This window comes from Littorina saxatilis, linkage group LG16 (assembly GCF_037325665.1).
Source record: "Littorina saxatilis isolate snail1 linkage group LG16, US_GU_Lsax_2.0, whole genome shotgun sequence".
NCBI lineage: Eukaryota > Metazoa > Mollusca > Gastropoda > Littorinimorpha > Littorinidae > Littorina > Littorina saxatilis.
The window spans coordinates 278,111-411,665 of record NC_090260.1 but is presented as its reverse complement, the minus strand read 5'-3'; the positions used below and the strand labels follow the sequence as shown (position 1 = coordinate 411,665).

The following is a 133,555-nucleotide window of genomic DNA, read 5'->3' as shown; positions in this document are numbered from 1 at the left end:
AGAGAGAGAGAGAGAGAGAGAGAGAGAGAGCAGAGTTGCTGGTACGGAATTTTGAACCACACGCATATCAATGCCCGAAACAGTATATTGCATACCTTGCCGTTGCAGACATCGTGGCGCCAGCGATGTCACACGATCAGATGATAATAAGGGTATTTATTGGCCACACTGTAGACAGTTATTTCACCTGCACGGAGGTGGGTTCAGTCTAATGACCTTTTGACCAACTTTACAAACAAGACGGAGGTGAACGCGGGAAAGAAGCATTGCAGTCTGGAAAGGTTACCTCAACACAGCGTACCAACTGACCGAGCGCTGTACCCCCAAGAGCGATTTTAGATAACTAGGGCCAGTGATCCGCCAGTACAGTTTTCGAAGGAAAAATAAAAATCCGTTTTAAAAAAAACCACGAAACTGATGTGACAGCTAATGTTTTTGTCGCCGAATCTAGACCGTCAGCAGGGCCGGACCCAGGGGGGGGGGGGGGGGGGGGGGGGGGGGGGTTCCAGGGGTTCCGGAACCCCACCCCTGGAAAAAGCATGTACCTTGCTTTGAGTGGTTTTTTATATTTAGTCAAGTTTTGACTAAATATTTTAACATCGAGGGGGAATCGAAACGAGGGTCGTGGTGTAAGAACAAGAACAAGAACAAGAACAAATGTTTATTGTCCTCAAACCAAAAAGGTTATTGACACATTGCTATGAATTCTAAAGCATTCTGCGACAAACCTTCCGAGACATATTTGAACATCTTTGTCCATAAATATTTCACTTGGTTTATAATTAAGATAATCTACATCAATATTAGTCACGTCTTTTTTAAACTTTTCTCTACTTTCATGGAATTTTACGCATTCATCCAGAAGATGATATTCATCTTCAACAATGTTACATATCATACACAAACGATTTTCTCTTTGGATGTTATGATGGTGTATGTGCGTGCGTGTGTGTGTGTGTGTGCGTGTGTGTGTGTGTGCGTGTGTGTGTGTGTGTGTGTGTGTGTAGAGCGATTCAGACTAAACTACTGGACCGATCTTTATGAAATTTGACATGAGAGTTCCTGGGTATGAAATCCCCGAACGTTTTTTTTCATTTTTTTTGATAAATGTCTTTGATGACGTCATATCCGGCTTTTCGTGAAAGTTGAGGCGGCACTGTCACGCCCTCTTTTTGCAACCAAATTGGTTCAAATTTTGGTCAAGTAATCTTCGACGAAGCCCGGACTTCGGTATTGCATTTCAGCTTGGTGGCTTAAAAATTAATTAATGACTTTGGTCATTAAAAATCGGAAAATTGTAAAAAAAAATAAAAAATTATAAAACGATCCAAATTTACGTTTATCTTATTCTCCATCATTTGCTGATTCCAAAAACATATAAATATGTTATATTCGGATTAAAAACAAGCTCTGAAAATTAAATATATAAAAATTATTATCAATTTTTTTTTTCGAAATCAATTTAAAAACACTTTCATCTTATTCCTTGTCGGTTCCTGATTCCAAAAATATATAGATATGATATGTTTGGATTAAAAACACGCTCAGAAAGTTAAAACGAAGAGAGGTACAGAAAAGCGTGCTATGCAGCATAGCGTAACCACTACCGCGCTAAAGTAGGCTTGCACTGTTTAACCCCTCACTCTATCACTTTTGATTAATAAATTATTTCACATCCCCCACCACTACTACCTTCCCTCTCTCTCGTTATGGCAGTTTCATTCTGTGAGTTCGACAGCTACTTGACTAAATATTGTATTTTCGCCTTACGCGACTTGTTATATTTAGTCAAGTTTTGACTAAATATTTTAACATCGAGGGGGAATCGAAACGAGGGTCGTGGTGTATGTGTGTCTGTGCGTGTGTGCGTGTGTGCGTGTGTGTGTGTGTGTGTGTAGAGCGATTCAGACTAAACTACTGGACCGATCTTTATGAAATTTGACATGAGAGTTCCTGGGTATGAAATCCCCGAACGTTTTTTTTCATTTTTTTGATAAATGTCTTTGATGACGTCATATCCGGCTTTTCGTGAAAGTTGAGGCGGCACTGTCACGCCCTCATTTTTCAACCAAATTGGTTCAAATTTTGGTCAAGTAATGTTCGACAAAGCCCGGACTTCGGTATTGCATTTCAGCGTGGTGGCTTAAAAATTAATTAATGACTTTGGTCATTAAAAATCGGAAAATTGTAAAAAAAATTAAAAATTTATAAAACGATCCAAATTTACGTTTATCTTATTCTCCATCATTTGCTGATTCCAAAAACATATAAATATGTTATATTTGGATTAAAAACAAGCTCTGAAAATTAAATATATAAAAATTATTATCAAAATTAAATTGTCCAAATCAATTTAAAAACACTTTCATCTTATTCCTTGTCGGTTCCTGATTCCAAAAACATATAGATATGATATGTTTGGATTAAAAACACGCTCAGAAAGTTAAAACAAAGAGAGGTACAGAAAAGCGTGCTATCCTTCTTAGCGCAACTACTACCCCGCTCTTCTTGTCAATTTCACTGCCTTTGCCATGAGCGGTGGCCTGACGATGCTACGAGTAAAATGGCATTGCGTTCAGTTTCATTCTGTGAGTTCGACAGCTACTTGACTAAATATTGTATTTTCGCCTTACGCGACTTGTTTTACTAGTTTTAGCACCAAAACAATGCTGCTCTTAACCCTCAAAACTATACGGCAGTCGACAGGAGTTGGAGAAAACGACAACATTTATCACCAGTGCTGGACTGATTGTGTAACCTCTGTGAACGCCAAGAAGAAGAAGAACCCTCAAAACAAGGTCCAGAATGCACCAGATTGCACAGATTTTAACCGTTTTTCAAAAATTTTCCGGGGGAGCATGCTCCCGGACCCCCTTAGTTCAGCAGGCGCGCGCTTGTGGCTTCGCCTCTTCGCTGATTTACCACCCCCAAAAAAGGAGGACCCCCCCCCCCCTTACAACTCATTTGGTCCGGCCCTGGTCAGTGTGCCGATAAACGTCCTACCTCCCCCATAATTATCATGGACGTTGATTAGAGCCCCCGCTGACAGATAGTAATGATACGGTTTGACAGGGGTGTATCATGGAACTATGTGTCGCATTTAGTGCGGAACACCTGCATTTCTTTGCCTTCTTTCAAAATGCTCATGTAATCATACGTTGTGTGCGTGCGTGCGTGTGTGTGTGTGTGTGTGTGTGTGTTTGTGTGTGTGTGTGTATGTGCGGGCTTGTGTGCAGGTGTGTGTGTGTGAGTATGTGCGTCTGTGTCTGTGTTTGTGTGTGTGCGTTTAATTTGTACTGACCCCGCTTTTATATGGATCCTCCACAAAACGTGTTATCAATTAAGACATGATAGGTCGAATGTCATGAATCGGCCACACGTGAAGTAACACAACACGAAGCGACTCCGTGCCTTTGTGTTGATTTTCTTTCTTTAGATAATTCCCCTAATAATTACAATCATGAGAGAGAGAGAGTGAGAGAAAGAGAAAGAGAGAGTGAGAGAGAGAGAGAGAGAGAGAGAGAGGGAGAGAGAGAGGGAGAGAGAGGGGGAGAGAGAGAGGGGGAGAGAGAGAGTGAGAGAGCGAGAGAGCGAGAGAGAGAGAGAGAGGGAGAGAGAGAGAGAAAGAGAGAGAGAGAGAGAGAGAGAGAGGAGAGAGAGAGAGAGAGAGAGAGAGAGAGAGAGAGAGAGAGAGAGAGAGAGAGAGAGAGAGAGAGAGAGAGAGAGAGCACACACTCTTATTTGTTCCCAAAATCAAGCAGTCAATCCGTGTCACTGGAAACATTGAACAAGGAGAATGAACAATATACCTGGCTGAATACACTCTTCAAAAAAAGTTAAGGATCGGTTGAAAAAACCGATCTAATTATAAACAAAATTGCCAACAAATTAAACATCGACATAATAATTAAAAGATTAATGTGTTTGAATTACCAAATGAACAATGAGTCTTGACCTAGAATTTTGTTTGGCAGGCAGAGTTATTTCCCTTTGTGGGACTTCTCAAAAGCTTCTGCATTTTGGAAGAAAAAGGGTGGTTTTTATAGCCCCATGAAATTTGCGGAACGCATGCCAGGGCAAAAGGTTGTGATGCACGTGCTACAACAGGATCCTGGCTATGAATATCGCCCAACAGCTTGTGTTTAAAGGTTGACACGCTGACACAATTATGCACAGTAGCAACATGCCCCCACGAAGAAAACTGAGCGATTTGGATAGAGGAAGGACAATAGGATGGCTACAAGACGGTGTTGCTGCCAGGCAAGTGGCAAAAAAGCAAAACCCACCTCGTCGAGTCAAGAATCTTAGAATGTCGTCTGCTTCAATGCGATCATGCTGGTTCATTTCGGCAGAGACGTCTCTGATTTCGGAGTGTTGTTACGTCCTTCTACTGTTCGCAGCTGCTGGTTCATCTTTCTCTGATATTTCTTGCCACTATGCCGAACATTTTCAATGTTAGGGGTTGTTCTCCGCAGCTCAAAACTTTGCTGAATTGGTGAAAAAGTCATGGATTTGTTGACACCGGGGACTGATAAGTTGTCTACTGCGCTTGCGCCAAATGCCTTTGATCTACGGTACATATATTTGCATATAATTAATTCCGGGGTTTCGGTTGGAACGGATTCTCTCTCTTTGTGCCTATGTCAACGGAAACTTCCCCAACGGTGATGACGTCATCTTGAAGAACGGAAATTTCCACACAGTTTGAACAGCAAAGGGCCATGTCATGTGCGCACATTTACCAGCACGGAGTATCCAAAGTAGACAATTTTTTCGATTTTTTTTTTTTATAAAACACAGACAAGTCAAGTCAAGTCAAGTTTTATTCCGATAAAACCCCGTGAGGGTACATGGAAAATTAAAAAACACAATAAAAACACATTTCATTCAACACCAAATAAAAGGAACTAAAACAAAAAGAAATCAGACTATGTACAGAAAAGGGAGTTGAGGGGTGAGGGAGAGCAAAAACAATACAAGAAACAATTCAACAATAATAATAATAATAATAAATAATAATAATAATAATAATAATAATAATAATAATAATAATAATAATAATAATAATAAAACACACAAAGTAATTACATACATTTCTTTACTATGGGAAATGGGGGGAAGGGGGAGGGGGGGTGATGGGTGAGTTAACATAAGGACAAAGATACTATTACAAACAACACAAAACAGATAACGGAGTATAAAGCTAAAAGAGAATTAAATTTTACTCGCTTCTCAAACAGTCCATGACAAGTGTCATGAACTTTGCGAGTTTTAGCAATAAACTCTTTTTTGTAGTGGAAAAAAGCTCTCTGAATTTAACTGAATTGGGGCGGGCATAATAATAGCACCGTAACAACTGTTTTCTATAATTGGTAAAAAAAGGACATACAAAAATATAATGGAACTCGTCCCCAAGGTCACCTGATGAACATTTGTGACAGATTCTGTCTTGTCTGGGAATACTAAGAGTCCTACCTTTTTGTATAGGCAATTTATGATTCAGTGTTCTAAATTTTAAAACAGCGTTTGCTAAATTAACCGGCAGGATGGACAAGTACTTTTCAAACTCAAAATTCTCTTTATACATTCTATAATTATAATAAAACTCATTGTTATTTATTTCTGAATGCCAGGTTTGGACAAATTGGTCTTGTGGCCTATTTTTCATCAGTGCTTTGAAAGTATTAAAATGACCACCATCCGTTACATTATCGATAGTTTGATTGTGCCAAAAATCACTAAAGCCTAACTCATTTAGAACACCATGGACAGAAAGCAAAAATTTTGACTTGTATACACCAGATTCATACATTTTAAACAAAAAACGATATGTCACACAAGAAAGTTTGTCAGAACCATTTGAAAATGCAAGTTTGTACCAAAAATTCAACATACGACATTTCGCTTGAATACTTACAGGGAACTGACCTAATTCACCCAAAACCATGTTTGTTGGTGTTGATTTGCCAACTTTCAAAATCATCTTAAAAAATCGTATCTGTAATTTGTTAGCTAGATCAGACATGTAAGGGCACCATACTTCAGAACCGTAAAGTAAAATAGGGACCACAGTTTTTTCAAAGAGGTCAATTTGGACATCAAGAGGCAAAAACAGTTTTCTAGTTTTACGTAATAAAGCAAACATGGCCTTGGAGGCACGGTCATACAAATTCTTCTGTGCAACAGTAAATTTACCATTGTAGCTAAATTTAATACCCAGGTATTGAAAATCATACACAATATCAAGTTTCCGACCATTGAATGTAAATGTCGGAACTTTTCTTACTTTCCCTCTTGAGAAAATCATTACTTTTGTTTTAGTTACATTCAATTTCAAAAACCAAGAAAACATCGGTTTGAAAATGGTTTTATTTACATGAATACATGTCCAAAATGATAAAAGCAGATTATTGAATGCATTCCAGGATGTTCAAAGGTGTGAAAAATGCAACAACCCCAAAAAGGTGTATGAGACCAAAAATAACTCATTTTGCCTACCCGGTCTGCCCTTAAAGTGTGTATCCAAAGAAAACGGGTGATGGGGGGGGGGGGGGGGGGGTAAAAACAGCTGACTGGGTTGTGTCGTGTGTGGTATGTAGACCAGGTCAGGAGTCAAGGTTAGGTCAGATCGCGTGAAGGATTGTGGTATAGATAGAGTTATCACCGAGCTGCAGTTCGCCGATTCAGTCGGAGAAGACGATTTTACATTGTTCGGTTTCGTAGCTCCAGAAATATAGATAAAGAAGATACCAAAGGAGATTTCCTACAGGTTGATCTGCACAGCGTGTTTCCAGTGTCTGCGCGAGGAAGCGCTGTCGAAAGCGCAGTGTCGATCTGGCAGTCGTGTCCGTAGGCTACAGACAGACAGATCTAGATCTAGTGTCTCCCACTCTTGCACCGTGTCACCTATGTTAAGTGTGTGTGTGTGTGACGGAGTGAGTGAGTTTGTGTTACTGTTTGTTGATTTCTTACGGGAGCCTTGAAGGCTTCGCCTCTTGTTGTTTCATGCTAATAACTAGCTTGTTTTCTTGCGAAGAAGTTTCATTTTGTGTTTGATAGTCCTTCTCTCTTAGGTTAACCGTTAGGCCTAATTAGAGTGAAATAGCTTTGATAGACATTCAGCAAAAATTAAATACAGAAAAAATCACAAAGGGTCCATATTAGGAGCCTGGGCGCCTAATATGGACCAGTGAAGCGGCCTTCCCGAATCACTGTAAAAAGCCACCTTTATTTCAAAATAACATGATACAACTTAGTGTGCAAGTCAGACTAATTAAAATATGTTCTAAATTTATCTGTTTCGGGTTGATGAGAGCATTATTTGAAGCACACCAGGAAACTAAAGAAGCTTATCTAAAACAGGGTGAAAATAAGTGAAATTATCAACGTCCACGAAAAGAAGACTTTTTGTTGCATTTTTTTTAAATCTCGAGGGCTAGTTATAGGTAATTTCCAGCAGGCTTCTTAATGAATTAATGAAAATAGCCTTTAGATTTTATTTTCTTCGATTTGTTTTTGCACAAGTTGGTTTGTAAGTGTATGGCCGTTTTTACCATGCCATTTTGGCAGCCATAGTTCGATTTTGGATGATATCTGCTTGGTATTTTCATGTTTCTGTAACCTCACGGGGGATAACCCGTGGGAAGCCTCTCTTTCTATCTCTGTCTCCGAGTCTTAGCCTTAAGCCTCACTGTGACGAATTTTGACGGCGAACTACAACGATTTGGGATTCTGGGAGAAAATCGCAGAGGTCGTTGTGGTTCGAACTACATCGTTCTTTCAGCAAAACAATCGTTATGCATCACAGAGATCGGCAGAGATCGTGGAGTCGCAACTGAAATGTGTCAAATGTACAAAACAGTCGTAGCGCCGCAACGAACTGATGACATTCGTTGTATGCTGTTGTGTATTCGTTGTAATTTCTACTTGTTCTTTATGCGGCATACTGGCTATCGCCGCTATCCGTTGTGATTCGTAAACAATTCTTCATGATCTCAGTCTCGGACAGTCGGTCACACTGTGACGAATTTTAACGGCGAACTACAACGATTTGGGATACGTGGAGAAAATCGCCGAGGTCGTTGTGGTTCGTAATACTTTGTTCTTGTTCGGCCAATCTTTCGCAATCGTTCGTGGGAAACATCGTTGTGGCAAAATCGTGGTGAATCGTTGTGGTTCGCCAAAGTATTCGTGATAGTGGGACCTAGGCTCCGAATCTTTATCCTTGTAAAATAAAGGGTGTTTTCTCTCTCTCTCTCTCTCTCTCTCTCTCTCTCTCTCTCTCTCTCTCTCTCTCTCTCTCTCTCTCTCTCTCTCTCTCTCTCTCTCTTTCTCTCTCTCTCTCTCTTTCTCTCTCTCTCTCTCTCTCTCTCTCTCTCTCTCTCTCTCTCTCTCTCTCTCTCTCTCTCTCTCTCTCCCCTATTGTGATTACCCAATGCTACCGGCGGTTCTAACACAAAAGTCGTCATTGATTCATTACCGAATTGCACTCTCAATTCTATTGTGTTAAACCGGACCATTATCCATTTGATAACTATTCGTTTCTTGTTGGCCTGTTGGCAAGTCTTCTCTCAGTTCAGTGCTTGATCTTGGGTGCTTCGCAGTCATGAAGCGCCCCAGTATACAAATTCGCTCTGGAGGCTTGTCAATAGCGGCTGCCAATTTGTTGCAACCCATCTCGTCATCTGCGCTGTTCCGAAAATGAGCTGCACCTCGTCATCTGCGCTGTTCCGGAAATCGATGGCGCTCTCATTAGAATGAGTGTGTGCGCGCGTGTGTGTTTGTGTGTATGTGTGTGTGTGTGTGTGTGTGAGTGTGTGTGAGTATGTGTGTGTGTGTGTGAGTGTGTATGGGTGTGTGTGTGTGTGTCTGTGTGTGAGTATGTATGTGTATGTGTGTGTGTGTATGTGTGTGTGTGTATGTGCGTGTGTGTATGGCATGCATGTGTGTGCGTGTGTGTGTATGTGAGTGTGTGGGTGTACACGGTGAGACAGCTCAGTGTGTGTACCGTTATTTAAGGGCAACAGGGTACGTGTGTTTGGAAGTTGATCACTATTTACATTGACAATGATGCCGCACAGAGCCGTGTTGCTGCACTGGACAGATGTACGCTTTCCCATTCGCGGTAAGCAGCTCTCGGCGTACGTACTTTCGCATATTTTGACCGCCTTTCGCCTACAAGGCTCGGTCGATATATTCTACCCCCGAAATAGCACTTCTTTGCTCCTTTAATGACTCCATCGTCCATTAGAATTTTTTTTTATACAGTAGCCTTATGTGGTTCTTGTGCCTAGGCTGTGTATTGGATTGTCATTGTATGCCTGCATCATTAGTTGTCAGTAATTATTACAGTTACTGATTGTTCTCTTTGCCTGCGCGCGTATAGTATGTTGGTTATGATTGGTCATAGTATGTTTGTTTATGTTTGGTCGTTATCTTTGCCTGTGCGTGTATTGTATGTTTGGTCGTTTTCTTTGCCTGTCAGTGTGCATGTATAGTTTGTTGGTTATGTTTGGTCGGTTTCTTTGCCTGTGCGTGTATAGTATGCTTGGTCGATGTATGTATTGTAAAGCGCTAAGAGTAGACATTTTTCTAGAATAGCGCTATAAAAGTTTGCATTATTATTATTATTATTAGAATCCCAAACCGATGTCAAATACGAGCTGATTTGGTGAAATGAAGCACATTTCTACTTTTCCGAAACCCATCGAACAGCCATTTCCGGTGCTCGATCGCCGACATTTTCAGCTTTGAGGGGAATTTACGGGCAAATAGTCAACCACTCCATGACTTTTTATGCATCGAGAAACAAAGTTAGTCATCGCTGAATCAGCAGCTTACCTTTAACCCCGACGTAATTCAAACAATGCATAGAACACTGACACAACTTGCCTTCAAACGTGTCAGGCACACTTTGTACATATGTTGATACACATATACACCTCTAGCAAACATATTTGAAGCATTCCGGGTCAAGGTCACTACTGAAGGTCACCGATCAAGGTCATTTTTTCTTGTACACTTCAAACAGCGGCTTGATTTTTTTTCGAAAATATTGCATTCAAACGTGGTGGGAAATCACGTACACACACTCAGAAAGATTAATGGCTCCTGATTCTGGCTCTGGTTTTGTTTCAAGCTGTCGTTATTTTGACGTTCTCCGCTGTCTTCCCTCCTGGCAATTTTATATATAACTACCGTTATGCACTCACGTCAAACAAATGAGTATGTACATTTGACAAGATCTTAAATGTGAACCACACTATTTCTTTTTTTCTCTTCAGTTTAGTTTTCATAGAGGGAATAACCAGAAGTTACAAAAAGTAAAATCAGGTTCGAAGAATGTGCGAGGCAAAAATGGGATCATTTAGACTTTAAGGAATGGAGTCACGGCCCTTATTTTGTGGAGGCTGCCATTATCATGGAAGAGATGGGAGGTCTGGGTTTCGCAGTTTAGTTGTTGGCTGCTTAACTCGGGATTCCGTTTGGGTAATAAGGTTTCTGCATAGTATGTGACAGTAACAGTTCTGTTAGCAGAAAGAATATCGACAGCCACGGGATCTTTGTGGTCGCAAAATGCAGAGAATGGCACTGTTTCTGCTTTGAAAACCTTGCTTACACAGGTAGCGCATCTTGTTATTGTGGTCCACAACACGCTTTGTTTTGAGTTTTCTGGCAATAAAATAGAACGATATCAAAGTATCATTATCAGTGACTACATTCATCACACGTTTGGGTCTACTTGTTCAAAATGGTTGAGCAGATCGCGTGCAACAGGATCCTGTTTCTTCTTCCGTTTCCCTGTCAGCTTATGAGGAATCCATTTTGCGGCCAGCTTTTGAAGCTGAAGGTCATTGTGTAGAATTCTATGGACTGTTCTATATAAAAGTTTAAATCTTGCACTATATACTCGTATGTACACTTTTAAATCTTAGTTCTTAAGTTTTGAAACAGCGGCTACATTAGTCTCGTTTGCAAAGCTGTTCGGACCTCTTGTTTGCGATTCAGAGTTGTTCCCCTTTTTCCCCAGCCTTGATTTCCCTTTTCTCTTGTCAGATTGTAAATTATGAAGCAGCTTTGCTTCATGTAACTTTCTTCACCTTTGTAGAAATTTCCTTTGTGTCATTACCTAGCTACACTCTTTCACAGAAGAGGAGTTGTTCATAGTGTTTGACAAAAGACCATGTTTTGAACCATAACCTAAAAGTGACGTATTTTGATGCCTCGTCATTTATGACGTAGCAACCTCATGGCGTCATATCTGAGAGGTAAACCAGTTAAATGTTTGGCCTTTCAAATGATATAAATTATTACTTTTGATGATCAGTTATCTGAAACATTTATAATAGCGTTTTGATCATTTTGTTTGGATCAGAACCCGTACACATCTCTCGGTTTAACTGCACTATAATTTAAAACAAGTCGCGTAAGGCGAAAATACAACATTATTTTAGTCAAGTAGCTGTCGAACTCACAGAATGAAACTGAACGCAATGCCATTTTTTCAGCAAGACCGTATACTCGTAGCATCGTCAGTCCACCGCTCATGGCAAAGGCAGTGAAATTGACAAGAAGAGCGGGGTAGTAGTTGCGCTAAGAAGGATAGCACGCTTTTCTGTACCTCTCTTTGTTTTAACTTTCTGAGCGTGTTTTTAATCCAAACATATCATATCTATATGTTTTGGGAATCAGGAACCGACAAGGAATAAGATGAAAGTGTTTTTAAATTGATTTCGACAATTTAATTTTGATAATAATTTGTATATATTTAATTTTCAGAGCTTGTTTTTAATCCAAATATAACATATTTATATGTTTTTGGAATCAGAAAATGATGGAGAATAAGATGAACGTAAATTTGGATCGTTTTATAAATTTTTATTTTTTTTTACAATTTTCAGATTTTTAATGACCAAAGTCAAAAAGCCGGATATGACGTCATCAAAGACATTTATCAAAAAAATGAAATTTTTTTTCCGGGATTTCATACCCAGGAACTCTCATGTCAAATTTCATAAAGATCGGTCCAGTAGTTTAGTCTGAATCGCTCTACACACACACACACACAGACACACACACACACACACGCACGCACGCACGCACGCACATACACCACGACCCTCGTCTCGATTCCCCCTCTACGTTAAAACATTTAGTCAAAACTTGACTAAATGTAAAAACTAGCACACGCGATGACATTCTTAAAAGTTGCCATAAAATGGCTTCACGCGGTGCGATCCCAAATTACATCAAAACCAAAATGGTGGCATGCAAGGGGAGTTAATAAGAGGCAAGCGATGAATGGTATGAGTAACTATAAACATCTCTTGTGGCATATGTATGGTGAAAAAGCTGTCAATAACATGTTGAATTTCAGGCTTAGGTGAGCATTTATTTTGGAATTGCCTATATAACATATTTATATGTTTTTGGAACCAGAAGATGATGACAAATAAGATGAATATATTTGGGCATCGTTTCATAAAAAAAAATACTTACAATTTTCAGATTGTTAATGACCAAACTCATCAATTAATATTTAAGCCTCCAAGATTACTTGACCACAATTTCAACCAATTTGGTTGAAAAATGAGAGCGTGACAGTGCCGCCTCAAATTGCACTAAAAGCCGGATATGACGTCATCAAGACATTAATAAAAAAAACTGTTCTGGGGATATCTTTTGGAAGAATGTTTATGTAAAGTTTCATGAAGATCGGCCCAGTAGTTTCCTCGGAATCGATCTACACACACACACACACACACACACACACACACACACACACACACACACATATATATATATATACATACTGTCATACACCACGACCCTCGTCTCAATTCCCCGTCTATGTTAAAACATTTAGTCAAAACTTGACTAAATGTAAAAACACGGACGCACTAACACACACTTTCTCTTTCTCTCTCTCTCTTTTTCTTCTTCTATCTTTCTCTCCCTCTCCCACACACACTTACATATACCTACACACGCGGACACACATTCTGAAAAAAGGAAACCAAATGGTATTTGTATATATATTTATTGTATACTCGATGATTTAGCATGCATAGCTGAAAAATGGATTCATGATTTCTGGTTACAATCATCTACAGTAAAAAGGATTCATGATTTCTGGTTACAAGTATCAACAGTAAAATGGATTCGTCATTTCTGGTTACAAGTACCGTAAAATCCCCAGCAAACGCCCAGTATCTAGCAAACGCCCACCCCCCACTTTCGCCCAAAAGTTGTGCAGAGGGGTCACTATCTAGCAAACGCCCACCCCGGTTTAAAAAAAAATGTTTTAAATTAAAGACAGTCGGCCTCCTTTATCTACGATTTGTGCACACAGTTCGATGGTTCGCCTTTTTTTCGGGGGGTGGGGGTGGGGCGGGGTGATGAATAACATTACGTCATGTCTTTAAGTTACGTCGTTCAGTGACGTCTTTTATTGAGTGACTTCGAAGGACTAGAATGAGCCCACGATCATCAACCCTACCTGACGCGTGTTTCTTTCAGGCGAGATATTCTTTCGGCTAGCCGCTCTCGGGGTTAGGAGGCGAGAGTGTGTATGAAACGGTTTGATGGCTAGCTACGCAAAAATTAAACACCCTATTTGGTTGATACCGAAAAGTTTGTCTGCACTGGTCGATAAACAGCCATGGACAGCCAATCGGATTGGCAGCAGTGTGGCCGCCATGTTTTCTCAGCAAGCGAGCAAGCCCAAAGCTACCTAGCGTTCGAGGCGAGAATCCTAGCGTCCCTCGCGGCGAGAGTTTCCCAAGAAATAGACCTTCCTCGCCCCATTCGTCAATCTCGCCTATTTTCGCCTGTAAGAAACGGGGGACAGATCTCCAAACAAGAGAAGAAACTGTGTTTGTGCTGACGTTATTCTGAGAATTAGAAGAATCAAGGTCACTTGTGTTCTTTTTTTTTTCTTTCTTTTTTTCTATGACAGAATGTTGATTTTTATTTGTGTAAACAAACCCTGTGTTTATTTTTTATTAACATTGCATACATCTCATGGTTGTATCACTTTTTTTCTCGTGAAAATGTGATGACACTTTATCTTGCAAAGGGGTGTATACCTAGCAAACGCCCACCCCCTACTGTTACCTGAAATCTGTGCGGAGGGGGTGGGGGGGTGGGCGTTTGCTAGGGATTTTACGGTATTAAAAGGAAAATGGATTCATGATTTCTGGTTACAAGTATTAAAAGTAAAATGGATTCGTCATTTCTGGTTACAAGTATTAAAAGTAAAATGGATTCATGATTTCTGGTTACAAGTATTAAAGTAAAATGGATTCGTCATTTCTGGTTACAAGTATTAAAAGTAAAATGGATTCGTGATTTCTGGTTACAATCATCCACAGTAAAATGAATTCATGATGGCTGGTTACAATCATCCACAGTAAAATGAATTCATGATGGCTGGTTACAATCATCCACAGTAAAATGAATTCATGATGTCTGGTTACAAGTATTAAAAGTAAAATGAATTCATGATGTCTGGTTACAATCATCCACAGTAAAATGAATTCATGATGTCTGGTTACAATCATCCACAGTAAAATGGATTCATGATTTCTGGTTACAAGTATTAAAAGTAAAATGGGTTCGTGATTTCTGGTTACAAGCATCCACAGTAAAATGAATTCATGATTTCTGGTTACAATCATCCACAGTAAAATGAATTCATGATTTCTGGTTACAATCATCCACAGTAAAATGAATTCATGATTTCTGGTTACAAGTATCGACAAGGGCAAGAAACATGCACAGATAAAATATAAGCAGTGAAGCGAGCTTATGATATTGCGCCAGTTTAAAACCAGTAAGAAAGGAAGAAAGGAAGAAAGGACAAAAGAAGGAACGATGAACAAAGAAAAAAAGATAGAAAGTCAGAAAACGCATTATTGAATTATAATTTTAAAGTGGATAGTGCTTACATAAAAAGATGAAGAATTGTTGTTGAAGAAAGAGATAGTTGAAGAGGATTTAGCAATGTTTTGGATACAGGAACAACAACAGTACCAAAAACAAGGTTCCACATTAAATATATTGATGACGGGAAGAACAATAAAAAAACAAATTCTTAGCATGGAAAAGACACAGCTAGTCAAACGCAAAAACAATAGATGATCTGTTCAGGGCAGATGGCCAGGTTATATAACAAGTCAGGAAGGTATGTGGATGTAGCAAGTACAGTTTTATAGAAAGAGATATGAAACAAGTGAGTTTGTATATTTCACGTACATTTTCCTTCTTTATGTGCAATATATTAGACACAGGATGGCAGAAGAAAACAAAAGAAGAAAAGAGGTTAACAATAGAAACAAAGAAAACAAGAAAAGTGAAAACAATATCTTCAAAGTCCTCGGATGCAGCTCTGCAAAAAAAGTTGTAGAGTGGTCTATCATGCTACTCGAATTTGCTTACTTCCACCACGTCTGTTAGACAACATGAGGATTACAAATCTAAAGTGACAATGACAATGACAAATGACAAATTCTTCATTTACGAGGGTAATGGCATAAGCAAACAGGTGCTTTTTTACATCCAGCCCTCGCCCATGGGAGGGTTTAATCTAATGATACGTTTTAAAAATATTGGAATATTAATTAAAGAAGTAATAAAAAACAAACGAGGAACAAGCAAACGATTAAAAGACTAAACAAACAAACAAAAATATACATACAAACGTGATTGTTTGAGCCAAAGACATCTTGCGAGAATAGAGCTGACAACTGTCTACGCAAACACATGAACACACTTCAGACCCTTGCAAAACACGATTAGCGAATGAACACTCCTTGTTCAATTGAGATAGTCAATCCACAAAAAACACTACACCTATCCTCTAAAACAAAGACTACTATCCAGAAAAACAATAAACAAAGCATACATACATTAAAATGATTGGTGGGTGAAAACATATTAATATATGTTATACTTTGCTGCGTATGTGTTGGCAGCTTTGAAAGCACCACTTACTTAAACAATAAAATTGTTTGACAAACATGATCCATGATTAGGACTAACCAGGCTTATGTCATACCGGGATTTAATAAAAGCAAAGAAGTGTGTAACGTTTCAAAGCTCTGGCCTAAATAGCTTTAAGAAATTGATACATTTTCTTTATGACAAATTCGTTTATGGTTGTCAGTTCGTGCAGCTGTCCATGCAGTCGAACACTGCTCATTGCTACGACTCGCCGCTCTTGCCCAGGTGATTAAATACAATCAAACAGAAAAAAACTACTCTGGTTCACAGTAAAAGGCAAATCCATAAGTAACATTGTTGTGTGGAGTTTACTGACAGACGCCTTGCTAGTAATGAATGGATACCCAGTACAGACGCCTTGCTAGTAATGAATGGAAACCCAGTACAGACGCCTTGCTAGTAATGAATGGATACCCAGTACAGACGCCTTGCTAGTAATGAATGGATACCCAGTACAGACGCCTTGCTAGTAATGAATTGATACCCAGTACAGACGCCTTGCTAGTAATGAATGGATACCCAGTACAGACACCTTGCTAGTAATGAATGGATACCCAGTACAGACGCCTTGATAGAAATGAATGGATACCCAGTACAGACGCCTTGCTAGTAATGAATAGATACCCAGTACAGACGCCTTGCTAGTAATGAATGGATACTTAGTACAGACACCTTGCTAGCAATGAATGGATACCCAGTACAGACGCCTTGCTAGTAATGAATTTAATACCTAATTTAATGTTCGGTGATTTCCGTGGATACATGCGCAAAGGGATAAGCGCACTATAACCGTCGTCTGCAATCAACGCCATGGACCATTCTGGTAGTTGTTGCTGACAAAAACATGATTTTAACACAGAATATAATGTCAGAATAACTACCAGAATAACTCGTCGGCATCATACTTGTCTCGTCTAAATATCGGACCCTGTTTCTACGCTGAAAACACAATAGCTGCTACTAGCGACACTGATCGCCTTTCCATTGAGCTAGCGACGCTGATCGCCTTGAACTTATAATTAAAACATGAACATGTCGGTGAATTACCTAAAATACAATATGAATATCACACACACACGTTACGCCTTGTTTTACATGGGATTATATGCATTCAGTGTTCCAGTGTTGATACATTTGGAGAGCCGAAGAGTGTGAACGTAACGTCTGCTGTAGTTTATTTACGTAGTTTGAACGAGAAACATTCTCATAGCTTATGATGAAGAAATCCACTGGCAAACATGAGTACACGACTACATCGATATACAACAGGTGTATGATTTTAGCAAGGGTACTTGGAGTCCGTGTCACCATGATGTGAGCCTGACACAGTAGTCTCCCTTGTCATGACAGCACAGTAGGGGTTATCTGCCGTCAGACACTTTGGATGTTGAGTATTATCCAAGCCTGGCGCTGCTCGCTGCACGGAGATCTGGCTGGTCTTCAGCTGCTGCACTGGCCTTTACGTCACTGTCGGGAGACACATATACATACTTACTGGTCATATGCGTCAACGACATTTTCCATTGTCGAGTACTCATATTAATAGACACATTTATTCCATCTCCCACAACAGAAAATAATATGTAAAGCGCTTAGAGAACGTTAAGCGCTATATAAATCGCCCCATACATACATACATACAAACATACATACAATAAAGTCTTGTTATCGCTGATTTGAGATTGTTTTTCCATCCATTCATACTGGGCATAAAGGCTTCGTGTAAGTGTCTAGCTACACTTAACTTGGTGGAGGACTTGTTATGACCTGTCAGTGGGATAGCTACACTTAACATGGTGAAGGACTTGTTCTGACCTGTCAGTGGGATAGCTACACTTAACATGGTGAAGGACTTGTTATGACCTGTCAGTGGGATAGCTACACTTAACATGGTGGAGGACTTGTTCTGACCTGTCAGGGGGACAGCTACACTTAACATGGTGGAGGACTTGTTCTGACCTGTCAGTGGGATACCTACACTTAACATGGTGGAGGACTTGTTCTGACCTGTCATTGTCTAGCTACACTTAACATGGTGGAGGACTTGTTCTGACCTGTCAGTGGGATACCTACACTTAACATGGTGGAGGACTTGTTCTGACCTGTCAGTGTCTAGCTACACTTAACATGGTGAAGGACTTGTTCTGACCTGTCAGTCTTCAGCTACACTTAACATGGTGGAGGACTTGTTCTGACCTGTCAGTGTTCAGCTACACTTAACATGGTGGAGGACTTGTTCTGACCTGTCAGTGTTCAGCTATACTTAACATGGTTGAGGACTTGTTCTGACCTTTCAGTGGGACAGCTACACTTAACATGGCGGAGGACTTGTTCTGACCTGTCAGTGTCCAGCTACACTTAACATGGTGGAGGACCTGTTCTGACCTGTCAGTGTCCAGCTACACTTAACATGGTGGAGGACTTGTTCTGACCTGTCAGTGGGACAGCTACACTTAACATGGTGGAGGACTTGTTCTGACCTGTCAGTGGGATAGCTACATTTAACATGGTGGAGGCCTTGTTCTGACCTGTCAGTCTTCAGCTACACTTAACATGGTGGAGGACTTGTTCTGACCTGTCAGTGTCTAGCTACACTTAACATGGTGAAGGACTTGTTCTGACCTGTTCAGTGGGACAGCTACACTTAACATGGTGGAGGACTTGTTCTGACCTGTCAGTGGGACAGCTACACTTAACATGGTGAAGGACTTGTTCTGACCTGTCAGTTGGACAGCTACACTTAACATGGTGGAGGACTTGTTCTGACCTGTCAGTGTCCAGCTACACTTAACATGGTGGAGGACTTGTTATTACCTGTCAGTGTCTAGCTACACTTAACATGGTGGAGGACTTGTTCTGACCTGTCAGTGTTCAGCTACACTTAACATGGTGGAGGACTTGTTCTGACCTGTCAGGGGGACAGCCACACCTAACATGGTGAAGGACTTGTTCTGACCTGTCAGTGGGATAGCTACACCTAACATGGTGGAGGACTTGTTCTGACCTGTCAGTCTTCAGCTACACTTAACATGGTGGAGGACTTGTTCTGACCTGTCAGTGTCTAGCTACACTTAACATGGTGAAGGACTTGTTCTGACCTGTCAGTGGGACAGCTACACTTAACATGGTGGAGGACTTGTTCTGACCTGTCAGTGGGACAGCTACACTTAACATGGTGAAGGACTTGTTCTGACCTGTCAGTGGGATAGCTACACTTAACATGGTGAAGGACTTGTTCTGACCTGTCAGTGGGACAGCTACACTTAACATGGTGAAGGACTTGTTCTGACCTGTCAGTTGGACAGCTACACTTAACATGGTGGAGGACTTGTTCTGACCTGTCAGTGTCTAGCTACACTTAACATGGTGGAGGACTTGTTCTGACCTGTCAGTCTTCAGCTACACTTAACATGGTGGAGGACTTGTTCTGACCTGTCAAGGGGACAGCCACACCTAACATGGTGAAGGACTTGTTCTGACCTGTCAGTGGGACAGCTACACTTAACATGGTGCAGGACTTGTTCTGACCTGTCAGTGGGATAGCTACACTTAACATGGTGGAGGACTTGTTCTGACCTGTCAGTGGGACAGCTACACTTAACATGGTGGAGGACTTGTTCTGACCTGTCAGTGGGATAGCTACACTTAACATGGTGGAGGACTTGTTCTGACCTGTCAGTGGGATAGCTACACCTAACATGGTGGAGGACTTGTTCTGACCTGTCAGTGGGATAGCTACACTTAACATGGTGAAGGACTTGTTCTGACCTGTCAGTGGGACAGCTACACTTAACATGGTGGAGGACTTGTTCTGACCTGTCAGTGGGATAGCTACACTTAACATGGTGAAGGACTTGTTCTGACCTGTCAGTGGGACGGCTACACTTAACATGGTGGAGGACTTGTTCTGACCTGTCAGTGGGACAGCTACACTTAACATGGTGGAGGACTTGTTCTGACCTGTCAGTGGGATAGCTACACTTAACATGGTGAAGGACTTGTTCTGACCTGTCAGTGGGACAGCTACACTTAACATGGTGGAGGACTTGTTCTGACCTGTCAGTCTTCAGCTACACTTAACATGGTGGAGGACTTGTTCTGACCTGTCAGTGGGACAGCTACACTTAACATGGTGAAGGACTTGTTTTGACCTGTCAGTGGGATAGCTAACCTTAACATGGTGAAGGACTTGTTCTGACCTGTCAGTGGGACAGCTACACTTAACATGGTGGAGGACTTGTTCTGACCTGTCTGTGGAACAGCTACACTTAACATGGTGGAGGACTTGTTCTGACCTGTCAGTGGGACAGCTACACTTAAAATGGTGGAGGACTTGTTCTGACCTGTCAGTTCTTTCTTTCTTTATTTGGTGTTTAACGTCGTTTTCAACCATTCAAGGTTATATCGCGACGGACCTGTCAGTGGGACAGCTACACTTAAAATGGTGGAGAACTTGTTCTGACCTGTCAGTGGGAAAGCTACACTTAAAATGGTGGAGGACTTGTTCTGACCTGTCAGTGGGACAGCTACACTTAAAATGGTGGAGGACTTGTTCTGACCTGTCAGTGGGACAGCTACACTTAAAATGGCGGAGGACTTGTTCTGACCTGTCAGTGGGACAGCTACACTTAACATGGTGGAGGTCTTGTTCTGACCTGTCAGTGTCTAGCTACACTTAACATGGTGGAGGACTTGTTCTGACCTGTCAGTGGGACAGCTACACTTAACATGGTGGAGGACTTGTTCTGACCTGTTAGTGGGACAGCTACACTAAACATGGTGGAGGACTTGTTCTGACCTGTCAGAGGGACAGCTACACTTAACATGGTGGAGGACTTGTTCTGACCTGTCAGTATCTAGCTACACTTAACATGGTGGAGGACTTGTTCTGACCTGTCAGTGAGACAGCTACACTTAACATGGTGGAGGACTTGTTCTGACCTGTCAGCTCTTTCTTTCTTTATTTGGTGTTTAACGTCGTTTTCAACCATTCAAGGTTATATCGCGACGGACCTGTCAGTGGGACAGCTACACTTAGCATGGTGGAGGACTTGTTCTGACCTGTCAGTGAGACAGCTACACTTAACATGGTGGAGGACTTGTTCTGACCTGTCAGTGAGACAGCTACACTTAACATGGTGGAGGACTTGTTCTGACCTGTCAGTGAGACAGCTAAACTTAACATGGGGGAGGACTCGTTCTGACCTGTCAGTGAGACAGCTACACTTAACATGGTGGAGGACTTGTTCTGACCTGTCAGTGAGACAGCTACACTTAACATGGTGGAGGACTTGTTCTGACCTGTCAGTGAGACAGCTACACTTAACATGGTGGAGGACTTGTTCTGACCTGTCAGTGTCCAGCTACACTTAACATAGTGGAGGACTTGTTCTGACCTGTCAGTGTCTAACTACACTTAACATGGTGGAGGACTTGTTCTGACCTGTCAGTGTTCAGCTACACTTAACATGGTGGAGGACTTGTTCTGACCTGTCAGTGTTCAGCTATACTTAACATGGTTGAGGACTTGTTCTGACCTGTCAGTGGGACAGCTACACTTAACATGGTGGAGGACTTGTTTTGACCTGTCAGGGTCCAGCTACACTTAACATGGTGGAGGACTTGTTCTGACCTGTCAGAGGGACAGCTACACTTAACATGGTGGAGGACTTGTTCTGACCTGTCAGTGAGACAGCTACACTTAACATGGTGGAGGACTTGTTCTGACCTGTCAGTGAGACAGCTACACTTAACATGGTGGAGGACTTGTTCTGACCTGTCAGTGAGACAGCTACACTTAACATGGCGGAGGACTTGTTATGACCTGTCAGTGGGATAGCTACGCTTAACATGGTGGAGGACTTGTTCTGACCTGTCAGTGTCTAGCTACACTTAACATGGTGGAGGACCTGTTCTGACCTGTCAGTGTCTAGCTACACTTAACATGGTGGAGGACTTGTTCTGACCTGTCAGTGTCCAGCTACACTTAACATGGTGGAGGACTTGTTCTGACCTGTCAGTCTTCAGCTACACTTAACATGGCGGAGGACTTGTTCTGACCTGTCAGGCTTCAGCTACACTTAACATGGTGCAGGACTTATTCTGACCTGTCAGTCTTCAGCTACACTTAACATGGTGGAGGACTTGTTCTGACCTGTCAGTTGGACAGCTACACTTAACATGGTGGAGGACTTGTTCTGACCTGTCAGTGTCCAGCTACACTTAACATGGTGGAGGACTTGTTCTGACCTGTCAGTGAGACAGCTACACTTAACATGGTGGAGGACTTGTTCTGACCTGTCAGTGTCCAGCTACACTTAACATGGTGGAGGACTTGTTCTGACCTGTCAGTGAGACAGCTACACTTAACATGGCGGATGACTTGTTATGACCTGTCAGTTCTTTCTTTCTTTATTTGGTGTTTAACGTCGTTTTCAACCATTCAAGGTTATATCGCGACGGACCTGTCAGTGGGACAGCTACACTTAAAATGGTGGAGGACTTGTTCTGACCTGTCAGTGGGAAAGCTACACTTAACATGGTGGAGGACTTGTTCTGACCTGTCAGGCTTCAGCTACACTTAACATGGTGCAGGACTTGTTCTGACCTGTCAGTCTTCAGCTACACTTAACATGGTGGAGGACTTGTTCTGACCTGTCAGTTGGACAGCTACACTTAACATGGTGGAGGACTTGTTCTGACCTGTCAGTGTCTAGCTACACTTAACATGGTGGAGGACTTGTTCTGACCTGTCAGTGGACAGCTACACTTAACATGGCGGAGGACCTGTTCTGACCTGTCAGTGTCCAGCTACACTTAACATGGTGGAGGACTTGTTCTGACCTGTCAGTGTTCAGCTACACTTAACATGGTGGAGGACTTGTTCTGACCTGTCAGTCTTCAGCTACACTTAACATGGTGGAGGACTTGTTCTGACCTGTCAGGCTTCAGCTACACTTAACATGGTGCAGGACTTGTTCTGACCTGTCAGTCTTCAGCTACACTTAACATGGTGGAGGACTTGTTCTGACCTGTCAGTTGGACAGCTACACTTAACATGGTGGAGGACTTGTTCTGACCTGTCAGTGTCTAGCTACACTTAACATGGTGGAGGACCTGTTCTGACCTGTCAGTGGGACAGCTACACTTAACATGGTGGAGGACTTGTTCTGACCTGTCAGTGTCCAGCTACACTTAACATGGTGGAGGACTTGTTCTGACCTGTCAGTGTCCAGCTACACTTAACATGGTGGAGGACTTGTTCTGACCTGTCAGTCTTCAGCTACACTTAACATGGTGGAGGACTTGTTCTGACCTGTCAGTGGGACAGCTACACCTAACATGGTGAAGGACTTGTTCTGACCTGTCAGTGGGATAGCTACACTAACATGGTGGAGGACTTGTTCTGACCTGTCAGTGGGATAGCTACACTTAACATGGTGAAGGACTTGTTCTGACCTGTCAGTGGGACAGCTACACTTAACATGGTGGAGGACTTGTTCTGACCTGTCAGTGGGATAGCTACACTTAACATGGTGAAGGACTTGTTCTGACCTGTCAGTGGGACAGCTACACTTAACATGGTGGAGGACCTGTTCTGACCTGTCAGTGGGACAGCTACACTTAACATGGTGGAGGACTTGTTCTGACCTGTCAGTGGGACAGCTACACTTAACATGGTGAAGGACTTGTTCTGACCTGTCAGTGGGACAGCTACACTTAACATGGTGGAGGACTTGTTCTGACCTGTCAGTCTTCAGCTACACTTAACATGGTGGAGGACTTGTTCTGACCTGTCAGTGGGACAGCTACACTTAACATGGTGAAGGACTTGTTTTGACCTGTCAGTGGGATAGCTAACACTTAACATGGTGAAGGACTTGTTCTGACCTGTCAGTGGGACAGCTACACTTAACATGGTGGAGGACTTGTTCTGACCTGTCTGTGGAACAGCTACACTTAACATGGTGGAGGACTTGTTCTGACCTGTCAGTGGGACAGCTACACTTAAAATGGTGGAGGACTTGTTCTGACTTGTCAGTTCTTTCTTTCTTTCTTTGGTGTTTAACGTCGTTTTCAACCATTCAAGGTTATATCGCGACGGACCTGTCAGTGGGACAGCTACACTTAAAATGGTGGAGAACTTGTTCTGACCTGTCAGTGGGAAAGCTACACTTAAAATGGTGGAGGACTTGTTCTGACCTGTCAGTGGGACAGCTACACTTAAAATGGTGGAGGACTTGTTCTGACCTGTCAGTGGGACAGCTACACTTAAAATGGCGGAGGACTTGTTCTGACCTGTCAGTGGGACAGCTACACTTAACATGGTGGAGGTCTTGTTCTGACCTGTCAGTGTCCAGCTACACTTAACATGGTGGAGGACTTGTTCTGACCTGTCAGTGGGACAGCTACACTTAACATGGTGGATGACTTGTTCTGACCTGTCAGTGGGCCAGCTACACTTAACATGGTGGAGGACTTGTTCTGACCTGTCAGTGGGACAGCTACACTTAACATGGTGGAGGACTTGTTCTGACCTGTCAGTATCTAGCTACACTTAACATGGTGGAGGACTTGTTCTGACCTGTCAGTGAGACAGCTACACTTAACATGGTGGAGGACTTGTTCTGACCTGTCAGCTCTTTCTTTCTTTATTTGGTGTTTAACGTCGTTTTCAACCATTCAAGGTTATATCGCGACGGACCTGTCAGTGGGACAGCTACACTTAGCATGGTGGAGGACTTGTTCTGACCTGTCAGTGAGACAGCTACACTTAACATGGTGGAGGACTTGTTCTGACCTGTCAGTGAGACAGCTACACTTAACATGGTGGAGGACTTGTTCTGACCTGTCAGTGAGGCAGCTAAACTTAACATGGTGGAGGACTTGTTCTGACCTGTCAGTGAGACAGCTACACTTAACATGGTGGAGGACTTGTTCTGACCTGTCAGTGAGGCAGCTACACTTAACATGGTGGAGGACTTGTTCTGACCTGTCAGTGAGACAGCTACACTTAACATGGCGGAGGACTTGTTATGACCTGTCAGTGTCCAGCTACACTTAACATAGTGGAGGACTTGTTCTGACCTGTCAGTGTCTAACTACACTTAACATGGTGGAGGACTTGTTCTGACCTGTCAGTGTTCAGCTACACTTAACATGGTGGAGGACTTGTTCTGACCTGTCAGTGTTCAGCTATACTTAACATGGTTGAGGACTTGTTCTGACCTGTCAGTGGGACAGCTACACTTAACATGGTGGAGGACTTGTTCTGACCTGTCAGGGTCCAGCTACACTTAACATGGTGGAGGACTTGTTCTGACCTGTCAGAGGGACAGCTACACTTAACATGGTGGAGGACTTGTTCTGACCTGTCAGTGAGACAGCTACACTTAACATGGTGGAGGACTTGTTCTGACCTGTCAGTGAGACAGCTACACTTAACATGGTGGAGGACTTGTTCTGACCTGTCAGTGAGACAGCTACACTTAACATGGTGGAGGACTTGTTCTGACCTGTCAGTGGGATAGCTACACTTAACATGGTGGAGGACTTGTTCTGACCTGTCAGTGTCTAGCTACACTTAACATGGTGGAGGGCTTGTTCTGACCTGTCAGTGTCTAGCTACACTTAACATGGTGGAGGACTTGTTCTGACCTGTCAGTGTCCAGCTACACTTAACATGGTGGAGGACTTGTTCTGACCTGTCAGTCTTCAGCTACACTTAACATGGCGGAGGACTTGTTCTGACCTGTCAGGCTTCAGCTACACTTAACATGGTGCAGGACTTATTCTGACCTGTCAGTCTTCAGCTACACTTAACATGGTGGAGGACTTGTTCTGACCTGTCAGTTGGACAGCTACACTTAACATGGTGGAGGACTTGTTCTGACCTGTCAGTGTCTAGCTACACTTAACATGGTGGAGGACTTGTTCTGACCTGTCAGTTGGACAGCTACACTTAACATGGTGGAGGACTTGTTCTGACCTGTCAGTGTCCAGCTACACTTAACATGGTGGAGGACTTGTTATGACGTGTCAGTGTCTAGCTACACTTAACATGCTGGAGGACTTGTTCTGACCTGTCAGTCTTCAGCTACACTTAACATGGTGGAGGACTTGTTCTGACCTGTCAGGGGGACAGCCACACCTAACATGGTGAAGGACTTGTTCTGACCTGTCAGTGGGATAGCTACACTTAACATGGTGGAGGACTTGTTCTGACCTGTCAGTGTCTAGCTACACTTAACATGGTGAAGGACTTGTTCTGACCTGTCAGTGGGACAGCTACACTTAACATGGTGAAGGACTTGTTCTGACCTGTCAGTTGGACAGCTACACTTAACATGGTGGAGGACTTGTTATTACCTGTCAGTGTCTAGCTACACTTAACATGGTGGAGGACCTGTTCTGACCTGTCAGTGTCTAGCTACACTTAACATGGTGGAGGACTTGTTCTGACCTGTCAGTGTCTAGCTACACTTAACATGGTGGAGGACTTGTTATTACCTGTCAGTGTCTAGCTACACTTAACATGGTGGAGGGCTTGTTCTGACCTGTCAGTGTCTAGCTACACTTAACATGGTGGAGGACCTGTTCTGACCTGTCAGTGTCCAGCTACACTTAACATGGTGGAGGACTTGTTCTGACCTGTCAGTCTTCAGCTACACTTAACATGGCGGAGGACTTGTTCTGACCTGTCAGGCTTCAGCTACACTTAACATGGTGCAGGACTTATTCTGACCTGTCAGTCTTCAGCTACACTTAACATGGTGGAGGACTTGTTCTGACCTGTCAGTTAGACAGCTACACTTAACATGGCGGAGGACTTGTTATGACCTGTCAGTGTCCAGCTACACTTAACATGGTGGAGGACTTGTTCTGACCTGTCAGTTAGACAGCTACACTTAACATGGCGGAGGACTTGTTATGACCTGTCAGTGTCCAGCTACACTTAACATGGTGTAGGACTTGTTATGACGTGTCAGTGTCTAGCTACACTTAACATGGTGGAGGACTTGTTCTGACCTGTCAGTCTTCAGCTACACTTAACATGGTGGAGGACTTGTTCTGACCTGTCAGGGGGACAGCCACACCTAACATGGTGAAGGACTTGTTCTGACCTGTCAGTGGGATAGCTACACTTAACATGGTGGAGGACTTGTTCTGACCTGTCAGTCTTCAGCTACACTTAACATGGTGGAGGACTTGTTCTGACCTGTCAGTGTCTAGCTACACTTAACATGGTGAAGGACTTGTTCTGACCTGTCAGTGGGACAGCTACACTTAACATGGTGAAGGACTTGTTCTGACCTGTCAGTGGGATAGCTACACTTAACATGGTGAAGGACTTGTTCTGACCTGTCAGTGGGATAGCTACACTTAACATGGTGGAGGACTTGTTCTGACCTGTCAGTGGGACAGCTACACTTAACATGGTGAAGGACTTGTTCTGACCTGTCAGTGGGATAGCTACACTTAACATGGTGAAGGACTTGTTCTGACCTGTCAGTGGGACAGCTACACTTAACATGGTGAAGGACTTGTTCTGACCTGTCAGTTGTACAGCTACACTTAACATGGTGGAGGACTTGTTCTGACCTGTCAGTGTCTAGCTACACTTAACATGGTGGAGGACTTGTTCTGACCTGTCAGTCTTTAGCTACACTTAACATGGTGGAGGACTTGTTCTGACCTGTCAGGGGACAGCTACACCTAACATGGTGAAGGACTTGTTCTGACCTGTCAGTGGGACAGCTACACTTAACATGGTGAAGGACTTGTTCTGACCTGTCAGTGGGACAGCTACACTTAACATGGTGAAGGACTTGTTCTGACCTGTCAGTGGGACAGCTACACCTAACATGGTGAAGGACTTGTTCTGACCTGTCAGTGGGATAGCTACACTTAACATGGTGAAGGACTTGTTCTGACCTGTCAGTGGGACAGCTACACTTAACATGGTGGAGGACTTGTTCTGACCTGTCAGTGGGACAGCTACACTTAACATGGTGAAGGACTTGTTCTGACCTGTCAGTGGGACAGCTACACTTAACATGGTGAAGGACTTGTTTGACCTGTCAGTGGGACAGCTACACTTAACATGGTGAAGGACTTGTTCTGACCTGTCAGTGGGACAGCTACACCTAACATGGTGAAGGACTTGTTCTGACCTGTCAGTGGGACAGCTACACTTAACATGGTGGAGGACTTGTTTTGACCTGTCAGTGGGATAGCTAACCTTAACATGGTGAAGGACTTGTTCTGACCTGTCAGTGGGACAGCTACACTTAACATGGTGGAGGACCTGTTCTGACCTGTCAGTGGGACAGCTACACTTAACATGGTGGAGGACTTGTTCTGACCTGTCTGTGGAACAGCTACACTTAACATGGGGGAGGACTTGTTCTGACCTGTCAGTGGGACAGCTACACTTAAAATGGTGGAGGACTTGTTCTGACCTGTCAGTTCTTTCTTTCTTTATTTGGTGTTTAACGTCGTTTTCAACCATTCAAGGTTATATCGCGACGGACCTGTCAGTGGGACAACTACACTTAAAATGGTGGAGAACTTGTTCTGACCTGTCAGTGGAAAAGCTACACTTAAAATGGTGGAGGACTTGTTCTGACCTGTCAGTGGGACAGCTACACTTAAAATGGTGGAGGACTTGTTCTGACCTGTCAGTGGGACAGCTACACTTAAAATGGTGGAGGACTTGTTCTGACCTGTCAGTGGGACAGCTACACTTAACATGGTGGAGGACTTGTTCTGACCTGTCAGTATCTAGCTACACTTAACATGGTGGAGGACTTGTTCTGACCTGTCAGTGGGACAGCTACACTTAACATGGTGGATGACTTGTTCTGACCTGTCAGTGGGCCAGCTACACTTAACATGGTGGAGGACTTGTTCTGACCTGTCAGGGTCCAGCTACACTTAACATGGTGGAGGACTTGTTCTGACCTGTCAGGGTCCAGCTACACTTAACATGGTGGAGGACTTGTTCTGACCTGTCAGAGGGACAGCTACACTTAACATGGTGGAGGACTTGTTCTGACCTGTCAGTGAGACAGCTACACTTAACATGGTGGAGGACTTGTTCTGACCTGTCAGTGAGACAGCTACACTTAACATGGTGGAGGACTTGTTCTGACCTGTCAGTGAGACAGCTACACTTAACATGGTGGAGGACCTGTTCTGACCTGTCAGTGTCTAGCTACACTTAACATGGTGGAGGACTTGTTCTGACCTGTCAGTGTCCAACTACACTTAACATGGTGGAGGACTTGTTCTGACCTGTCAGTCTTCAGCTACACTTAACATGGTGGAGGACTTGTTCTGACCTGTCAGTCTTCAGCTACACTTAACATGGTGCAGGACTTATTCTGACCTGTCAGTCTTCAGCTACACTTAACATGGTGGAGGACTTGTTCTGACCTGTCAGTTGGACAGCTACACTTAACATGGTGGAGGACTTGTTCTGACCTGTCAGTGTCTAGCTACACTTAACATGGTGGAGGACTTGTTCTGACCTGTCCGTCTTCAGCTACACTTAACATGGTGGAGGACTTGTTTTGACCTGTCAGTGGGACAGCTACACTTAACATGGTGGAGGACCTGTTCTGACCTGTCAGTGGGACAGCTACACTTAACATGGTGGAGGACTTGTTCTGACCTGTCAGGGGGTCAGCCACACCTAACATGGTGAAGGACTTGTTCTGACCTGTCAGTGGGATAGCTACACTTAACATGGTGGAGGACTTGTTCTGACCTGTCAGTGACAGCTACACTTAACATGGTGGAGGACTTGTTCTGACCTGTCAGGGGGATAGCTACACTTAACATGGTGGAGGACTTGTTCTGACCTGTCAGTGTCTAGCTACACTTAACATGGTGGAGGACTTGTTCTGACCTGTCAGTGGGACAGCTACACTTAACATGGTGGAGGACTTGTTCTGACCTGTCAGTGGGATAGCTACACTTAACATGGTGGAGGACTTGTTCTGACCTGTCAGTGGGACAGCTACACTTAACATGGTGGAGGACTTGTTCTGACCTGTCAGTGGGATAGCTACACTTAACATGGTGGAGGACTTGTTCTGACCTGTCAGTGGGACAGCTACACTTAACATGGTGGAGGACTTGTTCTGACCTGTCAGTGGGATAGCTACACTTAACATGGTGGAGGACCTGTTCTGACCTGTCAGTGGGACAGCTACACTTAACATGGTGGAGGACTTGTTCTGACCTGTCAGTGGGACAGCTACACTTAACATGGTGGAGGACTTGTTCTGACCTGTCAGTGGGATAGCTACACTTAACATGGTGAAGGACTTGTTCTGACCTGTCAGTGGGACAGCTACACTTAACATGGTGGAGGACTTGTTCTGACCTGTCAGTGTTCAGCTACACTTAACATGGTGGAGGACTTGTTCTGACCTGTCAGTGGGACAGCTACACTTAACATGGTGGAGGACTTGTTCTGACCTGTCAGTGGGACAGCTACACTTAACATGGTGAAGGACTTGTTCTGACCTGTCAGTGGGACAGCTACACTTAACATGGTGGAGGACTTGTTCTGACCTGTCAGTGGAACAGCTACACTTAACATGGTGGAGGACTTGTTCTGACCTGTCAGTGGGACAGCTACACTTAACATGGTGGAGGACTTGTTCTGACCTGTCAGTTCTTTCTTTCTTTATTTGGTGTTTAACGTCGTTTTCAACCATTCAAGGTTATATCGCGACGGACCTGTCAGTGGGACAGCTACACTTAACATGGTGGAGGACTTGTTCTGACCTGTCAGTGGGAAAGCTACACTTAACATGGTGGAGGACTTGTTCTGACCTGTCAGTGGGACAGCTACACTTAACATGGTGGAGGACTTGTTCTGACCTGTCAGTGGGACAGCTACACTTAACATGGCGGAGGACTTGTTCTGACCTGTCAGTGGGACAGCTACACTTAACATGGTGGAGGACTTGTTCTGACCTGTCAGTGTCCAGCTACACTTAACATGGTGGAGGACTTGTTCTGACCTGTCAGTGGGACAGCTACACTTAACATGGTGGAGGACTTGTTCTGACCTGTCAGTGGGACAGCTACACTTAACATGGTGGAGGACTTGTTCTGACCTGTCAGTGGGACAGCTACACTTAACATGGTGGAGGACCTGTTCTGACCTGTCAGTATCTAGCTACACTTAACATGGTGGAGGACTTGTTCTGACCTGTCAGTGAGACAGCTACACTTAACATGGTGGAGGACTTGTTCTGACCTGTCAGCTCTTTCTTTCTTTATTTGGTGTTTAACGTCGTTTTCAACCATTCAAGGTTATATCGCGACGGACCTGTCAGTGGGACAGCTACACTTAACATGGTGGAGGACTTGTTCTGACCTGTCAGTGAGACAGCTACACTTAACATGGTGGAGGACTTGTTCTGACCTGTCAGTGAGACAGCTACACTTAACATGGTGGAGGACTTGTTCTGACCTGTCAGTGAGACAGCTACACTTAACATGGTGGAGGACTTGTTCTGACCTGTCAGTGAGACAGCTACACTTAACATGGTGGAGGACTTGTTCTGACCTGTCAGTGGGACAGCTACACTTAACATGGTGGAGGACTTGTTCTGACCTGTCAGTGGGACAGCTACACTTAACATGGTGGAGGACCTGTTCTGACCTGTCAGTGTCCAGCTACACTTAACATGGTGGAGGTCTTGTTCTGACCTGTCAGTGTCTAGCTACACTTAACATGGTGGAGGACTTGTTCTGACCTGTCAGTGTTCAGCTACACTTAACATGGTGGAGGACTTGTTCTGACCTGTCAGTGTCCAGCTACACTTAACATGGTGGAGGACTTGTTCTGACCTGTCAGTGGGACAGCTACACTTAACATGGTGGAGGACTTGTTCTGACCTGTCAGTGTCCAGCTACACTTAACATGGTGGAGGACTTGTTCTGACCTGTCAGAGGGACAGCTACACTTAACATGGTGGAGGACTTGTTCTGACCTGTCAGTGAGACAGCTACACTTAACATGGCGGAGGACTTGTTATGACCTGTCAGTGAGACAGCTACACTTAACATGGTGGAGGACTTGTTCTGACCTGTCAGTGAGACAGCTACACTTAACATGGTGGAGGACTTGTTCTGACCTGTCAGTGGGATAGCTACACTTAACATGGTGGAGGACTTGTTCTGACCTGTCAGTGTCTAGCTACACTTAACATGGTGGAGGACTTGTTCTGACCTGTCAGTGTCTAGCTACACTTAACATGGTGGAGGGCTGTTCTGACCTGTCAGTGTCTAGCTACACTTAACATGGTGGAGGACTTGTTCTGACCTGTCAGTGTCCAGCTACACTTAACATGGTGGAGGACTTGTTCTGACCTGTCAGTCTTCAGCTACACTTAACATGGTGGAGGACTTGTTCTGACCTGTCAGGCTTCAGCTACACTTAACATGGTGGAGGACTTGTTCTGACCTGTCAGTCTTCAGCTACACTTAACATGGTGGAGGACTTGTTCTGACCTGTCAGTTGGACAGCTACACTTAACATGGTGGAGGACTTGTTCTGACCTGTCAGTGTCTAGCTACACTTAACATGGTGGAGGACTTGTTCTGACCTGTCAGTGGACAGCTACACTTAACATGGTGGAGGACTTGTTCTGACCTGTCAGTGGGACAGCTACACTTAACATGGTGGAGGACTTGTTCTGACCTGTCAGTTCTTTCTTTCTTTATTTGGTGTTTAACGTCGTTTTCAACCATTCAAGGTTATATCGCGACGGACCTGTCAGTGGGACAGCTACACTTAACATGGTGGAGGACTTGTTCTGACCTGTCAGTGGGAAAGCTACACTTAACATGGTGGAGGACTTGTTCTGACCTGTCAGTGGGACAGCTACACTTAACATGGTGGAGGACTTGTTCTGACCTGTCAGTGGGACAGCTACACTTAACATGGTGGAGGACTTGTTCTGACCTGTCAGTGGGACAGCTACACTTAACATGGTGGAGGACTTGTTCTGACCTGTCAGTGTCCAGCTACACTTAACATGGTGGAGGACTTGTTCTGACCTGTCAGTGGGACAGCTACACTTAACATGGTGGAGGACCTGTTCTGACCTGTCAGTGGGACAGCTACACTTAACATGGTGGAGGACTTGTTCTGACCTGTCAGAGGGACAGCTACACTTAACATGGTGGAGGACTTGTTCTGACCTGTCAGTATCTAGCTACACTTAACATGGTGGAGGACTTGTTCTGACCTGTCAGTGAGACAGCTACACTTAACATGGTGGAGGACTTGTTCTGACCTGTCAGCTCTTTCTTTCTTTATTTGGTGTTTAACGTCGTTTTCAACCATTCAAGGTTATATCGCGACGGACCTGTCAGTGGGACAGCTACACTTAACATGGTGGAGGACCTGTTCTGACCTGTCAGTGGGACAGCTACACTTAACATGGTGGAGGACTTGTTCTGACCTGTCAGTGAGACAGCTACACTTAACATGGCGGAGGACTTGTTATGACCTGTCAGTGAGACAGCTACACTTAACATGGTGGAGGACTTGTTCTGACCTGTCAGTGAGACAGCTACACTTAACATGGTGGAGGACTTGTTCTGACCTGTCAGTGGGCCAGCTACACTTAACATGGTGGAGGACTTGTTCTGACCTGTCAGTGGGACAGCTACACTTAACATGGTGGAGGACCTGTTCTGACCTGTCAGTGTCCAGCTACACTTAACATGGTGGAGGACTTGTTCTGACCTGTCAGTGTTCAGCTACACTTAACATGGTGGAGGACTTGTTCTGACCTGTCAGTGTCCAGCTACACTTAACATGGTGGAGGACTTGTTCTGACCTGTCAGTGTTCAGCTACACTTAACATGGTGGAGGACTTGTTCTGACCTGTCAGTGGGACAGCTACACTTAACATGGTGGAGGACTTGTTCTGACCTGTCAGGGGACAGCTACACTTAACATGGTGGAGGACTTGTTCTGACCTGTCAGTGGGACAGCTACACTTAACATGGTGGAGGACTTGTTCTGACCTGTCAGTGAGACAGCTACACTTAACATGGCGGAGGACTTGTTATGACCTGTCAGTGAGACAGCTACACTTAACATGGTGGAGGACTTGTTCTGACCTGTCAGTGAGACAGCTACACTTAACATGGTGGAGGACTTGTTCTGACCTGTCAGTGGGATAGCTACACTTAACATGGTGGAGGATTTGTTCTGACCTGTCAGTGTCTAGCTACACTTAACATGGTGGAGGACTTGTTCTGACCTGTCAGTGTCTAGCTACACTTAACATGGTGGAGGACCTGTTCTGACCTGTCAGTGTCTAGCTACACTTAACATGGTGGAGGACTTGTTCTGACCTGTCAGTGTCCAGCTACACTTAACATGGTGGAGGACTTGTTCTGACCTGTCAGTCTTCAGCTACACTTAACATGGCGGAGGACTTGTTCTGACCTGTCAGGCTTCAGCTACACTTAACATGGTGCAGGACTTATTCTGACCTGTCAGTCTTCAGCTACACTTAACATGGTGGAGGACTTGTTCTGACCTGTCAGTTGGACAGCTACACTTAACATGGTGGAGGACTTGTTCTGACCTGTCAGTGTCTAGCTACACTTAACATGGTGGAGGACTTGTTCTGACCTGTCAGTTGGACAGCTACACTTAACATGGCGGAGGACTTGTTATGACCTGTCAGTGTCCAGCTACACTTAACATGGTGGAGGACTTGTTCTGACCTGTCAGTGTCCAGCTACACTTAACATGGTGGAGGACTTGTTCTGACCTGTCAGTCTTCAGCTACACTTAACATGGTGGAGGACTTGTTCTGACCTGTCAGGGGGACAGCCACACCTAACATGGTGAAGGACTTGTTCTGACCTGTCAGTGGGATAGCTACACTTAACATGGTGGAGGACTTGTTCTGACCTGTCAGTGTCTAGCTACACTTAACATGGTGAAGGACTTGTTCTGACCTGTCAGTGGGACAGCTACACTTAACATGGTGAAGGACTTGTTCTGACCTGTCAGTTGGACAGCTACACTTAACATGGTGGAGGACTTGTTCTGACCTGTCAGTGTCTAGCTACACTTAACATGGTGGAGGACCTGTTCTGACCTGTCAGTGTCTAGCTACACTTAACATGGTGGAGGACTTGTTCTGACCTGTCAGTGTCTAGCTACACTTAACATGGTGGAGGACTTGTTATTACCTGTCAGTGTCTAGCTACACTTAACATGGTGGAGGGCCTGTTCTGACCTGTCAGTGTCTAGCTACACTTAACATGGTGGAGGACCTGTTCTGACCTGTCAGTGTCCAGCTAAACTTAACATGGTGGAGGACTTGTTCTGACCTGTCAGTCTTCAGCTACACTTAACATGGCGGAGGACTTGTTCTGACCTGTCAGGCTTCAGCTACACTTAACATGGTGCAGGACTTGTTCTGACCTGTCAGTCTTCAGCTACACTTAACATGGTGGAGGATTTGTTCTGACCTGTCAGTTGGACAGCTACACTTAACATGGTGGAGGACTTGTTCTGACCTGTCAGTGTCTAGCTACACTTAACATGGTGGAGGACTTGTTCTGACCTGTCAGTTGGACAGCTACACTTAACATGGTGGAGGACTTGTTATGACCTGTCAGTGTCCAGCTACACTTAACATGGTGGAGGACTTGTTATTACCTGTCAGTCTTCAGCTACACTTAACATGGTGGAGGACTTGTTCTGACCTGTCAGGGGACAGCTACACTTAACATGGTGGAGGACTTGTTCTGACCTGTCAGTGGGACAGCTACACTTAACATGGTGGAGGACTTGTTCTGACCTGTCAGTGTTCAGCTACACTTAACATGGTGGAGGACTTGTTCTGACCTGTCAGTGTCCAGCTACACTTAACATGGTGAAGGACTTGTTCTGACCTGTCAGTGGGACAGCTACACTTAACATGGTGAAGGACTTGTTCTGACCTGTCAGTGGGACAGCTACACTTAACATGGTGAAGGACTTGTTCTGACCTGTCAGTGGGACAGCTACACTTAACATGGTGGATGACTTGTTCTGACCTGTCAGTGGGCCAGCTACACTTAACATGGTGGAGGACTTGTTCTGACCTGTCAGTGGGACAGCTACACTTAACATGGTGGAGGACTTGTTCTGACCTGTCAGTGGGACAGCTACACTTAACATGGTGAAGGACTTGTTCTGACCTGTCAGTGGGACAGCTACACTTAACATGGTGGAGGACCTGTTCTGACCTGTCAGTGTCCAGCTACACTTAACATGGTGGAGGACTTGTTCTGACCTGTCAGTGTTCAGCTACACTTAACATGGTGGAGGACTTGTTCTGACCTGTCAGTGGGACAGCTACACTTAACATGGTGGAGGACTTGTTCTGACCTGTCAGGGGGACAGCTACACTTAACATGGTGAAGGACTTGTTCTGACCTGTCAGTGGGACAGCTACACTTAACATGGTGAAGGACTTGTTCTGACCTGTCAGTGGGACAGCTACACTTAACATGGTGGAGGACCTGTTCTGACCTGTCAGTGGGACAGCTACACTTAACATGGTGGAGGACCTGTTCTGACTTGTCAGTGGGACAGCTACACTTAACATGGTGGAGGACTTGTTCTGACCTGTCAGTGGGACAGCTACACTTAACATGGTGAAGGACTTGTTCTGACCTGTCAGTGGGACAGCTACACTTAACATGGTGAAGGACTTGTTTTGACCTGTCAGTGGGACAGCTACACTTAACATGGTGAAGGACTTGTTCTGACCTGTCAGTGGGACAGCTACACTTAACATGGTGAAGGACTTGTTCTGACCTGTCAGTGGGACAGCTACACTTAACATGGTGGAGGACTTGTTTTGACCTGTCAGTGGGATAGCTAACCTTAACATGGTGAAGGACTTGTTCTGACCTGTCAGTGGGACAGCTACACTTAACATGGTGGAGGACTTGTTCTGACCTGTCAGTGGGACAGCTACACTTAACATGGTGGAGGACTTGTTCTGACCTGTCTGTGGAACAGCTACACTTAACATGGGGGAGGACTTGTTCTGACCTGTCAGTGGGACAGCTACACTTAAAATGGTGGAGGACTTGTTCTGACCTGTCAGTTCTTTCTTTCTTTATTTGGTGTTTAACGTCGTTTTCAACCATTCAAGGTTATATCGCGACGGACCTGTCAGTGGGACAGCTACACTTAAAATGGTGGAGAACTTGTTCTGACCTGTCAGTGGAAAAGCTACACTTAAAATGGTGGAGGACTTGTTCTGACCTGTCAGTGGGACAGCTACACTTAAAATGGTGGAGGACTTGTTCTGACCTGTCAGTGGGACAGCTACACTTAAAATGGTGGAGGACTTGTTCTGACCTGTCAGTGGGACAGCTACACTTAACATGGTGGAGGACTTGTTCTGACCTGTCAGTATCTAGCTACACTTAACATGGTGGAGGACTTGTTCTGACCTGTCAGTGAGACAGCTACACTTAACATGGTGGAGGACTTGTTCTGACCTGTCAGTGGGACAGCTACACTTAACATGGTGGAGGACTTGTTCTGACCTGTCAGGGTCCAGCTACACTTAACATGGTGGAGGACTTGTTCTGACCTGTCAGGGTCCAGCTACACTTAACATGGTGGAGGACTTGTTCTGACCTGTCAGAGGGACAGCTACACTTAACATGGTGGAGGACTTGTTCTGACCTGTCAGTGAGACAGCTACACTTAACATGGTGGAGGACTTGTTCTGACCTGTCAGTGAGGCAGCTACACTTAACATGGTGGAGGACTTGTTCTGACCTGTCAGTGTCCAGCTACACTTAACATGGTGGAGGACCTGTTCTGACCTGTCAGTGTCTAGCTACACTTAACATGGTGGAGGACTTGTTCTGACCTGTCAGTGTCCAACTACACTTAACATGGTGGAGGACTTGTTCTGACCTGTCAGTCTTCAGCTACACTTAACATGGTGGAGGACTTGTTCTGACCTGTCAGTCTTCAGCTACACTTAACATGGTGCAGGACTTGTTCTGACCTGTCAGTCTTCAGCTACACTTAACATGGTGGAGGACTTGTTCTGACCTGTCAGTTGGACAGCTACACTTAACATGGTGGAGGACTTGTTCTGACCTGTCAGTGTCTAGCTACACTTAACATGGTGGAGGACTTGTTCTGACCTGTCAGTCTTCAGCTACACTTAACATGGTGGAGGACTTGTTTTGACCTGTCAGTGGGACAGCTACACTTAACATGGTGGAGGACTTGTTCTGACCTGTCAGTGGGACAGCTACACTTAACATGGTGGAGGACTTGTTCTGACCTGTCAGGGGTCAGCTACACCTAACATGGTGAAGGACTTGTTCTGACCTGTCAGTGGGATAGCTACACTTAACATGGTGGAGGACTTGTTCTGACCTGTCAGTGGGACAGCTACACTTAACATGGTGGAGGACTTGTTCTGACCTGTCAGGGGGATAGCTACACTTAACATGGTGGAGGACTTGTTCTGACCTGTCAGTGTCTAGCTACACTTAACATGGTGGAGGACCTGTTCTGACCTGTCAGTGGGACAGCTACACTTAACATGGTGAAGGACTTGTTCTGACCTGTCAGCGGGATAGCTACACTTAACATGGTGGAGGACTTGTTCTGACCTGTCAGTGGGACAGCTACACTTAACATGGTGGAGGACTTGTTCTGACCTGTCAGTGTCTAGCTACACTTAACATGGTGGAGGACCTGTTCTGACCTGTCAGTGGGACAGCTACACTTAACATGGTGAAGGACTTGTTCTGACCTGTCAGCGGGATAGCTACACTTAACATGGTGGAGGACTTGTTCTGACCTGTCAGTGGGACAGCTACACTTAACATGGTGCAGGACTTGTTCTGACCTGTCAGTGGGACAGCTACACTTAACATGGTGAAGGACTTGTTCTGACCTGTCAGTGGGATAGCTACACTTAACATGGTGGAGGACTTGTTCTGACCTGTCAGTGGGATAGCTACACTTAACATGGTGGAGGACTTGTTCTGACCTGTCAGTGGGATAGCTACACTTAACATGGTGGAGGACTTGTTCTGACCTGTCAGTGGGACAGCTACACTTAACATGGTGGAGGACTTGTTCTGACCTGTCAGTGGGACAGCTACACTTAACATGGTGAAGGACTTGTTCTGACCTGTCAGTGGGACAGCTACACTTAACATGGTGGAGGACTTGTTCTGACCTGTCAGTGTTCAGCTACACTTAACATGGTGGAGGACTTGTTCTGACCTGTCAGTTGGACAGCTACACTTAACATGGTGGAGGACTTGTTCTGACCTGTCAGTGTCTAGCTACACTTAACATGGTGGAGGACTTGTTCTGACCTGTCATTCTTCAGCTACACTTAACATGGTGGAGGACTTGTTCTGACCTGTCAGTGGGCCAGCTACACTTAACATGGTGGAGGACTTGTTCTGACCTGTCAGTGGGACAGCTACACTTAACATGGTGGATGACTTGTTCTGACCTGTCAGTGGGATAGCTACACTTAACATGGTGGAGGACTTGTTCTGACCTGTCATGGGACAGCTACACTTAACATGGTGGAGGACTTGTTCTGACCTGTCAGTGGGATAGCTACACTTAACATGGTGGAGGACTTGTTCTGACCTGTCAGTGGGACAGCTACACTTAACATGGTGGAGGACTTGTTCTGACCTGTCAGTGGGACAGCTACACTTAACATGGTGGATGACTTGTTCTGACCTGTCAGTGGGACAGCTACACTTAACATGGTGGAGGACTTGTTCTGACCTGTCAGTGGGACAGCTACACTTAACATGGTGGAGGACTTGTTCTGACCTGTCAGTGGGCCAGCTACACTTAACATGGTGAAGGACTTGTTTGACCTGTCAGTGGGATAGCTAACTTAACATGGTGGAGGACTTGTTCTGACCTGTCAGTGGGACAGCTACACTTAACATGGTGGAGGACCTGTTCTGACCTGTCAGTGGGACAGCTACACTTAACATGGTGGAGGACTTGTTCTGACCTGTCAGTGGAACAGCTACACTTAACATGGTGGAGGACTTGTTCTGACCTGTCAGTGGGACAGCTACACTTAACATGGTGGAGGACTTGTTCTGACCTGTCAGTGGGACAGCTAACCTTAACATGGTGAAGGACTTGTTCTGACCTGTCAGTGGGACAGCTACACTTAACATGGTGGAGGACTTGTTCTGACCTGTCAGTGGAACAGCTACACTTAACATGGTGGAGGACTTGTTCTGACCTGTCAGTGGGACAGCTACACTTAAAATGGTGGAGGACTTGTTCTGACCTGTCAGTTCTTTCTTTCTTTATTTGGTGTTTAACGTCGTTTTCAACCATTCAAGGTTATATCGCGACGGACCTGTCAGTGGGACAGCTACACTTAACATGGTGGAGGACTTGTTCTGACCTGTCAGTGGGAAAGCTACACTTAAATGGTGGAGGACTTGTTCTGACCTGTCAGTGGGACAGCTACACTTAACATGGTGGAGGACTTGTTCTGACCTGTCAGTGGGACAGCTACACTTAACATGGTGGAGGACTTGTTCTGACCTGTCAGTGGGACAGCTACACTTAACATGGTGGAGGACCTGTTCTGACCTGTCAGTGTCCAGCTACACTTAACATGGTGGATGACTTGTTCTGACCTGTCAGTGGGACAGCTACACTTAACATGGTGGAGGACCTGTTCTGACCTGTCAGTGGGACAGCTACACTTAACATGGTGGAGGACTTGTTCTGACCTGTCAGGGACAGCTACACTTAACATGGTGGAGGACTTGTTCTGACCTGTCAGTATCTAGCTACACTTAACATGGTGGAGGACTTGTTCTGACCTGTCAGTGAGACAGCTACACTTAACATGGTGGAGGACTTGTTCTGACCTGTCAGCTCTTTCTTTCTTTATTTGGTGTTTAACGTCGTTTTCAACCATTCAAGGTTATATCGCGACGGACCTGTCAGTGGGACAGCTACACTTAACATGGTGGAGGACTTGTTCTGACCTGTCAGTGAGACAGCTACACTTAACATGGTGGAGGACTTGTTCTGACCTGTCAGTGAGACAGCTACACTTAACATGGTGGAGGACTTGTTCTGACCTGTCAGTGAGACAGCTACACTTAACATGGCGGAGGACTTGTTATGACCTGTCAGTGAGACAGCTACACTTAACATGGTGGAGGACTTGTTCTGACCTGTCAGTGGGACAGCTACACTTAACATGGTGGAGGACCTGTTCTGACCTGTCAGTGGGACAGCTACACTTAACATGGTGGAGGACTTGTTCTGACCTGTCAGTGTCTAGCTACACTTAACATGGTGGAGGACTTGTTATTACCTGTCAGTGTCTAGCTACACTTAACATGGTGGAGGACTTGTTCTGACCTGTCAGTGTTCAGCTACACTTAACATGGTGGAGGACTTGTTCTGACCTGTCAGTGTCCAGCTACACTTAACATGGTGGAGGACTTGTTCTGACCTGTCAGTGAGACAGCTACACTTAACATGGCGGAGGACTTGTTATGACCTGTCAGTGTCCAGCTACACTTAACATGGTGGAGGACTTGTTCTGACCTGTCAGTGGGACAGCTACACTTAACATGGTGGAGGACTTGTTCTGACCTGTCAGTGAGACAGCTACACTTAACATGGCGGAGGACTTGTTATGACCTGTCAGTGTACAGCTACACTTAACATGGTGGAGGACTTGTTCTGACCTGTCAGTGAGACAGCTACACTTAACATGGTGGAGGACTTGTTCTGACCTGTCAGTGGGACAGCTACACTTAACATGGTGGAGGATTTGTTCTGACCTGTCAGTGTCTAGCTACACTTAACATGGTGGAGGACTTGTTCTGACCTGTCAGTGTCTAGCTACACTTAACATGGTGGAGGACCTGTTCTGACCTGTCAGTGTCCAGCTACACTTAACATGGTGGAGGACTTGTTCTGACCTGTCAGTGTCTAGCTACACTTAACATGGTGGAGGACTTGTTATTACCTGTCAGTCTTCAGCTACACTTAACATGGCGGAGGACTTGTTCTGACCTGTCAGGCTTCAGCTACACTTAACATGGTGCAGGACTTGTTCTGACCTGTCAGTCTTCAGCTACACTTAACATGGTGGAGGACTTGTTCTGACCTGTCAGTTGGACAGCTACACTTAACATGGTGGAGGACTTGTTCTGACCTGTCAGTGTCTAGCTACACTTAACATGGTGGAGGACTTGTTCTGACCTGTCAGTTGGACAGCTACACTTAACATGGTGGAGGACTTGTTCTGACCTGTCAGTGTCCAGCTACACTTAACATGGTGGAGGACTTGTTCTGACCTGTCAGTGTCTAGCTACACTTAACATGGTGGAGGACTTGTTCTGACCTGTCAGTCTTCAGCTACACTTAACATGGTGGAGGACTTGTTCTGACCTGTCAGGGGGACAGCCACACCTAACATGGTGAAGGACTTGTTCTGACCTGTCAGTGGGATAGCTACACTTAACATGGTGGAGGACTTGTTCTGACCTGTCAGTGTCTAGCTACACTTAACATGGTGAAGGACTTGTTCTGACCTGTCAGTGGGACAGCTACACTTAACATGGTGAAGGACTTGTTCTGACCTGTCAGTTGGACAGCTACACTTAACATGGTGGAGGACTTGTTCTGACCTGTCAGTGTCTAGCTACACTTAACATGGTGAGGGCCTGTTCTGACCTGTCAGTGTCTAGCTACACTTAACATGGTGGAGGATTTGTTCTGACCTGTCAGTGTCTAGCTACACTTAACATGGTGGAGGACTTGTTCTGACCTGTCAGTGTCTAGCTACACTTAACATGGTGGAGGGCTTGTTCTGACCTGTCAGTGTCTAGCTACACTTAACATGGTGGAGGACTTGTTCTGACCTGTCAGTGTCCAGCTACACTTAACATGGTGGAGGACTTGTTCTGACCTGTCAGTCTTCAGCTACACTTAACATGGCGGAGGACTTGTTCTGACCTGTCAGGCTTCAGCTACACTTAACATGGTGCAGGACTTATTCTGACCTGTCAGTCTTCAGCTACACTTAACATGGTGGAGGATTTGTTCTGACCTGTCAGTTGGACAGCTACACTTAACATGGTGGAGGACTTGTTCTGACCTGTCAGTGTCTAGCTACACTTAACATGGTGGAGGACTTGTTCTGACCTGTCAGTTGGACAGCTACACTTAACATGGTGGAGGACTTGTTCTGACCTGTCAGTGTCCAGCTACACTTAACATGGTGGAGGACTTGTTATGACGTGTCAGTGTCTAGCTACACTTAACATGGTGGAGGACTTGTTCTGACCTGTCAGTCTTCAGCTACACTTAACATGGTGGAGGACTTGTTCTGACCTGTCAGGGGGACAGCCACACCTAACATGGTGAAGGACTTGTTCTGACCTGTCAGTGGAATAGCTACACTTAACATGGTGGAGGACTTGTTCTGACCTGTCAGTCTTCAGCTACACTTAACATGGTGGAGGACTTGTTCTGACCTGTCAGTGTCTAGCTACACTTAACATGGTGAAGGACTTGTTCTGACCTGTCAGTGGGACAGCTACACTTAACATGGTGAAGGACTTGTTCTGACCTGTCAGTGGGATAGCTACACTTAACATGGTGAAGGACTTGTTCTGACCTGTCAGTGGGATAGCTACACTTAACATGGTGGAGGACTTGTTCTGACCTGTCAGTGGGACAGCTACACTTAACATGGTGAAGGACTTGTTCTGACCTGTCAGTGGGATAGCTACACTTAACATGGTGAAGGACTTGTTCTGACCTGTCAGTGGGACAGCTACACTTAACATGGTGAAGGACTTGTTCTGACCTGTCAGTTGTACAGCTACACTTAACATGGTGGAGGACTTGTTCTGACCTGTCAGTGTCTAGCTACACTTAACATGGTGGAGGACTTGTTCTGACCTGTCAGTCTTTAGCTACACTTAACATGGTGGAGGACTTGTTCTGACCTGTCAAGGGGACAGCCACACCTAACATGGTGAAGGACTTGTTCTGACCTGTCAGTGGGACAGCTACACTTAACATGGTGAAGGACTTGTTCTGACCTGTCAGTGGGACAGCTACACTTAACATGGTGAAGGACTTGTTCTGACCTGTCAGTGGGACAGCTACACTTAACATGGTGAAGGACTTGTTCTGACCTGTCAGTGGGATAGCTACACTTAACATGGTGAAGGACTTGTTCTGACCTGTCAGTGGGACAGCTACACTTAACATGGTGGAGGACTTGTTCTGACCTGTCAGTGGGACAGCTACACTTAACATGGTGAAGGACTTGTTTTGACCTGTCAGTGGGACAGCTACACTTAACATGGTGAAGGACTTGTTCTGACCTGTCAGTGGGACAGCTACACTTAACATGGTGAAGGACTTGTTCTGACCTGTCAGTGTGACAGCTACACTTAACATGGTGGAGGACTTGTTTTGACCTGTCAGTGGGATAGCTAACCTTAACATGGTGAAGGACTTGTTCTGACCTGTCAGTGGGACAGCTACACTTAACATGGTGGAGGACTTGTTCTGACCTGTCAGTGGGACAGCTACACTTAACATGGTGGAGGACTTGTTCTGACCTGTCTGTGGAACAGCTACACTTAACATGGGGGAGGACTTGTTCTGACCTGTCAGTGGGACAGCTACACTTAAAATGGTGGAGGACTTGTTCTGACCTGTCAGTTCTTTCTTTCTTTATTTGGTGTTTAACGTCGTTTTCAACCATTCAAGGTTATATCGCGACGGACCTGTCAGTGGGACAACTACACTTAAAATGGTGGAGAACTTGTTCTGACCTGTCAGTGGAAAAGCTACACTTAAAATGGTGGAGGACTTGTTCTGACCTGTCAGTGGGACAGCTACACTTAAAATGGTGGAGGACTTGTTCTGACCTGTCAGTGGGACAGCTACACTTAAAATGGTGGAGGACTTGTTCTGACCTGTCAGTGGGACAGCTACACTTAACATGGTGGAGGACTTGTTCTGACCTGTCAGTATCTAGCTACACTTAACATGGTGGAGGACTTGTTCTGACCTGTCAGTGAGACAGCTACACTTAACATGGTGGAGGACTTGTTCTGACCTGTCAGTGGGACAGCTACACTTAACATGGTGGAGGACTTGTTCTGACCTGTCAGGGTCCAGCTACACTTAACATGGTGGAGGACTTGTTCTGACCTGTCAGGGTCCAGCTACACTTAACATGGTGGAGGACTTGTTCTGACCTGTCAGAGGGACAGCTACACTTAACATGGTGGAGGACTTGTTCTGACCTGTCAGTGAGACAGCTACACTTAACATGGTGGAGGACTTGTTCTGACCTGTCAGTGAGACAGCTACACTTAACATGGTGGAGGACTTGTTCTGACCTGTCAGTGAGACAGCTACACTTAACATGGTGGAGGACCTGTTCTGACCTGTCAGTGTCCAGCTACACTTAACATGGTGGAGGACTTGTTCTGACCTGTCAGTGTCCAACTACACTTAACATGGTGGAGGACTTGTTCTGACCTGTCAGTCTTCAGCTACACTTAACATGGTGGAGGACTTGTTCTGACCTGTCAGTCTTCAGCTACACTTAACATGGTGCAGGACTTATTCTGACCTGTCAGTCTTCAGCTACACTTAACATGGTGGAGGACTTGTTCTGACCTGTCAGTTGGACAGCTACACTTAACATGGTGGAGGACTTGTTCTGACCTGTCAGTGTCTAGCTACACTTAACATGGTGGAGGACTTGTTCTGACCTGTCAGTCTTCAGCTACACTTAACATGGTGGAGGACTTGTTTTGACCTGTCAGTGGGACAGCTACACTTAACATGGTGGAGGACTTGTTCTGACCTGTCAGTGGGATAGCTACACTTAACATGGTGGAGGACTTGTTCTGACCTGTCAGGGGTCAGCCACACCTAACATGGTGAAGGACTTGTTCTGACCTGTCAGTGGGATAGCTACACTTAACATGGTGGAGGACTTGTTCTGACCTGTCAGTGGGACAGCTACACTTAACATGGTGGAGGACTTGTTCTGACCTGTCAGGGGGATAGCTACACTTAACATGGTGGAGGACTTGTTCTGACCTGTCAGTGTCTAGCTACACTTAACATGGTGGAGGACTTGTTCTGACCTGTCAGTGGGACAGCTACACTTAACATGGTGAAGGACTTGTTCTGACCTGTCAGCGGGATAGCTACACTTAACATGGTGGAGGACTTGTTCTGACCTGTCAGTGGGACAGCTACACTTAACATGGTGGAGGACTTGTTCTGACCTGTCAGTGTCTAGCTACACTTAACATGGTGGAGGACTTGTTCTGACCTGTCAGTGGGACAGCTACACTTAACATGGTGAAGGACTTGTTCTGACCTGTCAGCGGGATAGCTACACTTAACATGGTAGAGGACTTGTTCTGACCTGTCAGTGGGACAGCTACACTTAACATGGTGGAGGACTTGTTCTGACCTGTCAGTGGGACAGCTACACTTAACATGGTGAAGGACTTGTTCTGACCTGTCAGTGGGATAGCTACACTTAACATGGTGAAGGACTTGTTCTGACCTGTCAGTGGGATAGCTACACTTAACATGGTGGATGACTTGTTCTGACCTGTCAGTGGGCCAGCTACACTTAACATGGTGGAGGACTTGTTCTGACCTGTCAGTGGGACAGCTACACTTAACATGGTGGAGGACCTGTTCTGACCTGTCAGTGGGACAGCTACACTTAACATGGTGGAGGACCTGTTCTGACCTGTCAGTGGGACAGCTACACTTAACATGGTGGAGGACTTGTTCTGACCTGTCAGTGTTCAGCTACACTTAACATGGTGGAGGACTTGTTCTGACCTGTCAGTTGGACAGCTACACTTAACATGGTGGAGGACTTGTTCTGACCTGTCAGTGTCTAGCTACACTTAACATGGTGGAGGACTTGTTCTGACCTGTCATTCTTCAGCTACACTTAACATGGTGGAGGACTTGTTCTGACCTGTCAGTGGGACAGCTACACTTAACATGGTGGAGGACCTGTTCTGACCTGTCAGTGGGACAGCTACACTTAACATGGTGGAGGACTTGTTCTGACCTGTCAGTGGGACAGCTACACTTAACATGGTGGAGGACTTGTTCTGACCTGTCAGTGGGACAGCTACACTTAACATGGTGGAGGACTTGTTCTGACCTGTCAGTGGGATAGCTACACTTAACATGGTGGAGGACTTGTTCTGACCTGTCAGTGGGCCAGCTACACTTAACATGGTGGAGGACTTGTTCTGACCTGTCAGTGGGACAGCTACACTTAACATGGTGAAGGACTTGTTCTGACCTGTCAGTGGGACAGCTACACTTAACATGGTGGAGGACTTGTTCTGACCTGTCAGTGGGACAGCTACACTTAACATGGTGGAGGACTTGTTCTGACCTGTCAGTGGGACAGCTACACTTAACATGGTGAAGGACTTGTTTTGACCTGTCAGTGGGATAGCTAACCTTAACATGGTGAAGGACTTGTTCTGACCTGTCAGTGGGACAGCTACACTTAACATGGTGGAGGACTTGTTCTGACCTGTCAGTGGGACAGCTACACTTAACATGGTGGAGGACTTGTTCTGACCTGTCTGTGGAACAGCTACACTTAACATGGTGGAGGACTTGTTCTGACCTGTCAGTGGGACAGCTACACTTAAAATGGTGGAGGACTTGTTCTGACCTGTCAGTTCTTTCTTTCTTTATTTGGTGTTTAACGTCGTTTTCAACCATTCAAGGTTATATCGCGACGGACCTGTCAGTGGGACAGCTACACTTAAAATGGTGGAGAACTTGTTCTGACCTGTCAGTGGAAAAGCTACACTTAAAATGGTGGAGGACTTGTTCTGACCTGTCAGTGGGACAGCTACACTTAAAATGGTGGAGGACTTGTTCTGACCTGTCAGTGGGACAGCTACACTTAAAATGGTGGAGGACTTGTTCTGACCTGTCAGTGGGACAGCTACACTTAACATGGTGGAGGACTTGTTCTGACCTGTCAGTATCAAGCTACACTTAACATGGTGGAGGACTTGTTCTGACCTGTCAGTGAGACAGCTACACTTAACATGGTGGAGGACCTGTTCTGACCTGTCAGTGGGACAGCTACACTTAACATGGTGGAGGACTTGTTCTGACCTGTCAGGGTCCAGCTACACTTAACATGGTGGAGGACTTGTTCTGACCTGTCAGGGTCCAGCTACACTTAACATGGTGGAGGACTTGTTCTGACCTGTCAGAGGGACAGCTACACTTAACATGGTGGAGGACTTGTTCTGACCTGTCAGTGAGACAGCTACACTTAACATGGTGGAGGACTTGTTCTGACCTGTCAGTGAGACAGCTACACTTAACATGGTGGAGGACTTGTTCTGACCTGTCAGTGAGACAGCTACACTTAACATGGTGGAGGACTTGTTCTGACCTGTCAGTGGGATAGCTACACTTAACATGGTGGAGGATTTGTTCTGACCTGTCAGTGTCTAGCTACACTTAACATGGTGGAGGACTTGTTCTGACCTGTCAGTGTCTAGCTACACTTAACATGGTGGAGGACCTGTTCTGACCTGTCAGTGTCCAGCTACACTTAACATGGTGGAGGACCTGTTCTGACCTGTCAGTGTCTAGCTACACTTAACATGGTGGAGGACTTGTTCTGACCTGTCAGTGTCCAGCTACACTTAACATGGTGGAGGACTTGTTCTGACCTGTCAGTCTTCAGCTACACTTAACATGGTGGAGGACTTGTTCTGACCTGTCAGTCTTCAGCTACACTTAACATGGTGGAGGACTTGTTCTGACCTGTCAGTCTTTAGCTACACTTAACATGGTGGAGGACTTGTTCTGACCTGTCAGTTGGACAGCTACACTTAACATGGTGGAGGACTTGTTCTGACCTGTCAGTGTCTAGCTACACTTAACATGGTGGAGGACTTGTTCTGACCTGTCAGTCTTCAGCTACACTTAACATGGTGGAGGACTTGTTCTGACCTGTCAGTGGGACAGCTACACTTAACATGGTGGAGGACTTGTTCTGACCTGTCAGTGGGATAGCTACACTTAACATGGTGGAGGACTTGTTCTGACCTGTCAGGGGGACAGCTACACTTAACATGGTGAAGGACTTGTTCTGACCTGTCAGTGGGATAGCTACACTTAACATGGTGGAGGACTTGTTCTGACCTGTCAGTCTTCAGCTACACTTAACATGGTGGAGGACTTGTTCTGACCTGTCAGGGAGATAGCTACACTTAACATGGTGGAGGACTTGTTCTGACCTGTCAGTGTCTAGCTACACTTAACATGGTGGAGGACTTGTTCTGACCTGTCAGTGGGACAGCTACACTTAACATGGTGAAGGACTTGTTCTGACCTGTCAGCGGGATAGCTACACTTAACATGGTGGAGGACTTGTTCTGACCTGTCAGTGGGACAGCTACACTTAACATGGTGGAGGACTTGTTCTGACCTGTCAGTGTCTAGCTACACTTAACATGGTGGAGGACTTGTTCTGACCTGTCAGTGGGACAGCTACACTTAACATGGTGAAGGACTTGTTCTGACCTGTCAGCGGGATAGCTACACTTAACATGGTGGATGACTTGTTCTGACCTGTCAGTGGGCCAGCTACACTTAACATGGTGGAGGACTTGTTCTGACCTGTCAGTGGGACAGCTACACTTAACATGGTGAAGGACTTGTTCTGACCTGTCAGTGGGACAGCTACACTTAACATGGTGGAGGACTTGTTCTGACCTGTCAGTGGGACAGCTACACTTAACATGGTGAAGGACTTGTTCTGACCTGTCAGTGGGACAGCTACACTTAACATGGTGGAGGACTTGTTCTGACCTGTCAGTGTTCAGCTACACTTAACATGGTGGAGGACTTGTTCTGACCTGTCAGTTGGACAGCTACACTTAACATGGTGGAGGACTTGTTCTGACCTGTCAGTGTCTAGCTACACTTAACATGGTGGAGGACTTGTTCTGACCTGTCAGTGAGACAGCTACACTTAACATGGTGGAGGACTTGTTCTGACCTGTCAGTGGGACAGCTACACTTAACATGGTGGAGGACTTGTTCTGACCTGTCAGGGTCCAGCTACACTTAACATGGTGGAGGACTTGTTCTGACCTGTCAGGGTCCAGCTACACTTAACATGGTGGAGGACTTGTTCTGACCTGTCAGAGGGACAGCTACACTTAACATGGTGGAGGACTTGTTCTGACCTGTCAGTGAGACAGCTACACTTAACATGGTGGAGGACTTGTTCTGACCTGTCAGTGAGACAGCTACACTTAACATGGTGGAGGACTTGTTCTGACCTGTCAGTGAGACAGCTACACTTAACATGGTGGAGGACTTGTTCTGACCTGTCAGTGGGATAGCTACACTTAACATGGTGGAGGACTTGTTCTGACCTGTCAGTGTCCAGCTACACTTAACATGGTGGAGGACTTGTTATTACCTGTCAGTGTCTAGCTACACTTAACATGGTGGAGGACCTGTTCTGACCTGTCAGTGTCTAGCTACACTTAACATGGTGGAGGACCTGTTCTGACCTGTCAGTGTCCAGCTACACTTAACATGGTGGAGGACTTGTTCTGACCTGTCAGTGTCCAGCTACACTTAACATGGTGGAGGACTTGTTCTGACCTGTCAGTCTTCAGCTACACTTAACATGGTGGAGGACTTGTTCTGACCTGTCAGTCTTCAGCTACACTTAACATGGTGCAGGACTTGTTCTGACCTGTCAGTCTTTAGCTACACTTAACATGGTGGAGGACTTGTTCTGACCTGTCAGTTGGACAGCTACACTTAACATGGTGGAGGACTTGTTCTGACCTGTCAGTGTCTAGCTACACTTAACATGGTGGAGGACTTGTTCTGACCTGTCAGTCTTCAGCTACACTTAACATGGTGGAGGACTTGTTCTGACCTGTCAGTGGGACAGCTACACTTAACATGGTGGAGGACTTGTTCTGACCTGTCAGTGGGATAGCTACACTTAACATGGTGGAGGACTTGTTCTGACCTGTCAGGGGACAGCTACACTTAACATGGTGAAGGACTTGTTCTGACCTGTCAGTGGGATAGCTACACTTAACATGGTGGAGGACTTGTTCTGACCTGTCAGTCTTCAGCTACACTTAACATGGTGGAGGACTTGTTCTGACCTGTCAGGGAGATAGCTACACTTAACATGGTGGAGGACTTGTTCTGACCTGTCAGTGTCTAGCTACACTTAACATGGTGGAGGACTTGTTCTGACCTGTCAGTGGGACAGCTACACTTAACATGGTGAAGGACTTGTTCTGACCTGTCAGTGGGATAGCTACACTTAACATGGTGGAGGACTTGTTCTGACCTGTCAGTGGGACAGCTACACTTAACATGGTGGAGGACTTGTTCTGACCTGTCAGTGTCTAGCTACACTTAACATGGTGGAGGACTTGTTCTGACCTGTCAGTGGGACAGCTACACTTAACATGGTGAAGGACTTGTTCTGACCTGTCAGTGGGATAGCTACACTTAACATGGTGGAGGACTTGTTCTGACCTGTCAGTGGGACAGCTACACTTAACATGGTGGAGGACTTGTTCTGACCTGTCAGTGGGACAGCTACACTTAACATGGTGGAGGACTTGTTCTGACTTGTCAGTGGGACAGCTACACTTAACATGGTGGAGGACTTGTTCTGACCTGTCAGTGGGACAGCTACACTTAACATGGTGGAGGACTTGTTCTGACCTGTCAGTGGGACAGCTACACTTAACATGGTGGAGGACTTGTTCTGACCTGTCAGTGTCCAGCTACACTTAACATGGTGGAGGACTTGTTCTGACCTGTCAGTTAGACAGCTACACTTAACATGGCGGAGGACTTGTTATGACCTGTCAGTGTCCAGCTACACTTAACATGGTGGAGGACTTGTTCTGACCTGTCAGTCTTCAGCTACACTTAACATGGTGGAGGACTTGTTCTGACCTGTCAGTGGGACAGCTACACTTAACATGGTGGAGGACCTGTTCTGACCTGTCAGTGGGACAGCTACACTTAACATGGTGGAGGACTTGTTCTGACCTGTCAGTCTTCAGCTACACTTAACATGGTGGAGGACTTGTTCTGACCTGTCAGGCTTCAGCTACACTTAACATGGTGGAGGACTTGTTCTGACCTGTCAGTCTTCAGCTACACTTAACATGGTGGAGGACTTGTTCTGACCTGTCAGTTGGACAGCTACACTTAACATGGTGGAGGACTTGTTCTGACCTGTCAGTGTCTAGCTACACTTAACATGGTGGAGGACTTGTTCTGACCTGTCAGTGGACAGCTACACTTAACATGGCGGAGGACTTGTTCTGACCTGTCAGTGTTCAGCTACACTTAACATGGTGGAGGACTTGTTCTGACCTGTCAGTGTCTAGCTACACTTAACATGGTGGAGGACCTGTTCTGACCTGTCAGTCTTCAGCTACACTTAACATGGTGGAGGACTTGTTCTGACCTGTCAGGGGGACAGCCACACTAACATGGTGAAGGACTTGTTCTGACCTGTCAGTGGGATAGCTACACTTAACATGGTGGAGGACTTGTTCTGACCTGTCAGTGTCTAGCTACACTTAACATGGTGAAGGACTTGTTCTGACCTGTCAGTGGGACAGCTACACTTAACATGGTGAAGGACTTGTTCTGACCTGTCAGTTGGACAGCTACACTTAACATGGTGGAGGACTTGTTCTGACCTGTCAGTGTCTAGCTACACTTAACATGGTGAAGGGCTTGTTCTGACCTGTCAGTGTCTAGCTACACTTAACATGGTGGAGGACTTGTTCTGACCTGTCAGTGTCCAGCTACACTTAACATGGTGGAGGACTTGTTATTACCTGTCAGTGTCTAGCTACACTTAACATGGTGGAGGACCTGTTCTGACCTGTCAGTGTCCAGCTACACTTAACATGGTGGAGGACTTGTTCTGACCTGTCAGTGTTCAGCTACACTTAACATGGTGGAGGACTTGTTCTGACCTGTCAGTCTTCAGCTACACTTAACATGGTGGAGGACTTGTTCTGACCTGTCAGGCTTCAGCTACACTTAACATGGTGGAGGACTTGTTCTGACCTGTCAGTCTTCAGCTACACTTAACATGGTGGAGGACTTGTTCTGACCTGTCAGTTGGACAGCTACACTTAACATGGTGGAGGACTTGTTCTGACCTGTCAGTGTGTAGCTACACTTAACATGGTGGAGGACTTGTTCTGACCTGTCAGTTGGACAGCTACACTTAACATGGTGGAGGACTTGTTCTGACCTGTCAGTGTCCAGCTACACTTAACATGGTGGAGGACTTGTTATGACTGTCAGTGTCTAGCTACACTTAACATGGTGGAGGACTTGTTCTGACCTGTCAGTCTTCAGCTACACTTAACATGGTGGAGGACTTGTTCTGACCTGTCAGGGGGACAGCTACACTTAACATGGTGAAGGACTTGTTCTGACCTGTCAGTGGAATAGCTACACTTAACATGGTGGAGGACTTGTTCTGACCTGTCAGTCTTCAGCTACACTTAACATGGTGGAGGACTTGTTCTGACCTGTCAGTGTCTAGCTACACTTAACATGGTGAAGGACTTGTTCTGACCTGTCAGTGGGACAGCTACACTTAACATGGTGAAGGACTTGTTCTGACCTGTCAGTGGGATAGCTACACTTAACATGGTGAAGGACTTGTTCTGACCTGTCAGTGGGATAGCTACACTTAACATGGTGGAGGACTTGTTCTGACCTGTCAGTGGGACAGCTACACTTAACATGGTGAAGGACTTGTTCTGACCTGTCAGTGGGATAGCTACACTTAACATGGTGAAGGACTTGTTCTGACCTGTCAGTGGGACAGCTACACTTAACATGGTGAAGGACTTGTTCTGACCTGTCAGTTGTACAGCTACACTTAACATGGTGGAGGACTTGTTCTGACCTGTCAGTGTCTAGCTACACTTAACATGGTGGAGGACTTGTTCTGACCTGTCAGTCTTTAGCTACACTTAACATGGTGGAGGACTTGTTCTGACCTGTCAGGGGACAGCTACACCTAACATGGTGAAGGACTTGTTCTGACCTGTCAGTGGGACAGCTACACTTAACATGGTGAAGGACTTGTTCTGACCTGTCAGTGGGACAGCTACACTTAACATGGTGAAGGACTTGTTCTGACCTGTCAGTGGGACAGCTACACTTAACATGGTGAAGGACTTGTTCTGACCTGTCAGTGGGATAGCTACACTTAACATGGTGAAGGACTTGTTCTGACCTGTCAGTGGGACAGCTACACTTAACATGGTGGAGGACTTGTTCTGACCTGTCAGTGGGACAGCTACACTTAACATGGTGAAGGACTTGTTTTGACCTGTCAGTGGGACAGCTACACTTAACATGGTGAAGGACTTGTTCTGACCTGTCAGTGGGACAGCTACACCTAACATGGTGAAGGACTTGTTCTGACCTGTCAGTGTGACAGCTACACTTAACATGGTGGAGGACTTGTTTTGACCTGTCAGTGGGATAGCTAACCTTAACATGGTGAAGGACTTGTTCTGACCTGTCAGTGGGACAGCTACACTTAACATGGTGGAGGACCTGTTCTGACCTGTCAGTGGGACAGCTACACTTAACATGGTGGAGGACTTGTTCTGACCTGTCTGTGGAACAGCTACACTTAACATGGGGGAGGACTTGTTCTGACCTGTCAGTGGGACAGCTACACTTAAAATGGTGGAGGACTTGTTCTGACCTGTCAGTTCTTTCTTTCTTTATTTGGTGTTTAACGTCGTTTTCAACCATTCAAGGTTATATCGCGACGGACCTGTCAGTGGGACAACTACACTTAAAATGGTGGAGAACTTGTTCTGACCTGTCAGTGGAAAAGCTACACTTAAAATGGTGGAGGACTTGTTCTGACCTGTCAGTGGGACAGCTACACTTAAAATGGTGGAGGACTTGTTCTGACCTGTCAGTGGGACAGCTACACTTAAAATGGTGGAGGACTTGTTCTGACCTGTCAGTGGGACAGCTACACTTAACATGGTGGAGGACTTGTTCTGACCTGTCAGTATCTAGCTACACTTAACATGGTGGAGGACTTGTTCTGACCTGTCAGTGAGACAGCTACACTTAACATGGTGGAGGACTTGTTCTGACCTGTCAGTGGGACAGCTACACTTAACATGGTGGAGGACTTGTTCTGACCTGTCAGGGTCCAGCTACACTTAACATGGTGGAGGACTTGTTCTGACCTGTCAGGGTCCAGCTACACTTAACATGGTGGAGGACTTGTTCTGACCTGTCAGAGGGACAGCTACACTTAACATGGTGGAGGACTTGTTCTGACCTGTCAGTGAGACAGCTACACTTAACATGGTGGAGGACTTGTTCTGACCTGTCAGTGAGACAGCTACACTTAACATGGTGGAGGACTTGTTCTGACCTGTCAGTGAGACAGCTACACTTAACATGGTGGAGGACCTGTTCTGACCTGTCAGTGTCTAGCTACACTTAACATGGTGGAGGACTTGTTCTGACCTGTCAGTGTCCAACTACACTTAACATGGTGGAGGACTTGTTCTGACCTGTCAGTCTTCAGCTACACTTAACATGGTGGAGGACTTGTTCTGACCTGTCAGTCTTCAGCTACACTTAACATGGTGCAGGACTTGTTCTGACCTGTCAGTCTTCAGCTACACTTAACATGGTGGAGGACTTGTTCTGACCTGTCAGTTGGACAGCTACACTTAACATGGTGGAGGACTTGTTCTGACCTGTCAGTGTCTAGCTACACTTAACATGGTGGAGGACTTGTTCTGACCTGTCAGTCTTCAGCTACACTTAACATGGTGGAGGACTTGTTTTGACCTGTCAGTGGGACAGCTACACTTAACATGGTGGAGGACTTGTTCTGACCTGTCAGTGGGATAGCTACACTTAACATGGTGGAGGACTTGTTCTGACCTGTCAGGGGGTCAGCCACACCTAACATGGTGAAGGACTTGTTCTGACCTGTCAGTGGGATAGCTACACTTAACATGGTGGAGGACTTGTTCTGACCTGTCAGTGGGACAGCTACACTTAACATGGTGGAGGACTTGTTCTGACCTGTCAGGGGGATAGCTACACTTAACATGGTGGAGGACTTGTTCTGACCTGTCAGTGTCTAGCTACACTTAACATGGTGGAGGACTTGTTCTGACCTGTCAGTGGGACAGCTACACTTAACATGGTGAAGGACTTGTTCTGACCTGTCAGCGGGATAGCTACACTTAACATGGTGGAGGACTTGTTCTGACCTGTCAGTGGGACAGCTACACTTAACATGGTGGAGGACTTGTTCTGACCTGTCAGTGTCTAGCTACACTTAACATGGTGGAGGACTTGTTCTGACCTGTCAGTGGGACAGCTACACTTAACATGGTGAAGGACTTGTTCTGACCTGTCAGCGGGATAGCTACACTTAACATGGTAGAGGACTTGTTCTGACCTGTCAGTGGGACAGCTACACTTAACATGGTGGAGGACTTGTTCTGACCTGTCAGTGGGACAGCTACACTTAACATGGTGAAGGACTTGTTCTGACCTGTCAGTGGGATAGCTACACTTAACATGGTGAAGGACTTGTTCTGACCTGTCAGTGGGATAGCTACACTTAACATGGTGAAGGACTTGTTCTGACCTGTCAGTGGGATAGCTACACTTAACATGGTGAAGGACTTGTTCTGACCTGTCAGTGGGACAGCTACACTTAACATGGTGGAGGACTTGTTCTGACCTGTCAGTGGGACAGCTACACTTAACATGGTGGAGGACTTGTTCTGACCTGTCAGTGGGACAGCTACACTTAACATGGTGGAGGACTTGTTCTGACCTGTCAGTGTTCAGCTACACTTAACATGGTGGAGGACTTGTTCTGACCTGTCAGTTGGACAGCTACACTTAACATGGTGGAGGACTTGTTCTGCCCTGTCAGTGTCTAGCTACACTTAACATGGTGGAGGACTTGTTCTGACCTGTCATTCTTCAGCTACACTTAACATGGTGGAGGACTTGTTCTGACCTGTCAGTGAGACAGCTACACTTAACATGGCGGAGGACTTGTTATGACCTGTCAGTGGGACAGCTACACTTAACATGGTGGAGGACTTGTTCTGACCTGTCAGTGGGATAGCTACACTTAACATGGTGGAGGACTTGTTCTGACCTGTCATTGGGACAGCTACACTTAACATGGTGGAGGACTTGTTCTGACCTGTCAGTGGGATAGCTACACTTAACATGGTGGAGGACTTGTTCTGACCTGTCAGTGGGACAGCTACACTTAACATGGTGGAGGACTTGTTCTGACCTGTCAGTGGGACAGCTACACCTAACATGGTGAAGGACTTGTTCTGACCTGTCAGTGGGACAGCTACACTTAAATGGTGGAGGACTTGTTCTGACCTGTCAGTGGGACAGCTACACTTAACATGGTGGAGGACTTGTTCTGACCTGTCAGTGGGACAGCTACACTTAACATGGTGAAGGACTTGTTTTGACCTGTCAGTGGGATAGCTAACCTTAACATGGTGAAGGACTTGTTCTGACCTGTCAGTGGGACAGCTACACTTAACATGGTGGAGGACTTGTTCTGACCTGTCAGTGGGACAGCTACACTTAACATGGTGGAGGACTTGTTCTGACCTGTCTGTGGAACAGCTACACTTAACATGGTGGAGGACTTGTTCTGACCTGTCAGTGGGACAGCTACACTTAAAATGGTGGAGGACTTGTTCTGACCTGTCAGTTCTTTCTTTCTTTATTTGGTGTTTAACGTCGTTTTCAACCATTCAAGGTTATATCGCGACGGACCTGTCAGTGGGACAGCTACACTTAAAATGGTGGAGAACTTGTTCTGACCTGTCAGTGGAAAAGCTACACTTAAAATGGTGGAGGACTTGTTCTGACCTGTCAGTGGGACAGCTACACTTAAAATGGTGGAGGACTTGTTCTGACCTGTCAGTGGGACAGCTACACTTAAAATGGTGGAGGACTTGTTCTGACCTGTCAGTGGGACAGCTACACTTAACATGGTGGAGGACTTGTTCTGACCTGTCAGTATCAAGCTACACTTAACATGGTGGAGGACTTGTTCTGACCTGTCAGTGAGACAGCTACACTTAACATGGTGGAGGACTTGTTCTGACCTGTCAGTGGGACAGCTACACTTAACATGGTGGAGGACTTGTTCTGACCTGTCAGGGTCCAGCTACACTTAACATGGTGGAGGACTTGTTCTGACCTGTCAGGGTCCAGCTACACTTAACATGGTGGAGGACTTGTTCTGACCTGTCAGAGGGACAGCTACACTTAACATGGTGGAGGACTTGTTCTGACCTGTCAGTGAGACAGCTACACTTAACATGGTGGAGGACTTGTTCTGACCTGTCAGTGAGACAGCTACACTTAACATGGTGGAGGACTTGTTCTGACCTGTCAGTGAGACAGCTACACTTAACATGGTGGAGGACTTGTTCTGACCTGTCAGTGGGATAGCTACACTTAACATGGTGGAGGATTTGTTCTGACCTGTCAGTGTCTAGCTACACTTAACATGGTGGAGGACTTGTTCTGACCTGTCAGTGTCTAGCTACACTTAACATGGTGGAGGACCTGTTCTGACCTGTCAGTGTCTAGCTACACTTAACATGGTGGAGGACCTGTTCTGACCTGTCAGTGTCTAGCTACACTTAACATGGTGGAGGACTTGTTCTGACCTGTCAGTGTCCAACTACACTTAACATGGTGGAGGACTTGTTCTGACCTGTCAGTCTTCAGCTACACTTAACATGGTGGAGGACTTGTTCTGACCTGTCAGTCTTCAGCTACACTTAACATGGTGCAGGACTTATTCTGACCTGTCAGTCTTTAGCTACACTTAACATGGTGGAGGACTTGTTCTGACCTGTCAGTTGGACAGCTACACTTAACATGGTGGAGGACTTGTTCTGACCTGTCAGTGTCTAGCTACACTTAACATGGTGGAGGACTTGTTCTGACCTGTCAGTCTTCAGCTACACTTAACATGGTGGATGACTTGTTCTGACCTGTCAGTGGGCCAGCTACACTTAACATGGTGGAGGACTTGTTCTGACCTGTCAGTGGGACAGCTACACTTAACATGGTGGAGGACTTGTTCTGACCTGTCAGGGGGACAGCTACACCTAACATGGTGAAGGACTTGTTCTGACCTGTCAGTGGGATAGCTACACTTAACATGGTGGAGGACTTGTTCTGACCTGTCAGTCTTCAGCTACACTTAACATGGTGGAGGACTTGTTCTGACCTGTCAGGGAGATAGCTACACTTAACATGGTGGAGGACTTGTTCTGACCTGTCAGTGTCTAGCTACACTTAACATGGTGGAGGACTTGTTCTGACCTGTCAGTGGGACAGCTACACTTAACATGGTGAAGGACTTGTTCTGACCTGTCAGCGGGATAGCTACACTTAACATGGTGGAGGACTTGTTCTGACCTGTCAGTGGGACAGCTACACTTAACATGGTGGAGGACTTGTTCTGACCTGTCAGTGTCTAGCTACACTTAACATGGTGGAGGACTTGTTCTGACCTGTCAGTGGGACAGCTACACTTAACATGGTGAAGGACTTGTTCTGACCTGTCAGCGGGATAGCTACACTTAACATGGTGGAGGACTTGTTCTGACCTGTCAGTGGGACAGCTACACTTAACATGGTGGAGGACTTGTTCTGACCTGTCAGTGGGACAGCTACACTTAACATGGTGAAGGACTTGTTCTGACCTGTCAGTGGGCCAGCTACACTTAACATGGTGGAGGACTTGTTCTGACCTGTCAGTGGGCCAGCTACACTTAACATGGTGGAGGACCTGTTCTGACCTGTCAGTGGGACAGCTACACTTAACATGGTGGAGGACTTGTTCTGACCTGTCAGTGTTCAGCTACACTTAACATGGTGGAGGACTTGTTCTGACCTGTCAGTTGGACAGCTACACTTAACATGGTGGAGGACTTGTTCTGACCTGTCAGTGTCCAGCTACACTTAACATGGTGGAGGACTTGTTCTGACCTGTCAGTGAGACAGCTACACTTAACATGGTGGAGGACTTGTTCTGACCTGTCAGTGAGACAGCTACACTTAACATGGCGGAGGACTTGTTATGACCTGTCAGTGTCCAGCTACACTTAACATGGTGGAGGACTTGTTCTGACCTGTCAGGGTCCAGCTACACTTAACATGGTGGAGGACTTGTTCTGACCTGTCAGTGGGACAGCTACACTTAACATGGTGGAGGACTTGTTCTGACCTGTCAGTGAGACAGCTACACTTAACATGGCGGAGGACTTGTTATGACCTGTCAGTGTCCAGCTACACTTAACATGGTGGAGGACTTGTTCTGACCTGTCAGTGAGACAGCTACACTTAACATGGTGGAGGACTTGTTCTGACCTGTCAGTGGGACAGCTACACTTAACATGGTGGAGGACTTGTTCTGACCTGTCAGTGTCCAGGTACACTTAACATGGTGGAGGTCTTGTTCTGACCTGTCAGTGTCTAGCTACACTTAACATGGTGGAGGGCCTGTTCTGACCTGTCAGTGTCTAGCTACACTTAACATGGTGGAGGACCTGTTCTGACCTGTCAGTGTCTAGCTACACTTAACATGGTGGAGGACTTGTTCTGACCTGTCAGTGTCCAACTACACTTAACATGGTGGAGGACTTGTTCTGACCTGTCAGTCTTCAGCTACACTTAACATGGCGGAGGACTTGTTCTGACCTGTCAGTCTTCAGCTACACTTATCATGGTGCAGGACTTATTCTGACCTGTCAGTCTTTAGCTACACTTAACATGGTGGAGGACTTGTTCTGACCTGTCAGTTGGACAGCTACACTTAACATGGTGGAGGACTTGTTCTGACCTGTCAGTGGGATAGCTACACTTAACATGGTGGAGGACTTGTTCTGACCTGTCAGTCTTCAGCTACACTTAACATGGTGGAGGACTTGTTCTGACCTGTCAGTGGGACAGCTACACTTAACATGGTGGAGGACCTGTTCTGACCTGTCAGTGGGATAGCTACACTTAACATGGTGGAGGACTTGTTCTGACCTGTCAGGGGGACAGCCACACCTAACATGGTGAAGGACTTGTTCTGACCTGTCAGTGGGATAGCTACACTTAACATGGTGGAGGACTTGTTCTGACCTGTCAGTCTTCAGCTACACTTAACATGGTGGAGAACTTGTTCTGACCTGTCAGGGAGATAGCTACACTTAACATGGTGGAGGACTTGTTCTGACCTGTCAGTGTCTAGCTACACTTAACATGGTGGAGGACTTGTTCTGACCTGTCAGTGGGACAGCTACACTTAACATGGTGAAGGACTTGTTCTGACCTGTCAGCGGGATAGCTACACTTAACATGGTGGAGGACTTGTTCTGACCTGTCAGTGGGACAGCTACACTTAACATGGTGGAGGACTTGTTCTGACCTGTCAGTGTCTAGCTACACTTAACATGGTGGAGGACTTGTTCTGACCTGTCAGTGGGACAGCTACACTTAACATGGTGAAGGACTTGTTCTGACCTGTCAGCGGGATAGCTACACTTAACATGGTGGAGGACTTGTTCTGACCTGTCAGTGGGACAGCTACACTTAACATGGTGGAGGACTTGTTCTGACCTGTCAGTGGGACAGCTACACTTAACATGGTGAAGGACTTGTTCTGACCTGTCAGTGGGACAGCTACACTTAACATGGTGGAGGACTTGTTCTGACCTGTCAGTGGGACAGCTACACTTAACATGGTGAAGGACTTGTTCTGACCTGTCAGTGGGACAGCTACACTTAACATGGTGGAGGACTTGTTCTGACCTGTCAGTGGGACAGCTACACTTAACATGGTGGAGGACATGTTCTGACCTGTCAGTTGGACAGCTACACTTAACATGGTGGAGGACTTGTTCTGCCCTGTCAGTGTCTAGCTACACTTAACATGGTGGAGGACTTGTTCTGACCTGTCAGTCTTCAGCTACACTTAACATGGTGGAGGACTTGTTATGACCTGTCAGTGGGACAGCTACACTTAACTTGGTGGAGGACTTGTTATGACCTGTCAGTGGGACAGCTACACTTAACATGGTGGAGGACTTGTTCTGACCTGTCAGTATCCAGCTACACTTAACATGGTGGAGGACTTGTTCTGACCTGTCAGTGGGACAGCTACACTTAACATGGTGGATGACTTGTTCTGACCTGTCAGTGGGACAGCTACACTTAACATGGTGGAGGACTTGTTCTGACCTGTCAGTGGGACAGCTACACTTAACATGGTGGAGGACTTGTTCTGACCTGTCAGTGGGATAGCTACACTTAACATGGTGGAGGACTTGTTCTGACCTGTCAGTGGGACAGCTACACTTAACATGGTGGAGGACCTGTTCTGACCTGTCAGTGGGACAGCTACACTTAACATGGTGGAGGACTTGTTCTGACCTGTCAGTGGAAACAGCTACACTTAACATGGTGGAGGACTTGTTCTGACCTGTCAGTGGGATAGCTACACTTAACATGGTGGAGGACTTGTTCTGACCTGTCAGGGGGACAGCCACACCTAACATGGTGAAGGACTTGTTCTGACCTGTCAGTGGGATAGCTACACTTAACATGGTGGAGGACTTGTTCTGACCTGTCAGTCTTCAGCTACACTTAACATGGTGGAGGACTTGTTCTGACCTGTCAGGGGACAGCTACACTTAACATGGTGAAGGACTTGTTCTGACCTGTCAGGGGGATAGCTACACTTAACATGGTGGAGGACTTGTTCTGACCTGTCAGTGTCTAGCTACACTTAACATGGTGAAGGACTTGTTCTGACCTGTCAGTGGGACAGCTACACTTAACATGGTGGAGGACTTGTTCTGACCTGTCAGTGGGACAGCTACACTTAACATGGTGGAGGACTTGTTCTGACCTGTCAGTGGGACAGCTACACTTAACATGGTGAAGGACTTGTTCTGACCTGTCAGTGGGATAGCTACACTTAACATGGTGAAGGACTTGTTCTGACCTGTCAGTGGGACAGCTACACTTAACATGGTGGAGGACTTGTTCTGACCTGTCAGTTGGACAGCTACACTTAACATGGTGGAGGACTTGTTCTGACCTGTCAGTGTCTAGCTACACTTAACATGGTGGAGGACTTGTTCTGACCTGTCAGTCTTCAGCTACACTTAACATGGTGGAGGACTTGTTCTGACCTGTCAGGGGGACAGCTACACTTAACATGGTGAAGGACTTGTTCTGACCTGTCAGTGGGACAGCTACACTTAACATGGTGAAGGACTTGTTCTGACCTGTCAGTGGGACAGCTACACTTAACATGGTGAAGGACTTGTTCTGACCTGTCAGTGGGACAGCTACACTTAACATGGTGAAGGACTTGTTCTGACCTGTCAGTGGGATAGCTACACTTAACATGGTGAAGGACTTGTTCTGACCTGTCAGTGGGACAGCTACACTTAACATGGTGAAGGACTTGTTCTGACCTGTCAGTGGGATAGCTACACTTAACATGGTGAAGGGCTTGTTCTGACCTGTCAGTGGGATAGCTACACTTAACATGGTGAAGGACTTGTTCTGACCTGTCAGTGGGATAGCTACACTTAACATGGTGAAGGACTTGTTCTGACCTGTCAGTGGGACAGCTACACTTAACATGGTGAAGGACTTGTTCTGACCTGTCAGTGGGACAGCTAAACTTAACATGGTGAAGGACTTGTTCTGACCTGTCAGTGGGATAGCTACACTTAACATGGTGGAGGACTTGTTCTGACCTGTCAGTGGGACAGCTACACTTAACATGGTGGAGGACTTGTTCTGACCTGTCAGTGTTCAGCTTACTTAACATGGTTGAGGACTTGTTCTGACCTGTCTGTGGGACAGCTACACTTAACATGGTGGAGGACTTGTTCTGACCTGTCAGTGTCTAGCTTCACTTAACATGGTGGAGGACTTGTTCTGACCTGTCTGTGGGACAGCTACACTTAAAATGGTGGAGGACTTGTTCTGACCTGTCAGTGGGACAGCTACACTTAAAATGGTGGAGGACTTGTTCTGACCTGTCAGTTCTTTCTTTCTTTATTTGGTGTTTAACGTCGTTTTCAACCATTCAAGGTTATATCGCGACGGACCTGTCAGTGGGACAGCTACACTTAAAATCGTGGAGGACTTGTTCTGACCTGTCAGTGGAAAAGCTACACTCAAACCTGTTTACCCCCATAAGTGTTTTGGAGTAATGCTCAGCCCCAAAAATAGTAATCCTGGCACAAAAATAGTTGTTCTGACCTGTCAGTGGGATAGCTACACTTAACATGGTGAAGGACTTGTTCTGACCTGTCAGTGGGACAGCTACACTTAACATGGTGAAGGACTTGTTCTGACCTGTCAGTTGTACAGCTACACTTAACATGGTGGAGGACTTGTTCTGACCTGTCAGTGTCTAGCTACACTTAACATGGTGGAGGACTTGTTCTGACCTGTCAGTCTTTAGCTACACTTAACATGGTGGAGGACTTGTTCTGACCTGTCAAGGGGACAGCCACACCTAACATGGTGAAGGACTTGTTCTGACCTGTCAGTGGGACAGCTACACTTAACATGGTGAAGGACTTGTTCTGACCTGTCAGTGGGACAGCTACACTTAACATGGTGGAGGACTTGTTCTGACCTGTCAGTGTCTAGCTACACTTAACATGGTGAAGGACTTGTTCTGACCTGTCAGTGGGACAGCTACACTTAACATGGTGAAGGACTTGTTCTGACCTGTCAGTGGGACAGCTACACTTAACATGGTGGATCGAGGACTTGTTCTGACCTGTCAGTGGGACAGCTACACTTAACATGGTGGAGGACTTGTTTTGACCTGTCAGTGAGACAGCTACACTTAACATGGTGGATCGAGGACTTGTTCTGACCTGTCAGTGGGACAGCTACACTTAACATGGTGGAGGACTTGTTCTGACCTGTCAGTGGGATAGCTAACCTTAACATGGTGAAGGACTTGTTCTGACCTGTCAGTGGGACAGCTACACTTAACATGGTGGAGGACTTGTTCTGACCTGTCAGTGGGACAGCTACACTTAACATGGTGAAGGACTTGTTTTGACCTGTCAGTGGGATAGCTAACCTTAACATGGTGAAGGACTTGTTCTGACCTGTCAGTGGGACAGCTACACTTAACATGGTGGAGGACTTGTTCTGACCTGTCAGTGGGACAGCTACACTTAACATGGTGGAGGACTTGTTCTGACCTGTCTGTGGAACAGCTACACTTAACATGGTGGAGGACTTGTTCTGACCTGTCAGTGGGACAGCTACACTTAAAATGGTGGAGGACTTGTTCTGACCTGTCAGTTCTTTCTTTCTTTATTTGGTGTTTAACGTCGTTTTCAACCATTCAAGGTTATATCGCGACGGACCTGTCAGTGGGACAACTACACTTAAAATGGTGGAGAACTTGTTCTGACCTGTCAGTGGAAAAGCTACACTTAAAATGGTGGAGGACTTGTTCTGACCTGTCAGTGGGACAGCTACACTTAAAATGGTGGAGGACTTGTTCTGACCTGTCAGTGGGACAGCTACACTTAAAATGGTGGAGGACTTGTTCTGACCTGTCAGTGGGACAGCTACACTTAACATGGTGGAGGACTTGTTCTGACCTGTCAGTATCTAGCTACACTTAACATGGTGGAGGACTTGTTCTGACCTGTCAGTGAGACAGCTACACTTAACATGGTGGAGGACTTGTTCTGACCTGTCAGTGGGACAGCTACACTTAACATGGTGGAGGACTTGTTCTGACCTGTCAGGGTCCAGTTACACTTAACATGGTGGATGACTTGTTCTGACCTGTCAGGGTCCAGCTACACTTAACATGGTGGAGGACTTGTTCTGACCTGTCAGAGGGACAGCTACACTTAACATGGTGGAGGACTTGTTCTGACCTGTCAGTGCGACAGCTACTCTTAACATGGTGGAGGACTTGTTCTGACCTGTCAGTGAGACAGCTACACTTAACATGGTGGAGGATTTGTTCTGACCTGTCAGTGTCTAGCTACACTTAACATGGTGGAGGACTTGTTCTGACCTGTCAGTGTCTAGCTACACTTAACATGGTGGAGGGCTTGTTCTGACCTGTTTCTTGTCAGAGGTATGTGCATCACTCAGCACAAACATGGCTTGCTCACTCTCAAACTTCTGCAGCCGCCATTGTTCGTCATCTGCACACACATCAATGTGGTTCATATACACACACACACAGCAATGTGGTTCATATACACACACAGTAATGTGGTCCATACACACATCAATGTGGTTCACACACACACATCAATGTGGTCCATACACACATCAATGTGGTTCATATACACGCACAACAAATGTGGTTTATATACACCCACACCAATGTGGTTTATATACACACACATCGATGTGGTTCATATACACCCGTGCACATCAGTGTGGTTCATATACACACACATCAATGTGGTTCATATACACACACATCAATGTGGTTCATATACACACACATCAATGTGGTTCATATACACACACATATCAATGTGGTTCATATATACACACATCAATGCGGTTCATATACACACATCAATGTGGTTCATATACACACACATATCAATGTGGTTCATATATACACACATCAATGCGGTTCATATACACACATCAATGTGGTTCATATATACACACGTCAATGTGGTTCATATACACACACAGCAATGTGGTTCATATAGACACACATCAGTGTGGTTCATATACACACACATCGATGTGGTTCATATACACACATCAATGTGGTTCATATATACACACATCAATGTGGTTTATATACACATACATCAATGTGGTTCATGTACACACACATCAATGTGGTTTATATACACACACTTCAATGTGGTTCATATACACACATCAATGTGGTTCATATATACACACGTCAATGTGGTTCATATACACACACAGCAATGTGGTTCATATAGACACACATCAGTGTGGTTCATATACACACATCAATGTGGTTCATATACACACACATCAATGTGGTTCATACACACATCGATTGTGGTTCATATACACACCCACATCAGTGTGGTTCATATACACAAACATCAATGTGGCGCATATACACACACATCGATGTGGTTCATACACACACATCAATGCGGTTCATATACACACATCAATGTGGTTCATATATACACACGTCAATGTGGTTCATATACACACACAGCAATGTGGTTCATATAGACACACATCAGTGTGGTTCATATACACACACATCGATGTGGTTCATATACACACATCAATGTGGTTCATATATACACACATCAATGTGGTTTATATACACATACATCAATGTGGTTCATGTACACACACATCAATGTGGTTTATATACACACACTTCAATGTGGTTCATATACACACATCAATGTGGTTCATATACACTGTTAGTTCATGTGATGCATAATGAGAATACTACATGGCTTGCTGTGTCGTACCAGATTGACACGAGTTGTTATTTTAAATATTGAACTGCGAGCGAAAGCGACCTGTTTACTATTTGAAAAAGAATCGAGTGTTAATCGAATCTGGTACGATACAGCAAGCCATGTAGTATTCTGTTTATCCTACATACTGTACTTACGTGTACTTTACTGAAAAAATGAAAATGTCCTGCAGTCGAGGCAGCTAAAATGAAGACGTTTGTTTTGGAACCTCGATCTCTTCTAAAGCTTCGTGCAATCCATTACGTCAAAGACGTCACTCTAAAAGTGTGGCGTGACGTGTAGTTCTAAAAATTAATCAAGGGTCACTAACGAGCGCAATTTTTGTTTCTATAATGACGTTTGTCTCGGTGACTTTAGCATCATAAGCAGTGGAAAAACAGGTCCATGCAAGACTTGATTTACATGACCTCATTTACATGATATGACACACGTGTGATTTGAACGATTATTATCTCACGGGTGTCTCTCTCACGGATGTAGGATAAATAGAGAATATTACATTGCTTGCTGTGTCGTACCAGATTTACACGAGTTGATTTTTTCAAATATTGAACTGCGAGCGAAAGCGGAATGTGTCGTAAATGATTTACACGAGCTTTTTTTCAAATATTGGTCTATCTCACGTATGTAGGATAAATGCTATTATCTACGTCATGTATTGCTTCTGTAATATTGTCTACAGTCATATCCCCTGTCCAGACAGAGGAACAAGGAAAGACGCAATAAACACTGCTGAAAGTATTGTCTACAGTCATATCTACTGTCCAGACAGAGATGAACAAGGAAAGACGCAATAAACACTGCTGACAGTATTGTCTACAGTCATATCTACTGTCCAGACAGAGATGAACAAGGAAAGACGCAATAAACACTGCTGACAGTATTGTCTACAGTCATACCCACTGTCCATACAGAGAGGAACAAGGAAAGACGCCATGAACACTGCTGACAGTATTGTCTACAGTCATATCTACTGTCCAGACAGAGAGGAACAGGGAAAGACGCAATAAACACTGCTGACAGTATTGTCTACAGTCATATCCACTGTCCAGACAGACAGGAACAGGGAAAGACGCAATAAACACTGCTGACAGTATTGTCTACAGTCATATCCACTGTCCAGACAGAAAGGAACAAGGAAAGACGCAATAAACACTGCTGACAGTATTGTCTACAGTCATATCCACTGTCCAGACAGAAAGGAACAGGGAAAGACGCAATAAACACTGCTGACAGTATTGTCTACAGTCATATCTACTGTCCAGACAGAGAGGAACAGGGAAAGACGCAATAAACACTGCTGACAGTATTGTCTACAGTCATATCTACTGTCCAGAGAGAGAGAGGAACAAGGAAAGACGCAATAAACACTGCTGACAGTATTGTCTACAGTCATATCTACTGTCCAGACAGAAAGGAACAAGGACAGACGCAATAAACACTGCTGACAGTATTGTCTACAGTCATATCTACTGTCCAGAGAGAGAGAGGAACAAGGAAAGACGCAATAAACACTGCTGACAGTATTGTCTACAGTCATATCCACTGTCCAGACAGAAAGGAACAGGGAAAGACGCAATAAACACTGCTGACAGTATTGTCTACAGTCATATCTACTGTCCAGACAGGCAGGAACAGGGAAAGACGCAATAAACACTGCTGACAGTATTGTCTACAGTCATATCTACTGTCCAGAGAGAGAGAGGAACAAGGAAAGACGCAATAAACACTGCTGACAGTATTGTCTACAGTCATATCTACTGTCCAGACATAAAGGAACAAGGACAGACGCAATAAACACTGCTGACAGTATTGTCTACAGTCATATCTACTGTCCAGAGAGAGAGAGGAACAAGGAAAGACGCAATAAACACTGCTGACAGTATTGTCTACAGTCATATCCACTGTCCAGACAGAGAGGAACAAGGAAAGACGCAATAAACACTGCTGACAGTATTGTCTACAGTCATATCTACTGTCCAGACAGAAAGGAACAAGGAAAGACGCAATAAACACTGCTGACAGTATTGTCTACAGTCATATCTACTGTCCAGACAGAAAGGAACAAGGACAGACGCAATAAACACTGCTGACAGTATTGTCTACAGTCATATCTACTGTCCAGACAGAAAGGAACAAGGACAGACGCAATAAACACTGCTGACAGTATTGTCTACAGTCATATCCACTGTCCATACAGAGAGGAACAAGGACAGACGCAATAAACACTGCTGACAGTATTGTCTACAGTCATATCCACTGTCCATACAGAGAGGAACAAGGACAGACGCAATAAACACTGCTGACAGTATTATTGTCTACAGTCATATCTACTGTCCAGACAGAAAGGAACAAGGAAAGACGCAATAAACACTGCTGACAGTGTTGTCTACAGTCATATCCACTGTCCAGATAGAGAGGAACAAGGACAGACGCAATAAACACTGCTGACAGTATTGTCTACAGTCATACCCACTGTCCAGACAGAGAGGAAAAAGGAAAGACGCAATAAACACTGCTGACAGTATTGTCTACAGTCATATCTACTGTCCAGACAGAGAGGAACAAGGAAAGACGCAATAAACACTGCTGACAGTGTTGTCTACAGTCATATCCATTGTCCAGACAGAAAGGAACAAGGAAAGACGCAATAAACACTGCTGACAGTATTGTCTACAGTCATATCCACTGTCCAGACAGAGAGGAACAAGGAAAGACGCAATAAACACTGCTGACTGTATTGTCTACAGTTATATCCACTGTCCAGACAGAAAGGAACACGGAAAGACGCAATACACACTGCTGACAGTATTGTCTACAGTCATATCTACTGTCCAGAGAGACAGAAAGGAACAAGGAAAGACGCAATAAACACTGCTGACAGTATTGTCTACAGTCATATCCACTGTCCAGACAGAAAGGAACAAGGACAGACGCAATAAACACTGCTGACAGTATTGTCTACAGTCATATCCACTGTCCAGACAGAGAGGAACAAGGAAAGACGCAATAAACACTGCTGACAGTATTGTCTACAGTCATATCCACTGTCCAGACAGAGAGGAACAAGGAAAGACGCAATAAACACTGCTGACAGTATTGTCTACAGTCATATCCACTGTCCAGACAGAAAGGAACTAGGACAGACGCAATAAACACTGCTGACAGTATTGTCTACAGTCATATCCACTGTCCAGACAGAGAGGAACAAGGAAAGACGCAATAAACACTGCTGACTGTATTGTCTACAGTCATATCCACTGTCCAGACAGAAAGGAACACGGAAAGACGCAATACACACTGCTGACAGTATTGTCTACAGTCATATCCACTGTCCAGACAGAAAGGAACACGGAAAGACGCAATACACACTGCTGACAGTATTGTCTACAGTCATATCCACTGTCCATACAGAGAGGGACAAGGACAGACGCAATAAACACTGCTGACAGTATTGTCTACAGTCATATCCACTGTCCAGACAGAGAGGAACAAGGAAAGACGCAATAAACACTGCTGACAGTATTGTCTACAGTCATATCCACTGTCCAGACAGAGAGGAACAAGGACAGACGCAATAAACACTGCTGACAGTATTGTCTACAGTCATATCCACTGTCCATACAGAGAGGAACAAGGACAGACGCCATGAACACTGCTGACAGTATTGTCTACAGTCATATCCACTGTCCAGACAGAGAGGAACAAGGAAAGACGCAATAAACACTGCTGACTGTATTGTCTACAGTCATATCCACTGTCCAGACAGAAAGGAACACGGAAAGACGCAATACACACTGCTGACAGTATTGTCTACAGTCATATCCACTGTCCAGACAGAAAGGAACACGGAAAGACGCAATACACACTGCTGACAGTATTGTCTACAGTCATATCCACTGTCCATACAGAGAGGGACAAGGACAGACGCAATAAACACTGCTGACAGTATTGTCTACAGTCATATCCACTGTCCAGACAGAGAGGAACAAGGAAAGACGCAATAAACACTGCTGACTGTATTGTCTACAGTTATATCCACTGTCCAGACAGAAAGGAACACGGAAAGACGCAATACACACTGCTGACAGTATTGTCTACAGTCATATCCACTGTCCAGACAGAGAGGAACAAGGAAAGACGCAATAAACACTGCTGACAGTATTGTCTACAGTCATATCTACTGTCCAGACAGAAAGGAACAAGGAAAGACGCAATAAACACTGCTGACAGTATTGTCTACAGTCATATCTACTGTCCAGACAGAAAGGAACAAGGACAGACGCAATAAACACTGCTGACAGTATTGTCTACAGTCATATCTACTGTCCAGACAGAAAGGAACAAGGACAGACGCAATAAACACTGCTGACAGTATTGTCTACAGTCATATCCACTGTCCATACAGAGAGGAACAAGGACAGACGCAATAAACACTGCTGACAGTATTGTCTACAGTCATATCCACTGTCCATACAGAGAGGAACAAGGACAGACGCAATAAACACTGCTGACAGTATTATTGTCTACAGTCATATCTACTGTCCAGACAGAAAGGAACAAGGAAAGACGCAATAAACACTGCTGACAGTGTTGTCTACAGTCATATCCACTGTCCAGATAGAGAGGAACAAGGACAGACGCAATAAACACTGCTGACAGTATTGTCTACAGTCATACCCACTGTCCAGACAGAGAGGAAAAAGGAAAGACGCAATAAACACTGCTGACAGTATTGTCTACAGTCATATCTACTGTCCAGACAGAGAGGAACAAGGAAAGACGCAATAAACACTGCTGACAGTGTTGTCTACAGTCATATCCATTGTCCAGACAGAAAGGAACAAGGAAAGACGCAATAAACACTGCTGACAGTATTGTCTACAGTCATATCCACTGTCCAGACAGAGAGGAACAAGGAAAGACGCAATAAACACTGCTGACTGTATTGTCTACAGTTATATCCACTGTCCAGACAGAAAGGAACACGGAAAGACGCAATACACACTGCTGACAGTATTGTCTACAGTCATATCTACTGTCCAGAGAGACAGAAAGGAACAAGGAAAGACGCAATAAACACTGCTGACAGTATTGTCTACAGTCATATCCACTGTCCAGACAGAAAGGAACAAGGACAGACGCAATAAACACTGCTGACAGTATTGTCTACAGTCATATCCACTGTCCAGACAGAGAGGAACAAGGAAAGACGCAATAAACACTGCTGACAGTATTGTCTACAGTCATATCCACTGTCCAGACAGAGAGGAACAAGGAAAGACGCAATAAACACTGCTGACAGTATTGTCTACAGTCATATCCACTGTCCAGACAGAAAGGAACTAGGACAGACGCAATAAACACTGCTGACAGTATTGTCTACAGTCATATCCACTGTCCAGACAGAGAGGAACAAGGAAAGACGCAATAAACACTGCTGACTGTATTGTCTACAGTCATATCCACTGTCCAGACAGAAAGGAACACGGAAAGACGCAATACACACTGCTGACAGTATTGTCTACAGTCATATCCACTGTCCAGACAGAAAGGAACACGGAAAGACGCAATACACACTGCTGACAGTATTGTCTACAGTCATATCCACTGTCCATACAGAGAGGGACAAGGACAGACGCAATAAACACTGCTGACAGTATTGTCTACAGTCATATCCACTGTCCAGACAGAGAGGAACAAGGAAAGACGCAATAAACACTGCTGACAGTATTGTCTACAGTCATATCCACTGTCCAGACAGAGAGGAACAAGGACAGACGCAATAAACACTGCTGACAGTATTGTCTACAGTCATATCCACTGTCCATACAGAGAGGAACAAGGACAGACGCCATGAACACTGCTGACAGTATTGTCTACAGTCATATCCACTGTCCAGACAGAGAGGAACAAGGAAAGACGCAATAAACACTGCTGACTGTATTGTCTACAGTCATATCCACTGTCCAGACAGAAAGGAACACGGAAAGACGCAATACACACTGCTGACAGTATTGTCTACAGTCATATCCACTGTCCAGACAGAAAGGAACACGGAAAGACGCAATACACACTGCTGACAGTATTGTCTACAGTCATATCCACTGTCCATACAGAGAGGGACAAGGACAGACGCAATAAACACTGCTGACAGTATTGTCTACAGTCATATCCACTGTCCAGACAGAAAGGAACAAGGAAAGACGCAATAAACACTGCTGACTGTATTGTCTACAGTTATATCCACTGTCCAGACAGAAAGGAACACGGAAAGACGCAATACACACTGCTGACAGTATTGTCTACAGTCATATCTACTGTCCAGAGAGACAGAAAGGAACAAGGAAAGACGCAATAAACACTGCTGACAGTATTGTCTACAGTCATATCCACTGTCCAGACAGAAAGGAACAAGGACAGACGCAATAAACACTGCTGACAGTAATGTCTACAGTCATATCCACTGTCCAGACAGAGAGGAACAAGGAAAGACGCAATAAACACTGCTGACAGTATTGTCTACAGTCATATCCACTGTCCAGACAGAAAGGAACTAGGACAGACGCAATAAACACTGCTGACAGTATTGTCTACAGTCATATCTACTGTCCAGAGAGAGAGAGAGGAACAAGGAAAGACGCAATAAACACTGCTGACAGTATTGTCTACAGTCATATCCACTGTCCAGACAGAGAGGAACAAGGAAAGACGCAATAAACACTGCTGACTGTATTGTCTACAGTCATATCCACTGTCCAGACAGAAAGGAACACGGAAAGACGCAATACACACTGCTGACAGTATTGTCTACAGTCATATCCACTGTCCATACAGAGAGGGACAAGGACAGACGCAATAAACACTGCTGACAGTATTGTCTACAGTCATATCCACTGTCCAGACAGAGAGGAACAAGGAAAGACGCAATAAACACTGCTGACAGTATTGTCTACAGTCATATCCACTGTCCAGACAGAGAGGAACAAGGACAGACGCAATAAACACTGCTGACAGTATTGTCTACAGTCATATCCACTGTCCATACAGAGAGGAACAAGGACAGACGCCATGAACACTGCTGACAGTATTGTCTACAGTCATTTCCACTGTCCATACAGAGAGGAACAAGGACAGACGCAATCAACACTGCTGACAGTATTGTCTACAGTCATATCCACTGTCCATACAGAGAGGAACATTAACAGGGAAAGACGCAATAAACACTGCTGACAGTATTGTCTACAGTCATATCCACTGTCCAGACAGAGAGGAACAAGGACAGACGCAATAAACACTGCTGACAGTATTGTCTACAGTCATATCTACTGTCCAGACAGAGAGGAACAGGGAAAGACGCAATAGCCACTGCTGACAGTATTGTCTACAGTCATATCCACTGTCCAGACAGAGAGGAACAAGGACAAGACGCAATAAACACTGCTGACAGTATTGTCTACAGTCATATCCACTGTGCAGACAGAGAGGGACAAGGAAAGACGCAATAAACACTGCTGACAGTATTGTCTACAGTCATATCTACTGTCCAGACAGACAGGAACAAGGAAAGACGCAATAAACACTGCTGACAGTATTGTCTACAGTCATATCCACTGTCCAGACAGACAGGAACAAGGACAGACGCAATAAACACTGCTGACAGTATTGTCTACAGTCATATCCACTGTCCAGACAGAAATAAACAAGGAAAGACGCAATAAACACTGCTGACAGTATTGTCTACAGTCATATCTACTGTCCAGAGAGAGAGAGGGGAACAAGGAAAGACGCAATAAACACTGCTGACAGTATTGTCTACAGTCATATCTACTGTCCAGACAGAGAGGAACAAGGAAAGACGCAATAAACACTGCTGACAGTATTGTCTACAGTCATATCTACTGTCCAGACAGAGAGGAACAAGGAAAGACGCAATAAACACTGCTGACAGTATTGTCTACAGTCATATCTACTGTCCAGAGAGAGAGAGGAACAAGGAAAGACGCAATAAACACTGCTGACAGTATTGTCTACAGTCATATCCACTGTCCAGACAGAAAGGAACAAGGAAAGACGCAATAAACACTGCTGACAGTATTGTCTACAGTCATATCCACTGTCCATACAGAGAGGAACAAGGACAGACGCAATAAACACTGCTGACAGTATTGTCTACAGTCATATCTACTGTCCAGACAGACAGGAACAAGGAAAGACGCAATAAACACTGCTGACAGTATTGTCTACAGTCATATCCACTGTCCAGACAGACAGGAACAAGGACAGACGCAATAAACACTGCTGACAGTATTGTCTACAGTCATATCCACTGTCCAGACAGAAATAAACAAGGAAAGACGCAATAAACACTGCTGACAGTATTGTCTACAGTCATATCTACTGTCCAGAGAGAGAGAGGGGAACAAGGAAAGACGCAATAAACACTGCTGACAGTATTGTCTACAGTCATATCTACTGTCCAGACAGAGAGGAACAAGGAAAGACGCAATAAACACTGCTGACAGTATTGTCTACAGTCATATCTACTGTCCAGACAGAGAGGAACAAGGAAAGACGCAATAAACACTGCTGACAGTATTGTCTACAGTCATATCCACTGTCCAGACAGAGAGGAACAAGGACAGACGCAATAAACACTGCTGACAGTATTGTCTACAGTCATATCCACTGTCCATACAGAGAGGAACAAGGACAGACGCAATAAACACTGCTGACAGTATTGTCTACAGTCATATCTACTGTCCAGACAGAGAGGAACAAGGACAGACGCAATAACCACTGCTGACAGTATTGTCTACAGTCATATCCACTGTCCAGACAGAAAGGAACAAGGACAGACGCAATAAACACTGCTGACAGTATTGTCTACAGTCATATCCACTGTCCAGACATAAATAAACAAGGAAAGACGCAATAAACACTGCTGACAGTATTGTCAACAGTCATATCTACTGTCCAGAGAGAGAGAGGAACAAGGAAAGACGCAATGAACACTGCTGACAGTATTGTCTACAGTCATATATCCACTGTCCAGACAGAGAGGAACAAGGACAGACGCAATAAACACTGCTGACAGTATTGTCTACAGTCATATCCACTGTCCAGACAGAAAGGAACAAGGAAAGACGCAATAAACACTGCTGACAGTATTGTCTACAGTCATATCCACTGTCCAGACAGAAAGGAACAAGGAAAGACGCAATCAACACTGCTGACAGTATTGTCTACAGTCATATCTACTGTCCAGGAACAAGGAAAGACGCAATAAACACTGCTGACAGTATTGTCTACAGTCATATCTACTGTCCAGACAGGCAGGAACAGGGAAAGACGCAATAAACACTGCTGACAGTATTGTCCACAGTCATATATACTGTCCAGACAGAGAGGAACAAGGACAGACGCAATAAACACTGCTGACAGTATTGTCTACAGTCATATCCACTGTCCAGACAGAAAGGAACAAGGAAAGACGCAATAACCACTGCTGACAGTATTGTCTACAGTCATATCCACTGTCCAGACAGAAAGGAACAAGGAAAGACGCAATAAACACTGCTGACAGTATTGTCTACAGTCATATCCACTGTCCGGACAGAAAGGAACAAGGACAGACGCAATAAACACTGCTGACAGTACTGTCTACAGTCATATCTACTGTCCAGAGAGAGAGAGAGAGGGGAACAAGGAAAGACGCAATAAACACTGCTGACAGTATTGTCTACAGTCATATCTACTGTCCAGACAGAGAGGAACAAGGAAAGACGCAATAAACACTGCTGACAGTATTGTCTACAGTCATATCTACTGTCCAGACAGAGAGGAACAAGGAAAGACGCAATAAACACTGCTGACAGTATTGTCTACAGTCATATCCACTGTCCAGACAGAAAGGAACAAGGAAAGACGCAATAAACACTGCTGACAGTATTGTCTACAGTCATATCCACTGTCCAGACAGAAAGGAACAAGGAAAGACGCAATAACCACTGCTGACAGTATTGTCTACAGTCATATCCACTGTCCAGACAGAAAGGAACAAGGACAGACGCAATAAACACTGCTGACAGTATTGTCTACAGTCATATCCACTGTCCAGACATAAATAAACAAGGAAAGACGCAATAAACACTGCTGACAGTATTGTCAACAGTCATATCTACTGTCCAGAGAGAGAGAGGAACAAGGAAAGACGCAATGAACACTGCTGACAGTATTGCCTACAGTCATATATCCACTGTCCAGACAGAGAGGAACAAGGACAGACGCAATAAACACTGCTGACAGTATTGTCTACAGTCATATCCACTGTCCAGACAGAAAGGAACAAGGAAAGACGCAATAAACACTGCTGACAGTATTGTCTACAGTCATATCTACTGTCCAGGAACAAGGAAAGACGCAATAAACACTGCTGACAGTATTGTCTACAGTCATATCTACTGTCCAGACAGGCAGGAACAGGGAAAGACGCAATAAACACTGCTGACAGTATTGTCCACAGTCATATATACTGTCCAGACAGAGAGGAACAAGGACAGACGCAATAAACACTGCTGACAGTACTGTCTACAGTCATATCTACTGTCCAGAGAGAGAGAGAGGAACAAGGAAAGACGCAATAAACACTGCTGACAGTATTGTCTACAGTCATATCTACTGTCCAGACAGAGATGAAAAGGGAAAGACGCAATAAACACTGCTGACAGTATTGTCTACAGTCATATCTACTGTCCAGACAGAGATGAACAAGGTAAGACGCAATAAACACTGCTGACAGTATTGTCTACAGTCATACCCACTGTCCAGACAGAAAGGAACAAGGACAGACGCAATAAACACTGCTGACAGTATTGTCTATGTACAGTCATATCCACTGTCCATACAGAGAGGAACAAGGACAGACGCAATAAACACTGCTGACAGTATTGTCTACAGTCATTTCCACTGTCCATACAGAGAGGAACAAGGACAGACGCAATCAACACTGCTGACAGTATTGTCTACAGTCATATCTACTGTCCAGACAGAAAGGAACAAGGACAGACGCAATAAACACTGCTGACAGTATTGTCTACAGTCATATCTACTGTCCAGACAGAAAGGAACAAGGACAGACGCAGTAAACACTGCTGACAGTATTGTCTACAGTCATATCCACTGTCCAGACAGAGGAACAAGGAAAGACGCAATAAACACTGCTGACAGTATTGTCTACAGTCATATCCACTGTCCAGACAGAGAGGAACAAGGAAAGACGCAATACACACTGCTGACAGTATTGTCTACAGTCATATCTACTGTCCAGACAGAAAGGAACAAGGAAAGACGCAATAAACACTGCTGACAGTATTGTCTACAGTCATATCCACTGTCCAGACAGAAAGGAACAAGGAAAGACGCAATAAACACTGCTGACAGTATTGTCTACAGTCATATCCACTGTCCAGACAGAAAGGAACAAGGAAAGACGCATTAAACACTGCCGACTGTATTGTCTACAGTCATATTCCCTGTCCAGACAGAGAGGAACAAGGAAAGACGCAATAAACACTGTTGACAGTGTAGTCTACAGTCATATCTACTGTCCAGACAGAGAGGAACTTTAACAGGGAAAGACGCAATAAACACTGCTGACAGTATTGTCTACAGTCATATCCACTGTCCAGACAGAGAGGAACAAGGACAGACGCAATAAACACTGCTGACAGTATTGTCTACAGTCATATCTACTGTCCAGACAGAGAGGAACAGGGAAAGACGCAATAACCACTGCTGACAGTATTGTCTACAGTCATATCCACTGTCCAGACAGAGAGGAACAAGGACAGACGCAATAAACACTGCTGACAGTATTGTCTACAGTCATATCCACTGTCCAGACAGAGAGGAACAAGGAAAGACGCAATAAACACTGCTGACAGTATTGTCTACAGTCATATCCACTGTCCAGACAGAGAGGAACAAGGAAAGACGCAATAAACACTGCTGACAGTATTGTCTACAGTCATATCCACTGTCCAGACAGAGAGGAACAAGGAAAGACGCAATAAACACTGCTGACAGTATTGTCTACAGTCATATCCACTGTCCAGACAGAGAGGAACAAGGACAGACGCAATAAACACTGCTGACTGTATTGTCTACAGTCATATCCACTGTCCAGACAGAAAGGAACAAGGAAAGACGCAATAAACACTGCTGACAGTATTGTCTACAGTCATATCTACTGTCCAGACAGAAAGGAACAAGGACATATAGGCTACACACTCCGAGTTCTAAATATCGTGCATATTTTCCCCAGGGGCGATGTTAAGGTATTACCGAGCCTCTGGCGAGGTAATACCTGGAAGTCTATCCGAGGGAACATATGCACAATATTTAGGACGAGGTGTGTAAGCTTTTTATCACATTACTCCGACATTTTCATAAAAAAACACCACTTTTTGACACAAACTCTGCAAGTGCCTGTTTTCTGCTGGCCAAACCTTCAGCGACCGCAAATCGTGTCATCAAATTTATGTGCGAAACGAGTCCCCTTTTGTCTTTTTTGGTAAACGCGCCATAAACGCGCTTTTGTATTTAGTCATCAATACTGCTTAAGAAAACGAATTACAGAGATTGCGCAGTTCAATGCATTTGAAACTGTGCAGTTACCGGCCGGTTTCAGTCGGTGACCCAAGTAGGTTGTCAGAGGCATTCGCCAAAAAGACTGCGAGTGTGTGATTTTACAAGCGATGAGGATGATTGCTGAATTTGTGCTTATTCGAGGTGTTGTGCTTCAAAGTTCAAATTTGGATTACTTACTTCTTCAATCGTCATTTAGGTGAGCCTTACTTTGATGTCTGGCTTTCAGTCTTAGGCCAGTAATTAGTTATCTGTACTGTACTGCGGTAAGCTTAGTTTTGTTCTGCTGGTCTATTCAATGTAGGTCAAAACTTGTAAATCTATCTGCCTGCATGACCTGAACCTAGACACCGTTGTTTACTTTAAAATTGAAAAATAACACACGCAAGATCCGACCTTCTTCGCCACTTTTTATTTTAACCGTATCTCCAACTGTGTAAGTGGCAATTTCCATGTTGCTGGTCAACTTGATCAGTAAGCTTAAGGCCATGTCAGACGCACAACACAAAACAGTGTTTTCTTTCAAAACAAACACAAAACAGCGTGTTTCCTGTGTGACATCCCCCAAAACAATGTTTCGTGTTTTTGCATCGTGTTTTGGGTTTTAGAGCATGCTCTAAAATCTGAAAACACGTTTTGGTAGTCAGCCAGTGAACGAGGACGATCAACTCCCGTGACGCGGTTTCCGCCGGGCACCACGGAGATAGAAAAAAAAATGGCCGACCTCAGGGTAGTATCAGACCCATGAATCCTAACTAGAGTCTATGGAGCCTGTCACGATTAAAGAGTGGCAATAATATCAGTGGGCGCTGCCAGCCGTGTTGTTTACAAACCCAAACACAGGGCGATAGCTGGACGGGTCAAGCTGACACTGACCGATAGTTCTGTGAAAACACGCACCGCACTTCATCTGTGTGTTTTGCGTGTGACATCCCCTCTTTAAAAACATGTGTTTCCCCGACGTTTTGAGATGGTGTTTTTGTCGAAAACATGGTTTTGTGTTGTGCGTATGTCTCCGCCTTTAGACGGTGATTCTACGACATATCTGCAACAGACGACAGATGGGACAGCCTTGTTCTGTTGAACCAGATTTAGCAATCAATGCTCTAAAAGCGATAGCAAATGAACAAAACTGTAAGCATACTTTTAGTTTAATTCTTATTTCGTCGCTCAGGATTTTGAATCAGGATTTTGTTGTCGGGATTGATTTCAGCGGTTGCCATGAAGAGTACTAGAGTTGTGCGCCTTGAATCACTGTCTGTCTCTATCGCTTGCTCTCTCTCTCTCTCTCTCTCTCTCTCTCTCTCTCTCTCTCTCTCTCTCTCTCTCTCTCTCTCTCTCTCTCTCTCTCTCTCTCACCTCTCTCTCTCACCGCTTTGGCCAACTCATAATCTTCACACAGCTCTTTTTACCCCAGCAGATTATGTGTATTCTTTGTTGTTTTCATTATTTCTTCAATGTTAAAATGTATGTAGATCGTTAGCTAAACGTGAGTTCGACTTTTATACCGCAGAATATTTCAATCGTGTTGCTAAAGAAAGTAGTCCCCGAGTTAACGATACATATGCAGATGACCTCTGTAAATTATTCAATTGTACTCTGTGATCAAAGACAATGACCAATGACAGGTGAGATCGATACTCGGTTGTGATGGATTATCCATATGGTTGTGATGGATTATCCAGAATAATCACCTCCTCAGCTAATAGAGACAAAGAGGCAGGTCATGGGATAAAGACGCAATACACACTGCTGACAGTATTGGGATAAAGACGCAATAAACACTGCTGACAGTATTGGGATAAAGACGCAATAAACACTGCTGACAGTATTGGGATAAAGACGCAATAAACACTGCTGACAGTATTGGGATAAAGACGCAATAAACACTGCTGACAGTATTGGGATAAAGACGCAATAAACACTGCTGACAGTATTGGGATAAAGACGCAATAAACACTGCTGACAGTATTGGGATAAAGACGCAATAAACACTGCTGACAGTATTGGGATAAAGACGCAATAAACACTGCTGACAGTATTGGGATAAAGACGCAATAAACACTGCTGACAGTATTGGGATAAAGACGCAATACACACTGCTGACAGTATTGGGATAAAGACGCAATAAACACTGCTGACAGTATTGCGCTGTGTCTTCACTCACACGTGGTCTGTTTTGACGTGTCGATGACCTCTGGCACGTTGACCTCTGCACCGTCTGCTCTGGTGAACGTGACCTTGGCCGTCAGTGTGGGGTCATCCCGCCACAGCATGACACGTTGGGTGCCGCCAGGGACATTGTAGCTGTCTGCACAGCACACACAATACATTATGCACAGTGTCACAACAACCCCAAACAACACTGTTGCTGGATGCATAAAACACAGATAACGCGTCAGGCTGGTCTATCTAGCTCCCGTAACAACACTGTTGCTGGATGCATACAACACAGATAACGCGTCAGGCTGGTATATCAAGCTCCCGTAACAACACTGTTGCTGGATGCATACAACACAGATAATGCGTCAGGCAGGTCTATCTAGCTCCCATAATAACACTGTTGCTGGATGCATAAAACACACATATAACGCGTCAGGCAGGTCTATCTAGCTCCCGTAACAACACTGTCGCTGGATGCATAAGACACACAGATAATGCGTCAGTCAGGTCTATCTAGCTCCCCTAACAACACTGTTGCTGTGTGCATAAGACACACATATAACGCGTAAGGCTGGTCTATGCAGGTCCCGTAACAAACATTATCGCATTTTTACTGATCACATGACAAAACATGCTGTTGTCATTGGTCAACTAGGAACTGTATATCAATTGACATCGCGCAGGAAGTTCCCAGCGAATTTGATATCGCGCAGGAAGTAGTTCATCAATTTTAATTTTGAAGAATAAAATCTCACATGAAGGAAACAAATGTCTCCCTTTTTTTAAATCACATATATATTTATAAAAGAAAAGTAATTGAATTAGAAAGATTAAGCTGTGCAATGAATAAAATCAAACTGTTCCCACCCAGCTTTAACAGAGAAGTAGTAGAAAAGAATGTTACAATCTTACCGACTGAGGTAGTTGGAACAGCCATAAACAAAGCTGACCTTGAAAGTACCAGTAGTGGCAGTACTTACTGAGAAAACTGTGAGATCTCTTGCAGTGTTTCAGCGCACATCACTCACAAAAAGGCAGGAAATGAGCAGCCGATAAAAACAGTTCGCACCTGCATGAACCATTGTCCACCTTTCTTAGTCGTAGCCATACAACATCAACCGAACAACTTTCAGCATCTATCACAGTCACAGCGCCGTCGGAGGACGCCATTTTGGATGAGTCGTAAGCGAGACTGAGCTTCGACAACATTATTATGCAATCCGCCGATACCGACAAATACCTGGAAGCTTTCTTGGGCACAGAAAATGAGCCAGAGGACTTTGCTGATACTGCCTGGCGCACTTCAGTTCCTGCCATCGTTCAGAATTGCCAAATCGAACAGTCAACAAGTCGCGTAAGGCGAAAATACAATATTTAGTCAAGTAGCTGTCGAACTCACAGAATGAAACTGAACGCAACGCAACGCAGCAAGACCGTATACTCGTAGCATCGTCACTCCACCGCCCGTGGCAAAGGCAGTGCCCGTGGAATTGACAAGAAGAGCGGGATATTCGTTGCGTTGAGAAGGATAGCACGCTTTTCTGTACCTCTCTTCGTTTTAACTTTCTGAGCGTGTTTTTAATCCAAACATATCATATCTATATGTTTTTGGAATCAGGAACCGACAAGGAATAAGATGAAAGTGTTTTTAAAACGATTTCGAAAAAAAAAAATTGATAATAATTTTTATATATTTAATTTTCAGAGCTTGTTTTTAATCCGAATATAACATATTTATATGTTTTTGGAATCAGCAAATGATGGAGAATAAGATAAATGTAAATTTGGATCGTTTTATAAATTTTTATTTTTTTTTACAATTTTCCGATTTTTAATGACCAAAGTCATTAATTAATTTTTAAGCCACCAAGCTGAAATGCAATACCGAACCCCGGGCTTCGTCGAACATTACTTGACCAAAATTTCAACCAATTTGGTTGAAAAATGAGGGCGTGACAGTGCCGCCTCAACTTTCACGAAAAGCCGGATATGACGTCATCAAAGACATTTATCAAAAAAATGAAAAAAACGTTCGGGGATTTCATACCCAGGAACTCTCATGTCAAATTTCATAAAGATCGGTCCAGTAGTTTAGTCTGAATCGCTCTACACACACACACACACACACACACACACACACGCACAGACAGACAGACACACATACACCATACCCTCGTTTCGATTCCCCCTCGATGTTAAAATATTTAGTCAAAACTTGACTAAATATAAAAAGAGTACGACTGAGGAAGTAACTGGGACATTCTTCGCTGTTCCTTCGAACTGGCAACTCCACTGAACTTGTTAGCCTTTGTTGATGATCTGTTTCAACCGTATATTTTTGTTCTTTTTTCATTATAAATGCCTTATTTTGTCTGAGAAAAAGAACCAGTTACTGAAAAATAAAAGTAAGAGCAGCAAAGTTACGCGGAAAGCAGGAAAAGACAACCCAACATTTCCAACATTAAATACAAGGCAGTAGCCTCCCTTGCGTTTGTCTGACTTCTTAGGTAGGTTTATGATTCCTACTGTTCCGAAATCGAATGCGATAAAATCGTTATCGTTAGATTTGACTGTGATATCAACATGTATCAGTCTGAATGTCTCGAAAGGCTGAATCATATCAGATCTCGGCTTACGCCTCGATCTGATATGAGTTCAGCTTTCTCGACATTCAGACTGATAAATGTTGATATCACAGTCAAATCTAACGATAACGATTACTGCCTTTACTGGGTAAGCTTGCTTCCCAGTGATAACAGTGAGTTACTCTAGCTAGTACAGAAGGCAGCTTACGTGCTGACTGAAAGACGTTGTTGGTATCTGTCAGTTCCAGGGTGAAGTCCTTCATGGCTTGACGTGAACTGATCGTCACACACTTGCCCTGGGCTGACGGCGTCAACGTCATGGACTCTTCTTCTGCACAACGTGGGAACAAGGTCGATATTTCTCATTCCGAGAGCCGGGAAAACAACGTACAAGAGAACGAACTCAAACTGTTTTTCTCGTGTTCACGAAAATGTGTTTACGCACAACGAATTTGCTTTCGTACACACACGCACACGCACACACACAGACACAGACACACACACACACACACACACACACACACACACACACACACACACACACACACACACATACACACACATACACACACACACACACGCACACACACACACACACACACACACACACACCGCACACACACACACACACACACACACACACACACACACACATGTAAGTTTTCTTACAATACTTTCAAAAGAGCTATTGTCTTGCAACAAAAATGACCCACCTCTGTTCAGATTTCATTTTCTTTTGTTCACCACCCAGTGTCCACTGTTTATGCGCACCTTTTGGCACTGAGTCATTTGCATTTTGATCAGCTTGAAAGTTTAAACAAATACTAATTGGTTTGGTATTCCAAACTTTGCTGTGAATTGAATTTGCAATAATAGAAATAAACGTGGTTTAATTGAACATGTTTTCTTTGTCAAAAACAGTATACAAATATAGTATTTAAATGAAAACAAAACTCAGTTTCTTAAAAGAACAAGAAAAGAACATTCTGTTCATGCACATTTGCTTCAATGTTGTAGTATACGTTATGCTGTGTACAGACAAGTCAGTGCTGTCTTAGTTGTAGTATACGTTATGCTGTGTACAGACAAGTCAGTGCTGTCTTAGTTGTAGTATACGTTATGCTGTGTACAGACAAGTCAGTGCTGTCTTAGTTGTAGTATACGTTATGCTGTGTACAGACAAGTCAGTGCTGTCTTAGTTGTAGTATACGTTATGCTGTGTACAGACAAGTCAGTGCTGTCACAGTTGTAGTATACGTTATGCTGTGTACAGACAAGTCAGTGCTGTCTTAGTTGTAGTATACGTTATGCTGTGTACAGACAAGTCAGTGCTGTCTTAGTTGTAGTATACGTTATGCTGTGTACAGACAAGTCAGTGCTGTCTCAGTTGTAGTATACGTTATGCTGTGTACAGACAAGTCAGTGCTGTCTTAGTTGTAGTATACGTTATGCTGTGTACAGACAAGTCAGTGCTGTCTTAGTTGTAGTATACGTTATGCTGTGTACAGACAAGTCAGTGCTGTCTTAGTTGTAGTATACGTTATGCTGTGTACAGACAAGTCAGTGCTGTCTTAGTTGTAGTATACGTTATGCTGTGTACAGACAAGTCAGTGCTGTCTGAGTTGTAGTATACGTTATGCTGTGTACAGACAAGTCAGTGCTGTCTTAGTTGTAGTATACGTTATGCTGTGTACAGACAAGTCAGTGCTGTCTTAGTTGTAGTATACGTTATGCTGTGTACAGACAAGTCAGTGCTGTCTCAGTTGTAGTATACGTTATGCTGTGTACAGACAAGTCAGTGCTGTCTCAGTTGTAGTATACGTTATGCTGTGTACAGACAAGTCAGTGCTGTCTTAGTTGTAGTATACGTTATGCTGTGTACAGACAAATCAGTGCTGTCTTAGTTGTAGTATACGTTATGCTGTGTACAGACAAGTCAGTGCTGTCTGAGTTGTAGTATACGTTATGCTGTGTACAGACAAGTCAGTGCTGTCTCAGTTGTAGTATACGTTATGCTGTGTACAGACAAGTCAGTGCTGTCTTAGTTGTAGTATACGTTATGCTGTGTACAGAAAAGTCAGTGATGTCACAATTGTAGTATACGTTATGCTGTGTCCAGACAAGTCAGTGCTGTCTTAGTTGTAGTATACGTTATGCTGTGTCCAGACAAGTCAGTGATGTCACAGTTGTAGTATACGTTATGCTGTGTCCAGACAAGTCAGTGCTGTCTTAGTTGTAGTATACGTTATGCTGTGTCCAGACAAGTCAGTGATGTCACAGTTGTAGTATACGTTATGCTGTACAGACAAATCAGCGCTGTCTGGGTTGGAGTATACGTTATGCTGTGTACAGACAAGTCAGTGCTGTCTTAGTTGTAGTATACGTTATGCTGTGTACAGACAAGTCAGTGATGTCACAGTTGTAGTATACGTTATGCTGTGTCCAGACAAGTCAGTGCTGTCTTAGTTGTAGTATACGTTATGCTGTGTCCAGACAAGTCAGTGTTGTCTTAGTTGCAATATACGTTATGCTGTGTACAGACAAGTCAGTGATGTCACAGTTGTAGTATACGTTATGCTGTGTACAGACAAGTCAGTGCTGTCTTAGTTGTAGTATACGTTATGCTGTGTACAGACAAGTCAGTGCTGTCTGAGTTGTAGTATACGTTATGCTGTGTACAGACAAGTCAGTGCTGTCTCAGTTGTAGTATACGTTATGCTGTGTACAGACAAGTCAGTGCTGTCTTAGTTGTAGTATACGTTATGCTGTGTACAGAAAAGTCAGTGATGTCACAATTGTAGTATACGTTATGCTGTGTCCAGACAAGTCAGTGCTGTCTTAGTTGTAGTATACGTTATGCTGTGTCCAGACAAGTCAGTGATGTCACAGTTGTAGTATACGTTATGCTGTGTCCAGACAAGTCAGTGCTGTCTTAGTTGTAGTATACGTTATGCTGTGTCCAGACAAGTCAGTGATGTCACAGTTGTAGTATACGTTATGCTGTACAGACAAATCAGCGCTGTCTGGGTTGGAGTATACGTTATGCTGTGTACAGACAAGTCAGTGCTGTCTTAGTTGTAGTATACGTTATGCTGTGTACAGACAAGTCAGTGATGTCACAGTTGTAGTATACGTTATGCTGTGTCCAGACAAGTCAGTGTTGTCTTAGTTGCAATATACGTTATGCTGTGTACAGACAAGTCAGTGATGTCACAGTTGTAGTATACGTTATGATGTGTACAGACAAGTCAGTGCTGTCTTAGTTGTAGTATACGTTATGCTGTGTACAGACAAGTCAGTGCTGTCTCAATTGTAGTATACGTTATGCTGTGTACAGACAAGTCAGTGCTGTCTTATTTGTAGTATACGTTATGCTGTGTACAGACAAGTCAGTGCTGTCTTAGTTGTAGTATACGTTATGCTGTGTACAGACAAGTCAGTGCTGTCTTAGTTGTAGTATACGTTATGCTGTGTACAGACAAGTCAGTGCTGTCTTAGTTGTAGTATACGTTATGCTGTGTACAGACAAGTCAGTGCTGTCTTAGTTGTAGTATACGTTATGCTGTGTACAGACAAGTCAGTGCTGTCTCAGTTGTAGTATACGTTATGCTGTGTACAGACAAGTCAGTGCTGTCTCAGTTGTAGTATACGTTATGCTGTGTACAGACAAGTCAGTGCTGTCTTAGTTGTAGTATACGTTATGCTGTGTACAGACAAATCAGTGCTGTCTTAGTTGTAGTATACGTTATGCTGTGTACAGACAAGTCAGTGCTGTCTGAGTTGTAGTATACGTTATGCTGTGTACAGACAAGTCAGTGCTGTCTCAGTTGTAGTATACGTTATGCTGTGTACAGACAAGTCAGTGCTGTCTTAGTTGTAGTATACGTTATGCTGTGTACAGAAAAGTCAGTGATGTCACAATTGTAGTATACGTTATGCTGTGTCCAGACAAGTCAGTGCTGTCTTAGTTGTAGTATACGTTATGCTGTGTCCAGACAAGTCAGTGATGTCACAGTTGTAGTATACGTTATGCTGTGTCCAGACAAGTCAGTGCTGTCTTAGTTGTAGTATACGTTATGCTGTGTCCAGACAAGTCAGTGATGTCACAGTTGTAGTATACGTTATGCTGTACAGACAAATCAGCGCTGTCTGGGTTGGAGTATACGTTATGCTGTGTACAGACAAGTCAGTGCTGTCTTAGTTGTAGTATACGTTATGCTGTGTACAGACAAGTCAGTGATGTCACAGTTGTAGTATACGTTATGCTGTGTCCAGACAAGTCAGTGCTGTCTTAGTTGTAGTATACGTTATGCTGTGTCCAGACAAGTCAGTGTTGTCTTAGTTGCAATATACGTTATGCTGTGTACAGACAAGTCAGTGATGTCACAGTTGTAGTATACGTTATGCTGTGTACAGACAAGTCAGTGCTGTCTTAGTTGTAGTATACGTTATGCTGTGTACAGACAAGTCAGTGCTGTCTGAGTTGTAGTATACGTTATGCTGTGTACAGACAAGTCAGTGCTGTCTCAGTTGTAGTATACGTTATGCTGTGTACAGACAAGTCAGTGCTGTCTTAGTTGTAGTATACGTTATGCTGTGTACAGAAAAGTCAGTGATGTCACAATTGTAGTATACGTTATGCTGTGTCCAGACAAGTCAGTGCTGTCTTAGTTGTAGTATACGTTATGCTGTGTCCAGACAAGTCAGTGATGTCACAGTTGTAGTATACGTTATGCTGTGTCCAGACAAGTCAGTGCTGTCTTAGTTGTAGTATACGTTATGCTGTGTCCAGACAAGTCAGTGATGTCACAGTTGTAGTATACGTTATGCTGTACAGACAAATCAGCGCTGTCTGGGTTGGAGTATACGTTATGCTGTGTACAGACAAGTCAGTGCTGTCTTAGTTGTAGTATACGTTATGCTGTGTACAGACAAGTCAGTGATGTCACAGTTGTAGTATACGTTATGCTGTGTCCAGACAAGTCAGTGCTGTCTTAGTTGTAGTATACGTTATGCTGTGTCCAGACAAGTCAGTGTTGTCTTAGTTGCAATATACGTTATGCTGTGTACAGACAAGTCAGTGAGTCAGTGCTGTTTCAGTTGTAGTATACGTTATGCTGTGTACAGACAAGTCAGTGCTGTTTCAGTTGTAGTATACGTTATGCTGTGTACAGACAAGTCAGTGCTGTCTTAGTTGTAGTATACGTTATGCTGTGTACAGACAAGTCAGTGCTGTCTCAGTTGTAGTATACGTTATGCTGTGTACAGACAAGTCAGTGCTGTTTCAGTTGTAGTATACGTTATGCTGTGTACAGACAAGTCAGTGCTGTTTCAGTTGTAGTATACGTTATGCTGTGTACAGACAAGTCAGTGCTGTCTCAGTTGTAGTATACGTTATGCTGTGTACAGACAAGTCAGTGCTGTTTCAGTTGTAGTATACGTTATGCTGTGTACAGACAAGTCAGTGCTGTTTCAGTTGTAGTATACGTTATGCTGTGTACAGACAAGTCAGTGATGTCACAGTTGTAGTATACGTTATGCTGTGTACAGACAAGTCAGTGCTGTCTCAGTTATAGTATACGTTATGCTGTACACAGACAAGTCAGTGCCGTCTTAGTTGTAGTATACGTTATTATGTGTACAGACAAGTCAGTGCTGTCTTAGCTGTAGTATACGTCATGCTGTACACAGACAAGTCAGTGCTGTCTTAGTTGGAGCGTTATGCTGTACACAGACAAGTCAGTGCTGTCTTAGTTGTAGTATACGTTATGCTGTGTGCAGACAAGTCAGTGCTGTCTTAGTTGTAGTATATATTATGCTGTGTACAGACAAGTCAGTGCTGTCTTAGTTGTAGTATACGTTATGCTGTGTACAGACAAGTCAGTGAGTCAGTGCTGTTTTAGTTGTAGTATACGTTATGCTGTGTACAGACAAGTCAGTGCTGTCTCAGTTGTAGTATACGTTATGCTGTGTACAGACAAGTCAGTGCTGTCTCAGTTGTAGTATACGTTATGCTGTGCACAGACAAGTCAGTGAGTTCGTGCTGTTTCAGTTGTAGTATACGTTATGCTGTGTACAGACAAGTCAGTGCTGTTTCAGTTGTAGTATACGTTATGATGTGCACAGACAAGTCAGTGCTGTCTTAGTTGTAGTATACGTTATGCTGTGTACAGACAAGTCAGTGCTGTCTCAGTTGTAGTATACGTTATGCTGTGTACAGACAAGTCAGTGCTGTCTCAGTTGTAGTATACGTTATGCTGTGTACAGACAAGTCAGTGCTGTCTTAGTTGTAGTATACGTTATGCTGTGTACAGACAAGTCAGTGAGTCAGTGCTGTTTCAGTTTTAGTATACGTTATGCTGTGTACAGACAAGTCAGTGCTGTCTCAGTTGTAGTATACGTTATGCTGTGTACAGACAAGTCAGTGCTGTCTCAGTTGTAGTATACGTTATGCTGTGTACAGACAAGTCAGTGAGTCAGTGCTGTTTCAGTTGTAGTATACGTTATGCTGTGTACAGACAAGTCAGTGCTGTTTCAGTTGTAGTATACGTTATGCTGTGCACAGACAAGTCAGTGCTGGCTTAGTTGTAGTATACGTTATGCTGTGTACAGACAAGTCAGTGCTGTCTCAGTTGTAGTATACGTTATGCTGTACACAGACAAGTCAGTGCTGTCTTGGCTGTTATGCTGTACACAGACAAATCAGTGCTGTCTTAGCTGTAGTATACGTCATGCTGTACACAGACAAGTCAGTGCTGTCTTAGTTGGAGCGTTATGCTGTACACAGACAATTCAGTGCTGTCTTAGTTGTAGAATACGTTATGCTGTGTACAGACAAGTCAGTGAGTCAGTGCTGTTTCAGTTGTAGTATACGTTATGCTGTGTACAGACAAGTCAGTGCTGTTTCAGTTGTAGTATACGTTATGCTGTGTACAGACAAGTCAGTGCTGTCTTAGTTGTAGTATACGTTATGCTGTGTACAGACAAGTCAGTGCTGTCTCAGTTGTAGTATACGTTATGCTGTGTACAGACAAGTCAGTGCTGTTTAGTTGTAGTATACGTTATGCTGTGTACAGACAAGTCAGTGCTGTTTCAGTTGTAGTATACGTTATGCTGTGTACAGACAAGTCAGTGCTGTCTCAGTTGTAGTATACGTTATGCTGTACACAGACAAGTCAGTGTTGTCTTAGCTGTAGTATATGATGTACACAGACAAGACAGTGCTGTCTTTTTTTTTAGTATACGTTATGCTGTACACAGACAAGTCAGTGCTGTCTCAGTTATAGTATACATTATGCTGTACAGAGACAAGTCAGTGCTGTCTCAGTTATAGCATACGTTATGCTGTACACAGACAAGTCAGTGCCGTCTTAGTTGTAGTATACGTTATTATGTGTACAGACAATTCAGTGCTGTCTCAGTTGTAGTATACGTTAAGCTGTGTACAGACAAGTCAGTGCTGTCTCAGATGTAGTATACGTTATGCTGTGTACAGACAAGTCAGTGCTGTCTCAGTTGTAGTAAACGTTATATGCTGTGTACAAACAAGTCAGTGCTGTCACAGTTGTAGAATACATTATGCTGTGTACAGACAAGTCAGTGCTGTCTCAGTTGTAGTATCCGTTATGCTGTGTACAGACAAGTCAGTGCTGTCTCAGTTGTAGTATACGCTATGCTGTGTACAGACAGGTCAGTGCTGTCTCAGTTGTAGTATACGTTATGCTGTGTACAGACAAGTCAGTGCTGTCTCAGTTGTAGTATACGTTATGCTGTGTACAGACAAGTCAGTGCTGTCACAGTTGTAGTATACGTTATGCTGTGTACAGACAGGTCAGTGCTGTCTCAGTTGTAGTATCCGTTATGCTGTGTACAGACAAGTCAGTGCTGTCTCAGTTGTAGTATACGTTATGCTGTGTACAGACAGGTCAGTGCTGTCTCAGTTGTAGTATACGTTATGCTGTGTACAGACAGGTCAGTGCTGTCCCTGTTGTAGTATACGTTATGCTGTGTACAGACAAGTCAGTGCTGTCTCAGTTGTAGTATACGTTATGCTGTGTACAGACAAGTCAGTGCTGTCTCAGTTGTAGTATACGTTATGCTGTACACAGACAAGTCAGTGCTGTCCCTGTTGTAGTATACGTTATGCTGTGTACAGACAGGTCAGTGTTGTCTCAGTTGTAGTATACGTTATGCTGTGTACAGACAAGTCAGTGCTGTCTTAGTTGTAGTATACGTTATGCTGTGTACAGACAAGTCAGTGCTGTCACAGTTGTAGTATACATTATGCTGTGTACAGACAAGTCAGTGCTGTCTCAGTTGTATTATAAGTTATGCTGTGTACAGACAAGTCAGTGCTGTCTCAGATGAAGTATACGTTATGCTGTACACAGACAAGTCAGTGTTGTCTTAGCTGTAGTATATGATGTACACAGACAAGACAGTGCTGTCTTTTTTTTTAGTATACGTTATGCTGTGTACAGAGAAGTCAGTGCTGTCTCAGTTGTAGTATACGGTATGCTGTATACAGACAAGTCAGTGCTGTTTCAGTTGTAGTATACGTTATGCTGTGTACAGACAAGTCAGTGCTGTTTCAGTTGTAGTATACGTTATGCTGTGTACAGACAAGTCAGTTCTGTCTTAGTTGTAGTATACGTTATGCTGTGTACAGACAAGTCAGTGCTGTCCCAGTTGTAGTATACATTATGCTGTGTACAGACAAGTCAGTGCTGTCCCAGTTGTAGTATACGTTATGCTGTGTACAGACAAGTCAGTGAGTCAGTGCTGTTTCAGTTGTAGTATACGTTATGCTGTGTACAGACAAGTCAGTGCTGTTTCAGTTGTAGTATACATTATGCTGTGTACAGACAAGTCAGTGCTGTCTTAGTTGTAGTATACGTTATGCTGTGTACAGACAAGTCAGTGCTGTCTCAGTTGTAGTATCCGTTATGCTGTGTACAGACAAGTCAGTGCTGTCTCAGTTGTAGTATACGTTATGCTGTGTACAGACAGGTCAGTGCTGTCTCAGTTGTAGTATACGTTATGCTGTGTACAGACAGGTCAGTGCTGTCCCTGTTGTAGTATACGTTATGCTGTGTACAGACAAGTCAGTGCTGTCTCAGTTGTAGTATACGTTATGCTGTGTACAGACAAGTCAGTGCTGTCTCAGTTGTAGTATACGTTATGCTGTACACAGACAAGTCAGTGCTGTCCCTGTTGTAGTATACGTTATGCTGTGTACAGACAGGTCAGTGTTGTCTCAGTTGTAGTATACGTTATGCTGTGTACAGACAAGTCAGTGCTGTCTTAGTTGTAGTATACGTTATGCTGTGTACAGACAAGTCAGTGCTGTCTCAGTTGTAGTATACGTTATGCTGTGTACAGACAAGTCAGTGCTGTCTCAGTTGTATTATAAGTTATGCTGTGTACAGACAAGTCAGTGCTGTCTCAGATGAAGTATACGTTATGCTGTACACAGACAAGTCAGTGTTGTCTTAGCTGTAGTATATGATGTACACAGACAAGACAGTGCTGTCTTTTTTTTTAGTATACGTTATGCTGTGTACAGAGAAGTCAGTGCTGTCTCAGTTATAGTATACGTTATGCTGTGTACAGAGAAGTCAGTGCTGTCTCAGTTATAGTATACGTTATGCTGTGTACAGAGAAGTCAGTGCTGTCTCAGTTATAGTATACGTTATGCTGTGTACAGACAAGTCAGTGCTGTCTCAGTTATAGTATACGTTATGCTGTGTACAGAGAAGTCAGTGCTGTCTCAGTTGTAGTATACGGTATGCTGTATACAGACAAGTCAGTGCTGTTTCAGTTGTAGTATACGTTATGCTGTGTACAGACAAGTCAGTGCTGTTTCAGTTGTAGTATACGTTATGCTGTGTACAGACAAGTCAGTTCTGTCTTAGTTGTAGTATACGTTATGCTGTGTACAGACAAGTCAGTGCTGTCCCAGTTGTAGTATACATTATGCTGTGTACAGACAAGTCAGTGCTGTCCCAGTTGTAGTATACGTTATGCTGTGTACAGACAAGTCAGTGAGTCAGTGCTGTTTCAGTTGTAGTATACGTTATGCTGTGTACAGACAAGTCAGTGCTGTTTCAGTTGTAGTATACATTATGCTGTGTACAGACAAGTCAGTGCTGTCTTAGTTGTAGTATACGTTATGCTGTGTACAGACAAGTCAGTGCTGTCTCAGTTGTAGTATACGTTATGCTGTGTACAGACAAGTCAGTGCTGTTTCAGTTGTAGTATACGTTATGCTGTGTACAGACAAGTCAGTGCTGTTTCAGTTGTAGTATACGTTATGCTGTGTACAGACAAGTCAGTGCTGTCTCAGTTGTAGTATACGTTATGCTGTGTACAGACAAGTCAGTGCTGTCACAGTTGTAGTATACGTTATGCTGTGTACAGACAAGTCAGTGCTGTCACAGTTGTAGTATACGTTATGCTGTGTACAGACAAGTCAGTGCTGTCACAGTTGTAGTATACGTCATGCTGTACACAGACAAGTCAGTGCTGTCTCAGTTGTTTGGTGAGAGTCAGTCATAACGGGCTCGATATCTCGGCGAAGACTGATCTAGGGTGTTCAGGTTAGATACATCTTTATTTGGTGTTCAATACATGGACTGACTTTTTTAACATTGCTTTATGTAATGTGTTTTACATGAGCTTGTTTCCGGCACGATCAAGCAATACACCACTTAGATGAGGTAGAAAAACCGTCAAGGCGCAGAGACACATACCTTTCAGGCTGGTATCCGTGTCTCTCGGACAAGGCTTGGCGCAGAGGTTGATAACAGGGGTGATCAGAAGACGCAGGATGTTGCAGGGAGGGGGCAGGAGGGAACGGTGCTTGTATTCCTGAACCAGCTGACAGTATTGCCAGGCCTGGTGGCGTTCTGCCTCGTCCTCCACGTCTTGAAATGTCGCGCTGCACAGTGTGCAACGTCATAGCACGCACACATTGACGTACAACGTCATAGTGCACACATTAATATTAAATACAATAGTATCCGCACATTAACCATTAACGTACAACGTTACACTACCCATTAAGCTAACGTACAACGTCATTGTACACACATATCAATGAACGAACAACGTCGCTGTACACGCCACAAAAGGCACACAGACAGCTATCCCATCTCGCCTCTGTTTCATGGCTGACCATGAAACGAAGAGGGTGACATCACTGACTTAAGTCTGGTCACAAGCGATGATGACATTCCCAAAATGACGTCATTTTCATCACTTGAACCTATAGTTAGAGCAGGTTAAGCATAAGCACATAATTAACAGTTATTGTGTTTTCAGCGTAGCTATCGGGTCCGATATTTAGACTCGAACAAGTATAATGCGACTCGTCTATAGCGATTATATAGCTGTTCTGACCTTGATTTGTTGTTCCAAACTTACAAAATGACAATTTTTGCGTCGATGCGTTGATCTCAGGTTTTGATAGCAGACGCCGTTTCTTATGCGCATTAGTTTTGCGCAGGTGCCACACTGACTTTGGAAAAAAAACTCGATTTGACAACACAGCTGTTAAACAGATTTTTATTAGTTCATTCGATTACAACAAAAAGAAGTTTGAGTTTTTTTTAATTTTAACCCCTTGACTGCCTTAGGACGGGTATACCCGTCCTGCACTTGTGCATTATTTCCATGATTAGATACTAAAAACAGATTCTTGGTTGAATTTCTTTTAAAAATAACATAGGTTTTACTTTTCTACCTACTGCCAGTTTGGAGCTAGAATTTTTTGTGAATTATTACACCCCGAACTCCAATATTCCCTGGCAGTCAGGAAGTTTTGATTGGCAGCGAAAGGGTTAAGCAAGACTACTTATGAAGAAGACCAAAACACAACATCAACGGACAACTAGAAACAACTGAAGAACTAGGATGCAACAAGGGGAGGAGAAGATAACAGCTAATCCGTACAATGCAAGCAGACGGCAGCGAAGTTTTCAGTTTGGGTGAGCATTTATACTTGTCTCGTCATGAAGCGAATTTTTCAACTTCAGTTATAAACGACTACATTAATGTTAGTGGCATGGGTTGTACATCAATACTTCAGAGGGGAACTGGGGTATTTAGTGGGGAGTTACGAAACAAGAAAAGCCGAATGCGAAAGTTTGTGTCAGTCGGCAACTGACACAGGCACACAAAAACGGCTGTTCCGTTTTACTCCCCTGTTTGTACTACATCTTTCGACTTTGGGCATTTTGTGGTGTTTAGGGACAGAAAATAATTGATTTAGTCCTGTTCCATCGGGAAGTTAGCAGAAAAGGGTATGTTATCGACATTTTTAAAGCTGAAAAAAATTCCCGAGAAGAATTTCAAGTTGTCAGTGTATGCTGTTGTTGATTGCTAACATCGTGTGGTACAGATGGGTAAACCGGAACCATGCGTCTTTGGTATTGCCAATATGCTTTTGGATATTGGCAAAAATGGCCGACTTCCGTAGCATTATGCTTTGATGTTCGGAAGAGACCATCCAATCACAGCCCCCGAATTCCCCCACGTGTCCAACAGAATTAACAGCTAGTGTTTTTTCAGCGTAGCAATAGGGTCCGATTATCCTTCGATGTCATTAATCCAACAAATAAGCCCACAAATTTGTGGGGCACATTTCCAGTTTGTGGACCACAAAATGAAGGCCAAAACAAAATGTGGGGCACAAAATGTGCGCCATAAAAATAAAGGCAAATACAAGTAGTCCTTAAAAATAAAATATGAAGCAAGTTTTTGTGGACCATAACATTCGATTGATCACTTTCCCGAGAAGTGGTTACTGACATTGAAAACAATCTAATATTTGGCAGTTCAACACGTCCACCAGAGAAATATATCGACAAAGAAGTTGAAACACTGACTGCGCCTCTGAAGGAATTTAACCTTTGCCGTGCTTCCTGGGTTCACCTGTACCCAGAGACACACTAAAATCATTGTAACTCTGGAACCATTAAAGGTATCGTTTTGAAATTTTAAGTATCTCTCACACACCTAATTTGCTCTCTGTCTGCAAATTTTTAGTGTGTACATGACAAAACATTAAAATTAATTGATTATGATAATTTACATAAACACTACCGATGGCGCGGGTTCACACAAACCCATACTTTTAAAGAGTAGTAGTGATTGTAACTATCCCTCTGCCGACGGCGCGGGTTCTGCTACACCCATAATTACCAAAGCGGCGGAACAGTGTCTGTCTGCCTGTTTGTCTCCAAGAGACTGTCTGTCTCTCTGTCTGTCTGTCCGTATCTCTCTGTCTGTATGTCTGTTGTCAGTTGCTCTGTCTGTCTGTCTGTCTGTCTATCTGTCTATCCGTCTATCTGTCTATCCGTCTATCTGACTGTCTGTCTATCTGACTGTCTGTCTCTGTCTCTCTGTCTCTCTGTCTGTCTCTCTCTCTGTCTGTCTCTCTCTCTCTTTGTCTGTCTCTCTTAGTCTCTGTCTTTGTCTCTCTCTCTTAGTCTCTCTCTCTCTGTCTCTCTTTCTTAGTCTCTTTTTCTCTCTCTTTCTTAGTCTTTCTCTCTCTCTCTTTCTTAGTCTCTCTCTCTCTCTTAGTCTCTCTCTCTCTCTTTCTTAGTCTCTCTCTCTCTCTCTCTCTCTCTCTTTCTTAGTCTCTCTTTCTTTCTCTCTTTCTTAGTCTCTCTTTCTCTCTCTCTCTTTCTTAGTCTCTCTCTCTCTCTCTTTCTTAGTCTCTCTCTCTCTCTTTCTTAGTCTCTCTCTCTCTCTTTCTTAGTCTCTCTCTCTCTCTTTCTTAGTCTCTCTCTCTCTCTCTCTTTCTTAGTCTCTCTCTCTCTCTTTCTTAGTCTCTCTCTCTCTCTTTCTTAGTCTCTCTCTCTCTCTTTCTTAGTCTCTCTCTCTCTTTCTTAGTCTCTCTCTCTCTCTTTCTTAGCCTCTCTCTCTCTCTTAGTCTCTCTCTCTCTCTTTCTCAGTCTCTCTCTCTTAGTCTCTCTCTCTTTCTTAGTCTCTCTTTCTCTCTCTCTTTCTTAGTCTCTCTCTCTCTCTCTTTCTTAGTCTCTCTCTCTCTCTTTCTTAGTCTCTCTCTCTCTCTTTCTTAGTCTCTCTCTCTCTCTCTTTCTTAGTCTCTCTCTCTCTCTTTCTTAGTCTCTCTCTCTCTCTTTCTTTGTCTCTCTCTCTCTCTCTCTTTCTTAGTCTCTCTCTCTCTTTCTTAGTTTCTCTCTCTTTCTTAGTCTCTCTCTCTTTCTTAGTCTCTCTCTCTCTTTCTTAGTCTCTCTCTCTCTCTTTCTTAGTCTCTCTCTCTTTCTAGTTCTTAGTCTCTCTCTCTCTTTCTTAGTCTCTCTCTCTCTCTTTCTTAGTCTCTCTCTCTTTTTCTTAGTCTCTCTCTCTTTTTCTTAGTCTCTCTCTCTCTCTCTTTCTTAGTCTCTCTCTCTCTTTCTTAGTCTCCCTCTCTCTCTTTCTTAGTCTCTCTCTCTCTCTTTCTTAGTCTCTCTCTCTCTTTCTTAGTCTCTCTCTCTCTCTTTCTTAGTCTCTCTCTCTCTCTCTTTCTTAGTCTCTCTCTCTCTCTCTCTTTTTCTTAGTTTCTCTCTCTCTCTCTCTTTCTTAGTCTCTCAGTCTCTCTCTCTCTTTCTTAGTTTCTCTCTCTTTCTTAGTCTCTCTCTCTTTCTTAGTCTCTCTCTCTCTTTTTCTTAGTCTCTCTCTCTCTCTTTCTTAGTCTCTCTCTCTCTATCTTTCTTAGTCTCTCTCTCTCTTTCTTAGTCTATCTCTCTCTCTCTCTTTCTTAGTCTCTCTCTCTTTCTTAGTCTCTCTCTCTCTTTTTCTTAGTCTCTCTCTCTCTCTTTCTTAGTCTCTCTCTCTTTCTAGTTCTTAGTCTCTCTCTCTCTTTCTTAGTCTCTCTTTCTCTCTCTTTCTTAGTCTCTCTCTCTCTCTCTTTCTTAGTCTCTCTCTCTCTTTCTTAGTCTCTCTCTCTCTCTCTTTCTTAGTCTCTCTCTCTCTCTTTCTTAGTCTCTCTCTCTCTCTTTCTTAGTCTCTCTCTCTCTCTTAGTCTCTCTCTCTTTCTTAATCTCTCTCTCTCTTTCTTAGTCTCTCTCTCTTTCTTAGTCTCTCTCTCTCTCTTTCTTAGTCTCTCTCTTTCTTAGTCTCTCTCTTTCTTAGTCTCTCTCTCTCTTTCTTAGTCTCTCTCTCTCTCTATCTTTATTTGTCTCTCTCTATCTTTCTTAGTCTCTCTCTCTCTCTTTCTTAGTCTCTCTCTCTCTTTCTTAGTCTCTCTCTCTCTCTTTCTTAGTCTCCCTCTCTCTCTTTCTTAGTCTCTCTCTCTCTCTTTCTTAGTCTCTCTCTCTCTTTCTTAGTCTCTCTCTCTCTTTCTTAGTCTCTCTCCCTCTCTCTCTTTCTTAGTCTCTCTCTCTCTTTCTTAGTCTCTCTCTCTCTCTCTCTCTTTCTTAGTTTCTCTCTCTCTCTCTTTCTTAGTCTCTCAGTCTCTCTCAGTCTCTCCCTCCCCCTCTCCCTCCCCCTCTCCCTCCCCTGCAAGAGGTTGGTGAAGGGAGAAACTCGATGCACCCACTGAAGTAGCGCTGTGGGTTTCCCTGAACCCACCCCGTCGTTAGAGAAATAAACGGTAAAAACCCTCTTTCAAATGTATGGGTTCAGACAAACCCGCATCGTCGTTAGAGGAATAAACGGTAAAAACCCTCTTTCAAATGTATGGGTTCAGACAAACCCGCATCGTCGGGCGTGTGTAGTCAAAAGCGGCATCCGGCAAAGGTTAATCGGGATGTGAATGGTACAGCTGATTTTGCTGATTTGGACACGGTTTGCCTTGAATGGGGAGGTTGGCGATGAATCGCACTGTACACTACACTCTACAGCCAGGACATTTTCCTCTCAATGATTTTCAATCATCGGTTTGGATCAACCAGCAGGTAAGTTATTGTTTTTAAAATCCAAGACATAACCATTGCAAACGTGGCCTTTGTAGAACTGAGCAAGATTCATCTGTTGTGTATATATATGTCACGGTAGAGACGAAGATCTGGTAGAAACGTCGTTTCTACCGGTAGAGACGAAGAAATAATACACAAGAGTTTTTAAAACAGATGGTTGCGAGTTGAAAGCGAGAGAAACTTTGATCTTGTCATTAAAACCGCTGGTAAAAGTCACCTCACATAGCACAAATAATACACAAGTCTTTAAAACAGCTGGTAAAAGTCACCTCACATAGCACAAATAATACACAAGTCTTTAAAACAGCTGGTAAAAGTCACCTCACATAGCACAAATAATACACAAGTCTTTAAAACAGCTGGTAAAAGTCACCTCACATAGCACAAATAATACACAAGTCTTTAAAACAGCTGGTAAAAGTCACCTCACATAGCACAAATAATACACAAGTCTTTAAAACAGCTGGTAAAAGTCACCTCATATAGCAAATATAATACACAAGGGAACTCTCTCCCCCCCCCCCCCCCCCCTCGGCCCCCCAAAAAAGCTTGCTCATCACTAGACAGTTTGGAACTGCATTTAGTGCACAAGAAGAATTGTCAGAAGAGGGGTACACTCACTCACCAGAGTCATTGTCTTTGTTCAGACACGATCGGGTGGATTTAGGGTGACATTTTGTAGAGCAGGGTACTGCTGCTCGCTTGCACTTGCATTTAGCGGTGTTACATTTTGCCCTGCACGTGCACACGGAGGCCCCCTTTGCCCAGTTGGTGACTTGTCTTGACGCTTGAATGACGCTGATGTCTTCTAAACTCTCAATGTCGACGTCCAGGAGAGTGTCAAATTGCACATTTCTCAGATCGATCAAATCTGCCTGTTTAAAGGTGTTCTTCAGCTTTCCTTTGTTTTTGAAAAGCTTGTAGACAATTTCAGACCCATTTTCAGTAGTCTTTTTCGCTACAGTCTGGACTTTGCAAAGGAGAAGTTTACAATCTGTGTTTGTTCTGTCCACCTAATGAATGCGTATCCCAACTGTATCGTTTTCATTGTAAGAAATCGACTTTTTTGCCATCTTTGAGTCGAAGTTTACTAGCTGCCTGTTTGCTGACTTTAGATACTTATCTGTTGCGAGTTTTCGGATCTTGCTGTGACGGTTCTCGACAGATTCAACAATTAAAATAGCCGGCTATAAGAATGTTAAAGGTCTGTTTTCGGAAGTCAAACTAACAGAGATATTTCACGAATTGTGTTCACTCTGAAGGAAAAAAAATGTTGTGATTGCTGTCTTCGTCTGGTCAGTGAAGGCAGTTGTAGTAGGTGAACAATATTTGCTGACATTCTCAATACATTTCCCACAAATGCACGTGCTCTGTAAACAACGTTAAAAATGAGTTCATTCCGGTAAGATAGAACTGTGTTCATAATTGACAAAATCACCTACATTGCACACACACACACACACACACACACACAAACATTTTATTCCGATCGTCGTTTCTACCGGTAGAAACGACAGAAACGACGTTTCTACCAGATCTTCGTCTCTACCGTGACATATACATGTGTGTGTTACTGAGTAACCTGGGTGTGACTGTGAGTCATAGAGTGTGTGCTTGTTGTGTTCTTTTTTGTTACTCAAGTTTAGAAAATGCTTGATCTTTAATCTGTATGCACAGAATCAAATGCTGCTGTATCAGTGTATGAACTATGGTTGTAAAAGAATAAACAAAACAATTACTGAATTAGTGAGTGATTTGGCTCTGATAGTGAAGTTGAAATAGTACTTATTTCATTTTCAAGACATGTTAATAGTTATGTTAAATATTGTTATGGTTTTTTTCAGGCCTCCCGAGAAACCAGAGATGATGTGCATCATTCATACAGCTCCTGTCTTCCAGTTCCAACAGTTTACCTTTAAACATGGATACATGTACTGGAGAGGTATCAGGATGACTTGGCGTGGTGCTTTACATTACAGACTACCCCTGAAGAGTAAGTTACACATTAAGGTATTACATTTACAAGTACTTTGTAGATCTAATTATTCATACATTTGAAGATGCATAGTAATACTGTGCATGGTAATTGGTATGATGTACTTTGTATACATAATGGTACAAATATCTTTATTTTCTCTCTCTTTCCCATCTTAAAGTTTGTTGCAACCCTATACTCATAAAGTGCATTATGCTGTTTGTATGATCATTGAACTATTGTGATGCAAGAAAGTAAAACATGAAATAGCTAGAATGAAAGATTTACTCATTACTTGAATTATTTTAAATACAGTCAGTCCTTTCCTTGGCTCACAATCACAGATCTGGCCAGTTTTTTTTATATATATATATTTTTTTTACATGGTATAAGAGTTACAATGTAACACATCAACACCCTGACTGCCCTTGCCCAGAGTTATAATTTTCTGAATGACTCCACATCACATTTCTCAACAAAATTGTGAGGTGTCAACGCTATATATAGGGAATGTGTGTGGGATAAGGGCTCATGCTGTCAATTTAAAACAAATAATAGTAAATTTCCATCACATTCCAGAAAAACCGCTCACATCAGCAGCATAACAAGATATCATATCATCAGAGCAGTAGAACGGACCGCAGTAGAACCATTGATTGCCTTTCAAAGAAACGCCCTGTAACCATGGCCAGCCTGGGTAAGTCAGCAATTTGATTCTTAAACTAGCCTCCAACCTGCTTGCAATTATATTCCGAGAAGGTTATCTATTTTTAATTCTAGCATTAAAACAATTTGACCAGCACTAGTTTTGATTTTTTATTCACTGTCTTGGAAGTTGGATTTAATCTTTAAATTTTTTAAAAAATATTATGACTCATGCATCTCGAATTGGGTCAAAAAGAGGTTGCAAAAACGTGGCAGTGGTACTCTTCTTCTTCTTCTTCTTCACATTAATGAGGAAATCCCTGTACAGGGCAACTATCTTCGTACCTGACGTAAGGCAAAGATACATACATACACGTACAGGTACATCCAATGTTGTTGTTAGTGCCAGTGAGCGGAGTGACACATGTTGCAACACATACTCGCAAAGTATAAAACGAAACATGGAAACTTACCTCTGGTTAATATGCAATGGTTCGCCCGTCCCAATTCTCTCGCATTAGCAAACATCATTGGAGATTCTTTCCTTCGCTCCTTGCCTTGGACTGCCATTTTGTAACTTGACTAAACACCGAAACGCTATAGGTCTGACAAACCACGCTCAACGTCCAAAATATGGTGAACAAAAAAGAGCCCACAATTTTTTGGGGGGCAAAAACGCTGTTTAAGCCCCACAAATATTTGTCCTTATTTTTTTGAAGCTTAATTTGTGCCCCTTATTTTACGCTCCCCAAATACAGTTTGTGGCCCACAAAAACAAAATGTGCCCCACAAAAATAAGCCCAAAAATGTGTGAGGCACATTTTCAGTTTGTGCCGGGTCACAAATTTGTGCCCTTATTTTGTTGGATTACCGACATCGAATGCCAAGGATATCGGACCATATTGCTACGCTAAAAATACAATAGCGATTATATAGCTGTTCTGACCTTGATTTGTTGTTCCAAAATTACACAAGAAGGGCAAAGCCCATACGACTCACATGCTTGACCTTGACCTTTACATGACCTTGACCTTCAGGGTCAAGGTCAAATAACTAAACCTAGCAATGACATCATACACTAAGAACTGCTTATTTACACATTTTTCCTACCAAAATACATGTGACCTTGACCAAGGTCATGCAACACAAAGCTGTTAATTCAAGACATAGGAAGTACAATGGTGCTTATTGGCTCTTTCTACCATGAGATATGGTCACTTTTAGTGGTTCACTACCTTATTTTGGTCACATTTCATAAGGGTCAAAGTGACCTTGACCTTGATCATATGTGACCAAATGTGTCTCATGATGAAAGCATAACATGTGCCCCACATAATGTTTAAGTTTGAAACAGTTATCTTCCATAGTTCAGGGTCAAGGTCACTTCAAAATATGTATACAATCCAACTTTGAAGAGCTCCTGTGACCTTGACCTTAAAGCAAGGTAAACCAAACTGGTATCAAAAGATGGGGCTTACTTTGCCCTATATATCATATATAGGTGAGGTATTCAATCTCAAAAACTTCAGAGAAAATGGGGAAAATGTGAAACATAGCTGTTTTTTAGACAACATTTATGGCCCCTGCGACCTTGACCTTGAAGCAAGGTCAAGATGCTATGTATGTTTTTTGGGGCCTTGTCATCATACACCATCTTGCCAAATTTGGTACTGATAGACTGAATAGTGTCCAAGAAATATCCAACGTTAAAGTTTTCCGGACGGACGGACGGACGGACGGACGGACGGACGGACGGACGGACGGACGGACGGACGGACGGACGACTCGGGTGAGTACATAGACTCACTTTTGCTTCGCATGTGAGTCAAAAATGACAGTTTTTGCGTCGATGCGTTGATCTCAGGTTTTGATAGCACGTTTCTTATGCGCATTAGTTTTGCGCAGGCGCCACACTGACTTTGGAGAAAAAAAACTCGATTTGACAACACAGCTGTTGAACAGCGTTTTATTAGTTCATTCGTATGCAACAAAAAGAAGTTTGATTTATTTTTTATTTTGAACAAGACTATAAGTTTATGAAGAAGACCAAAACACAACATCAACGGAAAACTAGGAACAACTGAAGATCTAGGATGCAACAAGGGGAGGAGAAGAGAACAGCTAACCCGTACCGGCAACGCGAGCAGACGGCAGCGAAGTTTTCAGTTTGGGTGAATGGCATTTATACTTGTCTCGTCATGAAGCGAATTTTTCATTGAAAATTTCAACCTCAGTTATAAACGACTACATGAATGTTAGTGCCATGGGCTGTACATCAATACTTCAGAGGGGAAGTGGGGTATTTAGTGTAGAGTTACGAGATAAGAAAAGCCGAATGCGAAAGTTTGTGTCAGTCGGCATCAATGCTCACACAGGCACACAAAAACGGCTGTTTCGTTTTACTCCCCTGTTTGTACATCTTTCGACTTTGGGCTTTTAGTGGTGTTTAGGGACAGAAAATAATTGATTTAGTCCTGTTTCATCGGGAAGTTAGCAGAAAAGGGTATGCTATCGACATTTGTGAAGCTGAAAAACATTCCCGAGAAGAATGTTAAGTTGTCAGTGTATGCTGGTGTCGATTGTTAACATCGTGTGGTACAGATGGGTAAACCGGAACCATGCGTCTTTGTTATTGCCAATATGCTTTTGGATATTGGCAAAAATGGCCGACTTCCGTAGCATTATGCTTTGTTATTACCAATTCAGTGCCCCATATGGCTTTTTGACCAATCACGACGGATTCTAGGTGACCCTCTAAATGTTAGGGGAGACCGGGGCTAGTCCGCCCCCGGGGCACATCCGTCTTTGTCTGTTTATTCTTACGTTTGCCACCTTTTAGTCTTTCACACCATGTGAGAATGGTGTCCCTACTTCCCGATATATCCTGCAGAAGTTTAGAGGTTGCGCGCCCATATATCGTGAGTACAGATCACAAAAAGTGGTTTTTTTTATTTTTGTAACATGAATGCATAGCAGTTGACTTAGGTTTTGATGCATTACCTCTGAGAACAAATACTTAGTCTTGGTGTCGAGTGAAAGTGCGTTAATTAAGGTCGAGTTCTGACGAAAGTTTTGCTTCTTCCTTCCCATGTTGTGCTCGCTATCTGGCACTAGAGTTGCCTGCCCGTGCGGGGGCAAGTCCGCCTATTTGTCATGGAGCATGTTCGCCATGAAGAATGTGCAGGTGTGGGGAACAGTCCAGTTTACATCTGCCATAACTGTGACTCTGATGGTGACTCCATCTATTCTCGATGGTAAAGATTGCAGATTCATGTCTAAAAAAGACTGACGCCGATTTGTGTTACATTCTTTCGACATTCTTTTGTATTTTGTCATTGGCATTTTTGAACCTAAATATTGAAGGGAATTAAAAAAGCTTTCCCACTGATCGGGTGCTTGTTTGACAGACTGTGTGTGCGTGCGTGCGTGTGTGTATAAAGCTTGTCCACTACTAGTCTTGTACCTACTACTATGGGATGAGAGCGGCGGACTTGCCCCACCCTGTAGGCGGACTTACCCCGACTTGGGGCAAGTTCGCCTACGTTAGGGTAGGTCTACTTAAAGCAGTATGTACAACAAATGTTCATGCGCACATAAAAACTGTCTGCACATTGATATCAGCTACACATTTGTCTTGATGTAAAATAAAAAATCAGTCTTCTAGTTCATCAAACTCGCCAGTTATGCTACCAAAAGCATAAAAGTAGGCGGACTAGCCCCGGTCTCCCCTATAATGAACGTTCAGGCAGGGACCCTTTTTGTTTATCAAGCTAAAAATGAACAAGACAAAGTAAAAATTTAAATCAGCAATATCATTGTGATTTATTGTAAAGAATGACACTTCAAATGCTGTCAGATAATACTCTATTTAAAAAATACCGAAAAGCGAGTTTTGTCGGTGGATGCTTTACGGAACTGCGAGGCACCGCCCATCCTCTGAGTGTGCAATGCGGACTCGCTCACTTGAAATCTAGATTATGAAAGTTCGGAAAATCAAGTGAAATTGGGTCACTCGCTTTACGTCAAATGTATCTTTACGTCATTTCCAATCCGTCTGGAGTCGGTTCTAAATATGTCGCTCTCTGTTCAACAAGAAAAAGCGAAGCAACCGAAACGCATGTTCAACATGGTTTGTTGTGTGTCAAACGCATTTGACCTGTGAATATTCATCACGTAAGGTGTGTTACTCTGATTGGCTGACCCAGGTCACGAGAATTCTTTGACTGACAGGCATAATCAGGTAGGAGCGTTCCAGTTCCGATGGCGGCTGTTCTGTCTAATTCGCGGGGTCGCTTCGAAATTTCTTTTGGTCGAATTAAATGGTAATAAAACCGTTATTTCTAATATGCTGACTGTTTGCAAATGATAACAGACATGTCTCACAAACGATATCAGCATTCGCCTAAAAGGCTCATGCTTGATATCTTTTTTCTCGACATGTCTGTTATCATTTGCTAACAGTCAGCATATTAGAAATAACTCATACTGATGATGTTGAGACCATCCAATCACAGCCCCCGAATTCCCCCACGTGTCCATCAGAATAGCTATGTAGCTATATAATGATATATTGCTATTTCATATGTTACGTGGATTTCCATTGGTCAATTGTGCAAAACTGAGCTCAGTGCAAAAGTGATATCGACAACATTTCTGTCTATATCAGTTTTGATATCGACGACCTCTTTATTGCTTCCCCACTTCAAAAACAAAAACACCTAAATTTAAAAACAAACAAATATATATGAAAATGTAATTATCCCAGAATTTAGTTGAGCACGTGACTAAAGACTTTTTGAAAGTAAATATATTTTAAAAAACTGAAAAGTACAAGAAAAGAGTGAACAAAAAGAAATAATAATCAGAGGGAGGGATATGGAACAGCCAAAACTGAGACAAATACTTTTGTAATTTCTTTACAATAAATACAAAATGTCCAGAGAATTAGCAATATATCTAACATTGACTGACTGTGTGATGATATCTTCTGCTATGGTCTGTTGAGACAGTGATATCAAAATCGAGACGATATCAAAATCGAGACCGGAGGTCGAGATTTTGATATCACTGTCGAAACAGACCAATAGCAGAAGATATCATCACACAGTCCGTCAATATTGGGTAATATTGAGTGCAACGCCATCATTCACTTCAATTTAGCCATCAGTAGGGGACGCAGCCGATCAAAACCGATGACGATTTACGACAAAAAGTTACATCTTTATGAATTACTTGAACTAAGCGATGGTGTACAAACAACGACGTCATTATAACTCACTTGAACCTAGCGATATTGTACGTTATTATTACGTCATTATTGACGTCATTATTACTAATGTTAACCTAGTGATGATGTACACAAAATGATGTGATTATCATTAACTCGAACCTGGCGATGATGTACAAAGAACGACGTCCTTATTACTCACGTTAACCTAGCGATGATGTACAAACAATGACATCAGTATTACTCACTTGAACCTGGCGATGTTGTACAAACAATGACGTCATTATTACTCACTTGAACCTGGCGATGATGTACAAACAATGACGTCATTATTACTTAATTGAACCTGGCGATGTTGTGCAAACAATGACATCATTATTACTCACTTGAACCTGGCGATGATGTACAAACAATGACGTCATTATTACTCACTTGAACCTGGCGATGAGCAGGTTGAGCAATAAGACATGGGTAGCGATGACGTAGATAGCGAGCATGACAGGCACCACATACTGTCCGTACGATGACATGCTCACACCGTCTTTATCACAGTCACCTGAAAACAACATCACTGACAATGTCACGTACCTAAAAACAACATTACTGACACAGTCACATGAAAACAACATCACTGACACAGTCACTTGAAAACAACATCACTGACACAGTCACTTGAAAACATCATTGACACAGTCACTTGAAAACAACATCACTGACACAATACCGTGGCCGAAAACAACATTATGTCACTGACCTTGATATACAGGAGTGACGTGATATGTCATTCAGCTTGCTATTACCTGCTATTCAGACTGGGTCGCGAGACAGAGTTTTCTTCCACCCGCGTCCCATGCAGCGGTGCACGTCACTCACCTTTTCTCATCACCTTCACTCTTCACAGACGGTATGCCGAGAAGGAATAGCAAACGAATCCTTGTGTTTTCTCCTTCGTCTGCTGTGAAGGGTAAGAAAGTGCGTGAGGCATCGTCTCCTGTGGAAATATAGGCATTAATCCATGCAGAAAGGGGTATTGTTAGGAAACGCTACCGTTGCTGAGCTTTGGTTCAGTTTTGTGTGTTGCATGTAGTTGACTTATTTGTACTTTGTGGGAAAGTACCGATATTATATTTTGTAAACACAATATTTATGCTTGGACGAGAATGCAGGTGAACTTTCTAGTCCTGTCAAAACAAGTTGTTTATCACGCTGTTTGTAGTGTGAGTTCGTGGCGTTCGTTCGGATTAAGTGCGTCGGCGCTTTTGATGTGCGTCACAGAGAGCGTCACTGTTCTAGTCCATGCACGGCTCGTATAATGTAGTTGTATCGTGTTCGGTCTGGAATATTCTCGAGATTGAGTATTTACTATATATGCCAGCGCGATTTGAATGTTAAAAAAAGCTTCTATTTGAGTTCTGCTACGTTGTGCAGTTGTATGTATTGAATGCTGAATAAATCCTCGAACTCAATTTGACGAGTTGTTTTCTGTTGCTGCGAAGACGGGCGACGTAGAATAAAAGAACACAACTATACGACGTTTGAGAACTTGTGGCAATCTCAAGTGTCGTGTAACAATTGGGGGCCAAGCCAAGGATCTACGTTTAACGCCAAGGGTTTTCCAGCAACAAGGACCAGTGTCAAGACAGTCACAGGAGGTAGCCATCAATCGGGTGTATCCTGAGGGATCAGTATTGAGACTACGGAACCGTGGATTCGGTGTGACTGGTGAAGAGTTTGGTAATCGCCGCAGCTCGGTACGGTGAGCGACGCCGGAGTGTATCGGGATTACAGAGGTTAGCTGCCGTTTGGACGAGACGGACTTCGTCGCGGAGCTAGTGCATTAATACTACGAAATACGACTGGGGTACGTCGTGTACGTATCGTGAGCAGAGTGCGCCGTCACGTTAGACGAGGAGGGTGGCAGCCTGCGTCTACGAAGGTGAACAGCGACGAGAGAAGCATCGGAGGTGCAGTAGAGACTGTGTTCTTTTAGAAGACTACATTCGTCTACGTTCGGGGCTGTGAAAGAATACAGACGAACGCACCGGAAAAGACCAGAATGGCTGAGTTCTGGGAAAAAGGAGTTGAACTGGGACTAAAAGGCAAGCAGTTGACGGAGTTCGTCGAGTCCCAGACACGACTGCTGGCGCAGCGTGAAGAAAGACAAGCGCAGCGTGAAGAAAGACAAGCGCAGCGTGAAGAAAAAGAAAGAGAAAGAGAAGCACAGCGTGAAGAAAGGCAAATTGAGCTGAAACGCTTAGAGCTCCAAATAGAAATGGAGACGAAACGTTTAGAGCTTCAGACAGAAATGGTGCGTGTTCAAAATGAGCACGAGGCACCACGCCAAAGAGATAACCAGCAGCAAATGTTACACAGGGCACCGAAACTTCCAGCATTCGCTGACGGGAAGGACCAGATCGACTGCTACCTTGCAAGATTCGAGAGGTTCGCTGAGAGTGCTAGATGGCAGCGCGACGACTGGGCGATTCAACTCAGCGCACATTTGACTGGGGCAGCACTTGAGGTCTACACTAGACTCTCAAATGATGACGCCAGAGACTATGATGTGCTGAAGGAAGCTCTGTTGCGTTGCTACAACTTCACTGAAAGGGGCTACCGTCAACGCTTCCGCGAATGCCAGCCATTGTCTGGAGAGACACCGAGCCAGTTTGTGGAGCGCCTGTCGTCATACCTGCAGAAGTGGGTGGAGTTATCAGGTGAAGAGCAGTCATACGAGAGTCTGCGGGACTTGATCGTGAAGGAGCAGTTCCTTAATGCCTGCCCGAAGGACCTGGCGACCCGCTTGGAAGAGCAAAAACTGCGGGGTTTGAAGGACATTACTGATGCTGCTGAGCGTTATCTCATTGCTCATGGAAGGACCCTGGGGACGTCAAAGTCATCGAAACCTTTCCAGAAGAGCGGGAACCAGGCAAACCAACCTGCCAAGGGACAAACTGAGTCCGCACCATCATCCAATGAAGGGCAGAACATAACGTGTTTCCTTTGCAATGCCAAGGGCCACCGAGTCGCCAACTGTCCCCAAAAGAAAAATAACGGACATGTCAATGACAAAGCGCAAGAACATCGACGGAGATATTACGACAACAAGAGGCAAACGAGTGGCTCGAACCAACAAGTATGTGCGAGCAGCGTCATACTTCCAAGGGCTGCCGAGCAAGTGGCTACACCATCGGACGTGGAAGGATGTATATCTGATGGCCAGCTTCTACTCGCCAATGGCAAGTCAATCTCTGTCGTCGCCAGCGCAGCTGTGTCAGTGTCGAACATGCCCGTGTCGAAGGGATTTGTTGAGAAGCAGGAAGTGACTGTTCTCAGAGATTCGGGCTGCAATGGGGTCATCGTCAAAGAGGATCTGGTGCCAACAGAGAAGTTCACTGGTGACTTCAAGTGGACGCTCATGGCTGACAGCAAATGCGTGAAGGCACCAGTGGTAAAAATCCAGATCGATACTCCATACTTCACCGGAGAAGTTGAGGCCGTCTGCCTGAAGAAGCCCTTGTACGATCTACTAATTGGGAATATTGAGGGTGCGAGACGTCCTGATGACCCTGATTTTGAATGGAGAGTGGGCTCAGCTCAGCCTGCTGCTGAGGAGGAAGACCCACTGCCATTCGCGAAGGAAGATATTAGCGAACTTTTACGAGATGACAGAGCCACTGTGCATCGCCGCGACCAGCCGCAGGTTGTAAGCGCTGTGACGACCAGAGCCCAGGCAAAGAAGAACAAAACGACTACGCCGCTTAGGGTCACCAACAGTTCTGCAACTGCTGTCGTGGACAGGGATCGGCTGATTCAGCTACAGGAAGATGATTCGACCTTAACAAAGTACAGGAGTCGTCCTGTCAAGGAGATGACTAAGGGCGAAGGCACTGTGCACTTTGAAGTAAAGGCCAAGATCCTGTACAGAGTGTTCCAGCACCCGAGAGTCAACGGTGGGAAGCCATTACGTCAAGTTCTGGTGCCTCAACCACTTAGGCGCCAGGTGATGGAGGTGGCCCACGACTCTATTGTGGGAGGTCACCTGGGGGTCAAGAAGACATCGGACAGAATCCAGGCTGCGTTTTACTGGCCAGGACTGCATGCAGATGTGACTCGATTCTGCCGATCGTGCGATATTTGCCAGAAAACCATACCTCGAGGAAGGGTCCCGAAAGTACCGTTGCAGAAGATGCCTTTGATCGACCGACCTTTCAAGAGGGTGGCCATTGACCTCATCGGCGAGATCAAACCGCCAAGTGAAGAGGGTCATCGTTGGGTACTGACCCTGGTAGACTATGCAACCAGGTACCCAGAAGCCGTGCCTCTGAAGAAAATTGACACCGAGACTGTTGCCGAGGCACTTGTGGACATTTTCAGCAGAATTGGGGTTCCTGAAGAGATCCTCACAGACCTGGGGACACAGTTTGTCTCTGAATGCATGGAAGAGGTCAACAGGCTGCTGAGCATTCGTCACTTGACTACGACACCCTATCACCCGATGTGCAATGGGCTGGTCGAAAAATTCAATGCGACGCTGAAGTCCACGCTGAAGAAACTATGCAGTGAGCAGCCAAGGCAGTGGCATCGCTACATCAATGCCTTGCTATTTGCATACAGGGAGGTGCCACAAGAGTCCACTGGATTCTCCCCGTTCGAGCTGATGTACGGGCGGACCGTGAGAGGCCCGATGCAGATACTAAAGGAAATGTGGACGAAAGATGTGGACACACCTGAAGTGAAGAACAGTTACCAGTACGTGTTCGAGTTGCGAGAGAAACTGGAGGAGACTCTCGAGATTGCGAGAGAAAACTTGAGAAAGTCTCAGGATAGCGGAAAGCACTACTACGACCGCAAAGCCGTAAACAGGAAGTTTACACCAGGTAACAAAGTGCTGATACTGCTTCCCACTGATCACAACAAACTACTGATGCAGTGGAAAGGCCCATACGAGGTTGAGGCCGTGGTAGGGATCAACGACTACAAGGTGAATGTCGGCAAGAAGTCCAAGATCTACCACGCTAACCTCCTGAAACTGTATGTGGACAGACCTCCGGAAGTAGTACAGGTCGCAGCAAGTGTGGAAGAACCAGCCGAACTAGACGAGTTCGACGGCGAGGAACTACTGGAGTTGGGAGACCTCCACAAGAAAGAGGGAGTGGATGACGTCAAGCTAGGACCTGACCTGACAGAAGATCAGCAGAAGGAGCTGCATGATTTTATGGGCGACTTCACCCATAGGTTCTCTGATGTTCCAGGCTCTACGTCCTTGGTCGAACATGAAGTCCACCTCACATCTGACGTTCCTGTTCGCTCAAAACCATACCCTATCCCGTTTCAGGCTCGGGAATCCTTGAAGAAGGACATCGACAGCATGTTGAAGATGGGGGTCATCCGTGAGTCATCATCCCCTTACTCATCTCCCGTTGTTGTTGTCAAGAAGAAAGACGGTACAAACAGGGTATGCATTGACTTCAGGAAAGTGAATAAGATCACCGTGTTTGACCCTGAACCAATGCCGACAGCGGCTGATCTGTTCCGACGGTTGACTGGCAGTAAGATCTTCTCAAAGATCGATCTCAGCAAGGGATATTGGCAGATTCCTGTGCGCGAAGAGGACATACCAAAGACCGCCTTTGCAACTCCAGACGGAACGTATGAGTGCCTGCGGATGCCTTTTGGCATGGTGAACAGTGGTGCTACCCTGAAGAGGGGAATGCGAAAAATGCTCAAAGGAATGAAGAATGTTGTGTACTACTGGGATGATCTGCTAGTCCACACGGAGACCTTTGCGGAGCATCTGGAGACTTTGAGGGAACTGTTTTCCCGCCTGACAAAAGCCAATCTGACCGTGAGACCCAGCAAGTGCATTTTGGGGACCGACAACGTTGACTTCATAGGTCATTCACTGAAGGAAGGTCAAAAGGGGCTTTTGTTGGAAAACGTCACCAAGATCCTCAATGCGCCACGTCCTGAAACCAAGAAGCAGGTGCGATCCTTCCTTGGATTGGCTGGGTACTACAGAGAGTTCATTCCAAACTTCGCTGCCATAACGGCGCCTTTGTCGGACATGACCCGAAAAGGATGCCCCAACCGAATACTCTGGGGGCCAGCTCAGGAGAAGGCATACCAGACCGTGCGCGACCTGATGTCACGAGACCCGGTGCTACGCCTTCCTGATACTGCCAAAGAGTTCATCTTGCGTACAGACGCATCGGACGAAGGGATCGGCGCCATGCTGATGCAAGAGCATGGAGGTAAATCGTTTCCGGTCAGCTATGCCAGCAAGAAGCTGTCAGGAGCCGAGAAGAACTACTCGACCATGGAGAAAGAGTGTTTAGCCATCGTGTGGGGAATCAAGAAATTTGAACTCTACCTCCAAGGGGTGAAATTCGTGCTTCAGACTGATCACAAACCCCTCACCTACCTGAACTCTGCAAAGTTTGTGAATAATCGTATCATGAGGTGGGTGATGTACTTGCAGAACTTTGATATGCGAGTGGAATCGATCAAAGGTTCAGACAATGTTGGAGCAGATTTTCTCAGCCGAGTATGTGATTAAAACTGTGTTCATTCTCCAACAGACTAATGTACATACCTGGATTTCAATCTGTTATGTATACATAACATGTGTACAGGTAGCGTTTCAATGAATGAAAGAAATTAGGTAAATTTCTTCTGGTGTTGGGGGTAATGTTAGGAAACGCTACCGTTGCTGAGCTTTGGTTCAGTTTTGTGTGTTGCATGTAGTTGACTTATTTGTACTTTGTGGGAAAGTACCGATATTATATTTTGTAAACACAATATTTATGCTTGGACGAGAATGCAGGTGAACTTTCTAGTCCTGTCAAAACAAGTTGTTTATCACGCTGTTTGTAGTGTGAGTTCGTGGCGTTCGTTCGGATTAAGTGCGTCGGCGCTTTTGATGTGCGTCACAGAGAGCGTCACTGTTCTAGTCCATGCACGGCTCGTATAATGTAGTTGTATCGTGTTCGGTCTGGAATATTCTCGAGATTGAGTATTTACTATATATGCCAGCGCGATTTGAATGTTAAAAAAAGCTTCTATTTGAGTTCTGCTACGTTGTGCAGTTGTATGTATTGAATGCTGAATAAATCCTCGAACTCAATTTGACGAGTTGTTTTCTGTTGCTGCGAAGACGGGCGACGTAGAATAAAAGAACACAACTATACGACGTTTGAGAACTTGTGGCAATCTCAAGTGTCGTGTAACAGGTATGGAGACTGAAAAGGCAAATACAGCCAATTCCGGTTAATCGGCCATCCTCGGACCGAATCTTTTCTTCATAGCTATGTGTTAAAATGTTCGGATAATCGGCCACCACGAAAACTTTGCACATCGGCTAAACGGCCACCTCACACTTTTCACGTTTTTGTGAGTGGTTCCATGATCTTTACTCACATGACAGCACAAAGGTCTGCCAGTGAGTTTACTGAGTTTACACACTGTGATCGAAACAACTGACAGTCAAACACTGACTTTCTTGTGCCGAAAGCCTCTTTGCACAAACGGGTACATCACGAAGCGTCCCGGTACCGAAGCGTCCCGGTACCGAAGCGTCCCGGTACCGAAGCGTCCCGGTGCCGAAGCGTCCCGGTACCGAAGCGTCCCACTATAACGCGTCACAGGGGTACCGGGACGCTTTGGTACCGGGACGCTTCGGGAAGCTCCCGCGCAGTAGGGCACGAAGCGTCCCGGTACCGAAGCGTCCCGGTGCCGAAGCGTCCCGGTACCAGTCACCACGCACATCCTCGGCTCGCATGCCAATGTATTTATAAAGCAAAGGGAATGCCTGTAATTCACACAGAGCAATCAATTGGACTTAAACGTGCACAAGACAAAATCTTTCATACTGGGGGAGCGAGCCAGTCTGAAGAGTACTCGGGTCCAGCGCGAGCGTTTTTTATTACCCAAAGGAACCCAAATTAACCCAAATGATACAATTTAAAAGTCGGAGGCAGAACTGAAAAGACTTTTTCCGACGCTCACGCTTAGTGAAGCCAGAAAGCGTGTGTGGTAACAGACATATCCCCCAGTCTTGTGAACGGAAGCCTACGGACTTTCCCCCCGAACTTGTCCACACGGGTACAGTATTTCCAAATTGGTGTGTTGTGAGTACAGATCTAAAGTAAAGTTGGGGAAAAGTTGGACAAAAAGTGATTTTTTTTTACCGAAAGCAAATCAAGGTCTGTGCAAAATTAAAAAAATCAGTGAAGTCAAGGTCAAATCAAGGTCAAGATTAAATTAAAAACAAATAAATATGGTTAGTCAAGTCAAGGTCAAATCAAGGTCAACAAGGGCGGATCTGGGGGGGGGGTTACACGGGTTACGTAACCCCCCCCCCCACCCCCCAAAAAAAGAGGTAATTTATTGGCTCAGGATGCACCAGATAGCTCTATTTTGCTTCTTTGGATACAAAAAATCCGGGGGGGCATACCCCCGGAACCCCTCTAGAGGCTTAGGCGCCTTCGGCGCCGTCAACTTGTATCTTCGCAGTCATTTTGTAAACCCCCCCCCCTCCAAAGTGAATTGATCCGCCCTTGGTCAAGGTTTAAAAAAAAAAAAAAAAGTCTAAGTCGTGTGACGCGTTATAGTGGGACGCTTCGGTACCGGGACGCTTTGGTACCGGGACGCTTCGGTACCGGGACGCTTTGGTACCGGGACGCTTCGGTACCGGGACGCTTTGGTACCGGGACGCTTCGGGGTGTCCCCGCACAAACCATGGCGACGAAAAGGAAAAACTACAGCGTCTTGGAAAAACTTGAATTCTTGGACAAAGTGAAAGGATATCCGCCTAAACACATCACAATTGCAGCTTGCAAATCAGTTAGGGGTCCTAAGAAAAACCCTTTGTCGATGGATTAACGACGAGGATCATCTCAGGGGTGAAGCTGTAGGTGGACGCTTGTCTGTCTCAAAGAAAAGGAAAAGAGGAGGAAAAGACGATGAAGTGGACGAGGCATTGGCTGATTGGTTCAATATGCCCTGGAAAATGCCTTTGGGGAAGAAGAACTGCATTGCCTGGACGTTGTCTGTGCTGCAGTGAGGAAACGTGCCAGTGCCAAACAGAAGCAGACGACAGTGGACACATTCTTTGGAGACATGTAGAGCACGTATGCCAATGCACGAAACTTCCGCTTTCCGCTACCATAAGTAACTTCCAACATCCAACATTTTTCTTCTGAGGAACTTCCCGATGCGATGTTCGGATAATCGGCCACTTCGGATAATCGGCCATAATTCAGTCAGTTCCAAAAGTGGCCGATTAACCGGAGTCGACTGTAGTACTGATATCGATGTGTCGGAGATTCACGAGACCATATTGACACGAGTGAACGAGGCTCTGAAGAATACAACGTCGGTCGTCAAACACATCATACCTGCTATTGTCGCCAGTGTTGCCTTGGCGGTAGGGCAGGTTGTGAAGGGGCATTTGGACAAGTTTGCTACCGAGGATACCGAGAGAAGGAGAAATGTGGGGAGCGGAGATAGTGAGAGATTTCGATGTAAACTACTACAGCAGAAATATGAGAATGACAGACTCGAACAATACACACGCAGGGAGAACGTGAGGTTTGTCGGTGTGGAGGAAGGTTCAGGGGAAAAACCAGAGGACCTGGAAAGGAAGATCATTACTGTGTGTAAGGATGCAGGTGTAGAAGTGACCCCCAAGGACTTTGCTGCTGTGCATAGGGTCGGAAAGCGGGGAGAGAAGAGACAGGTTTGTTTCCAGGAAAAAAGAGGAACGAACTGATGAGAAAAAAGAACAGTATGCGAAAACATACGTAAATGAGGACCTAACCCCCCTGCGCTCCAAACTACTAAATCTCATCAAGAAGGCCGGGCGACACGGACGGTGGAGGGGCGCCTGCTATGTGTTAGCAAAAGACCCCCCGGTGTACGAAACAACGACGAGAGGCCGATCGTCATCGAATCACCCGACGATCTCTTCAGGATTGGATTCGACAGTGTTGATATGGCTGATTTGGGTCTCGGGGATTTTCTTCCTGAAGAATCCTAGGATCGCCCGGGGCTGTCGCTGAAAGGTAGACGTGATGTGCCAGTCGAGTTGCTTTGTGCTACACATGGCCGATTGTCAGCAGCTACACATGACAACAATGGCCCTGATTGGTCAGCGCCCTCAGGTGAACCAAGCGCGGATTGGCTAATGTCATGTTATGTTGTTATGTTATGTTATGTTATGTTATCAGACTGGTACTTAGGCTGTTAAGCCTTTGTCTGATCTTTTGATCAGTTGCTATCCTAGCCTAACTTTGGGCTAGGTAACCTACACGATCTTTTGACCGTGGCCTATTCTATCAACTTTTTCTTGGCTGGTGTAGTGAGAGGCATACTGACATTTGGGCTATACATATAATCTTTCAGTGCATTGTCCAAGCGATTTTTGAAACTGTTCATTGTCGGCGCTTCTACCACATTCTTGTCCAAGGAGTTCCATGTGTCTATGATTCTGTTCGTGAAGAAAGATTGTCGGAGAGCTGTTCTGCATTGTTTCTTCTTGCGGGGCGAATGTGTCGTATGGAGTTGGCGAAGGGAAACAGGAAAACACGACGCGTGCTGGAACTATCGAAAAACAGACTCGTGGTGATTTCGGTAACAATGAACGGAGTTGCAATGAACGTTCCGTATCTCTGTCGTCGCCTGTAGTGAGGAGAAGTGTTGCAGTGAGTGCAGGCATTACGAGCTGTGTGCGTGCAGCGAGTATCCCTGGAATTCAATGTCATTAATCCAACAAAATAAGGGCATAAATGTGTGGCCCACAAACTGCAAATGTGCCTCACAATTTGTTGGGCTTATTATTGTGGGGCACATTTTGTTTGTGTGGGCCACAAACTGTATTTGTGGAGCGTAAAATAAGGGGCACAAATTAAGCTTCATAAAAAATAAGGACAAATATTTGTGGGGCATAAACAGTGTTTTTGACCAACAAAATGTTTTGGGCTCTTTTTTTTTCCTCCTTATTTTGGACGTTGAGCGTGGTTTGTCAGACCAAGAGCGTTTCGGTTTTTAGTTACAAAATGGCGGATCAAGGGAATCTCCAATTATGTTTGCTAATGCGAGAGAATTGGGACGGGCGAACCTTTGCATATTAACCAGAGGTAAGTTTCCATGTTTCGTTTTATAACTTAGGCCCCCCCAAAAAAATAGTCTGTTTACGGTAACCCGACCGACCCTATTTTTTTCGCGCGACCCTAGACTTTTTTTTTGGCATTTGGGGAAAAAAAAAATCTGTTGTTTTTTTGCAAAATAACGTACAAATATGTTTTTTGGGAGAAAAAAAATCCCGACCTACCGACCCTATTTTTTTGGCCTATGTTACCGTAAACAGACCTATTTGTTTTGGCCTTAGAGTGGTTCTATGGTAGTATGTGTTGCAACATGTGTCACATCGACTCACTCGAGTCACTGTCAGTGTCAGTCCACAGGCGCAAGGTATCGTTCACTGAACTAACACCCTGTACAAGGATTTCCTCATTAATTATAAGAAGATTACAGTGGAACCCCCCTTTTAAGACCTTCATAAATCTGAGAAAATTAGGTCTTAAAGGGGAGGGAATCTTAAAATGGGGGTAAATTTACAGATGCTATGAACAGAAAATCTCAAAAAGCAAGGTCTTAAAAGGGGGGTTCCACTGTACCACTGCCACGTTTTTGCAACGTTTTTTCGACCCAATTCGAGGTGCATGATCCTACTATTTTAAAATTTCTTTTTTTTTAAAGATTGAATCCAGCTTCCAATTCCAAGACAGCGAATGAAAATCAAAGCTAGTGCTGGTCAGATGTTTTAATGCTAGAATCAGAAATAGATAACCTTCTCGGAATATATTTGCAAGCAGGCTGGAGGCTGATTTAAGAATCAAATTGCTGACTTACCCAGGCTGGCTGGTTACGAACAGTGTGTTTGTTTGAAAAGCAATCAATGGTTTTACTGCTCTGCTAGTACTTACCATTTTGAAAGTGATGTTCCCAATTATTCTATTGCAGGTTGGCATCAATCAGAAGAGAGCTAGAGTATGTTCAACGTCAAGGTCTCCTCTCAGCTGAAAAAGCTAACGGATTGCTGCATGATCTTGAGGCTGTCAGAAGTAAAATATTTGATGCCACTGCCAGCGAGAAATCAAGTAAGACTAAGAGGTTTTATTATGTACAACTGTCAGTGTTATGACGTACAGTGTGTTTTTCCTCCCCCTCCCTCTCATTCTCAAGTTCTGGTAAGAATAACTCATATGGAGGTGTGTGTGTGTGACTGTGAGCAAGACTGAGAGAGTGTTTTCGTTTTTTTTTATAATTCATGTTCAGGGATAATAATAAAATAATAAACACCTACTGACCAAACCACAGAACTGCTCGAAGCTCTTAGCCTTATTTCACCAGTATGATGATCAGTTCCTCCGGTATTAGAATCATTACTAATACTAGAAGCGCATGACTTTCAGTGTGTATCTTTAATAAAATAAAATGTATTGCACTTGCAGTAAACACTGTCACCCACTCACTGTCAGAATATCTCATTCTCAATGAAACTGTGTGTCAAGTTCCATTATTATTTTCCTTTTTTTTCCCTCTGTGCTCTACACACATGCATACATGTGAATGCGTGATATATTGTGTAAACAATTCCATCTCACACGGCAGAAATTAATATGTAAAGCGCTTAGAGAACGTTAAGCGCTATATAAATCTCCCCATACAATACATATACAATACATGCATACACATCAACTTATCTGGTAGGATCGGCTATCGTACCGGTACAATTGCCGATCGGACTTTGTCCCGGTACAACTGCCGATCCGAGTTTCTACCAGCTTATTTTGGTAGAACACCCGATTTTCATTGTAAAAACATTGATCGACAGTTGTACCGGGACAAAGTCCGATCGGCAATTGTACCGGTATGATAGCCGATCCTACCAGTAGAACTGCCGATCGGACTTTGTCCCGGTACAACTGTCGATCAATGTTTCAACAAATGTTCAGCCGTTCAGCGTATGAGAATAGTTCACGACGAGCTAAAATGTCTTGTCACTGTCAAAAGGAAGCGCATACTTGACTTTTCACTTCTGCAAATGACAACGATGGAAGAGGAACAGAAGAGGAAGTTTTACGAACTGTATGACGACTATGTTGCGCGGTTATCTGAAAAGAACCGCCTTACATTTAGTATTGACCAAGCAAAGTACCAGAACATTCTCTCAGCTCTTAGTTTGGAGAAGGGTGAGCTCTGTGAACTTGGTGGCCATTTCCAAAGCATGGTGCCATAAGACTTTTAAACTCCATAAAATCGGCAGCCAGAGCGTGTTGTACTGCTTGAGGAATTCTCGTCCAGTGGTCTGCAAACAGACCTCTACGACACCATTAAACGGTTAGTCTCTGTGTGTGTGTGTGTGTGTGTGTGTGTGTGTGTGTGTGTGTGTGTGTGTGTGTGTGTGTGTGTGTCTCTCTCTCTCTCTCCCTCTCTCTCTCTCTCTCTCTCTCTCTCTCTCTGTCTCTCTCTTTCTTTTAAACACGCCAGAAACGTCAACGGCTGATGTACGAGCTACAACAAGTGATGTAACTGATGAAGCACCGGTCATATTCCTTCCTCCAGGTTCAGAGATCTGGGAAGATGTTCAACAGGGTGTTGTTCTTGAAGAAACGCTGGAAACGTCAGAAAATGCCGAAGAGGCATTGTCTGTAACAGATGTTCGCAGCACGACGACAAGTGAAAATGATACGAAAGATCATGACAAGTCTCTCAGAAGAAAACGGGGAAAAGAGTTCAATCTTCTCCACGAAGAACGCGTTGTCGCTCGAGGTATAGAAATCTTTGGCCACAACACAGTTCATGGACAGAGAGTTGATAGAACAAAGCAAAGCGTCATTCAGCTCATTCATGTTGCAAAGCCTGCTTTCACTCCACTTGTCAACAACCCTTTTGAGGAGCCACTTTCAGAAGAAGCGTTCACACTCTGGGAAAAGGAAAACATTTTGCCAACGGAGAGCGATGACACACCCCATGCCAAAGTGAGGAAGATTGCAACATGTAACTATTTGAAGGCTGCTAACAAACAACAAGTAAACTTCGATGCAAAGGAGGCTCACTTAGAAAAGAGTTTCAACGTTGGTGACACTGTTGGCATTCGAATTCATGAAGTAGATCGCACAAACACCGGTGCCCGGCTTTTGCTATGCAAAATTTTGAGTGTGGAACAACGTGGCTCTGAAACTTTCTACAAGGTGTACACAAACGGAGGTCTTCTGAAGAACAAATTCAAAGCGGTCGATATGGTGGATTTGCGAAATGTCCACTTCAGCCAGCTTCAAAACGTCGATGTTGAATCACTGAGCGAAATAAGCGTCATCAAAGCATCACGAATTGTCACACACTGGACAGCAAAGGGAAGTTCAGCTTGCTCATGCAGAGGAAAGTGTCACAACAGGAAATGCGAATGCAAGCGAGCAGGCCTTCCTTGTTCAACGAAGTGTCATCCACAATCGACCACTTGCACGAATACGTCATCATAGGTTATGGATTTTAATTTGAAATGATAATGGGAATGCTTTTATATTGGGATAATAAAGGATTTATATTTTGTTGCAAATGGTGAAATTGACTGAATGCCCCTCTAAGTACCACTTGGTCAAAATAACTCATCTTTCTAATTTTGTATGCTTACTCAAGTTTCATATCCATAATACCATCATAATAGTTCCACTTCTCATATGTGACGGTAGAACCAGCGATCTGGTAGAATCGACTATCGTACCGGTACAAATGAAACATTGATCGACAGTTGTACCGGGACAAAGTCCGATCGGCAGTTGTACTGTTAGGATCGGCTATCGTACCGGTACAATTGTCGATCGGACTTTGTCCCGGTACAACTGCCGATCCGAGTTTCTACCAGCTTATTTTGGTAGAACACCCGATTTTCATTGTAAAAACATTGATCGGCAGTTGTACCGGGACAAAGTCCGATCGGCAATTGTACCGGTACGATAGCCGATCCTACCAGATCGCTGGTTCTACCGTGACATATACATGTCTGTCAGTGTCACTCTGTGTAAACACATTCAGTTCACTGATTCAGTCAAAACTTCACTGAATGTAAAAGGACTTAGATTCTAGAAATAATCAGTGCCACTGTCTTACAGTATCATACGAATCAAGCATTAATGTTGGTTTTTGGTCGTCTGTTGTCGTTTTCACATTTAGTCAAGCTATGACTAAATGTTTTAACATCGAGGGGGGAATCGAGACGAGAGTCGTGGTGTATGTGTGTGTGTGTGTGTGTGTGTGTGTGTGTGTGCGTGCGTGTAGAGCGATTCAGACCAAACTACTGGACCGATCTTTATGAAATTTGACATGAAAGTTCCTGGGTATGATATCCCCATACGTTTTTTTCATTTTTTGGATAAATGTCTTTGATGACGTCATATCCGGCTTTTCGTGAAAGTTGAGGCGGCACTGTCACGCCCTCATTTTTCAACCAAATTGGTTGAAATTTTCGTCAAGTATTATTCGACGAAGCCCGGACTTTGGTATTGCATTTCAGCGTGGTGGCTTAAAAATTGATTGATGACTTTGGTCATTAAAAATCTGAAAATTGTAAAAAAAATAATTTCTTTTATAAAACGATCCACATTTACGTTCATCTTATTCTCCATCATTTGCTGATTCCAAAAACATATAAATATGTTATATTTGGATTAAAAACAAGCTCTGAAAATTAAATATATAAAAATTATTATCAAAATTAAATTTTCGAAATCAATTTAAAAACACTTTCATCTTATTCCTTGTCGGTTCCTGATTCCAAAAACATATAGATATGATATGTTTGGATTAAAAACACGCTCAGAAAGTTAAAACGAAGAGAGGTACAGAAAAGCGTGCTATCGTTCTCAGCGCAACTACTACCCCGCTCTTCTTGTCAATTTCACTGCCTTTGCCGTGAGCGGTGGACTGACGATGCTACGAGTATACGGTCTTGCTGCGTTGCATTGCGTTTAGTTTCATTCTGTGAGTTCGACAGCTACTTGACTAAATGTTGTATTTTCGCCTTACGCGACTTGTTACATTTAGTCAAGTTATGACTAAATGTTTTAACATCGAGGGGGGAATCGAGACGAGGGTCGTGGTGTATGTGTGTGTGTGTGTGTGTGTGTGTGTGTGTGTGTGTGTGTGTGTGTGTGTGTGTGTACCCATGTTTCCACAGGTTTGGTTGCCTAAATCACCATAAGGCAACCATCCACACGTGGATGGCAACCTAAACTCTGGATGGCAACCTAATTGTGTGGATGGTCGCTTCATTTAACACCGTTAAATTGACTTTTTTGACGGAAAGAATGTCATAACAATGTTCAAAATGACATTCTTTCCGTCCTCTATAGGCGACGAAATAGGTCAAATTTTGTGCATTTTTTAGTGCAAAATTCTTCGATGCCGGAGCGAGTACTGCACCCAGTGCTGTTGTAGTGCAAGTGCACTAGAAAGGCACTACACCCAGTGCCGCCTCTTAGGTAACCATCCACACTTTAGGTGTGTGTGTGTGTGTGTGCGTGCGTGTAGAGCGATTCAGACCAAACTACTGGACCGATCTTTATGAAATTTGACATGAAAGTTCCTGGGTATAATATCCCCATACGTTTTTTTCATTTTTTTGATAAATGTCTTTGATGACGTCATATCCGGCTTTTCGTGAAAGTTGAGGCGGCACTGTCACGCCCTCATTTTTCAACCAAATTGGTTGAAATTTTGGTCAAGTATTGTTCGACGAAGCCCGGATTTCGGTATTGCATTTCAGCGTGGTGGCTTAAAAATTAATTAATGACTTTGGTCATTAAAAATCTGAAAATTGTAAAAAAAATATTTCTTTTAGAAAACGATCCAAATTTACGTTCATCTTATTCTCTATCATTTGCTGATTCCAAAAACATATAAATATGGATTAAAAACAAGCTCTGAAAATTAAATATATAAAAATTATTATCAAAATTACATTTTCGAAATCAATTTAAAAACACTTTCATCTTATTCCTTGTCGGTTCCTGATTCCAAAAACATATAGATATGATATGTTTGGATTAAAAACACGCTCAGAAAGTTAAAACGAAGAGAGGTACAGAAAAGCGTGCTATCGTTCTCAGCGCAACTACTACCCCGCTCTTCTTGTCAATTTTACTGCCTTTGCCGTGAGCGGTGGACTGACGATGCTACGAGTATACGGTCTTGCTGCGTTGCATTGCGTTCAGTTTCATTCTGTGAGTTCGACAGCTACTTGACTAAATGTTGTATTTTCGCCTTACGCGACTTGTTGTATTTGTTGTTGTTGTTTTATGGGGGAGGGTGGTGTGTAAATTCATATATCTGGTTCTGTGGACAGTGTGTTTGTTGTTCCTCCACATAGGTAAATATCGTACTGCATGTACTACTTGTCCTGTCAGCTAACTTTTTTAAATTTGGTGCTCAGAGGAATGTTACTTCAGCCAATATTATATATTACAGGTTGGCATCGATCCGGCACAGTGGAAGAAGCAGATTCATGGCTGTCAAGACTCAAATGGGAAATATTTCATGCTAATGGCAATTCAGGTAAGAGTTTTGCTACATGATCATATTGTGTTTTATCCTCCCTCTCAGTCTCAAGTTCTGGTCACATTCTGACTGTTGGTGTGTGTTTGTGTGTGAGAACCGAAGTGTGTGTGTGTGTGTGTGTGTGTGTGTGTGTGTGTGTGTGTGTGTGTGTGTTTGTTTGAATTTCCCTGACCAGTCAGGAGAGCTGCCAGACATTAATACCTGTAGATTTTTCTAGCCCTGCAGATTGATGTTACACACCTTTGCTTTGCTTTTTGAATTTGATAGCAAGAGCTGACAGGGAATGTGTCTTCTATATTTCAAATGTTAAAAAGTAGGCATTAGACCTAATAGAAATGTATGAATTTTACTGTTAATGATTTACAGTGACTTCACAAATTTAAGCAACACACACAAATTAAAATTGATAGGTTAATTACATAAAAAACACCATATAATTAGCAATCATAAAACAAGTTAAACAAAACACCACAAAATAAAACATGACACTTTTTGTTAATTCATCCGTTTTACTTTTTGTGGAGAATGTGAATTTCACTGCTCTTCTACTGTTTTGACAAACATTCTTCAATGTGATGAAGTCCCAAGTGTTTTACCCCAGTCACTCCATAATAAGGAAAGTCTGCGCAAAACCTTTGCCCAGTCACTGCCGAGTCGAGCAGTGCTCAGCTGAGTTTTAGGGTCGTCAGGACCGTTTACATGGCAGATTTTTAGTTGACATGGCCTCCACATCTGTGGAGTGATTTCAAACGGACAAAAATTGGGGAATTAGAATGTTTACGCTCTTGGCATTTATGTGGGTTAAGTGTGTGTGTGTCAGTTACAAACACAATTTACTCCTTAGGCCCTACTCATACTTAAAACTTGTTCTTGTCATTGTGTTTGGATTTAAGATCAGTTCCTTTCTCATTTATTTGTCAGTAGGGACAGAAGATGACGAAGACCTGGCCAGTGAATGTGGATAAAAAGCAGTGCTATCCAAGTCCAGCTGTGATCGATGGGGAAACTACAGCAACAGCGGCAGTAAATGTCCACTCAGTATTGGTTGTACTGAGCATTACAACTTGTTTGTGACGCTTTTGGACATTCTACAGACCACGAGATGGAACAGCTGATGTAGTCTCGGAAAATTCGTCTCGTGGAGGACCGAGACTACTACCCGCATCACCGGAACTTAAAGTATTACGTAACTCAAAGTACTACGTCACTACAGAAGACGTCATCCTTTTCGCTGTTTTACACATTCGACCGCCTTGTTACAAATATTATAATGAATGTAATAACGTAAGGGAAAAGCAAGTGTGTATGTCAAACGAAACAAGAAACGATTGTTGTGAGTTTGTGGAAATAAAACAAGTCGCGTAAGGCGAAAATACAACATTTAGTCAAGTAGCTGTCGAACTCACAGAATGAAACTGAACGCAATGCCATTTTTCAGCAAGACCGTATACTCGTAGCATCGTCAGTCCACCGCTCATGGCAAAGGCAGTGAAATTGACAAGAAGAGCGGGGTAGTAGTTGCGCTAAGAAGGATAGCACGCTTTTCTGTACCTCTCTTTGTTTTAACTTTCTGAGCGTGTTTTTAATCCAAACATATCATATCTATATGTTTTTGGAATTAGGAACCGACAAGGAATAAGCTGAAAGTGTTTTTAAATTGATTTCGACAATTTAATTTTGATAATAATACAAGATACAAGATACAAGATATTTATTCACCAATTTTGCAAAAGGATTTCATCTTGGCACGGCACGGTAAAAATAAAATAAAAACCAACCAGACACATATGCAGACACACATCACCATGCATGCATACATACGTACATTACACTGTCATGCGCACACAGACACAACTCACACACACACACACACACACACACACACACACACACACACACACACACACACACACACACACACACACACACACACACACACACACACACACAATTATTTACATTCTCACACATAACCAGCCACATATCTACATCACAAATTCACATCGTCGCCTTGTAAACGTAAAAACCATATCAGTTTAAAAGGGGTGCCAGTAATATCAATACAACATTAGTGAATACTAGAACAATACCTAAAATTTATAATCCATTTAAAAGTAAGTAGTACATGTAATTATTATCATTTAGTCAGATCATCACATAAAATTATATAATCATGATCTAGACAGTTTAAAACAACAGTATTAACAGACTATCACAGATCTACTCAAGCACCTGAACTTAGAGTCGCATTGCACAAAACTACTACCATCACAGAACTACTCCAGCACCTAAAAAATAAGGACCATTCCACATTGCACATATTTCCACTATCACAAGTTATGAGAACAGTAATGGAATGCAGTGAAAGGACTAAGTAACAAAAGAACCCCCTCCCCCCCCAATCCTATAACTACAGTATATTACAACGTCTTCACTACAGGAGTTGTCAGTACAGCATGGGGGATGAAGCTAGAGCGAAAGCGACTAGTTCTGGCTTTCAAAGCTCTGTAGCGCCTACCAGATGGAAGAGGCTCGAAGAAGTGGTTTGCCGGGTGGGAGGGGTCACGAACAATCTTTCCTGCTTTTCGACCTGAGCGCAACTCAAAGATAGAGGCAACGGAAGGGAAGTCACAGCCCGCGATTTTGGAGGCTGTCCGCACAATGCTCTCCAGTAGCTGTTTCTCTTTCTCAGTGGTGCTGCCATACCAGACCGTGATAGAAAAACACAGGGTGCTCTCAACGACTGCGCGATAGAACTGCGCCATGATTTGCTGTGACATACGGAACTTGCGCAACTGTCTCAGGAAGTGCAGCCGCTGCTGGCACTTCTTAATGATGTGTATTCTTATATATTTAATTTTCAGAGCTTGTTTTTAATCCAAATATAACATATTTATATGTTTTTGGAATCAGAATATGATGGAAAATAAGATGAATGTAAATTTGGATCGTTTTATAAATTTTTATTTTTTTTACAATTTTTAGATGTTTAATGGCCAAAGTCATTAATTAATTTTTAAGCCACCAAGCTGAAATGCAATACCGAAGTCCGGGCTTTGTCGAAGATTACTTGACCAAAATTTCAACCAATTTGGTTGAAAAATGAGGGCGTGACAGTGCCGCCTCAACTTTCACGAAAAGCCGGATATGACGTCATCAAAGACATTTATCAAAAAAATGAAAAAAACGTTCGGGGATTTCATACCCAGGAACTCTCATGTCAAGTTTCATAAAGATCGGTCCAGTAGTTTAGTCTGAATCGCTCTACACACACACACACACACACACACACACACACAGACACACACACATAACACACACACACACACACACACACACACACACACACGCACATACACCATGACCCTCGTCTCGATTCCCCCCTCTACGTTAAAACATTTAGTCAAAACTTGACTAAATGTAAAAAGATAATAATATGTAGTGTGTTTGTTTTGTTTTGATTATTGTGAGGAACTATATTAGTGTATCTTCACAAGACGGTGCTCGGCCAAGGAAAATAAATAGTTTAAACTGCCTTTTAGAACGGGAAAGAAAAAAGGCGAGAGCTCTGTCTTGTGGGGAGCGAAATTCTCACGAACCTGTTTGAGGTGAGTTATCTTTTGGTAAACTAATACAACAGAAGCGGCACGCTACGATGCACCCGGAGAACTTTGAGCAGCTCAATTCCGTCGGCGCGTTGTAAAGTAATTGTGTTTTCAATGCAGGAATTGTCCGGTGGGAATCTGGGTGGCAATCTCCATCTTCATCTGTTTGCCAGGCTGATGAATTTATGAAATTGCGTGTGAGTGTTTTATTATTTAGAAAGTTAGGATCGCTGATAGTAATATAATGTTATCTTTGATCCAGGTTCTATCCGGATTCTATCCGGATTCTGTCCGAATTCTATTCCGTCTTCGAATCGCTCCAGCTCCGTCTGGATCGCTTCTGTCACCAACCCCTTCGGAGTCTCTCCCGGATCCATCCAGTCATCACCAGACCCTCCCTTCATCCGTTCCTCTTCATCTCACCTTCCTTCTGCGCCGGATATACAGACAGTCACAGTGGAGAACTCAGATCAGTTGTTCATTAACACGATGTGAAGAAGAGTAACTTCACCAGTGAGAACCCATCGAGGACCATGACCAACTAGATAACGTATCCACGTATCTGGCGAACTACAACTATGTGTGATAAATAAGGATAACCTTTTATAATACCCGTGGACGACACCTCTCGAACGTAGATCGATAACGAACAAGTGGAGCTGACGCTGAACGTTTGGTGAACGTCATCTTCGGACGTGAGAACTGTTCATGCTGTACGTGAACGCTGACGGAGCTGACGCTGAACGTTTGGTGAACATTATCTTCGAACGTGGGAACTGTTCATGCTGCACGGGAACGCTGACTCGTATATATTATCAGGATCAGCTAGACGTGAGGATTGGGATGTTGGCACCGTTATAAACTGGACAACTGGTCATCAGTACCCGAGAACGCAATACAGAAGTTAAGCCCATTTATCTATACTAACATAATCACTCACTGTCTTTGGTCATCATTAAATTGATACATTGAAATTCATCGGTCTTAGTTATTCACTCCTCACACAATTCCATTCTACTATCATTCTCACTTTCCTTTACAACGTACACTTACATACACATACAAGTTTAACCCGGCTCATAAAAGATAAAGTAGAACCTAAAAATCGGCGTTCACATTGCCAGTAGTATAACCCCCCCTAGACTATACTACAGTGATAGCCAGGGTTTGTCACATTGTTGCTATTGTAAGTTTGTGTCAATGTTTTAAAGGCCCACTACGCCTCATTTAAAAGTTGTCCTCACCTTTAACATGGGATAAGACCATCCCTCCACTACCAAAAATCAACACTTTGACTGCTTTCTGTAGTGAGGTAGATGTTTTGGTTGTTTCGGTGAATTTTGTTTTCGTTAGAAGAAGCTGTACTTGAATTCATTCTTTAAGGCAGGTCAAATGGAGACAGGGATATTACTCTTCATACACAAAGGGAAGCCACTGAGTTGTTCGCCATTTTTTCCTGGCAGGCTGGGAATTCGAACACATCGAACAGGGAACGCAGAAGAAGAAGAAAAAGAAGAACACGTCGAACATTCGAATGACGTACCGTAAAGTCCCTAGCATAAGCCCACCATCTAGCAAACGCCCACCCCCCACTTTGGGCCAAAAGTTGTGCACAGGGGTAACTACCTAGCAAACGCCCACCCTGATTTTTTCAAAGAGACTATAGGCTCACTTTCACCAGGATTTGTGCAGACTGTTTTAAAAGTCATCTTTTTCCCATTCTTTACCTTTTCGTGTTTCTTTCCTTTTTTCTTATTCTTTGTCCCCTCTCCTCACTCCCACCCAGCGTTCATGTTTTTTCGAGTTTCTCTTCTCTTTTTTTCCTAAGTTTGTGGGTTTTTCTTTCTCAGAAAGATTGGGCCTTTTGAAGACAAAATCCAAGTTCAGTTAACGTTTCATTTCCAAAGGCGATCGTGTAATTTCGTCCCTGTACAGAAAGAAAGGGCTTCATTGGTGTTGACATTTCGACATTTCATCAAGTTTCTTTTTCCCGGAATTGTGTTGTTATTGTTTGTCCTTGCAAAGGTCTGGCGATTTTCTTTTTACTCATAAATTTATATGAATGACTATGCTCGTGTTGTTTTCAGAAGAGCCAGTCCTTTTCTCTCTCTCTCTCTCTCTCTCTCTCTCTCTCTCTCTCTCTCTCTCTCTCTCTCTCTCTCTCTCTCTCTCTCTCTCTCTCTCTCTCTCTCTCTCTCTCTCTCTCTCTCTCTCATGGTTGGCCTTCTTTGCCTCAAAGTCCTTTTTTTTCTTTTTTCCTTCACTTCTACTCACACGACCTAACTTACATGCTTTCTGGGTTTGTATTCACTCAATTACACGGTTGAGCACAAAACTTACTTTGTGCAAAGGGGTCTATCCCTAGCAAACGCCCACCCCCCAATTTTGCCCTAAATCTGTGCACAGGGGGGGTGGGCTTATGCTAGGGATTTTACGGTAAATAGAACAAACGTCACATTTTTCAGGCAGCGTAAGTGAATGACGTCAGAAAATGACGACACCGCCAGAAATAAAAACAATGCGATACGCCTCCCAACCACGATAATTGAAGTCCTTCGAGGCATAAGGGGCCCATAAGGCGAAAAATTGCTTTAATTCCACCCTCAAAAAGTCCCAGCCTTCAAACCGTAACAAATAACAGTACGCACTATTAAGCAAAATTATAAACCAAGCCTTGATTATTAATTTTTATTATTACACTTGTATCAAACAAGTGACCTCCACCTTTTGATTGGCGTTTTTATTACATTTGAATCGGACTTGTGGCCTTTCAAAGTTGCGGTGACCTTTGACTTTCAACAGAGGTCATATGTAACAGTGGTTTTTAAAAACATAATTTAGTTGGCTCATATATCTGAGACAAATGATCGGACAACAGCCCTTTACATTATCGTGACACATATTTTTCTGAGGCACACTGGACAGTAATAGTGCAAAGGGTGGGGTTAATCAAGGGAGTGAACCCCCCCTAAAAACACTACCAACCTGTCGTTTTTTTTGTTTTTTTTAATGCCGTTTTGATCGCTCTTGCGTTTACAACCCATCTCATCAAATCGTAATTTATTTCCAGGCTACCAGCAATAAAATACCTCAACATGAGGAACAAATTTAAAATAAACTCTGGCAAAAGACGTGACGTCACAAAGTTTGAGTATGCGCAACATTTTCGTTTACCAGTGCACTTCGTTACCTGCACATTGCTGCTTTGGGTGATATTTTTTAAATGACTATTCCTATGAAGATGTTTGTGTAATTGGCCGTTTTCAAAACATACCCATTTTTCGATTTTTCGGTCCAAAATTCAAAACGGGCACTGTCTTCCGAGACTCATAGCTCCGAAACGAACCCACTACCCTCTATTTTTGTAT

General features: G+C 44.0%; 2 protein-coding genes across 2 annotated transcripts in view; both read right to left on the bottom strand.

Moving 5' to 3' along the window:
• Window positions 1–13,020: 13,020 nt before the first annotated feature.
• On the bottom strand, window positions 13,021–85,558 carry LOC138950144 (uncharacterized). The gene is made up of 4 exons (XM_070321892.1): window positions 85,405–85,558; window positions 82,616–82,759; window positions 66,413–66,498; window positions 13,021–17,469 (listed from the first exon to the last, which is right to left on the bottom strand). The coding sequence occupies exons 1-4, from the start codon at window positions 85,514–85,516 to the stop codon at window positions 17,467–17,469; spliced, it is 345 nt and encodes a 114-aa protein (XP_070177993.1). The 5' UTR covers window positions 85,517–85,558; the 3' UTR covers window positions 13,021–17,466.
• Window positions 85,559–95,600: 10,042 nt separating this feature from the next.
• The window catches only part of LOC138951422 (transient receptor potential cation channel subfamily M member-like 2), an 88,914-nt gene continuing 50,959 nt past the window's right edge, over window positions 95,601–133,555 (bottom strand). The window contains exons 5-7 of the mRNA XM_070323029.1: window positions 109,399–109,522; window positions 95,948–96,135; window positions 95,601–95,605 (exon numbers count right to left, since the gene is read on the bottom strand). Of these exons, the coding sequence (XP_070179130.1) occupies window positions 95,601–95,605; window positions 95,948–96,135; window positions 109,399–109,522 (317 nt within the window). The remainder of the gene's footprint in view (window positions 95,606–95,947; window positions 96,136–109,398; window positions 109,523–133,555) is intronic.

Excerpts from the sequence above, each read along its gene's own strand:
- LOC138950144 (XM_070321892.1), bottom strand. The coding sequence starts at position 85,516 with ATGACGTTGACGCCGTCAGCCCAGGGCAAGTGTGTGACGATCAGTTCA. Across the intron at positions 82,760-85,404 it reads CAACGTCTTTCAGTCAGCAC|ACAGCTACAATGTCCCTGGC; the intron begins GTAAGCTGCCTT and ends TGTGCTGTGCAG. Across the intron at positions 66,499-82,615 it reads CACGTCAAAACAGACCACGT|ATGACGAACAATGGCGGCTG; the intron begins GTGAGTGAAGAC and ends ATGTGTGTGCAG.